We start from the raw sequence: 125,257 nt of genomic DNA, 5'->3' as shown, positions 1-125,257 counted from the left end.
GCTACAGACATTTCCTTGTCTACTGGTTCTTAGATGTGATATAATGTATAAAGGCAGATATTTGCATAAAGCTTTTTTTAAAGCCTGAAATCTCAGTACCCAAAGAAAATTACTGACAATAGATACATTACCACAATCCTTTGGAAGCGACAGCAATAGGGATTGAATCTGGGACCTTAGTGTTCCTAAACAAGGCAGTTTAACAGCATGGCTAGCCAAGGAGGCTTAATTGCTGTGCTAACCAGGTTCCGTTACTCAAAATATTGGCTAGTACTGCTACTCTTTGTTTGCCATTTATTGTCAGCAACAATTAGATTTTTGTTTGTACATCCTAAGTAAACATATTTGTTATATATGGTAATATTTTTCCAGTCTCCTGCAATCTGCCACACATTTGCATAAATAGATATGGAAGCTATTATAAAATTGTCTATTCTTATTATCAACGAAAATGTGACTTTTGATGTTTATAAGATCATCAGAAATATTAGATAAATAAATACACTTATTGATATGGCCAACCTTGTCCTTAAATTTGAAGTGACTTTATGCCAGTAAAACTGAAATGGTCTGATAATGTCGATTTGGGATGGCATTTCACTATTTTACCCCTGAAAATAGCATCATGATTTAAATAAATCTTTGGTAATATCAGGATTTGATTACTTTAAAAGAGACAACACATTTTAGAATGGCATAAAGCCACTGAAAACACCAAAATTTATCTTGTACCCATGATTTTCGCTCGTAGTTTACCCCTAAATCCTTTTTACACAGTATGACTGTTTTTATACCTGGGCTATGTGTACAGTATAATCTTCATTAATTACAAACTATTTCTCAATAAAAATAACAAGTAACTCCTCAATTCAAGATAAAAATCTAATGGTGCTATCTGATTTTTAAAGGATTATAAATATTCAGTACAAAGCATATAAAGTTCATTGTTTATTATATTTATGCACAAGAACATTTTGGATCGCGATTTATATTTTGAGATACACAATAAAGGAACGTGCAAAGGGAACTGGACTTAATGCCTTCAATAATAGGCAACTCATATGAAGGGCTAGACTAGTCTGTTAGCAATGTTTAGCTGTTTAAAGAAAAGGATTCAATGAAATTAGGTAAACAGCGGTAACTCAAATTCTTAAATGCATTTGCATTTATCTGATTATTGTAATTTAAAATGGTATCATGTAAAAATGTAAATCTTCATGCTCAGAATGCTTGATTTCCAGTGCATGGTGATAAACATTACATACACAAGGCCATGATATTTATATATTTAGTCAGTTTTAAAATGTGTATTAACAAGATGATCTTGCATTGGATGAGTTTAGCTTGTGGACTTTCTTAAAACCGTATTTCTCATCAGATTTTGATTAGATTCGGTATGTATTCTTGCATCATCAACGTCTCACTTGAGTTCATTTATGAGTGACATCCTCACATATTAATGAGGTGGTCTTGCATCTGATTGGCTGAGTTTTTGAACGGCCATATTTATGAGCAAAATTGGTATTCTCAAACTTGTATTCTCAAGAACTCAGATAAGTTATGTGGGCAACATCCATGCCTGTTTAAGACTTGACATGACACCTATTGACTAAGGTTGTTACCACTGTAGATGTCATATTTTTTATAGTTTTTATTAGATTTTGTATGTTAGGTTATTGTTTATAGCACTTGTGGAATTATTAGAAAGAAGGGAAGTAACCTATGATATTGGCTATTTACAAAATAAAACGCATCAGAGATTCTAATGGAAGATTTGTAATTTAATCTGATTAGAGATATAAAATAAAAATTTAACAAGTAACACACAAAGATGATAATATTTGGATAGAAGTATATTATTAAGACTGGTTTATAAGTAGCAAAAAATTATTACAATCTTTGGGTTCAACAGATTTTCACTTTAAAGGAAAAAAGCTGTATGGGAATTTAATTACAGTACGGTATAAACTATGCAGAATATCTAAAATTGTTTGTAACGCAGATGTATATAAGTATTAGAATTTAGTTTCATATTTAATTATGTGCAAGAAAAATATTCTGTGATAAAAAGAACATATTTCTTGTAAAAACCAGGGCCAAGTTGATAAGTTTATTTTCAACGAGTTATTGCTAGAAACTTGACATTTAAAATATTTCAAAGTAAGTTTGAAATATTTGCTTTAAACAAGTTAAACAGTTGCATTTATTGGCATTTTAAAGTGTCTGAAACACACGTCACATAAATGTTGTAATATATTGTGCATTATTTTAGAACATATATAGGGGCCCCGAGTGGCTGAGTGGTCTAAAGCGCTCTCCGTTACGGATCACTGCCATCTCACCTCTGTCTGCGCCGTTTCAAGTCTCGGATTCAGTCAATGTGGGCATGTGAGAAAGCTTGCCAGTAGCTTCTCGTGGGTCGGTGGTTCTTTCCGGGGTTTTCCGGGTTCTTCCTCCACCATTAATACTGGCTGCCATGTATAGTCTATCCTGTGCTGAAAAATGGCGTTAAACCCCACAACAACAACAAGAACATATATAATTGTATGTTTTGGATTTTTAACATAACTTTAACAATTTTTCAGTCATATTGCTACAGTGTCTGCAGTGTGACAGTTTATAATGATGTCTAGCACTGGGGCATCATGCCACAGACATGTAGCATAATGTCCCAACCAGTCACATTATCTTGACACCAGGCCAACCAGTTCTAACACTAACCTCTTAATGCTGAGCATCTAGCGAGGCAGCTGCTAGTACCATTTTTATAAGTCTTTGGCGTGACTTGGATGCGGTTTGAATCCGCAACCTCCTTCATCCTAGGCAGATGCTCTAACCACTAGGCCACCGGAGTGGTACCGCAATGGAGCTGTAGTGGATCAGTAGTTAAGTGTTGGGTTTGTCACTAGAATGTTGTGGGTTTGATTGTTATGATCAGTCTAGATTGATTACCAAATTTCTCAAGATTATTTTTTTCATGTTTTGGGTCTCTTAAAATTTGAAGTATTTCAGAAGGAAAGCATGTTTGGTTATTTCTTTTATTAAAGCCAAAAATATAAAATATTTGTTCAAATTCACGTTGTAGGTTTGCTCTGGAACTGGCAAAAGCACACAACTGTTTGGCATTCAGGGACAGAAGTAGTAATAGGGGTATGTATAGTGACAATGGAAATCCGTCAAAATGGTCATAGGTGCATATGGTGACAAGGATTTTATGGACCCCCTGGGCACATATAACAAGGGGAATTGAAGATGGAGAATATTGGGCCTGTATAGCGACAAGGGAAAGTGGAACTAGTGAGGTGTCATCATGGTACTGAGCATTGATAACAATGTAGGAAGGGGCTGACCTGAATAGGCACTACTCTAGTGAGAGACAAATACAGGAGAGATATAGACATATATAATACATACAACATACATTGATGAACATCAATGGACCAGGGACATTGAAAATGGATGGGCCTGTGTAGGGACAATGGGGACATTGTATAGGGCCTGTCTAGTTATGTTGGCACCCCATGACTCCATTCCAGCAGATGCTGGTAAAGAGTTAGAGGTGTCACCCTGTTTTTCGTTTCTAAAGGTCATGGTTTGTGATTTATGTATCCCCTGTCCTCCCAATTGTGGATTTCATGTGTGATTTTGTGTTATTTTTATTTTTTTGTAAATTATTTTTTATTTCCCAGCAGGGTTGATCTTTGTTTTGTTTCGCCATATTTCTCGAGTTGTCCCTGCATGCGGGTTCTGAGTTGTACTCCGTTCCCACTCGGTATGTAGGTCTGTTTCCATTCTCAGGTCAATACTTGCAAACGCTAGTGCAGTGCTGTCCAACCTGCCTGAATTTAAATGGCCCCCCAGAGCACGAGCAGCTATATAGTCATTGCTTTTCAGTTTTCTGCTGTGGCCCTTGGCTTCAAGAAAAACATTTTTAAGTGGCCGATGGCGTCAGAAAGGTTGGACAGCACTGTACTAGTGCTTGTTTTCTTGCCTTGAACCCGACATGCATGAAACTTATTCACCCCCCCCCCCCCCTTGAAAAAGGTCAGGGTGAAAGTTTCCACTCCCATCCTCATTTTGTTATCGTTATTATTTTGGAGTGACTTGCCATAGTCATTAAGTCTGGTGTGGTGCTGTTTATGTCTGTTGTGCTGTAACAACATTTTTTCTGTATAGACTGGCACTATCTTGATCAGGTATTAAGAGGGCCTGTATTATCTTGGCGGTGTTCATAAATTTGCATAATTCTAATGATGCTATAAATAGCTATAATTAAGGAAAAGACCAACGTCAAAATGGCTGCAACTAAAAGTAACCCAAAAATTAAGAAATTGTCCCAGAATTTAAAGGCGACTAAACATATCGTCGAACATTACATTGGTTACACTGGTTTAGACAAAAATGGATAAACCTAGTAACTATTTAGTCTCAACTTGTGTGACGATCGTGGATAAACACACATGTATATATTTATAGCTTTAACCTGTTGAAATTACTATGAAATACCTATTTTCTGTTTATAGCTACAACCTGTCTATATTTATAATCGCAAAATTCTAGCTTCAGTGACGTCACTATACTAGACACGGGGAGGGGGAGAATAATAGCAACAGTGTTGTAAGTGGCTGACCTGATTATGTGCTATTGTAGGTGGATAGGTAGGTGAAATGAATTGGATAGGGATAAATGGAATTTTATAGGGACAAACAAAGACCAATACATACACACAAACGTACACACACACACGTACACACAAACCAAAAAAAAAAACGTGTGCACACAAACAAATACACAAAAACGTAGGAGTGCGCAGACACACCACACAGAGAGAAGAGGAAAAAACACCTAAAATATACTATCCACACAGAGGGAAGAGGAACAAAATCTATCCACACAAGGTACGCGCACGCATACAAACCCAAAATCTACTATCCACACACGGGAAAGAGAGAAAAAAAAATAATATAAAAAATATATTATCCACACAAACATACGTGAACGCATACAAACACACTCTACAAACGTACGCGAACGCATACAAATACAATATCTACAATCCACACATACGTGCGCGAACGCATACAAACACTCACTCTATTATCCACACAAACGTACGCGAACGCATAGAAACCCTAAAATTTACTACCCAACTACGTGAAGGAGAAAAGAAAAACAAACCCCAAATATAATATCAACACAGAATTGAGGGAAACAAACCCCAAATCTACCATCCTCACAGAGGGAAGAGGAAAAAACAAACCCAAAATCTACTATCAAGACAGGGAAGCAGAAAAAAATACCATAATATACTAACCACACTGAGGGAAGAAGAAAACCATTATATGCTATCAACACAGAGTGAAGAAATAACTCATTATATAAACTATCAACACAGTAAAGAAAAGAAAAAAATTATATACTTTATATACTATCAACACAGAGTGAAGAAGAAAAAGTTATTTTTGAAAGCACCTAAGCCCTCACAATGACCAACTCTACTAAACAACCCCTCACACACACACACACACACACACACACACTCCAAAACCCGTTATTCTATGGCGTCAGTATGTGATTTTAGAAAAAAATCAAGACACAAAATGATGAATGAACAGACTGACTTTTTTGTTACCCACTTGCATGCCTAAAGTGCGTGCGTGAAGGAAATCACCACTTCATTTCAATTCTAACTAAAAAATGACCCAGAAGGATAGAGAGAGGTGAAAGAGCACATATTCACACAGTGTCAATAAAAACAGAACACCATCTTTATTAGAAGTTAGTATGAAATTTCACATCAGGCCCAACGCATCGGCTCAAATTATCAATTTTTCCATTTCCATCTCTTCACTGGCACAAATTCTTCCAGCAGGTCGATTTGTGCTGACTCTTACATCTTCTTGATCGTGCTCGGTTTGAGAGTGAAATGAATAATAGAAGGGAAGACACTAACTCTATATATATATATATACACTGGTCTTACATGAATATATCAGGGACCATGGCGTTTAAAATGTATTCATTTGACTTTTTGCAGTCAAGATGAAACGATCGCATCATTTCGTGGATAAAGGAGAAGAAAGAAAGAGGCAGAAACGTGATTTATCGCCTCGCACAGTAGCTGAAGTCTTGGCACAAATTCATGCCAGTAAAATTGAAGATGACATGAGTGAGCCCGAATCCAGACCCAGAGAATCTACACCCAACCAAAGTACATCACCATTAAGCCACAGCTTACACGTACACTGTGAGGTTTAAAGATTTCAAGTCTGACGTACCATTGGAGAAAGCAGAGGGATTCATCACCGAGATGTGGTATTTTTTGTTAAGTCAATTACGAAGAAGAACTGGACTTTGTAGAAGCCGACGATTTTGGAAATGTCATCATTGCGGCCTACGTGACAGCCCATGCCCGTTAAAAATTGTACGAAGCCTTAGAACTACATCTACACCGATCTCCTGAGTCAACGTCAGCCTGACATCGAAGGAGACCGACGAACACCTGACGACAAGATTCTAAGTTTTGCTAGTGGCGGTCCTCAAAATTACGGCTACGAATACCGGAACAAACAAAGAGATTTGCACATGGAGTGTAAAGTGAAAGGATTGACTCTGAAGTATCACAACAGTCGAGTGATGAACTTTGGTGTATTGAAAGAAGCCTTGCAGTCTGGATAAGATGGAAATTTGTTAAAGTGACCACCTACGAGCGCACAAGATTTTCCGTTTACCCACACACCAAATCTTGAGTCGAAGCTCGGGAAAACTGTACCAACTCGTGTATTAGAAGCAAGTGCGGCATCCCAACCACTTCACTTTGCCCCCAAAACTCTCCCTAAGAAGAAAGCCACTCCCGAAATAGTCAAACGATCCCCAAAGAATAAATAAATGGAGTCAAGACCAGGTCACAGCCCCAGAAAAAGAAAATCCCACAGTAAAAGAAAAAGTCCCCCCAAAAAGAACACCCTCCGGAAAACGGCTTCTACCTGCAAGAGAGACCCTTCGGCTATGACGCATCAGGTTCTTCCACTTCTTGTGGCATCGGTGCAGTCATCGCCAATTTGAGTTTGCAAGGAGACAAACAACTGTGGTCTATTTTACTGAGTAATTGCATCGGTTACATCGTTCCCAATCCTTCCCTGAAATACTCCTCAAACGGGAACAACGGGAATCTTGCGTCCAGCGTCAGTCACCACTCCAACAACAACCACCACCACACATCAATCCATTTTTTGACACTTCTCTGACTTCCAGTGACCCCTCAGACAGCAGAACTCTGGAGTTATAAACAACAACCAATTTTACCTAACCTTACCTAGTGCCACTTCCGTGGAGGCGTTTCCCAATAACACCTTTAGATACTCCTCTGACTTCCAGTGACCACTCGGACAGCAGAAACTCTGGAATTATAAACAATACCAACCAACTGTACTTAACCTCAACCAGTGACACTTCCATGGAGGTGTTTCCCAATAACACTTTGTGTTGTTACAGGGCCAAATTACCTCAGGCCATCCAATTAGATAACGAAGCCCATTGGGAAGTGGCTTTGGTGGAAATGATTTACCCTACATAAATCAAAAACATCACTGAAAAGCAAAACACTTTCCATGTCGAAATCTAGAACGTCCAATTGCAAGAAGAGATGAATAAACTCTGGTTTTCAGGTGACACAAAGTCAGCAAGCAATCCATCATTCAGTATCTACACGTTGAAAACTCCTTCCGGCTATTATTTTAGCGGTAAAGATTTGGTTGACACAATTGCTTACAGGTTTGAGGAAGCATTTAGCAAAGCCCTAAACAGTGCCTACTGTTGAAATTTCGGAATACCAACACGTTGTCCATCAGGTTTAATGGCAGTTTGTTTGAAATTTTGGGTGGACATCCACAGATGGTAGCACATAATCTGAGCCCGAAAGTCAACAGTAATATAAATTTTTACAGGGCTTTTGGATCCCCTGTAGAACTGAACGAAGGACTCTATTTGATCTTTGTGTACTCCGATGTTGTGGAGTACAACGTGGTGGGACACACCTCCGTACCGGTACTGCGTGTCATTCCATTCAAAGTGGTTTCTACCACAGCCAATGACCAGGAAGGTGGAAGTACCTACCACATTCACCGCAAATTTGTACATCCACACTATTTACTCGTCAGTAAGTCGTATTTCGACACTGTCATCATTGCTATAAAATGAGATCTGGGACAAAATATTCCATTCTCCATAGGAAAAGTCACTGTGAAACTCCATTTTCGAAAACGATTCTCTAACGAGTTGTAAGTCATGTATACAGCGTAGCGAGGACTCGCTCGACAGCAAGGGCATTGTTTAGGAGATATGTTGAAATCGGTCTTTGGTTCGGTGGCCCCGGTGTTAACACCGATGATGACACGAGGATTGCACGTTTCGAAATATGCCGCTTTGACGCACGGCAAAGTATTTCTTCAAAATGTCATCATCGACAAACAAAACTCTAAAGAAGCTTTCTTGCTTGAGATCAGGCAAAAATGTCTTGCTTCAAACGGACAAAGACATTTTGGGTAGGCGAGAAACTCCTGTGAATGCCATAGACGCAGCCGAGTCAGGCATTCCCGCTTTCCGCAAGGACAAGGCAGAAAGAGACGACTTAGACACCACTACAGAGTGCTTCATACTCATAAAGCTAGAAAGACTAAGAAAAGAAGAACTTCTCGAGACTTACAAGTTTTTGATTATTAAGAAAATCACATATAAAGAAAGAAAGAAATAAACAAAATGATGCACCGAGAGTCTTGCACCTGTTCCAAGTCGGAACTGGATCTGTTTGGCATGCCACACACTATGATGACGATGCAAGAATCCCAATGGGTCGAATTTCATCCCATCTCCTCTGTTAAGGACTCAGTATGAGCTCTCATCGAGTTTGAAATCAAAGGACATCCCTAAGATTACACTAATCTGTATAGCAGTTACTTGTACTTGAAAGTGAAAGTGATCGACACATCGACCGACGGTCCCATCTATGGACGAAGATAAAGTAGACCCCATCAACAATTTCATGCATTTATTGCTCAGTGAAGTGGATTTGTACAAGACTAACAAACTGGTCACTAGCAGCATGGACACTTACTACTACCCAGCGTACCTGGAAAATCTCTTGACGTACGGAAAAGAACCCAAAAACACCCATCTGGTATGGAAACCTGACACAACAGGTAAGTTTGACGATACCGATTTGATTACAGATAAAGACCTAACACCAATGTGGGATTCAACGGCCGAGTAACAAAATCAAAGGACCCAACAAAAATTGCTGAACGGAGTGGATTTCCACCTGAGACTGAATCGTGTCAGTGCCGTTTTCCATTTGATAAGTAATGCTGTCTATTAAAAACCATCATTCAAGACGCCAGACTCTACATGCTACGTGTGGAAGTGTTACCTAAAGTGGAAAAGGACATTAGTCACACTTTGAGCAGAACGACCGCCATGTATCCGATACGTCGCGTGGAAGTGAAAACTTTCACCATTCCCGCTGGACATCAATCCATGATCGAAGATCATCTGTTCCAATGGCAGTTACCCAAGCGTTTGATCACTGGTATCGTAAAAATGTTGAGCCTTCGAGGAAAATCCTTTTGAGTTTCAGCACCAAGATCGAAGTCAGTCCAGATGGCAAAACCTTGTGTACCAGACCTTTCGAACATGACTTTAGTGACGAGAAGAATAATTACATGAGGTCGAACTTGTCCCTGTACGAAGCCAAGTGACAGTTAGGAACCAACACCAGTCACGGTATTACGTACAAGGATTATGCAGAAGGTTACACTTTGTGGGCTATTGATTTCAACCCAGATCAAGGCAGCGACGAGGGACATTTCCACCCTATAAAATCTGGCCAGATTCATGGGGAACTTCAGTTTGCAAAGCAAATACCCGTAAAAAATATCACGGTGAACGTCATCATGTATGCCGAATTCATTTGATAATACCAGAGGTGTGTCTATAAGCACATCATTTCTTTGTTTTATGTTCAAAAATTAAAGAAAGTGTCTCTACAAGCATTTCTTTTCCGAAGCTTGTCAAAAAATAGTCTATATGTGTTTATGTTTGTAATTAGTGTTTGTAAGTAAAAATTGAGTGAGTGTTTCTTTTTGATCTGCACGTTCCCTGTTTGTTTTTGGTGATAATATGGGTCTTGCAAGTTTTGGTAACAGCGGATGTTTTCTTTCACGTCCGTGCTTGACAAATATAAAGGGAACACTCGTCAGTCTGGCTACCCATCGTTGATCCATCAACTGTGAAACAAATGAGGAGCAAACTAACCAAGCTTCTTGAACTCTAGATGCACCTGGAGTATATCAGACGTTTATTGGCTGAGCTGGCTATGGAGGTCATAGCCGAACAAGGCAGGATAGAAGAGGAGGAAGAGGCAAAAAGAACACAAAAAAAAGAAAAGGAAAGAGAGTGATCCTGCCCCACCTCATGCTAAGAACTCTGTGTGAGGTCAAGCTTGAGGTGAGGACGCCTCCGACGACAGCATCAGCACCACAGCCACAGCCTCTGCCACCAGTGCAAAGATCCATGGTTTGCCAGACTGAAAACGGGGAAGAGGAAATAGTGAGGCCAGAGCATCCTCGTGTGTGGCATAGAAGACAGAGAGAAGTCTTCACTATCCCTGAAAGTGAAGACCGAGAGAGTGAAGCCAGTCAAGCCACCCCCACCCCACCCGCGTTATCAGCCACACGCATGAATTGAGAGCAGGATATTTAGATGCATCTATGGTGCCAGACTCTGGAGATGTAACCATTAGCCAGGTGTACTTGGAGTTTTAAAAAAAACACCTCTTCTCAGGGCTACTTCAATACTCTAGAAAGAGACTATTCAAATTGACAATTTAAGTGCGGGTGGAATAGTGTGATTATAAACCCTCCCTTCATTACTAAAGTGATTGTATGTGTATTGGTGTATGTGTGTATATATATATATATATAAATTATAAAATAAACAACACCAACACGTAGAATGTGTGACCGGTTTCGCTTTAATGCTTCATCAGACTGAATTCAAACTGAATTCAATATCATTGCTTACGTCATTAAATATGTTGTTTCTAAGTGATCAATGAAATAAACAATGATATAAACAAGATGACGTCATAGCTACATTTTTAACGTAATTATCTAATACTTTAACGAAAAATTTACATGGAGATGTGCATATGCAGCAAAGATTAATGATGTCTTAATACATAAATATATATATAAAACTGGATCTTAAAGATACATATATCTCTACTGATAACTATATATATACAATTTATTAACAAATAGAGATAAACAGTTTTAGTAATATTTGTATTATGTATAATACACGCTTATTAGAAGTAAAGAAAATAAATTAAAAAAAAAAAAAAAAATTACAAAGATAAATGTATACAACATATATACCAGTATAATCTTTACAGCTGTTAAAGTGGTTATCAGAACTCAATTTATTTAATAAAAATATAATAAAAAAATATGGTGTGTATTACGGTTACTATCAAGTATTTTATAAATAATTAATCATATTATATTGATAATTAACTACAAATTCAATTTCATTTTTAAAGAATTAGTAAACTTATTTTTATGTTATTAGATTATACTTTTACCAATTAAGATTTTCTGCAAAGTAAAATAATATGAAATATTCATATCTAATTGTAAACAGGGGACATAATTCAGAAAAAAAAAAATTACTAAATGTCATATAGTGTTTTTGAATTTAGACCTTTTGGATATACCGTATTAAGACGGTGAATCCAATAGGTTTCCTTTAGTAGACGTTCCATTTCAGAATCAGCTTTAACAATAGGTTGGAAGGAGAAATCTTGCAATGTATGGGAATTTTTGTTAAAATGTGCGGCAACATGAGATGAAAAATGATTGATCGATATAATTTTTTATATCTGATCTATGTTGGTTCATACGTTTAGATATTTGTTGACCGGTTTGTCCAACATATTGGATACCACATTTTTTGCACGTTATCAAATAAATAACATTTGATGTTGCACAATTAATGTCACAACGCATATTAAAAGTTTCTTTCGTATTATTACTATTGAAAGAAGTATCTTCATTAATAAATGAACAGTGTGAACATCTAGGTCTATTACATTTAGTTGATGATCCTATTTTATATGATGGTTTTTCTAATTTGGAATTAGTTAGGAAATCTTTAAGATTTTTAGTCCTTTTATAAGCAAGTGTGGGTTTGCTTTCGTCAAAACAAGAACAGATGGAGGAAAGAAAAGAAAAGAATAAAGGAAATCGAAAGAGGGAAAGAAACTGTGTTAAACCTTTCTAAACGAATTCTAACTAATAGTGATTACATTCTTCTAGGTAAGGGATTATCATATTGTCCAAGAACCAAAGTGCATGATAATATTAATTTAGCAGAAGCATTTTTCAAATACACAAGATCGTTAAAATTAAAAGAATTTTTCTCACAATCACGTACATCTTCACAGTATGAAAATAGTTTCCATCTACAAAATAAGCCCTTTTACAATAAAAAAGAATCAACATTTATACCTTCTAGTGGACGAGATATTTATCTCGATTTTTATATTGAAGCAACTAAACAAGAAATTTTAAATAGCAGTCCTAAAAGAAAACATTTTACAAACATATCTAAAGAAGAATTAAATTCTTTACGTAGCTTATCGCAAGATGAAAGCATTATTATTAAAAAAGCGGATAAGTCTAGCACCATAGTAATAATGAATAAGGAGGATTATATTAAAGAAGTAGAAAGACAATTAAATGATGAAGAATATTACACAAAACTTTCCTATATTCCTTCTGAAGAAACGAAAGAAAAAATAAGCCAATGTATTAATCAAATCTCTGTACACAATTGTTCTATATATCATGAACTAGATATCTTCCCAAATAAAATACGCACACCTCAGTTTTATATTTTGCCAAAAATACATAAAGCGGTTGATAAGTCACTACCTTTAGGATATCCAGGTAGACCCATTATTTCTACATACAACTCAGTTACAAATAATATATCGCAATATATTGATCACATTTTACAACCACTAATGAAATCACTACCTTCATACGTCAAAGATACTTTTGATTTCATTACCAAATTGAAATCTTTACCGAAACTAACGGAAAATTCATTCCTTGTTACACTTGATGTGGTTTCACTCTACACGAATATACCACACAATGATGGTGTCGAAGCGTGTAAATATTATCTTGAAGATAACGAATTTACATATAAACTATCAAAAGAACATATTTGTGATTTGATAAAACTTGTGCTCGAAAATAACTTTTTTCAATTTGGTAATACAAACTATCTCCAAAAAATGGGAACAGCAATGGGTAGTCCTATGGCACCTGCTTATGCATCTTTATTTATTGGAAAATTAGAAAATGATTTTCTAAATAAATGCCTCTTAAAACCGGATGTATGGTTAAGGTTTTTAGATGATATTTTTATGATTTGGAGTTATTCATTAGAAGACCTTTATTACTTTATAGACAATTTAAACAAATTACATCCAACAATAAAATTTACATTCAATGTCTCTAAAACTAAAGTTTCGTTCTTGGACGTTGATGTCATGAAAAATGAAAATAATGAAATTACTACCATGGTTCATGTTAAAAACACGAATATTCATCAATATGTTGAATATTCTTCATGCCATCCTAAATCATGTAAAAATGGGATACCATATAGTCAAGCAAAACGATATAGAAGAATTATCTCGGATGATGCTGTTTTTAAATCATCTTTGACAGAGCTAGGTCAGCATTTTTTAAACAGAAATTACCCTATTGACATCATTAATACTGCTTTCCAAAAGGTATCTTCTCTTACACAGCTTGAATCTTTACAATATAAAATCAAAAATAGAAATGAAGATATAATTCCTTTTGTTATTGAATTTAATCCAAGTTTGCCTAATATAGGTAAGATTATCAATAAATATTGGGATTTATTAAACTTATCATGTAAAGCAAGTGTTAAATCGCTACACGAAAGCAAACCCACACTTGCTTATAAAAGGACTAAAAATCTTAAAGATTTCCTAACTAATTCCAAATTAGAAAAACCATCATATAAAATAGGATCATCAACTAAATGTAATAGACCTAGATGTTCACACTGTTCATTTATTAATGAAGATACTTCTTTCAATAGTAATAATACGAAAGAAACTTTTAATATGCGTTGTGACATTAATTGTGCAACATCAAATGTTATTTATTTGATAACGTGCAAAAAATGTGGTATCCAATATGTTGGACAAACCGGTCAACAAATATCTAAACGTATGAACCAACATAGATCAGATATAAAAAATTATATCGATCAATCATTTTCATCTCATGTTGCCGCACATTTTAACAAAAATTCCCATACATTGCAAGATTTCTCCTTCCAACCTATTGTTAAAGCTGATTCTGAAATGGAACGTCTACTAAAGGAAACCTATTGGATTCACCGTCTTAATACGGTATATCCAAAAGGTCTAAATTCAAAAACACTATATGACATTTAGTAATTTTTTTTTCTGAATTATGTCCCCTGTTTACAATTAGATATGAATATTTCATATTATTTTACTTTGCAGAAAATCTTAATTGGTAAAAGTATAATCTAATAACATAAAAATAAGTTTACTAATTCTTTAAAATGAAATTGAATTTGTAATTAATTATCAATATAATATGATTAATTATTTATAAAATACTTGATAGTAACCGTAATACACACCATATTTTTTTATTATATTTTTATTAAATAAATTGAGTTCTGATAACCACTTTAACAGCTATAAAGATTATACTGGTATATATGTTGTATACATTTATCTTTGTAATTTTTGTTTTTTTTTTTGGAATTTTTTTTTTTTTTAATTTATTTTCTTTACTTCTAATAAGCGTGTATTATACATAATACAAATATTACTAAAACTGTTTATCTCTATTTGTTAATAAATTGTATATATATATATGTGCGTGTGTGTGTCTGTGTGTGTATCAGTACGCGAACGTTTGTCTGGATAGTAGAGTGTGTGTTTGTATGAGTGCGCGTAAGTTTTTTTTATTTTATAGTATATTTGGGTTTGTGGATAGTATATAATATTTTTTTTTTCTTCCTGTATTTGGATAGTAGATTTTTTGGTTTGTTTTTCTCCTCGTGTGTGGATAGCATATACTAGTTTTTCTTCTTCCCTTATGTGGATAGTAAATTTTTGGGTTTTCTCTCTTTCTAGTGTGCGGATAGTATATAATAGGTTTTTTTTCTTCTTCCCGTATGTTGATAGTATAATTTGGGGTTTATATAAGTTAGCGTAAGTTTGTGTAGATAGTATATATTGTGATTATTTCTCCTTCCCATGTGTGGATATTATATTTTGGATTGTGAATAGTATATTTTGGGTTTGTAAGCGTTCGCGCACCTTTGTGTGGATAGTATATACAATGTGAAGTTATTGTAAGGGATGTTTTCCTTCACGTCCGTGCTTGAAGATATAAATCATAGCCATTGTTAGTCTAGCTCACTTGCACATACCAGGCGACGATCCCACAATTTCAATACAGATACTACGACAGGCCAAAACAAACTTATGGAACGAGAAGGAATTACCAAATCATTCCAAATGCACTCATCCATTAAATACAACCCAATACCGACTAATTGGGCTGCACAAGCAAACACCACATCCCGAACAACTGTACCAGCCGGAAGCGGTTTGGAAGTGCTGAACTTGTCTCTAAACAGGAAAAATCATGTCAGAATTGCTTTCCAATACAAAACAATGCAATGGTAACCATAGATACCGGATCGCCAAACAAAATGGAAGAGAACAAGGCACCTCCGGATTTTATCGGAGCTATCTGATTTACCAGAAACTCAATTAACAGCAGAACGACTTTCTCACCCAATTGAACCCCCTACTCTCACCCCTTATCTAACGTTCAACCCACAATCGTCATCACCTACAATTCCATCACAATTAATTACCCTCCACAGTGCTTGTCCCCATTACCACCCTCGCCAACATACTGTCACCCTTCTAATCATCAAGGCCAACTTGACAGATGCCATAAATCCACCCACAACCACCAGCAACAAGAGTAGGAATGACCAACATAATAAAAATGACTCACATACTATCATTGCCACAAGGCACAAACCAAGACGGACGGGCAAACATCTCAAAATCAAAGAGCCAAAACAACCACAAGGCAAAAGTCATCCACTCCAGCCAAACACAAGGCCCCTCCAAGGACACAAGCACATTAGACATAAACATGCATAACCTACCAGGAACAGAGGAAGAGCAGGTTACCGAACTCATATATATGGCATGTCCTGCTATGAGGAGGACTACATTATTAGCCGAGATAACAGACTAGAGAAAGGATAAGACATCGATGAACGGAATACCCAAAGGGAAAAACACAACAGAAGAAAACTCAAAGCCAACAAACAAAACACCGAAGGAATTAACCAAGGAAAGCCGTACTACCAAACAACAAGCAGCAAGGAATACCAAAGAATGGACCAACAACAAACAAAAAGGGAAAATCAAACCATAGGAGGACAACAAATATCTTACGGTAATCATCATCAACAACAGTTCCAAAAAACATAAATATCAGTACCAACAGCCTAGCACCAGTCTTGAGTTAAACTTAGTAGCTTTTGTAATTATTAGACCCAGATCAAACTACATAAGACAGGTAGCAAAATATATGGAAAATACAACAAATTGGCCCAATTGAAATCAAAGTTACCAGAGACAATGCGCTCAGAAAAAACGCCCTAAGCACAACCCAGCAGGACTCGACCAAAATGATCAAAAGCCTGATGCAGTCCAAACAACCAAGACCAAACCGACCCAGACGAATGAACCAAAACCAACTGCAACCTACAAAAAGGTCACTAAATTACATCTGAAATAAAAACTTCCTAAACAACAATGAAATATCCATAGAGTTAATAACCCAAGGAGCCGACATATCCAGGGCTTCCAGGTTCAAGTCGAGTCACGGGCAACATGCCAATAAAATACTACTGGAATTCTACTAAATTCCACCACTGCTCGTTTATTTTGATGGCTACTCTTATCCACTCCTTGAATATATAAACAAGCCTCGCTTCTGCAGTCATTGCAAGGCATGGGGACATCACGCCAGCAAGTGCAAGAACAAAAAACGCTGTGAACCTGCGTCGGCAGCCATAGCATCAAATATACATACATAGGACAGAAGTGTGCAAATTGCAACGGACTTCATCATCCTATTTCCAAGGACTGTCCATACACCAGGAGAGAAGAAGAAATTATTCAAGTTATGACGAAACAAAATTTGCCATACGCAAAAGCAAGAGCCACAACGCAATTGAAAAGTTCCACTAAGGAAAAGGACCCAGCACCACAAATACCTGTTATCCTTAAACCTAAACCCGCCCCTACCCGAGATCAACCATCCCAACAAACCTATATATACTGTCCACGACATGTCGGCTAATCAAACAGCACTCAATGAATGCATTAATGCGTTGCGAGAAGTGGCACCATTCCTTCCCCCTCGACAAAATCAATCGTCCCCAAACGGGGCATTAACCAGTCATGCATGCCCGTACGGGCGAAAACGACTTTAATTTAACCCACCGACCAATAATCTGGCTACCCAGTGTTGACTAGTCAACACGTTTGGAAAATGAATTTGTTTAATAACTTGAAAGACAGTTGGTGATGGATAGTGGATGACGCCTATGTAGTGGAAAGGCTTGAAAATGAATGGAGGTATCACGTTACCAAAGATTTTTTTTACAAGAACAGTGACCAGCCTGAAAGTGCAGAAATTAAGAGGCTTCATTTATCCTTAGTATGTGAGAGTGGGAACATTGAAGCAGGCCCTTGATAATGTGATGAAAGTTAGGTGCTTTTTACAAAATATATTGAATATCACAGAAAGGTCTTTAGTGAAGTGGGGTCTAGATCAATTAAAAAAGGAGAAAAGATGATGAGAAAAGTGCTCAAAGAAGAGGTGAAAAAGATTAAAGATAACTGGTCTAAAGAGAGTTTGGAAAAAGAACACAGAAAGAAAAAGAGGACTTTGAAAAAATGACCCAAAACTAGATGAAGGTGCAGGAAAAGTTTAGATTGATGGGACATCCTGACTGGACACCAGACGATGAAAGAAGAAGAAGAAGAACAAGAAGAAGCAGAAGAAGAAAGGAATCATTGAGAAAGTGAGGAGATGGTTGAAGAACCGGAGAAAATGGAAGAAAAAATCCAAAAGACCTTTTCAGGGCCACTCATATGCCTCGTAAATATTTGCTTTCTAGCCTAAATTAACTTTTTAGTCGGTTGTATAGTTTGTGTGACAGATTAATGTTCATCCATCTATGTCTATATGTTGTATGTGTTATATAGGTCTATGACCCACCAAGTGTTCTAGGTTCTCTACCGCTCTTCTGTTCGAATGAGGTCAGCCCCTTGCTATATTGTTACCAATGTCCCGTACCCTGGCGTCACCTCACTTGTTCCATTTATGTTATCCTATACAACAACCACACTTTCCATTGACGCTATGAGACTCAAATTCTTCCCCATGTTAAACATCCTTTGTGTCTATACAGCCCCACGATATTCCCCTGTTCAATTTCCCTTGAGGCTTTACAGCCCATTGCGTTCGCGTACGTTAGTGTGGATGGTAAATATTGTGACTTTTTCCACTTACCTTATGTGTGGATAGCAGATAATATGTGAAGTGAGTGTCAGAAATGTTTTCTTTTACGTCCGTGCTTCGAGTATATAAATCATAGCGGTCGTAAAAGACTTTATATATAAAATAAACATCTATTTAAAGACCTAGGTTCAAAAATATCCAACTCAAATAGCGATATATCACTATATGAGTGGGAGATAGCATTGGAATAAAAAAGGAAACATCTCCAGGGGAAGATCGGATAAGCTATATCTTATATAAAAACTTGCCTGAAATCATTACGAAGTCTATTCTAAAACTGTTTAACACGATTTGGACCGTATGTAAACTGCCTGATAAACAGAAACATGGTATCGTAATCCCAAGCGCTAAACAAGATAAAGACCCTAACGACATAAATAAATACAGACCCATCTCCCTCACTAACAACATCTGCAAAATTATGGAGACAATATTAACAAATCAACTGAAACATCACTTAGAAAGGAACAACCTAATATCTGAAAATCAATGTGGATTCAGAAATAAAAGATCCACTAAGGATCAACTAATACGACTGGAAGCATTCGACTCCAATTGAAAGGTGGACAGAAACTTGAAAAAGCTTTCGACCTCGTCTGGACAAAGGGTTTAATAGCCAAATTAACCATTTCGGAATCACTGGACGTATGTTCGACTTCATCGAAAACTTTTTAACTGACCACAAAATAAGAACTAGAGTTGGGGACACTTGCTCTGAAATAGGCTCACTAGATAATGGTACACCACTACACAACAAGGGGGCGTACTCAGCCCCACACACTTTAACATCATGATAAACGACCTAAACCATAGCTTAACTTCAAACAAAATGGAAATGTCACCATTTGCGGACGACAGCGGACTATGGAGATCAGGAAAACCCGCAAGTCACAAAGTAATCAGTGAAATCCAAAAGTAGTCTAGACAATATAGGGAGATGGGCAGATAAATGGGGGTACAAATTATCACACGAATAAACTATTGCCGTACTATTTACACCCAAACATAATATTAAATTAAAATATCCTTAACCGACCATCCAAAAACATCAAATTTGTAAGAGTAGCACGATTCCTGGGTATGAACTATGACGAACACCTAAACTGGGGTGAGCACATAAGCAATCTAGTAAATGCTGAAATAGAGATCTAAACTTACTAACAATATCTTAAAGGAGCCACCTGTGGATCCAGTCACGAAACACTTCTAACATTATACAGAGTTATAATAAGATCAAATATGGACTACGGATACCATATATATAACTCGACTCCCCAGCAACACCTTACAAAACTTGGTACTATCAAACGAAAAGCATGAATTATCAGGAAGGACATTCTGTCGTCTGTATCCCTAGCTGAGCTCCAAATTCTAACTGGAGAACTACCACTGCATCTAAGAAGACAGGACCTAATCCTAAGATATGCATCTAGAATAACAACCCACCTAAATACACACCCCACCCGAATAGCCCGTAATAAATTCAATAAAACATTCAGTTAACAAATTAGTACCAAGCACCCCTGCAGGAAAACTCATACATCAAATAATTGGACTACTACCAGTATATAATTACCAAGCTGAGATAACGGAACACTATGACAACGCCCTAGATTAACACAAAACCATCAACCAACACACACACAAAAAAAACGAAACTTGGTAACAAAAATGAACAAGAGCTACAGCTAAAAACAATTATCACAATGGAAATTATGGCCAAATATCCTGATTCGGTTAAAACTTACACTGATGGGTCCAAAGTATCAGAGCCACCCCCACCCCCGAACAGCACCAGCAGCTGTAGTAATCCCTGAGTTAAACATTAAAATAGAAAACAGACTACCTAACCACTGAACTTTCTATACAGCAGAATTCTGGGCCATCTTGGAACCCCTCGGATGTATTAAAGAAAACAACATACGAAAAGCAGTGTCATGGAATTGTGTATGAGTTATATCAATATGTATATGTTGTCAAAAATGTGCTCGGGTTTCGATGCAGCGTACAGCGTCACCCGAGGGTGGTATATTTTTTCGGCTCTAGTTATTTCGAAATCCTGAGCGAAACTCAGACCATGCTGCACGTGCAAATTGCCTGCAGCGGGAAAACCTAAGTACCTAGCTGCGCATATCTGTCACAGCTAGTGTACATATAGAGCAAATTCTCTATAACCAAATTACATTACGACGAGTCTTGTCAGAAAGCTTACCCCTTTACGGGAGAAAATCTCCAGCTGTAGAGCTGCCTTATACATGCTGCCATGCCTTATAATGGTTTGATGTGGAGTCACAGAACTCTGTGTGGTTTCGTGTGACGTATACGCTGTGTTATGGTGACGTTGGATCGGAAGAGTGTACTGGTTTTCTCGATGCGAGGGACCAGGGCTTCGCGACCATCGGGTTTGTGATTGATGTGAGGGCTCTCGAGGGATCCTTCAACAGACTGAGAGGAGCGGACCGTGCGTGGGCGCTTCTCTGGCCATTGACTAGAGCGAGTGGAATGGGAGTTGATTCTTGGACGTCAGATGGGCGCCACGACAGTTATATATATATATATATATATATATATATATATATATATATATATATATATATATATATATATATATATATATATATATATATATATTGTGTTCCACGTTGTTATTTTCACTATTGCTATCTGAGCATATTTTCATTCATTCCTATTGCAATTATCGTTTTATGAACGATCGATAGGTTCATAAGTTCACGCTTTTCAATATCGTTATATGAACGATACATTCAAATGTACCTGCATTTCAAAATCGTTATTTGAACGATACATTCAAATTAACATGCTTTTCAATATCGTTATATGAACGATACATTCAAATTTACCTGCATTTCAAAATCGTTATTTGAACGATACATTCAAATTTACATGCTTTTCAGTATCGTTATATGAACGATACATTCAAATTCACATGCATTTCAATATCGTTATATGAACGATGCATTCAAATTTACATGCATTTCAATATCGTTGTATGAACGATGCATTCAAATTTACATGCATTTCAATATCGTTGTATGAACGATACATTCAAGATTTTGTTTATATTGGGGTGTAGATCATATACTTTTATTTTGTTGATCGGTGATAGGACATAATTCACGTTTGTTTGAAATAACATTTGTTAAATTAATGTTTGAGATTTTTTCTCGTTGAGTTAGTTGTTGTTGATGGTTCCATGTTAGGAACTTTATAATTTTCCTTATCTTTTTTGTTTATAATGGTGTCAGATTTGTTAATATTTAAATTGCGTTTATAAATAAACATTTTGTAAACGCAGTTGCTTTTGGTGTCTTCCTTAATCCAGTCCCAACCCGGCTTCATCCTGTGACAAGCAGTAAAAATAAATGATTCACTTAGCGTCATTTCCTCTATAATTACCAGTGACACTAAATCAAGAGAAAATTTCCTCAGACAAACATACCTGTTAATCAAAGAACTAAATAATAACCAACAAAAAGTTGACTTCATGTGGATACCATCCCACATTGATATCAAAGGAAATTAATTAGCTGCCTAGTTAGCGAAACAAAAACTAAACGAACCAAACCATACTAACATTAATTACAGTGTCAGCTAATTGCTAAATTTAACGAAAAACTATATTAATAGCAAATGGCAGGAATACTGGCACCGAAACACCAAAGGTAGGAAACTATATTCCATCCTGAAAGACATTGACAGAACTAGGAAACCACCTAAAGTTAACAGCTACAATCAAAAGACCATACACAGAATCTTCACCGAAAAAAAACTAAATTTTGTCAGCAGTTTGGGGCAGTGCATAGGACCTAAACCCTCCAACTTTAATTGCTACCAAGGCCATGTTCCAGAAGACCTACCTCATATATTCAACAACTGCTAAAAGCTCAAGAAAGAATGGTCTAAATTCAAAAATGAGCAAAATAAGATCGGACCCTTTGATACATAATCAGAAGTTTTATTGAGTACAAACCCGAAACTAAACACCACGTACATAAACATAATTAACTTCATCCATGAGACCTGACTAACAAATAAAATATAAGTCAAATCATGAACAACATCAGGACACAAAATACATGTAATACCAGATGTCTTTGAGAAGTCATACAGACCCGAACTCTTGGCAAAGATACATGCCTTAACAAAATATGTATAGGAATAAAATAAGTAAAAGATGTGTTCTTTCAACTAACTTTATCATAGGGACTCAAATAAAAAGAATCCTCGCCACACATAAATATCAACCAACTATTAAACAAGGTATCAATAAAACCTCCCAACACTTAGTATAAAAAAGGTAAGACTTGCAGAGGGGATCTGAATGTGAACCTACTGGTGAGGGGCGAGTGCATGCACGTCGCAAGAACATGGTTATCGCCTGTGCGCGAGCTGGGACCCACGAACACGATGCACCCCTTAACTTCCTAAAAGTGTTTTGTTTTTAATTATTTTATTTTTATTCTCTACTTTTATCCTTTTCCTTATATTACTCTCCTTCCATCCTCCCCTTTTTAACCCCTACCAATATACCTACTACTCTGCATGTACACTAATATCATAATATCTCTGAGGAAACAACATACACTAGACCATCAATCCCCGCCGCATAAAGTGGCAATCTAACAAACAATTTTAGGAAAGAAAGACCCTAAATTACCTCATATAAGGTAGTCTAAAGACCAGAGACCAACAGGCCCAGCAGCACCAAGCTGCAACCAAAACAAGAATCAATCAGCACATATGACCCACATTTTGTTCAACATATAAGGTGGTTCAAAACGTCCAGAAGCATCTGGACCAGCCACACAAGATGGCAAACTCGTCTCAATAAAACTGTCATCCAAGGTACCTCCAGCATAACTCAAAATAAAAATCTCTAAACAAAAACAGCACAGTTTCATTCAAAATTGTGTATGACGACAAATTTAAGCCATATAAGCTGGAGTCTAGGAGCACTGACCTGTGAACCGAGATCCAATCTTCCCACCCTCTCGTCCCTTGCCACGGCCGGACCTCAAAATTAATCAGCGTGCAATGTACGCCCATCACACTACTGAAATATCAGTACAATCTTACGCTGCTGAGTAGCTACTGACTAGAAACTTGATTGTGTGGTGCGTCTATTCCCACTCTCCTTTAAGCCCTTCATTTAGACAGTTAGGGGCTTCACATTAATCCCACTGCCTGACGGCTTGAATTTAAAAAAAAAAGCCTGGGGGAAGTGAATCAAATTCCTTTCCCTTGGAATAATTAAACAGCCTGCTGTGCAGGCATCAAACAGTGGTACATGCGCTGCTGAGCGAAAACCACTATAATTCAAAGTAAGTAAGTACAAGACTTTAGGCCAGTACCCTGTAGTCAATGGACACACTCCTGTGGATGGGCGCCTTCCTTCCTGCAACTTCCTCAAATGCCTCGGTCGGACAACAAAAAGCCTGAGACGAGAAGAACAAATATTAAGATATGCCACCAGAAACTCAATACACAAAGACAATAACTCAACTAAAATAACGATCCAAAAGTGCAACGCTCCGTTCAGTCAAAACTAGTTCCAAACCCCCCAACAAGTAAAACAATACATACACTCTGTGAAGTAATTGAACTACCATGGATTCAAGAAGAACAACACAAAATTAGTGATCCAATTTCTCGGAAAAATAACACTCCCAAAATAAACCTGATTGCCCAGAACTTCGGAATTTAAACTGAAAAATCCACTAATAAACCTTAATAGAAATCCACAAAATCATCAATGAAACTTACTCTGAATTTCTTAAAATCTACACAGACAGATCCAAATCAAAAGAACTAAACAGTCAGCAGCTGCAGTAGTAATACCGGAACACCAAGTCGAATTCTGCGTCAGATTCCCCGACGGATGCTCCATCTACAGAGCAGAATTCTGGGCAATAAATGGAGCACTCCGTTGGATTCAAACCCAAAACTACAGTCAGTACATCATTATAACAGATTCTTACAGGCGTAATCAAATTTCTAAAGACTGGCACATCAAAACACAGAGGAAATATGTTAGAGGAAACTATGTTATCCATTAGGGAGTTCCAAGACAAACAACAAGCAATCGAATTCCTATGGGTACATTCTCACATCAATCTGACCGGCAACGACAAAGCTGACCAAAAGGCAAAATACAATCTCATGAACAATAGAATAGAGCCTCTAAACTACAGTGTTCACGAGATATATAGTCAGATAAAAAGCAGAATAAACAAGAAATGTTAGCAGCTCTGGGAAAATACCAGCGAGAGCAGACATTGATTCCAACTACAAAAGGAGGTCACAAGAACATTCAAAACTCCTAAAGACCTGGAAACCATCGACCTCCACATTATTAATAGGAACAAAACAGGCAAATATTTACTTAGAGACAGCTTTGGAAAAAATCTCAAGAAAGAACCGAATCAGACTATTAACTGTCCTCAATACCCTGTGGCAGAAACATTGGGCCACGTTTTCAACAACTCCCCCAAATACCACACTCAACGAACTAGTTTACAAAAATACCGAGAGAAAATCGGATCCCCTATAACGTACCTTGAACTCTTGGACAAGGCACATAACAAAAACATCGACACCACATACAAAAGTATAATATTAATAAACATGACAAAATATAAATATATCCCAAAAATATAGCTAGAACAAAACTGTATAGAAGGGCTATAGCAGTAAGGTAAGACTGCTAGCCGAAGGGCAAGCCGATAATGACCCCCTTCCTTTTTTTCGCATGTTACTAACACAATACTAAACATACAGGTCTCAGTAAAACTATAAACAACACATATAACTCTACAACTCACCCAAAAGATATTGCATATAAGATGGCGAACCACGCCATCAGACCCGGTACACAAGCCGACAAAGAATGGTTGGACATAACCAAACACTACAATTCTTAGCTTCCCAACCATTCTAAGTCTATAAGGTGACCCAAGCCCATTCATCAGCCCCCGCCCCTCGGCACAAGGCGGAAATAAATAAAGAACAGATAAACAGTCCCCAAATTATCAACACACAACACGTAATTTCAACATCTCTCAGACTTAATACCCTAATCAACTTTCAAATACAACAAAGGGGCACAATATACTTGTTAATCCTATCCATAGCCACTAAATAAGAAATTATGGCATTAAAAGACCAGTCGCAAACAACAAGACCTACAGCAATGGAAGTCGAGTCAAAAGCAAGACTTCTAACTCGAGCAAAACAGCTCAATATCACAAAAGAATGGATAAGAAAGAAACAGTGAAAGCAGACTGGAGAAGGAAGAAAGAGAAAAAAGGAGAACGGACGACATCGACTTCCAAATTATGTAGTTATACGAGGTTCTTCCTTTGACTATTGAAGTCCTCTTTCTATAATAGATCTATCCCCACAACCTTGACCTGATCCTTCGTATACAGCCATCAAAAGTACAACCTAAAGTAAACACAGCGTGATTCAAACATGCAAAGGGTGACTGACACCCAGCCGATTGACATTATTTCTGAAAACCAAGGGTACACCATGTACAGAAAACTCCAACTTTAGCTAAATGTAGTAATGAAATTATACAACTTAAAAGATATGGAAAATTGCACGAGTGGCTCACATACTATTGGAATCGTATTTGTCCACTAGTGTAACTGGACTAGATTTGATCATACGCGCTGTGCCTTTTTCGTAAGTTCCGCTTTCTTGTGACATTTCGCGTCCCACGGGTCCCTTTTCTCCTTCCTCACCCGGACACACTTAAGAATTAAAAAGTGCGACATTCGCGCATAAAAACGGGGCAGTAGTGACATCATTCCTCCCGACTAATTGATAATCCTGACCTTCAGGACTTAATCGGTGGCGAAAGTACCAGATGCATAGGTGGCCTTAATCCTTTTAAGTTCAGTTCAGTCTGGATACAACTGCAACTAGGGCGTCATGAGCTCATCTTAATATATGTATCACGATTATCAATCCATCCAAATACGCAACCCAACAGAATAGCCATAGAAAAGTGCGATGAACCATTCAGCCGCAAACTAGTTCCAAATACCACAGGAAGGAAACTATACATGAACTCGTAAAACAGCTACTAATCACTGACTATCATGCAGACTTTTTGGAATATCCTGACTAGGCCCCCTGGATAGGATCTAAACCAACGATAAACACCAATGCAACGGAACTTGTAACAAAGTAGATCAAGAACCGAAGCTGAAATCAACTATTACAATCGAAATACTGAATACTTACTCCAGATTTGTCAAAATGTACACTAACGGCTCTAAATAACTACAACACCCAGGATAGCAGCAGCGGTAGTAATCATAGAATTCAACACCCAAATGGGAGACTGACTTTCTGACCACTGCTCCACCTTCACAACAGATATCTAGCAATCCTTGAAGCACTTAAATTGATCAAAAATAATAACATAAACAAATCTGTAATCATAAGTGACTCGCTCAGCGTCATATTATCAATCAAATCAAACAACACTGACTCAAGTGAAAAGTTCCTAAGAAAAACATACCTACTTCTAAAGGAACTCAACAACAACAAACACAAAGCAGAATTTATATGGATACCATCCTACACAGGAATTGTAGAAAACAAACTAGCTCATCAGGCCGAGAAACAAAAATTAAAAGACCCAGACCCTTCACCCCTAAAGTACAGTGTAACTGAAATACACAACATTATCAGAAGATACATCATTAACAAATAGCAGAAAAAATCGAATCAAAGTATCAAAGGACGGAAATTCTTTACCGCCCTAAGCAAAACAAAGAGAGCCATTGAACCATCCAAAGTTAGCAACCCTGATTAAAGAATAATTAACAGAATCACAACCGGAAAAATCAAGTTAGCCAGAAGTTTCGGAAAGCACATAGGACCCTAATCAACCAACATTACCTACTTTCACTGCAACATTCCGAAAGATCTGCAACATATATTTAACATTTGCCCCAAAAATGTGTCAGAAAAAACTCCTAATTGCACCCAAAAAATTGGTACCCCAATCACATACGCTGAATTTTTAGGAAACAAAAACCCTAATCTTAATAGTACATACCAGAATATAATAAATTTTACTAGGGAAACAGGACTAATAAAACAAATCTAAGACTCTACCAATAAATGGGTTTCTTAACAAATCAATAGGCTTAATATAATATAAACCTTCTAGATGGATGACTTCGAAACGTCGAAGAAACCTGATTACTCAGCAAAGTTCGTCTTGATCAAATTTTAACCCATAGCTATTAAACAACAGGTATTCAGACAAACAAATAGGGATTAAACCAAGCTTGTCCATTACCTTTAAACAATCAAATAGGTTTCAAAAAATAACAGCAGGCTATACAAATCAGGGAGGGGAGCTTGACACCCCTATCGATGACTTACAAAAACATTCATAAGCATTGCATCGGCGAAAGTCCTTGTACCCACCGCCGGAGGGGTGGTACGCTTCTCCCACTGACACACTTTTCAAACACAAACAGCAAGCTAGGGTAAAAAGGAAAGAAACAATTGTTTTCTTTTCTTCTTCTGCTCCAACTCGCTACACCATCTATCCTAAAATAGTCATCCATCCTAACACCATTTATTGCCCGAGATGACAGCAATAAATTAGGCGTGGGTTAAAATTACAGCATAAGAAGGACCAAAACAAACCACATAAGATGGTCAAGACACTCAGAACCATCAGTACCCAAAAAACATTCTTAGAAAAAAAGGCTAAATAGTTAACTGATATAAAGTGGTCTAAACACCACAGACCATCAGGCCCAGCAGCACAAAGCAGCAACTAAAATATCCATCTTCAAGGTCTAAAGTTAATATAAGAACCCAAATTCAGTCACGTATAAGGTGGTCTTAATCCCAGGACCATCAGGGCCAGCCACACAAGGTGGCAAACTTTGATCAAGAATATAACATAGCTGTCATCTAGGAATTCACCACATCTTCTCTAACCCTCTCAAAAAATAGCACAAAGGATATTTTATTCAAAATTTCGTCAACCCTGGAATCTCTTGACACCATCCTGTGCCTTGCGCCGACCTGGCCTCATTACGCCCCTTTCCTCATATAGACACCACAATTATCAGCGCGCAGTACACGCATAAATAATCAACGTCTGACATATCTTTACACGGACTGACTATAGCTTCATACATGAAGGTGTGTTGGGTCTATTCCCACTCATTAAATCATACATTATAGGTTGTACGGTATAACTTAGTCCCAAGACCTACCAGTTAAATAATCAGCACTCTTTGAGTGCAGAAATGCGTGTGGGTTGTGGCACTGAATCCTTCCCCCACGATCTAATTATAAGCCTGCCGAGCAGGCATTAAACAGTCGCACATGCCCTAGCGGGCGAACGCGACTATAATCCAACTAAGTAAGTAAGTAAGTTTGGCTATCAATCGTTGACTAGTCAACACCTTCAAAAAATGAATTTGTTCAACAACTTAAAAGAGAGTTGGTATTGGATGGTGGATGTCGCCTATGTAGTGGAAAGGCTTGAACATGGATGGAGGTATCCAGTTAACAAAGACTTTGTGACAAGACAAGTGACCAGCCTGAAGGTAGCCAGGGATCTAGTGAAAGAAATGATAAAGGAGGAAGTGGAAAAGTTAATAATTCTTCATTCAGCCTAAGTATGCGAGGGTGGGAACACTGAAGCAGGCCCTTGATAATGTGATCAAAGTGAGGTGCTTTTTACAAGACATTGAATTTCACAGAATGGTGTTTTGTGAAGTGGGGATTAGAGCAACTAAAGAAAGAAGAAATGATGAGAAAGGTGCTGAAAGAAGAGAAGAAACAGATTAAACATACCTTGGGTAGAGAGAGAGAGAGAAAGGACAAAGAAAATAGGGAGAAAAATAGGACTATGGCAAAATGAACAAAAACTCGATCACGGTGCAAGAAAAATTTAGATCGACGAGACATCCTGACTGGATACCAGAAGACGAAAAGAAAAAGAAGAAAGGAATCATTGAGAAAGTGAGGAGATGGTGAAAGAACTGGAGAAAATAGAAGAAAAATTGGAGAAAATAAAAAAAACCCAAAGGCCTTTTTCTGGGCCACTCCACTGCGTTGAAAATATTTGCTTTATGTCTTAAACGTTTTTAAATATTGACTTCGTATTTAGGTGTGATAGAGTGATGTTCATCAACCTATGTATGTGTTAATAAATGTGTTTACATAAGATAGCACGTATTCAGGTCAACAACTTGCAACATTGTTGCCAATGGCCAGTACCTTGACGTCCCTCCTGTTCCATTTTCACCATGTCGCTGTACTGTCCCAATATTTTTGTCAATTGATAGTCCCACCCATGTTAAATTTCCCCATGATAAATCCCCCTTGTCGCCAAAGGTTCCCACGACCTTTTTTTTTACCGGGATTTCTATTGTAGCTAAGGTATCTCCTTTAGCTACTTATCTATTTGTCAGTACCATACATATATTTATTTATTCATTTATGTTCAAGCTATAAAGACTGCTCGAGAATCGCGTTGTTAATACGACTGCAATGTGTGATCGTGGTGGTTGCAAGGGAAAAATAATAAAGCTTTTCTTCCCCAGTTACCCTTTTGATATTTAAGTCAATAAAAATGTATTGTGATAAATCTTTGCTTATTACTCGGTAGTTAAATCTGGAAACGGTATGTTAAGCAAATTGTCAATGTCAATAGTAATCTTTGACCCCCCCCCCAGTGGCCTTTGCGGTGCATTTTACTCCGACCATGCTAAATACTTAAGGGACAATCAAACACAATATTGGGGGCATCCCTTCCCTAGATTTGGGAATCTATATTTTATTACTGCGAAATTTGTAATTTCGGGGAAAATATAACAGATAGTCGTGTGGTTTCTAGCTTCCATTCACTCATCATCACTCGTAAGTTCTGTTGCAATTTATTTTCTTATGTGCCTTTATAGTAGATAAAAAGATTAATAGTATAAACATTTGTGTAAACCAAAATTAGTTAAATGATTTTGTTCTTGTTTTCTAGAAAAGCTGCCTTCTTAAATAACGGTGGTAGTAGTGGTTATCTTCTTGACATAACTAGTTTATGAAACAAAATTTATATATTTATTAATCTAATATAATATAAATTTATGCTACATAACAATAACTTTATTTGTTACTTACAGTTACTACTGGAATATAGGTGCCCTATGATGACAAGGCACCGTTAGGTAAACTTGCAACATATTTACCGAGCAAGTCACAAGTCTGCAAACTAGAATACTGAACACTGTTAAACAAACTAGTATTTCCTTTACAATGCAAAAAAACAAACAAACAAACAAACAAAACATGAAATAGAATGTCAAAACTAAAACAATTTTTTTAAACAAACCAAATAAATAAATGAGCACAAGTTGGTTCAGGTGAAAATCAAAGAGTTTAATAGTAGGACCAATCTTTTGAGTACGCTTGTACAGTTTGGGACTCCGATTAACTGGTTTTGGAAGATGAAATTGAAAACAAAATTGTCCAGGAGGATGCAACCAGGTTTGTTACAAGTGATTATGATTATACCCCAGGAAGTATGACCTCAGTATTGAATAAGTTGTCTTGGAAACCACTAAAGAAAACGCAGACTGGAAAATTAATACGGACGCTTTTTTAAAAATAAGTTCGTCTAAATGTTGATGCTTGCGGTAAAATCAAAATGTCATTATGGTGTTGCAGGATAAAGATCAGAATCAATTAATGTAATGAAAAAAATCGTTTAGCATCTCAAGCGAATTCACGTACCATGCCTATATTAGCAAACGACTCTCATTCTATATATTGATTTTAAGTATTTCAAAGCACATAATGTGTATATCGATTATTATCTGTATGTATTATCAACTTCTGTAACGCCCGGACATAATAAATTCGTATAATTAAAGAAGGGACACGTATATGTTGCTGTGAAAATGAATGAGTTGTCCGCTCGCTTTTCAGCTTTCCGACAATGTACATTATGTTGAATTGGGACAACGGATGGCCGAGTGGTCTAAATCTCTTGCTTTTATCGATCACTGCCATCTCACCTATCTCCCGTGTGGGTTCGAGTTTCAGGTTCGGCCTATGTGGGTATGTGAGGAAGCTTGCCAGTAATTTAGCGTGGGTCGATGTTTCTTCTTGGAATTTTCCCCTGGTTATTCTTCCACCTGTTATACTGCTCGTCATTTATATAGCCTCTCGTGTGCTGAATAATAGCATGAAACCCACAACAACAATAACAACATCTACAATATCGACAGATGTTTGACAACTCGAATACTTGCGCTATTCACGGTTGGGGTAATTCGGGCGAAATAATTGCCCTAAGCCAGTCATTTCGCCTGAACAGGCACCAAAACGAAGTTCACTTCGCCAGGTTTTATCAATCTGAAGACATTCTGTCCACACCCTTTTCTTCAATATAGTGCATCAAAAATCAAAATCAATAGCTGATCTTTCGTTAAAGCAAACATTTTCCCTTCAAAGAAGACTTCAGAGACTATAGCGTTTTCATAGTTCTAGACAAAGCGGTTACATGACAAAACTATCTCAATTTTAGTCGATGAACGTAATTTCCAATACAAGGCAATGAGACACAAATAATCGTCCTGAAAACTGAAACTCCTGTACGTCCTTGAATAGTAAGCTAAGCGTGATAAAATTCCATTTAACGCCACACGAGTGGTTTGACAATAGAATCTTTAGTCAATCCTGCGTTGTAGGTGAGGAGTGATAAAATACTATTTCATCATGCTTCAGTGGTCATATCTTGCCCACAGCTCTATACAAAGCAATCATTGATTATCATAACGTTAAGCTCTGGCGATTTCAGAATATTTTGCTCTCGAATCAGTGGATAGTTTTCAGTGCTCGAATCGGTGTATATTTGTCACAGTTAAATGGGAAATAATGTTGTTGTGATATATTATGAGAAAGAGTGGTCGCTTCACGAAAATAAAGATGATACATATTAAAGCAACGACATTTTTAGATCGAACATAATGAAAGTTAAAAATATATACCGGTGAAATGGAAAATACATACTGTTACACGTTTGAAGCCGCTAGAAATATTTTGTCCTTAAAATAAATGGATCAAAATACATACATTAAAATGGTCACTGTAATATTTAAAACAATTACGATAGACTTAAAAAGAAGATTGAAAAAAATATTCATGTATTGAGACATTAGGTTAGTGCATTAACCTGACTTATAGATTTCAATGTCCCTATTGCTAGTGGTACATAATGTTACACGAAAGAAGCCCACTAAAGACCGAATCAACCAACATCTGCATGAGTATGTCCATAGTTTCCTTTATTTCCATAGAATCAAAACTAAAATTGTTTACTACGGAAGGGTTCTTAAACGTACAAAATACTTAAAATAAATTTCCTCTAAACACATAATAACCAAACATCACTAAATTGTAATTTCATGCTTACTTGGTTTTACTTCTTTCCCATTTGTGCTACTCGCCAGAAAGACTTTCGAAGCCGAACGCTATAAACGGAGATGTACATACCCTTTGGTTATTAAAATAGTTTTGGATGATAACGCAGTCATGCGAACTTAGGATATTTCCACTCAAATATTTGCAGACAGATAATGATCGGTTGGAAGAGAACGTTCCAAATATTTCCGAAGATAATAGGCTTGGTATCCTGTCAGTTATTTGCAATGAGTTTGAACATATAAAAGATTTTTTTTTAAAAATGCTGACTTGAAACGGTAAATTGTGTGTATGGCACTATTATTATACAAAGCAATAATTACAACACCAGATTCATATATAAAAAGGGAAGTAGTAAATAAAAGTGTATTATCAGATATTACAATTGAGGTGAAGAAAAATCAGGCGATCTGAAGGAACGGCGTGGAACGTAATACGAAAGACATAATGTGTTAATTGCAATTGAAATGAAATTTGGTATTTTAACCAATGAAATTATATCACCAGAAAAGAATCAGGAAAGAACTAATCACGAAGGTGGAAAATCTACCAGAGTATCCATGTTGAGTCACAAAAAGATCAAGTTTCTTGCTAATTCTGTATTGATTAATAATAACTGCTGTAATACATGCATGCACTTTTATGATTTCTGATTTCTATATACATCAGAAAAGGGATTCAACCACCTTTAATCCGTCCTAAAACTAAAACAAAAATTAACATAATTACCAGAAAAATAGAAATTAGAATTATCACCAGAAGGTTCTAGAATTCATTTATCGATAATACAGATATAGATAAATACAGAGTTGAAGAGGATAAGATTAACATTTACCTTCTAGTTGCCAACGATCCCAGGCCATACTGAATGCAGTAATTAGGAAAGTTAGAGAGTTTATTTCTGTAAAGGCCCATTTATATTTGGAGATCACACTCCCAATTTAGTATGTAGCATGTGATGATTGTTATAAGTACCTATGTATAAAAATGTAGGTGGAAAAAAACGACCAGGAACAAGTGACGTTAATTCTAAATAATTATGAAAGTTACATTTCGTTTAGTAAGGAGTTCATAATCAATAGATTGAAAAACAACTTGCAAACAATCTAATGGATGAAAAACTCAAGGAAACCACAACACATTTGAAATATGGATTAAAAAACTGGTTGAGAAAAGAAATATACCCTTACTATACATGGATGATTTCTAAATGGCTTAAAGAAATTAAAAATACCAATAAACGAAAATTTGTATTTGTCTTCGAGGGTTACCTGGGTACTAAAGATGTCATAAACATTTCAAAGAGAAATATAGGTAAATGGTATATGTTTTGGATAATATCGGAATTTCGGCGTAAATTGTTATAAATTAATTGCAGCACAATATTAAAGCGCACCAGAACTAGTTTATTTTTTTTAAATAAGTAAACTAGCATTGAACTTAAGTACAGAGTGAGATATATATCTGATGCTGCTATATTCAGGAATTAAAGGAAGAATTAGTGATGTGATGTGATGTGATTTTGGATTTTTAACGTAACTTTAACAATTTTTCAGTCATATCGCTACGATGTCTGTAATGTGGTAGTTTATAGTGATGTCCAGCACTGGGGCATCATGCCGCAGACATGTAGCATGATGTCCCACCCAGTCACATTATCCTGACACCAGGCAGACCAGCCCTAACACTAACCTCTTAATGCTGAGCGCCAAGCGAGGCAGCTGTTAATACCAATTTTGTAAGTCTTTGGTATAACTCGGCCGGTGATCGAACCCACGACCTCCCGCATCCGAGGCGGACGTTCTAACCAATATGCCACCGGAGGAAGAATTAGCACAATATTAAACAGATACACTAAACAAAATCGCATGTACAAAGTCCATTACGAAGCTACAAAGAGAAATGATGGAGAAAAGGTCAAGGCAATTTACTACATTTCTAGATTAAACTAATATGTAAAATGGGCCATGTACCAGCTCCTATATTTGTCATAGCTTTAAACGGGCAACCAACAAAGTCATCAAGACATTGGAAAGATGATGCAAGTTATTGCAGTATTTTCTAAGTTGATTTAACGGTATCAACAGAGCAACGCGACGATTCCAGGACTACCTAATAGCGTCAGAAAAGTTAATTCAACAATAATGTGATTTTGCACCAATATATAAGAATTTAAATGAGAAACCAGAGTTCAAAGTTCAAAACCTTCAGGACGTAAGTTATTGTACAGGTTAAAAATAATGATTAGTTAATCACTAAGGTAATTTTCAAGTTCAGTTAGATTGCAAACAAAGTAGACAGATATTGGCGTTCCAAACAATTACAAATGATAGTTAACATCCTACACTGAATTGAATGCCACTTTAAGCAAAATCTTATGTAAAAGACATTGAAGACGATTTTTCAAACTCATGAATAATTAGGTGTCCGTTAAGTAGATGCAGAACATATGCAAGATAATAGATTAAAATATGTGCAAATGAAAGGAAATTTCACAGATACCATAAAGACTTGTCATTTGCAAGGCGAAAGATCATGAATACAGACTTGGTTTTAGACCGCTTCTAGCACAAGAAAATCGGATTAGTTAAAACCCATTTATGGCGGCTTCGCCGAACTAGAAGTGCGTAAGTTGTCCTTGTACGATTTTCATTACAAGAGAAGTCGGTACATGGCTATAAGGTGATCTTCTGTATCTCATGTACAATTTTTATTGATGCAGATGCAGGTACGTTTAAAAATCACATACAGAATACGACTGAGTTTAATGCTACAAGTGATAAAAAAAGCAGATTATATTCGGTGTTCCACAACTAAATATGAAGGTATGACTGCTTTTAAAAGATAAATCATGTGGTGGGTTTATATAAAACGTGGCGGGTTTATACAAGTCATGTGTGGTCTTATAAGTGTGCTTTATTCTTATAGGAATGACAAGATTGAACAAAAGGTTTGTGAAGGGATGTGTGTGTGTGTGTGTGTGTGTGTGTGTGTGTGTTGGATTTGTAAAGTAGCTTTAACAATTTTTCAGCCATATCACTACGATGTCTGCAGCGTAGCAGTTTATTGTGATGTCTAGCACTGGGGTATCATGCCGCTGACATTTAGTATGATGTCCCACCGAGTCACAGTATCCTGACAACAGTCACACCAGTCCTGGCATTACAAAGGGATAAAGACTTTCGTTTTAACACTATTTCTCAATTTTAACATGTAGAATGATTGTTTGCTTAATCAAACTGAAAATCATATACTGATGATTCCAATCTGAGATATTCAATATTGCCTTGAATGAGGTTGCATTAAGTTCTTAAGATGAAAAACGTTAAATTGATAATACAAACATACTTCGACATTGTTACACTAAGATATTGTAATCAAAGAGATATTTCACTGTTACAAATCTATGGAATTAAACTAAGTAACAGAAAAAACTAAGACAAGTTTAGTAAAATTCAACAAATAATTTATTTCCTTGCAATACGTCTGAAAATTTAAAAGAAACTTACAATATTGTGAATTAAATTCAGATAATGCTAAAAGTTACATCACTATTCCAAGAGTTTATAGTTTTCCGAATAAATTCCAGTACTGAATGTGCTGATGTGCAACTAGCATTGGATGAATTGATAAACTAACTTTCTAGCGGTATCAGTGAAATAGTCCAGAATGTCATTAATTGAATTCATAATAATACCCGAATAGTGATTTAGTAAAAATGTCAATGAGCACTTTGTAATTTCAACTAATATTGTTTTTAAATAAATGATCTCTCAAATTATATCTGAACACCACTTCACTTAAAGTAGGAATGAAGAATTGTGTTCGCTTAAGAACCTTATACAAAAAGCTAAGACACAATAAGATTACCAGAATGTTGACAATTTTCCCATCCAATTAGAAAACAATTTATCTTCTAGAACATTCCAAGGCTAAACCTTGAATTCAAATACAGGTAAATGACTTATTTCTAACCTACATACATGACATGAAAAATATATGCCTTCTAGAAACTTGGCAACGTCAAAATGTTTTTATTTATGTTAAAATATGCAATCATATACAAAGTTAGCTAGATATACATCACACCATGCTCATTTAAAGTTTACATTTCTTTTGTTTTATTCCAGCTTTTAAATACCCTTCTCTTTGTAACTGATGGCACTGCATAGCTTTCCTTGAAGATATTTTCCAACGATTTCTTACTTTTAGCGTAAAAGACAACTAAAACTAAACACTCTCAGGCATCTAGTTTATGGCATAATTACGTTTCCGCTCTTTCACTCATATAGTCTTTCCTTAATGTATACCACTAACTTGGTTAGGCTGGTTGCTTTATTCTTTTGACTGTTCTAAGATAGTACCAAGTATCATTGACCTGGCAAATACTAATGAATAAGTATAACCATATGTGTAATTTCTTATCATGATCTACCACTATACTATTTTCGTGTCTAAGAAGTATTTCCATGTTGCAAATCTTTTCGTACTTAATGGTTGGACGGATGGTAACAACATAGGCAATAAAAATTCTTTAAATTTTGTTTGAAACAAGTCCAACGCAAACATTCTTTCTACCGCTTTTAACACCCCATATAATCATATCAGAAGGTTCTTGCTGTTTATAGTTTACGTTGTTTTAATGTCAGATTAAACTTAAGTGTGCTTATTACATGTTTCCTCTCTGTTTTAAGGTGGGTATCAGAATGTACATTCATGCTAGCCTCGTACAACAATCAAGACATTCACACCGTATTATTTGTTTGCGGTTTAGTTTATTAACGTTTTCTATGTTGGAGGGATTTGTAGAGGTTACAAAATCAAGCATGGAAAATATCTTGTTTGAAAAGAAGGGACAATTTGTGTTGATCATTGTATCGGATTTGCACAAAATTTGCTAATAACTCAAATATCTTCCTGACCAGGTGAACATTTTATTTTTTTTATTGACTTTTAACTTGTTTCGCTTCTCGATCACTAATTTGTAGTTGTTTATGTCACATCTTTGTTGTAAAAGTTTAGAAATGTAATCAATGTTAACATCAGACTCTGTTACATTATCACCTTTACCGAATTATTAATAACACTGTAACACTCATGCATCGTTTAGATAAAAACCCTCACCATTATATTTCTTAAACAAAATTTGTCGTTTTGAATATTTATTTGGACATCTGAAAGAACATAAAAATAAACATTGTGAGCATCTACATTATCTTTTCTTTTGAATGTTAACTGATTGATGACATGTGTCATGCCATCTGTTACAATATGTATTTCTGAAATGAAGCAAGATGCAATGGTGTTTCGTGAAAAATTATGAATTCTACATTAATGTCTGTCATGTATCTTTGCTGTTCGTCGAAGAGATATTTTGTTGCTTCTGTATAGTTTATACCCCTGGGAATGAAACAAATTGACTAATAATGTTAATGTAATCATTATCTATATTGATCAAGATATACAAATTCTGAATCAGTTCCTCTAAATTTTGTACAAAGTATTGACACTCCTTTTAACTCATTCATCCTTAATTAAGAATGGCATTCGTATTACCTGCCAAATCAATCGTGTGATGTAGCGTTTGGATAGAGGAATTTCATTACTGTTCTTGTAATGAACGTATTAAATTATTGAATATGGTGTAATTGTATCGTACAGGAGACAATTTATTGTCTCAGTTATCACCTTCTATCACTTCAGAGATCGCTGCTAGTGTGGCTGGAATATATCATTCCTGATGAAGAAGGAGAAGATACAATTGAGAATGATCTCTCAGTATCTAGAAGTCAAGTGACGTATAATTTTATTTTTGTTTACAGCGAACTGAATACCGCCTTTGACAGTGATGTGCGCATTGTGAGTTGCCGATCTTAACTTTTCAATTTATAGTTCAGAATACTTTGACAGACTTGAAAGTTTCTTGTGATCAACATTAACCCTAATAACGATTACAAGTGCAATAAATATGTACTAAGACGTTAAGTGACTATTAGAAGAATCGTAAATATCAATGCAACTGTAAAGGAACATTTGTGTGAGTTATGGTCGGAGAGCGCACATATCATCAAAATTATCAGTGACTGAGTAACCAAATTATGTTAACTCATAGTATTGTTCAGGCTGTAAGTACCTTGGCTCTGTTTTGCATGAAATAACTGAAACATATATTTGTTTCCTGTGAATATACACCGTCAGCTATTGCACCACCAATGATAACTACTGATGTTGCCACTTTATTTATTGCCTACATTATTTATTTGTTTCATTGATATTGATACCGCCGTGTACATTATGGAACTAATTCACGATGAAATATTCCTTTGTATATGTTTTAGATTCTTCTTTTCCGGCAATTATTTCAGTGTTCATAGTTGGTCAATCTGATCCATAAGCATTTAGATTGTGTCGTTTAAATGAGCGATAGATCAGTCGTGAGACATTTTTATACTCCCCAATGCTTTGATTCACATTTATTTTGTTCTAAATATCCTGTATTTATTTGGTTATTTCCGTTAAATCATGTCATTTGCCTTTGTGACAAACGATAAGTACTACCAGTTTGTACCTTCCAAGTTTATTTCATCACCTTTAAATTATTTGATTAAGCTTTTAACCTTTGATGCTTTGTTTGATGTCACTATAAAAGCCATTCTTTAAACGTTTTGTAATTATAAATTGATGTATTCTCTCAGAGATTTTTCTTTATTTTCTCCACGTAACTCTATTTTTTAATACATGTACGTGTTGTCAAATGTTGGGGATTTCATCGGCTCCTTCTCATACCGGTCCCAATGTTTGCATGGCATTAGACAATGTGTTAAATTCTTGTATAAGCAAGTCTTGCGTGTCGAAAACCTTTTGCTTGCTGTGATCAATATAATTTTCCCTACCACCATATAAATACCCAGTATATAACGTGAGAAACCGATGTTCTTTAAAGCTTATATTTAATTATACAGTACCCCTCTGTAGTTCCTTGCCTTGACTATTCGCAGTATGTGAAATAAAGCCATTATGAAAAGATTATTAACAGGCAGATATCCTAGCTAAGACGAATAATAGCCATTAGGGTAATTTTGGGTTTTATTGATTTGGTCTTCGATGACTATTCATTTGCAGGTTAATAATATCACGAAACTGTCTGATTTTATCGGTATCTATAGTTGTAGTTGGTTATGGGCGATCGCTGCAAGCTTCTCCAAAATTTCTTTTTACTTTAATTTTTTTCTGTCCATTAAATTTTTGATTAGCTTTTAAAATCTCGATTTTATAATTTGTTTATTTTCTTTTTAATATTGCGTTCTGATCGTATTGCAGCTGTTGTACTGTGTAACAATCAACAGAAATTTCTCATTATTAATTTCTTTACCCCTTATTGGAAAACGCGCCGTATCATCAATGCTATCAATGGCAGTGGTAAATATATCATCCTGTTTCAAGTCACTGTTGTATAATAGCTTTCTCATTAAAGCGTCAGGCACAAACCGCGTTAAAATTGTACCAAACCCGCTATAGCCAGAACAATTGTAAATATTGTTGTGAATCCCGCAACTCCTATATCAGCAGCTACGAAACCTATCCCAGTGGAAACGATAGCCATGTTTAACATCTACACACGTTTAGAAATGTTAGCGCTTTGTAATTCAAACAACTTTGTTCTATTGATGTTAAATCATTCAAAATTTCGTCGACTTTATCACAAGTTAAATTTAATATAACTGTCTGAACTTAGCATTGGATGGTAAATTTGGAATTACATACATATTAGATGTAAGATTCTTACCAAATTTATCAGATTCCTTTTGTTGTCCGTTGCTTGTGTTTGATTGTTTGCTTTGTCGATCGTAGTTTTTTCATTTTATTTTTCAAAATTGAAATGGTATTATCGTAGAGTTCACCTGTAATCACCGTTTTGCACTATTTAATTCCCTATTTATTGCATTGGTCTCTACCCCGTGACCTATAAAACAGTCGATTATAAGCTGGCTAGACGAAGTAGTCATAATCTTCATGACTTGCTCATATTTCATATTTGTTGATTAATTTGTCTACATCTTAGATATCTTCTTCACAAGTAAATTGTAAGAGTTGTGTTAATCATTGCATGATGAATATTGTTAGCTGTGCTATTTATCTTCCTTGCCATTTATTGTTGTGAAGTACCAATATACTCAGATTTGCGCACAATACTTCTTAAGGTGGTTTTGATGTTTTGATAGAGCAACTAATTGAACTGATTGTTTCTTATTTTGCAATCTAATAAGTAATTTTCTTTGACTAATTTAAATGACTTTCAATATGATTTTCTGACAAAGTTGATATATCTTCTTCCTATCAACATTTTTGCTTTGATTCTTTCATATTGCCATGAATGCGTACAATAAAAGTCACTCCACGTTGATCCTTTTTTGTTGTGTCAAGTTACCTTCTCTGGCGGCTTGTCAATCTCAGGTTCTTCTTTGGAATTGTCTTTCTTGTTGTCCATTTATTTATACGAATTTTCTAAATACCGTATCCATTATTTCAACGATACTTTTAAATTAATTTACACCAAATTCTGACAAACATTCACATCAACTTAAATATGTCTTAAAAGTTTGTTGAAAGATGACATACATTTTGAATAGTGAGTGCTTATTGAAATTTATTATGTAAAATAATGTTCGAAATGTAAAATAGAAATGTGATAACAGAGCTTCATAACGATAAAGGTTACTGTAACCCTGAATGAAGGAGTACCACCAGAACTGGGGAATTAAAATGAGAAATATTTGAAAACAATAGGCAAGAAAACATGGAGCAGGTAAATGAATACATAAACCTTCCCTTAACTGAAAATACGATAATTGTGAACATTTTCGATTTGTTTCAAACAGCGAGTATTTTCCCGTTCTAATTTCTTGTCCGCTGTTGGCCTTTCAAAACTGACATGTTTCAATGTCCTGAAACTAGCCCTCAAAGCAAAGTAAGGAAATTCCAACGTAAACAATACAACTCGATAAAGTATATATCATTTGAGATCATTTTATCTTCTTTCAACTCTCTGATTCATTGAAATCTTCGTTGGTTGGAACATTGGCTTCGATATGTTTGCTAATCTCACATTGACAATGTGTTTTTTCTCCATTTATTGTCCACTTATTCCAACAAATTTGTTACAATTATTTTCAACTCATGGATGCACTCTTGAATTTCTGGGGAAATTGTGCTACTGATATTTGTATTTCCTGTCAAAGGTCTATATAAAAAAATTCAAGTTATTTATAGCCTAATAAGTGTAAAAATGACACAGGTTGGTGGGGAAGATAGTAATCAAACATTTGGAAATCATCTGTACGATGAAGATGAATACGAGACTGCAGTAACTGTGGTTATATTATAAATAATAATTTTCTGTTGAGGGATTTGACAATAACCTAGAGGCACTTGTACCTCCAGTTTTAATGGATGACTAAAAAGACTGTTCAACATAATTTAAAAACATATGGATGCCATAAAATGGCATGCCCACGGCTTTCAAATTAACCTTTGACACTATTGTACAATAAGAGGCGGTAACCATTTTTTGGAAGAAACATAAATGAACTTAAATCGACACAAATTTTTGACAAGTAAATTAAAGAAGCCGAGACTGGATTTGATGGTTATCACCAAATAATACCCGAAAGCGATGATTACTTACTGTGTAAAGAAGAAAATTTAAGAGGAGTGGTAGTTAGGCATGTAAGAAATTTTGAGATACGCTTGAAAGATAATATTGAAAATAATAAATGTCAAAGTTATAGAAAATCTACCGTTAGGTGAAAGATAAAAATAACTGTTTAAATAGAAATGTATGACAAATGTTACGCTTAATTGCAGCTTTAGGTATGACGGCAACCAGCACAGGCTTTTTTTACAGCAGATTTTGGAAAAGGGTCTAAAAAGAGGTGTAGGACATTTAGAATTATTTGGGATTTAATTTACCGTAATTTAAGTTCGTCTTAAATATTCACTTTGTAACGTAGACAATTTGTTTATTTATTTTACTAAACTTCGCTTCTTTCTGTTACTTAGCTTAAAACCAAAGAGTCGTAACAATTGCAAAAATAATAAAGAGTGGTGATAATAAATGTTCACTTTTGCGTATGTAAAATATTTTCTGTTTGAGAGATGATCATCTCTTTAAATATTCATTAAATGCCTCGGATAACAGAAGCGTCAAAATGAGTTGCAGGACACTGATAACATGTAATGCACGTAATTTTTTTTTTTACGTTTCATGTATTCATAGTGATCGATTTATTTTTTATGTCCACTACATATATTTGGTGCATTTTTGTTTTACAGTCTTTGTCAAAATGTTTTATCGTCCCACCACTTACATTTAAATCTTTCATCATAGTTTATAAGTACTACGAACAATCGCGATCAAACTGATGTTTGTATCCGCACTACTGAAATTTTCTGTTCTTTGTTTCACTCTTTTCATTCTCTTCTATTTTGTTCTCATTTTTGGAACTTTCGCATTTCGCAGTGCTCATTAATTTCCAGACTAAATTTACAATTGCCAAAGTAGTAGCAAGCTAGTAAGATGGTCCTTGCTATCTGCCACTTTTCTACTGTCGTATATTTCCTAGTGCATGATAAAGTAGGCCATAGTATGTGGATGGGTGGGGGTAAATTTTTAATAAGCGATGGTGGGTGGGTGAAAATCATCATTTTATAATCTCGTGTGTATGTGGGTATTTTGTGCTAGTTTCGTCTTTACTGTTACCGAAAGTGCTAAGGCAATTCGTGTAATAATACATTTTTAAATTTTTGCAGAGGAACAGAACCAAATTTCAAACAAAACACAAACACCAACTTTTTTTTAGTATTAATTTTATATAAAAAATAAATGGTACGTAATGAAAATACAAAAAATCAATATTTCTGCAAATGATTCTCAACAATACGTTTGGAATGTCTCGGATGATTCCGCCAATAGTCATTAACGCAGATCTCATCGCCGCGCCACCATTTCTCGATGTCACGGTACGAAGAGGGATGGCGGTCTGGCTCATGCAGCATGGCGCACAGTCGGCACCAGAAGAACGTGTTGATGAGTCTGCCCGTGCCTTTCCAAGCAAAGTACTCGTTATAAAGATGGTCATTTTGGTCCAGTTTGTGCAGATAGTCTGCTAAATCTTTTGGAGATGCAAAGTCATCCACATGAATGTACGAGTGAGGAGGAGCTGCGCGGCTATAGTCCTCAGGGGCGGCCCCCATGACTATAGGGATCACATCATGCCTGGAAGAAAAGACGATGCAAATGTGAAAGTTGTTTCATTTACTTTGATTGCATGAAAACTGCCAACTGGACAAGCAAGACATGCTGGTTTTTAGACTAAGAAACAAAAATGTCAAAACGACATATGCTGACATACAAGTTACTGTCTCTGAGCGGCTAAACGCTAGTATACACGAAAAAGTTCTGATTCTGCATTGAGGAATCAGCAAACCTTCCATTACGTAAACAAATATTTAAACTTTTAATACCTTAAAAAGTGATTAACTTTTTCATTACCAGCCATATCATATGAATTATAACTTACTGGATTCGATTGAAAATCTGTTTTCGATTCCAATGGAACAACATATAGATCTTCTCGTCTGGGATGAAAATATTTGGTTGGTAACATTACCAGTGTTTTAAAAAAAATCTCTTGATAACAATTAGTTATAATTAACATCATATATATATATATATATATATATATATATATATATATATATATATATATATATATATATATATATATATAGAGAGAGAGAGAGAGAGAGAGAGAGAGAGAGAGATAAATAATTAAAAATGTAATAATTATAGACACTTCAGATGACTACAATGCTAACGGCATCGTAGTGTTTTCATCAGATCTCGTAATATTATTGTACAAGACAGCAAAATAATACAATGTAGCTTAAAGTACACTAAACACTGTTATGATTATTATTGATTCTTATCATATAGGTATTTTCTCTTTAATAGGACGTAAATTATTCAAAGCAAGGTACATTTTTTTAAATCTGAAAATATACTATAGCTTGCTGCTTCCTTTCCCCTCTGTTGTTGGATTGTAAACATACACTGATGTCACCCGAAGCTACACGCTTACTGCCATTTGGATAGACTCTGATTTAATCGAAAATGTCAGAATAACCTATCGGTATAATCATATGTTCATTACTATAAATGGCTGTCTGATTATAGCTATAGGTTATAGCTCTCTATCTCAAATTAAATCAAGGTCTAGTAATGGACCTCTGGTGTAGCACACCACTCACGCAATTAACACCAACAGTAAATCGAACGCCAGCGGCGATTTATTGTTGCAGTATGTAGACTACACTGTATTTTATCTGTTTTGTTTCATTTTAAAACAAGTTGTTTCTGAAAGCTCGTATCCCTTGTAAACAGGATATTTGTTTTTAAATACAGACAAAGGAATGCTTTTCTTTATAAATTCAGCCAGTAGGACACTTGTCTTTGTTAATTCAGGCAAGGTCGTTAAGCGTTTCAAGAACAGAAAATTAAAGATAATATGATGTCTTTAGTCATTATGGACAATGACCTATGCAATGCATGCTGTCTAAAATATTGGTTGATAATGTATACTAGGTGAAAAGTCTCGGAAGTTTCAACAAACAATTGTAGATCACATTGACCTACTTTGTGTACTGCAATGTATATTTTATTAAGAGGCATCAATATAGAAAGTTTAAAGAGTATGAATGTAACAATGTTGAAGACAAGGGGAAATTCAAGTTGGCAATGAGTTTAATAAAAACAATTTATAGAAGATAATTCTGCCTATTGTTTTCAAACGATGATGTAGTACTGCTGAAGATGCATCCATATTTGAGGCAAAATCATTTAACAATGAAAATTAGGACACAGTGGCGTACTTCTTCACAATGATAAAATTGGAAAAGTTGAGTGCACGTATAACGTTTCATGGATTAAACGACAAAAATAGGACCAGAAATGACTTTTGGTAACAAATTTAAATTGGGCGAGAGAAATACTTACGATATGATTGAATTCCAGCAGATGCATCTACAATGCTCGATCGTTCGAGATATCATCTCAAATACGGATGATGAATGAATGAACATTGGAAGTACAAATTCGATCCAACCTTAAAAAAGGTCACAGTGACCTACTTTTGGCGTGACTGAGCTACTTTTGGCGTGACTGAGTTATAATTCTCAGATTATCAGTGGACGTTTTTGAAGCTGTATTGGTACTGCAAAACAATGTTTCAACTTGATCAACATGCAATTACTGCATCATATTGTAAATATTCAGGTTTCTTAACTATGGTAGAGTATTGCAATATTAAATAAATAGTAAAAACAGTCACTGCAGGGTCTGCTTTGGAACGTAATTGCTAGATTCACGTAAATTGCTAAAAACATGGGACCAAAAATTCAGCAGATTATTATAACAGTGTATAAAAACAAAGAAGACAAGAAGTCACTGCTGATTGATAAACAAGAGCGCCCCAAATGCCACATGATGCATATACTTTGTGGTCCTTGCCATACTAATAACCTTGACCTTTATGAGATGAACTTGCTGATCGTACGATAAGGTGTGGACCTTGGTAAAGTTTCATCAAAATATTTGCTGGGGTCAGAAAGTGTCAGCTTGGATAAGGAAACACGTCTCACGCTTACATTATCCCTTGTTGTGGCCTTAACCTTGGACCAGGACGTGTGTGTCTGTCTGTGTGTGATTTGGATTTTTACATTTTTAACGTAGCTTTAACAATTTTTCACTACGATGTCTGCAGTATGGCACTTTATAGTGATGTCTTCCACTGGGGCATCATGCCACAGACATGTAGCACGATGCCCACCCAGTCACATTATCCTGACAACAGGCCGACCAGACCCAACACTAACCTCTTAATGCTGAGCGCCAAGCGAGGCAGGTGTTAGTAATATTTTTGTAAGTCTTTGGCATGACTCGGCCGGGGATGGAACCTACGACCTCCTGCATCCGAGGCGGAAATTCTAACCACTAAGCCACCTGAGCGGTTGGACTAGGAAGTATGAGTATGAATACGCAAAACTGATAAGTCGAGATATATCAAAGGCTAAAGTTTCATTAAAATATCCTCCTTATTTCTAGAGCTGAACCCGTACATGGAAAGAGAGTTAAGAATTATATTTTCTCTTACCGCGACCTTGACCTTGAGGCAGGAGGCGTGGCTATAGTATGTGACCTATAGTCTAGTCATGATATATCATTGCTTCAGGTTTCATTGAACATCTTCAGTAGTTCAATATTTTCCCTCCGGACAATAACGAAATATATTTTTTCGTTTGCCCTTGCCGTGACCTTGACCTTGCGCCTGTGGCAAGACTATGGTGTGCGAAACATCGTCTATATATATATATATATATATATATATATATATATATATATATATATATATATATATATATATATATATATATATATGTGTGTGTGTGTGTGTGTGTGTGTGTGTAATGAGTTTCAGCGGACAAACGGCCATGCTAGTGAGTGTCGCCTGCCCACGCCATAATTAGCAGGAAAAATACCCCTCGTAGTTAAAAAAAAAGTAGGTTGTAAGTGTGATGTTGACATCCAGCATTTCGCTCTCTGTTATGGCTCTCCGAAAACGCTGAAGGGACCGGATATTTTTTTAAATTATTAGAAATGAATTTCCATCAGATTTATGGCTATTTAGTAGAAAAAAAACGAAAACATAATGAAGGAACAAATTTTGAAAAAGGAAACTGCATTTGCATTTTCCACTAAAGAGCATGTAATCGAGATTTCAAGAAACATACCAAACCTTTAGAATAATGCTATTTTAATTCAATACCAAATCTATGAAATATTTTAATCTTAAATTCCCAAGCTACACAATAACGTCTTATATTTAAATTAAAATAACAAGTACTAAAGAAATATGTTATTTTAATAAGGATACCAAACTACAGAATAATGTTATTTTAATTAAAATACCAGTTCAAAAGAATACGTTTTTTTATATAAAAATTTAAAATTGTTTAGATAACTATACGACTCAGATCCATGGCGATGAAAATGTTTTATGTAGACATTTTCAAGGTTTGAAACTTACAATATCCTGTTAGAAACTAGTAGAATTCATTACTGACTAAACTTGTTAATAGTCTAATAGGACTACGGAAAGTTTTATTTTAAATTTAAGTTGGACAAAAAAAAAAGGGAGGGAGATTGTTGCCTTTTGAATCTAGAAGACTGATTGTTTATTTTCATTAATTAAAGTTCAAGTTTATTTTAACTACATACCCCTAAACATGCTTTGACAGCTAAACTGCATATACCTCTAAACATGGTTTGACAGCTAAACTGCGTATACCTCTAAAATGCTTTGATTGTTAAACTACGTATATCTCTATACATGCTTTGAGAGCTAAACTGCACATATCTCTAAAAATGCTTTGATAGCTAAACTGCATATGCCTCTAAACATGCTTTGATAGCTAAACTGCGCATATCCCTAAACATGCTTTGACAGCTAAACTGCGTGTACCTCTAAAATGCTTTGATTGTTAAACTACGTATACCTCTAAAAATGTTCTGATAGCTAAAATAAATATACCTCTAAACATGCTTTGATAGCTGACCTGCGTATACCGCTATACATGCTTTGATAGCTAAACTACATATACCTCTAAACATGCTTTGATAGCTACACTGCCTATGCTTCTAAAAATGCTTCATTAGCTAAACTGCGTGTACCCCTAAACATGCTTTGATAGCTAAACTGCATATACCTCTAAACATGCTTTGATAGCTAAACTGTGAATACCTCTAAACATGCTTTGATAGCTAAACTGTATATACCTCTAAACATTCTTTGATAGCTAAACTGTGAATACCTCTAAAAATGCTTTGATAGCTAAACTGTGAATACCTCTAAACATGCTTTGATAGCTAAACTGCATATACCTCTAAACATACTTTGATAGCTAAACTGCGTGTACCTCTAAACATGCTTTGATAGCTAAACTGCATATACCTCTAAACATGCTTTGATAGCTAAACTGTATATACCTCTAAACATGCTTTGATAGCTAAACTGCGTGTACCTCTAAACATGCTTTGATAGCTAAACTGCATATACCTCTAAACATGCTTTGATAGCTAAACTGCGTGTACCTCTAAACATTCTTTGATAGCTAAACTGTGAATACCTCTAAAAATGCTTTGATAGCTAAACTGCATATACCTCTAAACATGCTTTGATAGCTAAACTGTGTATACCTCTAAACATGCTTTGATAGCTACACTGCGTATGCCTCTAAAAATGATTTGATAGCTGAACTGCGTATACCTCTAAACATTCTTTGATAGCTAAACTGTGAATACCTCTAAAAATGCTTTGATTGCTAAACTGCAAATACCTCTAAACATGCTTTGATAGCTAAACTGTGTATACCTCTAAACATGCTTTGATAGCTACACTGCGTATGCCTCTAAAAATGATTTGATAGCTAAACTGCGAAAACCTCTAAACTTGATTCAACAAATATTATTAGGACTTAAAAGAACTTGGTTAAATTGGTTTAGTTCATAGAATATCAAATACATTCTAAAACAAAGTTTTAGTATAAGACCAATTTTTAATATATTTGTAATTTGCTTGTGTGTATGTGTGTGTGTGTGTTTGTGTATGTTATTTCTTTAAAGATAATGGGGATGATGATGATGATATTCGAAATACTAACATTTGTTTATCAACATTAAACTTATATGTACAGGATGTCATGATATTTGTAGGTTACTGCATTTGTATGGGAAAATATGAACGAGTTTTGGGATGGAATACTGCACGACTTTGGAAGTGCAGTATATCCTTCCGACAAAACGAGTTCATATTTTCCCATACAAATGCAGTAACCTTTTTATTATATGCTCATTTTGTTTTATTCTACCTAAGGTTTAATTATATAAACAAAATACACTACAAGAAATAAAGTAAATGAATGAATGCCTTATTCCAAACCAAATACACAAGCGCAGACTTGTCATCACACAATGGCATCATTATTAATGCGCACGTAACTCCGCCCAGATAAATTTGAACTTAATCGCGCGCTCGACATAACTTTCGAAAGGAAATTGCGTGTCTAGTTAAAATTGAAATTTGCAGTCATACTGTGAATGAATGCGCATTGCAACAACTTTTCCGTTTGATCTGTAATGAAAATATTTTGGTATTTTGTTTCGATTCGACGAAAGTTTGTGATTTCGGACTGGATTCATCTGTGCAAATTATACATGAAATACATCGGACTGAAGTGGCGCGGGAGAAGCGTGTTACATCCGCAAATGTGTTTCTGTTTCTGTCATTGAATGTTTTAAAATCATAATGTGGGGAAAATATGAAGTCTTTCAATTGCAATTATCAAAACGACGCTATGGAATTTAATGCTTATTATATTTTGAGTGCAGTATGGAGGATGCAATTGCACTTATCGAAATTACAGCAGAATTTCGAAATGTATAATCCAGACTGAAAACCGATGACATGCTCATGTAATTCGGATTTGCAGAATTAAGAAAATAAATTTTGAGGAAATTCAGGATGTAAATCTGTAAGTATATTTTATTTTGCCATTCTTATCACCAGCAAAAGAAGAGAGTATATGACTTGTCACTTGTATGTTGTTTGTAAGGACCTTATATTCCGTCTGTTATATAATGTAGCTAGCCTAAATCCGTAACATTGTATCAACGCGGAATGTGCCAAACAGCTGGGGTTTTTTGCAGTCCACGAAACATGTTTTAAACTACCACAATGTAAAGAGCCTCTTACGCGAGTGTACATGATTTTTGTACAAATCAAAAGTGCTGGCGTCTGCGTCCATTGTTTATTTACAATAGAAAGTAGTTCCTTTATACACGTGAATGCTATATGTTTATTGTCGCGTGAATTCAGTATCGGTTAATATTGAACGATTCTGACAATGTAAAGTTAACGGGGGAAAAAATGAGCATATAATAATATTCACATACTAACGCCGAGCTCTACTTCCAAGTCATTATCAAATACATTAACCCATCTGTGATAGCCTCATTTTGATTTTTAGCGATCGTTATCCGGAGCAGCAACTTGTCCGAAACGCACAATTCGAAGGGGTCTATCAAATGGCATTTCGCTTATTATCGAGTTTATTTATAATATTTGCTTATATTAGGTTACATAACATTCAACTGATCCAGTTAATATTGAGTTGTCCTTTCAACGAGAGTACTTACCAAAACTAATGACCTTTCTAACACATTTGCATTACGTAGTCAGCGATTTCACTATGTTTGGTGCAATTACATTAAATGGTGCAATATAAAACATCCTCACAAATAAGAATATCTAGAAACGTGTTTTGCAGAGACACATTACTCAGCCGAGCAAGCAGACCTGGGTAGGTTTCAAACCTATAGACTACTGATTGCGAGTTCAGGGCTTTAACTACTGAGGTCATACGGCTCCTTAGACAGGTAATTAACATCACCAACAATTTCTTTGGAATACTACGAACGCGATAGACCTAAAACAGAAAATCACTGAAAATTTGCACACTTACATCAACCCACTGACGAAGAATTTCTCCGTGATGTAATCTCGGCAGTTTGAATTTTCAAAGGATAGGTAAAATTTGTAGTCTGTATTGAGCATTTCGAAACAATCATTGTTGTATCTTGGACATTTCAATGGCCCACAATTTCCGTATATATCTACTGATATGTATTTTGCAAGTTCCTGGGCGTAAGTTAGACGTCCATTCCGTGTAACGCAATTAGATACAAACCACGCCACTTTTTTTGTTTTACCGGCAGCGTAGCTACGATTCTGATGCAGCGTTTGTACAGCTTCATTGTATGGCACAAACTTTTCATAAGGTGCTACGATATCTGAGTCTCTCCTGTAGGATGCTGTCCAATTCACTAAATTTTCAAAGGCACTTAATCCTGGCGTATGAAAAGGAGATTCGAGCAGGAAAATGATCCAGATTTGACCTGGCGGACGCTTTGTCCACGTACGTTCAAGTCTCTCTTTAAATAAAACAGCATCTGCGCTGCTTCCTATATGTGAGTTGTCTGTGATGGTGCACGTGTCTACTGGACATGTGTGTCGCTTGAAGATCTCTTGACCAGCCGGAACATCCATGCTGCCCAAACCATGATAAAGGAGAATTGTTTTCAGAGTAGCTATGTCATTTCCGACCATCTTATCTTTCATCCATTTTGGCCTAAACGCAAGCTGTGCCAATATCCTATCATCATCATATTGCGCCAAGTCTGGCCAATAAACTGGTTTGTTTATTTTTGTTAAAGTTTTCGGTGGTACACTATGGTCTTGTACTATCTGTTTATTCACTATTTCCTCTGTGCGTACTCGATCAATTTTTTCATAGGGGAACAATGCATTGGCGCTATTTCTATCTCCAGTCTGAGTGTTCCAAGGAAACGCGTTGAATTCGTAAATCCAAAGTTTTCGATAATAAAAATTGAAGGGAATAAAAAAAACGACACAGACGACGAAGAACCACGTCAAAACTTTCCGTGGAGTAAGTCGCATCTTTATGTGCATATCACATCAAACTGCAGCTGCTCATTGCGACTTCATTGTCCCAAAACCTAGTGTTAAACCGTGTCAAATGGCTTCATCTGCAAGAAAAAGAACCATTATGAATAAGATAAACGTCTTCATTAAGGCTTTAATAAAACAAGCAATTCATTTAAAGTATGATAACTAATCAAAACTGTGATTATTGTCTGTTAAATCTAATTATTTATGCATGGATTTCAAACTGAAGGAGCATCCTGAAGCAATTTAAAATTACTGCCTTGGCAACAAACATACCTCTTGTCGCAGATGAACCACTGAATGACACATAATGATATTCTTCACTGTCCATTTAAATTATACATATAATTGTCCATATATATATATATATATATATATATATATATATATATATATATATTCACAATGTCTTACCGTACAATTGACCGCTAGTGACCTAGTGGTTAGAGCGTCTGTCTCGGAAGCGGGAGGTCGTGGGTTCGAACCCCAGCCGAGTCATACCAAAGACTTACAAAAATGATACTAACAACTGCCTCGCTAGGCGCTCAGAATTAAGAGGTTAGTGTTCGGACTTGTCGGCCTGGTGACAGGATGACTGGGTGGGACATCATGCTACATGTCTGCGACATAATGTCCCAGTAATAGACATCATTATAAACTGCCACACTGCAGACATCGTAGCGATATGACTGAAAAATTATTAAAGCTACGTTAACAATTCTAATCACACACACACAGTACAATTTTCCATCTAATGTGCCGTATTTTTTTACCTCGTTGTAGCAGATTGCACGTGGTGCAAGTGTTTGCACAAGTACCAACATATTGTTGATTACGCACCTAGAAGGTCAAAACTGCGGCATGGCGACAAAAACATGCCCTATAACTCCATATTTTTCCGCCCTGTTAAAGTACACCTTTATTTACAAATGGTTGTGTTTTCAAATAGGGGACAATATTATTTTTTGTGGCAGTTAAGCAGTAGCGAACCCAGACTCTGACTGGCTGAGGGGGCACCGATTAAATGATCAGAGAATTCGTTCATATGATATTTATGAAAGCAGTTGTACTCGCCAGATCTCAACTGCACACTCCAGATCATAAATGTACTCTCCAAATCGTAGTACAGGTGTATACAATACTCTACTTTGTCTTGATCTGCAGAGTTTCTGACGTCAGATATTTACTATGGCATATAAACAAACAGGGAATACTTTACAGTTTACAAATTACCTTTAATGACGTTTTACGGATTTTAAATGTATTACCTTATACAGTGCCGGATTTAGACATAGCGAGGCCCTTAGCTATGGGAAGCTGTCGAGACCCTATTTGGTATAAAATAAATTTGAGAGGCCTGTTCAGACTCGGACAGTGAGGCCATAAGCGTAGCTTGTTTAGCTTATGCCTAAATCTGGCACTGTCCTTATATACTATTTTATATGCATCCTACAGAATTTTACAATTTTATGTATTATATTTAATCTTGAAGTTCTTAGTTATACATTTATTTCGAGGGCTTCGTCTTCATCTTCCAAATGTTTGTGCAGTATAATTTTACATTTTCTGGAACATAACCTTTTGTTGGCACTAGATATTATTCACTTTGTGTTGATGTGCCGTAAAGTATTACCACATGCATCTATACAAAACTGTCTGTATGCGTTTTCAACAAGCCAACGGGAAGACTGTCTACAACAGTTACAATTATGTTTAGCAATTGTCAGCACTTCAATCATTTCAAAACGCATGAATGAATTCAAATTTATGTAAAATTTTCTGTTCATGTCGTTCATTCAACATTAGCTACTACATACGCATGTTCTGTTTTAAATCCGCGCTTTCCATATATATATGCTTTTGTCGAATCGTTCTAGATCGATCTCGCAAAGATTACTATATCTTTGAATAGTACTGCAAATTTAACCTAATACATATATGTGGATTTATCCAGGTCAAGTGTGTGTGTGTGTGTGTGATATCGCTAACCAGTACGCCACAGGAAAGGTTCAGAAAAATAAATTAAACCCCTCCCTTTCCTCTCCCGGGTTTTGTAAACCTCCTTTTCTTAACATCTAACAATCGAATTGTTAGCATTTACAAGTGCGCTCCCGTTCTCACATCCCCGCCACGAGTTCCTTTCTTGTGCTTCTGGGTTTATTCTATCTCTACACTATCTATGTGGACTTGCAAAACAATAAAAAAAATTAAAGGCATATGAATGGAAACTCTGTCTACTGCCACGTAATGCCTGAACCATTCGTCTCTAGTCTCACTCAAGACAAATACTGACACATTTCTAAAATCCCTTGAAACAAAACCCACAAGGTTTATCACATGAAACTTACAGAGATAAATGCGTACAAAAAACATTATACAGCGATAAGATAGAATGGCAATTGTTCACATGCAATCGACATGATAGCGGGATTACCATAATTAGTATGTATCGTGCTGGTATTGACGCTATATATGTATAGTAATTTTGAACAATATCATGCACCCGAGAGAAAATACAATATATATACAGTGATAGAACGGGGTGGGTGATCTTTACAGTTAGATGGTTATCATTATGCGTTGGAAACTCGAGAAATAATACATCCCCTGAGCACCTACCAGGTGTTCCATCCCAAAGCCCCGTTGCATGTTTGCTTACTCGCCCACCCTCACCCCTTAATGACATTTCTGGAATCGATTCTGCCTATGGTCTTAAACATAACACAACATGCTATAAACATCAATCACTATGTTTCCTGTATCTCTTTTGTGGCATACTGCGTAATTTTAGTGTCTAATACGATGGATGTAATTTATTTATTTATTAATTCAATTAATTTGAGAAAAGTGCTGCTGGGTTGAAAAGGGCTGCAATTCAGTTTAAACATATAAAGGTAGCTTGACATCGCAGGGAATTTTCACTAATAAGCTCTTTCGATGATGTGCAACAAAACTATCTCAAACTTCGACAATATCTTCCAAGACATTTCGCTGGTTTAGTGTTTACTTCATATTCATCATTAAAACACGGTGAAATCTGGTGCATGGAGCGGGAATCACAGTTGGCTGATATGAGGCGCCGTAGCGGACAAAAGCTGATCCAATCAGAACGTTGCAGTTTAAATTTTAATGTCATATGTCCAGAATTCCAATTTCACGTGTTGTATAAAACATTATTGTCCTTAAAGTTCCATTTTCTAGGTCGAGATTTTAGACTGTGTCTGTTGAATTAAACAGCAGTGGTTGAAAGTTATATTTTCTATGTCGAGGTTTTAGAGTGTGTCGTTTGAACTACACGGCTGTGGTTGAAATTTCATCGTCAAACGTCGAGAATTCTTAATTTACGAATTGGTTCAAAGAGTTTATGTTGAAAGTTCCATTTTATATGTTGAATATTTAGATTTCATCTGTTAAATTACAAAGCGCTGATTGAAAATTCGATGTCCAATGTCGAGTTTTGAGATTGTATCTTCTGAATTTCACGGTGGTTGTTGAAATTTAAAAGTCATATGTCGAGAGCTTCAACTTTATATGTTGAATCACATTGACTGTGCTGAAAGTTCCGTTTCATATGTTGAGTTCTGAGATTGTATCTGTTGAATTACAGAGTGGTCTTTGGAAATTTAATTCTGCTTTTCAGAATTGTTATTTTTATATGGTGACATGATGTGTTGTGTTAACAGTAACACTAACACAATCCCCACTTTAACAATTCAAAATAATATAGGAGTATTCAGATACATCATTCGTGTATTCAATTATGAGGCGCCATTACATTTCATGCATTTACAGTCTGAAAGGTACCATTCACAGGTCGAGAATTACTATGAATTTCTTCACTAGAGGTCGTTCTCGTGAACGAACTGTTTTTTTTTTTAAACAAAAAGGCTGCTTTTCGTTGCTCTGAAATTCAACAGATGAAATCTAAATGCTCGCAATATGAAATGGAACTTTCATCACAAACAGTTGCATGCAACTTGTGAATTGGGATTCTCGACATATGATACTGAAATTTCAACCACCGCTGTTTAATTCAAAATATACACTGTAAAACGTCAACATTGGAAATAGATCTTTAAACAACCACTGTATAATTCATATATATAATCTAAAATCTCGATCTAGAAAATGGAACTTTAAGGGCATGCGATTTGATCCAACACGTGATATTAGATCTCTCGACTTAGGACATCGAAATTTCAACTGCATCTTACTCACTGGACCAGCTTTTGTCCGCTATGGCGCCTCATAGGCTGACACGGGGATCGTAGCTGACGGGGAGATCACATGTGACTGACAGGGAGATTACGGGTGGATGACGCAAGCTTGACATTGAGAAAGAAAAACAAAAAACAAATCAAAAGCATGAAGAAATTATAAACATGCCAGGTGAGAAAGTTTGTCAGAATACTGCCAAGACCCAATCTGACACTCGACCCCGTCTATCATACTTCAAACAGAAAGTAACTTAGAAACAGTATGTTCCATACCTGACCTTCAGTCTCTGGATATTATTCCCGTCCAAAAATAGACATTCGGCCATAAGCTAACCTATGATTCAATTTCCGCCAGATATAATTTATAATCGTTAAGCACTCGTTTACTTTTCGCACTGTACCAAACTGAAGTAGTCCGCTACGGTGGCCTAGTGTTCGGAGCGTCACCTTCGGATGCGGGAGGTCGCGGGTTTGAACCCCAGCCGAGTCATAGACTGATACAAATAGTACTAGCAGCTGCCTCACTTGGTGCTTAGCATTAAAAGGTTACCTGGTGTCAGGGTAATGTGACCGGGTGGGGCATGATGTTAAATGACTGCAGCATGATACCCCAGTGCTAGACATCACTATAAACTGCCATACTTCAGACATTGTAGCGATATGACTGAAAAAGTGTTAAAGCTACATTAAAAATCCAAAACACGCACATACATACACACCAAATTGAAGTAACAGGCCCAAAAACTGCTCTAATGTTTTGTCTTGTCAGACAAAGTTATGCCGGATTCTCGTTAAATATGTAATTCTTCCATGTAACAGGAATCCAAGAATGATGAGTAGTAGCCATTTTTTAATCTCAAATATTGATGACGTAATGTTTCGATGAGCTGCATATCTTTGCAAGGAACAGCAAGCCGTATACGATCGTAACTCGGTATGATCATGCCAAAATTCAACATTGGTTTACATTCTGGGGCATGTAACTTCAGTTTGGTCCAAAACTGTAAATGGTGGTGTGATGAACAAAACATACATCACTATCACTAGTAAAATGAAGCCTATTTTATGGTTGAATACCTTAAGAGAAGGAACACCAGAAGAGGGTAGGGTAGGGAATGAAGTTACTAAGCTTGTCTCATTTACAGCATGATTGACAAGGTCTGATATCACAACAGATTATGACAGTAATATGTGAAACATTTGTCACTCGGTAGCATTGTTTTTTCTTCTTCTTCCGGTTATTGCTTTTATTATATAAAAAACAATGCTAGTTTTTACTCACCTGTGGGGGGAGGTAAATGGAGTCCGATCGCATCTGTTGCATCTACTCCATCTATGTACAAGCACCCTTTCTTACTTAGTCTAACTGTTGTCGTTCACTCCAATATATAAACACTTAACCACAAATACATGTAAACACATTAATGGTTGTGTTTTTATTCGTCAAAATATTTCGGCTAATGAGCAATATTCATAACTAATTAGTTCATTAAAACAAGATAGCTGCAAGATCATTCAAACTGTATCATTCGCTATCATCCCACCCATATAATACAATTAGTCGGGTACAAGCACCCGCTCCAAACACTCACTACGTCCCTAGCCCATTTGTTGTACATTGAATTCGTGTGATTGAAGTTTCGAACTACTCGATTATTTATGTATCGGTACACATAACGTTTTACCTAGCTTTAGCTGGCGACCGGTTAAGTTTTGAGTGTACATTTCATTCTCGAAGAAACACCAATGATATGTTGACACTGTTGGAAGCGCATAAAGGGATCACGTGTTACCCTATCATTTGTCTGTTAAATAAACGAATCGATTATGGCAAGAACATTACATAGACTAATATACAGCGTAGCCTACAAGGAGATTTCTTCATACACCCGTCTATCTGGAATGATGCATCAGATTATGTTTTCACTCGTACCGTCAGGAGTTTTCAAAATAGCATATACATAGTACTATGTATTAGCATCAGGAAATGAAATTTGGAGAGAAAAAAAATAACTTTGAATATATAAAATCTCACCTGTTTCTGCTTGATCGTGGTATTTGCTGATCAATGAAAAGAACCCCCGGCGAACACAGGTACAATGTGAACTGTAGGTGTTTCTTGTTTGCTCAGGCCAATCCTGGTACAATACGAACTGCTGGTATTTCGAGTTAGTGTAGCGTGACATGAATGCGTGTGAATATCAGGTATAAACAATCTACCCAGCTGCGTGCCGTTGTTCGTTTGCATGCCTAAGCCACTATGACCCTTACGTAAGTAATTATGCCACGTCTAATAGCACAGCAAAACTTTCAACATCAATATCAACACCGACAAGTTACTACATATCAGCCCTGAAAAACACGTTATTTGTGACCAACCCACCACAATGATGTACGTTACACAATAGCAATTAAATATCCACCCTGAAACACACGTTATTATTCACCAACACACTACAGTGATGTACGTCACACAACAGCAATTCAATATCCGTTCTGAAACACACGTTATTTGTGATCCACCCGCCACACTGATATACTTTACACAAAAGTTATTAAGTGTCCGCCTTGGAACACACGTTATGTGTTATCCACCATCAAAATGATATACCTACCTTATTATTATATATTAGTTATTAAGTATCCGCCTTGGAACACACGTTATGTGTTATCCACCACCAAAATGATATACCTACCTTACACATTAGTTATCAAGTATCCGCCTTGGAATATACGTTATGTGTTACCAACACGCCATACTGATCTACGTTATCTAGTATGTATTCAGTATCCGCCCTGGAACACGTTATTTGTGGCCCACCCGCCACTGGGATGTACCTTACTGTGACATATCTGTCCTGAAACACAGGTTATTGTGATGTATGCCACAGCACTGAAGGCAACGGATGTTCGTACGTACGTAAGGAAGGGCGGACAAATTAAGCTAACACTATATTGCTCTCGAATGATTCATATGTATGCATCGTCGTACCCATGGTCCAATTGCGCGCCTGGGGTGTACGAAAAATCATAGCTTAGCATAAAAATAATAATTCGCCGTCCGGATCCCGTGTGTATTCGCTTTGCAATAACCAGGTTTTCCAAGATTTTACAGAAGACGCGACGGAACCACCGCCTCCACCCCCACTCACTCCCCTTTTTATGGCGTGGAAACTTTAGGTTAACCAAAATAAGTCTTTAAGCATTGTTCTTACAGCCACTAATATTCTTTTTGTATTTTATTAGTGCAATTGCGAAAATTCGCACGCAAATGGCGCTGTCAGGTAGTGCATGATAAAGAGGAACACGAATCTAAAAATATGAGAGGCATCAAGTTTGGTTCTCATTTCAAAGAAATGATACACACTAATATCTATATGGCAACTATTTGCAAGACCAAACTTAAGTTTTTGCCTTCAATTTAGTACCGTGTTACTCTGATCACACGTACTGTAATTTATTTTTAATGTAAGAATAGCTTTTTAATCGGCCTTGAGTCAACTATAAACTCTCGCTGACACTCATATATATATATATATATATATATATATATATATATATATATATATATATATATATATGTGTGTGTGTGTGTGTGTGTGTGTGTGTGTGTAAATACTTTGTCATATAGTTCCTTTGTAAGGTTGCATCGACGTAGTATAAACTGTTTAAATTATTTATTTTAACTTTAGAAATGTTGCAGTATTCTGGTTCAAATTTGCACCTGGTGCTTTTGCATAATGCGTCGACACAGCATAAAATGTTTAAATCAATCATTTTAACTTTATCAATGTCGTTTTATTCTGCTTCAAATATACACCAGATGCCTTTTGGCGACATTGATTATGACAACATTGTTTGTAGTTGGTTTGGAATTTATATATCAGAGCAGGCAGTTGTTCCCACAAATGTTGATAGTAGTAGCAGCGATAGTTCATGACTTGCTACTGTCGATCGCTTGTGGGAGACCACGCGTCAGGCGGCTATCATTCTTTTAAATTTACTAAAATAGCAGGCGAAAACGCAAAAATAGGTAACTCTGGCAACGTGTTCTCTGCAGTTGCTATTGCAAAGCTGTAATGTATGTTGGAGGTGCGCCGGAAATAGTCCTCGAATCCGAACGCAGTCGCTCTGTCCCTTTTGTCATTTCAACAGACACAAATCTGTTTATTTTGAATTTTCTGCGATTTCTTTTTTTTTTATTCTCGAGCTTTGGATCTTTTGCGGACTATACGTTCGTCACTTTTCACTTCACTGATTACATCCGAAGTGTTTGCCTTGTGTGACGCAAACCGTATTTCATATTTCATGGTCATGTATTTTCCGATTTCATCTAGGAAAAGCGTGAACCCTTCTTCGAAGATTGCGTTGTCTGTGATGTAGTCTGCGAACGAGTTGAGATTTGTTTTAGCAAAGAAGTGGATTTCAGGGTGCTTATTTGCTTTCAAGGATAGTCGCCGACTGTTAAAATATCCAGCTACATAAATCAGAATACACCCGAAAGCTGTGAACTTAAAGGCAATCCTAATGGGGACAGGAATGATTGTTGATAATACTAAATTCCTCTCTACACCGTTGTCCAGAGATCAACGGTCAATATTTTGTCAACACCATCCACCGCGCTTACTGCGCCCTTGTACATTTTGCAAAGAGTGAGCCACTGTTCAGTCTGTGCCCAAAAGGAAGCTTCAGCCTCAAATTGCGGGTCTTGGATTGTGTGGTATAGCGAAGCTATAAGACCTCTATCAGCTGCACGATATAAAAGTTTAACTGATCTAGGGGTTGGAGTCTCTATTGTACATTTGCACATCTAACCTGTCGCCGTGGTGAGACGGCAGCGAGTCTCACAAGGCGTTAGTTCTTCAAACTGTCCGCCAATACCCTCAAGAAAAGGCACAATTACTTTGCTCTCTGTTCGCAGGCTCACCGACTCTTTGTTATGTTTGACTGAATCCTGTGATGTTGCAGAGAATGTTTTCTTTTTCAAATATAACTCTGTCGATAAGGCCAGTGATAGAGGGCTCTACATACCCCGAAATAAAGGTTATTGTCGAGGACGTTTCGTTCAATACCACTTTGTTTCGAAATCGCAGTTAACCTTGTTTAGTCACGAGATGACTTATGATGCCTGGTAACCTCAGTTCTCGATGTCCATCCGTTTTTCATTCTCGTTCCACCCAATCTGAACCGGTACGTAGCAATCCAAAGGAGGCGCAGATACTCTCGCTTCACTAGTTTTTATTCCCTGTCGATGTCTTCTACTTTTTGTGACCGCTCCGGTGGCCTAGTGGTTAGAGCGTCCGCCTTGGATGCGGGAGGTCGTGGGTTCAATCCCCGGCCGAGTCATACCAGAGACTTAAAAAATGGTACTAACAGCTGCCTCGCTTGGCGTTCAGCATTAAGAGGTTAGTGTTAGGACTGGTCGGCCTGGTGTCAGGATAATGTGACTGGGTGGGACATCATGCTACATGTCTGCGGCATGATGCCCCAGTGCTAGACATCACTATAAACTGCCACATTGCAGACATCGTAGCGAGATGACTGAAAAATTGTTAAAGCTACGTTAAAAATCAAAATCACATCACAACACATCTACTTTTTGTGCGAGCTAAACCAGTACTCCGTCATCGATTTCTAGACTGGCAGGCTGAACCAATGATTAGTATTCCTTGTTTACATCTAATCGTTTCCCCATTGCTCCTCCAAGCATCAGGACATTCAGCCACTCTAACAATCTTAGGATTTGCAATTTATTGTAGCATCTGATCCCAATTAAATTTCTTGAAGCTATGCATGGGTACCAGGTCAAGTGCGGATCACATGTTCTGGAGCTACCAGCCCAGCTAGAAGACTGGTCAATTTGTAGAATTGCAGCTTGTTAACGACAGTACGTTAATGTCACTGCCACAATAATTTAGCTTCAACAGCAACGCACAAATTGCGCTGAAACCGGCTTTAACTAGACTGATGAGGTTAGGGTACATATATTTGGGCCCAAAAGCCTTTTATTTAAAACCATATTAATCAACATAACCAGTAATTATGTTACCTCTTTTCATGCTCAAGACGTCGTGAATTGTTGGTGAAGCAAACCAATCTAGTAGTGGTAAAATCAACAGAATGTTGCCTTCTGGTGCGTGACCGGTTGCGGGGTTAGTTTTAGCGACCATCATACCAGAAGTCCACGAATCAGCATTTTGAGAAAAGCAGACCTGCGGTTTTCACCAGTTCCATAGTTACGACCAGCCGAGATATCTCCTCAACGAGATGGGATACGCACTTCAGTTCCAAACAGGGTGGGGTGCATGTAACCATTCTATCAATATGGATTCCTTCGAGAACGTTTGCAATGAATCTGATGTGAATAAAAACTCACACTGGCTACATAATATTTGCCAAAATCACGCGCTGGGCAAATAAATATTTGACCCAGTAATACTGATTTATATGGATTTTTCGCCGCTTTGTGGGAAACGGTTCACGAAACGTTCACAGGACCGACAACCATTGAAGGAAGACACGTTGAAAATCTTGCACAAGACGACTGGATTTAAAACGGCTGTGTGCACTACATGTTTTTCTCGACGCAAGACTTTACCCAAGCCGGTGTAGTATGTCTCATTGTTTCGGGCATAAGCGTAGGTATTTCAAGGCACGCTAGGTCAAACGAAAACGTCGATAATAGGAATCGGGTCCGTCTTTAACGACCAAAACATTTTCTTGCAAATATCGAAGATACCATCTCCCACGAAGATATTCCGAGGTCGATACAAAAGTATCAAACCATTCTCCGGTATTTCACAAGTAAGCTAGATTGCATCATTGGTGGGGCTGGGGGTTGGGAAGGGGCTGTCTCTTCATGATTCCAGGCGACATGGATCTCCTTGTGCCGCTCGAGTTCAAACTGCTACACGATTACGTGCCATACTACCAGCCTTTCAGACCTACCTTATCTTCGTGTTTTTGTTTAAAGAAAACAACATGGTCTTCGCTAGCACTTATAACGAAGCAAAATATTCACAACTAGCGGTATCTCTCTGGGGGACGACATTGTGACCCACAAAAAACTCGCACGCATCATGAGGCAGCATTGCAATGGATTAGTGGCTCTCTTGTACATTAGCGAGATGCGCCATCGTGGAATGGTGGTAAATAAATGACACAATGCGGAACATCACCCGAATAAGCTGGCAGTTCCACCTCCTGAGCATCGTGGAAGGCAGTGATTTAAGGTCTTTGGTTAACTCTGTTCAACGTGCTGTAGTTTTTTTGGGGGGTGGGGTGGGGGGCTTTAACCTTCAAAAATTAGTCCTACTTATATAGAAACTTCAGGTTCAAGGTCAAGTTGCCTAAAAAAAAAACTCTGAGAGGACAGCGATACAATCCTCACTGACGACTTCAGGTATGCCCCAGATCAAGTTGTTTTGCCTTTGTCGCGCCTCACTGTCGAACGATTTGTACGCAAGGGTGTCGATACTCTCTGCATTCTTAGCGGTATACTAACGGATGGCACGTACTTCTTGGTCTGTTTTTTTTTTTATTATAAAAAGTGTATCTTGAATTGACTTCAAGTCTTGCAAACATATAGAATTTGACTCAAGTTTATCATCTACATGCGCATCTTTAAACTGTTCAATCGAAATATTTCCTAACAGAGGAGTAAAATTATTATTCTCCACAGCCGAGCCTGTAGAAATCCTCTTTCGTGTCTGTATCCGGCGTGGGCATTGTGCATGCAAAGTATGCGTGCTCTGAGTTTCTTCGACAGACTACGACACTCAGCTCAGTAAATTCACTGTATCCGCCATTTATAACTCTAACAATAACAATTTAAATCAAAGAAAACACTATGCCACCGGAAGAAAAAAAAAAGATCTGTAAAAAATACCTCAATGTTCCTCGAAAGTTCCTTTAATGACAAAAATGTTATGGACACTTCAACAGCAAACAACTTTTTGTTCAAATTTACTTTCTGAGTGGTCCAAAAGAAACGTGTAACCAGTAGGATCAGAGTAGTGTGCGTTATATATGGTATGCATGGGCGCCCGCAGGATTTTTTTTTTTTTACTGGTGGGGGTGGGGTAGTCAGTCAGCCACGGCCGGGAGAGTTAGTGGCGTAGTTCCGTACGTAAGCAGTCTGAAACAAAAGATAATATTTACTAAGCGTTTTGAACAGAATCTTGTGACATACTTTCAGCTTCATTTGCATAATTAAACTTGCATATATATATATATATATATATATATATATATATATATATATATATATATATATATTTGCAGCATGATTTCCGGGAGGGGGCACATGACCCCACCCCCACCCCCCGACCTCTGCAGCGGGCGCCCATGATGGTATGACGTGTGACATTATATAGAAACAATCGAAAAGCTAATTACTAAACGATAGGTTTTACATATGGCAAGCCCTTATGGTCCACAAAGTTTGTGTATATTTTGAAAGACCATGTGCATTAATATCGATAGGTCCATTTCTTTCCACTGCAGATACCAAAATAGAGGTATGAAAAATCTGTTAAACTGCATTAGAGCGGAACGTTACTATCATTTACTGTAATATCCGTTGCTACTGACCATAAAAGAATAACTCAGGACTTAATAAACACATTGGATTGAAAAAGATCCCAACTGAGCCACGAGAACTTATTCTATGATAATAATTTCCTCGAGGTTGAGCGCCCATGTAGTAGATAAAATGGTGAAATTTGTACGGCGGCGTTGGTTCTGAAATCCTTTTTTTTTAACGTCAAATTCTTTTTTAAACGTCAAAAGTTATAATTTTTTTCGGAAAGTATAATGCTTGACTTATAAAAAGTTTGTAAATATAGTTCACACCAGGCCGACCAGTCCTAACACTAACCTCTTAATGCTGAGCGCCAAGCGAGGCTGCTGTTAGTGCCATTTTTGTAAGTCTTTGGTATGATTCGGTGGGGATCGAACCCACGACCTCCCGCTTCCGAGGCGGACGCTTTAACCACTACGCCACCGGATCGGTTTACTTAGGTATGGTTTTTCATGACAAAACGGTCCACCTCACATCTTCAAGGTTTATTTCAATTAGGTATGGTTTTTCATGACAAAACGGACCATCTCACATCTTCCAGGTTTATTTTACTTGGGTACGGCCTTTCATGACAAAACAGCTGCACAATATCTTATTATTTGGCAATTTTCTTATGAGGCAAAAGGAGAAAAGCCCGTCCGAATTGGATGCAGTTAGGCAAATAGAGAAAAGCCTGTTCGAACTGGATACTTATGAGGCAAAAACGAGAAAAGTTTGTTCGAGCTGGATACTTATGAGGCTATAAGAGAGAAGCCCGTCCGAACTGGATACCTTTGAGGCAAAAGAGAAAAGCCTGTCCAAATTGGAGACTTATGAGGCAAAAAGAGAAAAGCCTGTCCGAATTAGATACATATGAGGCAAAAAGAGATAAGCCTGTCCGAATTGGATACTCATGAGGCAAAAAGAGAAAATCCTCTCAGAATTGGAAACGTATGACCCAAAAAGAGAAAAGCCTGTCCGAATTGGATACATATGAGGCAAAAAAGAGAAAAGCCTGTCCGAATTGGATACATATGAGGCAAAAAGAGAAAAGCCTGTCCGAGTTGGAGACTTATGAGACAAAAAGAGAAAAGCCTGTCCTAATTGGATACACATGAGGCAAAAAGAGAAAAGCCTCTTAGAATTGGAAACGTATGAGGCAGAAAGAGAAAAGCCTGTCCGAATTGGATACATATGAGGCAAAAAGAGAAAAGCTTTTTCGAATTAGTTACTTATGAGGCAAAAAGAGAAAAGCCTGTCCGAGTTGGAGACTTATGAGAGAAAAAGAGAAAAGCCTGTCCGAACTGGATACTCATGAGACAAAAGAGAAAAGCCCGTCCGAATTGGAGACTTATGAGGCAAAAAGAAATAAGCCTGTACGAATTGGATACATATGAGGCAAAAAGAGAAAAGCCTGTCCGAATTGGATACTTATGAGGCAAAAACATAAAAGCCTGTCCGAAATGGATACATATAAGACAAAAAGAGAGAAGCCTGTCCGAATTGGATACTTATGAGGCAAAAATAGAAAAACCCGTCCGAATTGGAAACTTGTTTGGTTGTAGTTACAACCTCTCTTCTGTAGTATATTCGAGATAACAATTACAATAGCCTGGGATTCTTTTGTTTAATTTTTGTTTGTCAGAAACAATAATTCAGGTTTGCTAACCAATTGTACAAGCTTCAATTTAATTAATTTCCAATATTATGACTGATATAAGAGAGTCTATTTAGAACAAGTTCATGATCCATGGCGACCACTTCAGACTGTAATTTCCAACTGTTGTTGTTGTTGTTGTACGGTTTAAGGCCATTTTCAGCACAAGATAGGCTATACGACTGCCATTATAAATGGTGAGGAAGAAACCGGGAAAATCCACCGACCCAAGAGAAGCTAATGGAAAGCTTTCTCACATACCCACACAGACGATAACAGTGAGCGCTTCAGACCACTCGGCCACTCGGGGCCCCCAGTTTCCAATTGTAAGGGATTCTTTGAGTGGCGAGACCAAGATCACTTTATAACGCGTGATGTGCAAGAGTAAGCCAACATATATACGATGTTAGATTTGTTCTTCTCGAAGAAATGTTTCATAGTTTTACTAAGTCTAGTTTTTTAAAGTATTTTGGAATGGATTGTATAGCGAATAGAATGTATATCTGATTTTATTTTAGTATTCTGTGTTTTTTACTCAGCAAATGGCCCATGAACATAAGAAAACGTCGGTATTAGATTTACCACTTTAATAATCTGAAAGGCCCGCACAATTACATCGCACACTGCATTACGAGACAGTTGCAAGATTAATTAAGTTCATTTATGATTTAAAAAAATAAGCTAATCGTCCTGTCAATAACTGAATTTAACAAAAACAAAGAAAGAAAAAAAAAACAAACAAGCTGATGTACTAAGCTTATACATACCCGCACATCCAGAAAATTCCAAATGAAATCGATATTCTGCGAGTCAAACTTGCCGGTTGGAATTTCAAGTTAGATTCACTATCTGGGATAATGTACACCGACAAATGATATTAAACAAAAGTGTACACATTGTTAAAATTCCTTGAAAGTTTACGTTTCTGTGACAAACAAGAAAAGCACATTCTGACTGTGCTCGTACGTTCAAAGTTAGCCATAGTTTGCTCAAATGAACTTGTACAGTTATTCATTTCTAATTTTATCGAAAATCACAATTCCAATTTGTAAACGAATTGTAACGGATCTTTAGTTGCAGTATTTTCCTAGATATGGCTGGTATAAAAGACTGTATCCAGAATTATCTCATGAGGAAGCTTTTCATAAGGAATAATTTTCATGGATTACGGCACAAAAATGTCAGTCATATAGGAGCGGTGGATAGCCAAACCGCGTCATAGTTTTATCGATTCGTCATCGTTTTTCTCGTAGACTAACCTAGCTTTTCCAAGTTATTTGCTTCGCGAATGGATTACACGGCAGATTTTATTTGTGTATGTAGTATTTATTGCTTATATATATATGTTACAAAAGCAGGTACCGGGGAGAAGGGGCGTGGGGGGGGGGGGGGGGGGGAGGCAGGTAAAATTCGCTATGTAAATTCATATAACTACTAAATGTATTGCAACTAAAGATTTTCCTATAGTCTATACAGGGTTTTTCAATCGTAAGGTACACAATAAAGAGTCTGTCAAATATTGATTTTCACTGCTCAGATACGATCAAAATAGATAGATAGAGAGATAGAACATAGATAGATAGATAGAACATAGATAGATAGATAAATCAGCCCTTTCTTAATACACGTATATGCATATATAGTGGAATTTTATCATGTTTCAGTGGGGACTGACTATTTTTTTTTCCGATGGGAGTGAGGGTGAGGGACCTGTGATTTTATTTTAACTGCAATATTTTTTCTCTTTTATCACATGATACATTATGTTGTTTTTTAAACTAATACAATGGATTTAACAGAAATTGTTTTTGTTGCTGTAAATCAGACCAAGAATTTTTTCTCCACGTATTTGAATAACAGAATTTGTTTTTAAAAAGCTCACCAGCACACCTCCCGTCATTTTCTCCTGCCTTAATTTGCAGCTTATTTTAATACTGCAACAATTCCTATCGCAATAATTTTTTAATCGAAAGTTTTACTTTTCTTTGTTTTATTTTTGGTTTTTTAAAAGATAGCAGTTTCCCCGATTAAGTTAATTCCAGCAGTTAAGATTGACTATTCATGCATCTTTCATGCTTTGTATTATAACGAATCGATGCACATTTTAATTTCAAACCTAGCCATTAGGCGCGTAATTCCGTTAACTTCGTATAGACAAAGTACAGAGAAAGGTGAAAACAATACGTTTATCTCTACAATTCTTTCTACTTGTGTTTGTTCAATGGAACATACAATAGTCATATTTACTTATATTTAGGAAATATTTGGGCATCTTTAAGTCGTATTAAGGTAAATTTGAATCATATTATGACTTTTATTATATTTGGGCAATGTTGGAGTATATTTGGATAAACTTGAGCAGATGTTCCGGCTCGAGTACTATATGCTTATTTGCGTCCATCTGACATACTGCGATGAAGGAAACGATGATCTGAATGCAGTTAAATATTCGGTGCATAAAACAGGAAACTTGTGAGAATATATATCAGAGAGCAGGGTGACCATACCTGTGGGTTATTGCGAGAATTGGATTTTCCATCGAGTGTTTGCGTTTCTTCTTTTCTTTTTTTCTCTCCTTATTTGGTAAACTTTTGGTAACTTCAATGATTTTCTCCGCTCCTTCCATGCAAGACGGTTAAAGTCTTTAAACAAGTGGTTATGGTTATCTGCACTAGTGTAACGCTGTTGCTACATCGAATAGGTGACAAGATATGTAACACTAATTACGTAACGAGACAAGGAAGAGAATAAGTTTCAAACCAGCTCCAAGGCGAAAAATATTAAATTTCGCTTTTAATACATTTAACTTTTATATTATTTGTGGCGTTTTGTGGATGCTTTTAGTGAAATTTGTGTATTGGCATAATGCTGTGGTGGTTAGACTGAGGGCGACATAGATGGAGAGAACTATAAGGAACGCTGGAGCCAGTGCCCTTCAACGTTTACCTTTTTGATTGGTTGACAAATTTGGTATGGTATTTTACGGATCGTTAATAGAGGTAGGTTTTTAAGTGTCTTGGCAATTGGAGCAAATTGCCTTGCCTCACTGCACTACCGTTGCTCCTTAAAAATATGCACATCGTTTGTTAATGTCTGTCTCGTTAATATACCTGGTCTAACACCCGTACCTAATTTTGGATACATATCTACTATATGCATTTAAACCACAAACTGCAACGAGAATACGATTTTCAATAATTTCCCAATCACTAAAATACACGTTTTAGCTGTTGTATAAATTACGCGGTGCCTACCAGTCGCAACAGTTATGGTCAATATAAGTACACTACCAAAATCAGAGAAAACATGAATATACTGAATTCCTTTTTGACATTTCAGGACAACGTTAACCCCACCTTAAGACAGAAAAGTTGTTAAAATGCGCGGTTTGAAGTTTTTGAAATGTGTTGGTGTATAGAGCAAGGGTGGTCTCTTGTATGTTGCAGCACAGTAAAATGCTACTTACTTCATACCAACTTTCATAAAATTTTGTACCAGCAAATTGTTTGCAATCATCAACTAAAACGGCTGACAATGTGGTTCTGTCGTGTAGAATATACTGTAGGAAAAATATATAGATACATGGCACATTATGAAAGCTTTAAAGAACTACTTACTTGGTCTGACACCAATAACCACTTTGTACAGGGGTGTTGTAAGTTCCCTAATTTTTTATTTGCTCACCCCCCACCCGCCGCATACTTCTTTATTGCGTTCAGTCACCTCTTTATTTAGTACTACACCACTGCTTTTATATAACATTATTTGTTGGTGTACAGTTTCCCATGCAGTGAATCTGCCTATCACTGCAATTTAATATTTGTCAACACCATCTCTGGGACTAAAATAGGGCTAAAATTGATACATGTTATCAAATTATGGATACTGAGTAGATCATATCACCGAACACCTAACTAAAACGCGTTGGCCATTCTATATGTACGTTTGCATTTGTAACAAAACATCAAACATATCATTTCACTAAATACATCGACATGGAATGTTTGCTCGTGCGATTTTTTAAAAAAATTGGTTAAATATTTAAGAAGTGAATACCAATTAAAAGTGTACTTCCACAGCTGTCACACCAACACCCTTAGGGATTTATCGGGTTCCGCAGCTTAGTTCGTGTAACGTTATCATATATTGACACGTAAATCGATAACGGTACAAATTAAAAACGACTTCCCAACATTCTGTGCTAAACATGTTCTTTGTTAGTAGAATAAACGGCTTACGTATACAAAACTAACACTAAACCCAAAATGTAATAAAACTTCGGGACTCCTAAATGTTAGAATCACTAGGGAAATTAACAACAAGAGATATAATACAGCAAAACCCATCTTCAAAGACCACCCCTTCTGTCGAAAATTAATGGTCTCTCAAAGCAGGTTGTCTCTCATAACAGGTCACACTATTATATAATCAATAAATCAGTGCAAGGCTATCCTGGTATCTCAGAACAGGTGGTCTCTCATAATAGTGGTCTCTCAAGACAGGTTTTAATGTAATAAAACTTTGAGTAACAATAAGAACAAAAAACGAGGGGGGTTATTGTTTTTATCATATATAGAACCAAATTATCAGAATAAGAGAAAGTAGCTGCTTTCTTTTGGAAGTAAAGTGCAGAAATACGACTTGCTTACCGACCAAGAAGTATATTCAAATGGTTTTCCTATGCAGTTGCAGGGAACGAGTGAGCGAAAAATTGGTTTTGTTCTGAAATGAGACGGTAAACCATTATGGCCACACTCCCCATATAATAACTTATAAACTCATTCAGCCCTCAGGCGACTGTCCGATGAGTTAGTAAGCCAGTGTGCTACTTTACGAAGCAAGTCGGGGGAAATTTGACACAGATGCACGTTCGCACCAACTGCACTGACATTTAAATCAAAACTCACTGCTGTAAATATTACATGTCGACATGTTTAACGAAATTATGTTTAAATTATTTGATACAGCGTGTCTGCTTGAGAAAGTAATATCGGTTACACCTATCACTAACACTAGATGACGTCGATATGTGACATTATGAACGTCTGCAATTTCTAATGTTGTTTTGTTACTGAATAATGAAATTGTTCTTTCTTACAATTTCCAGCAAATTGATTGGCCAGGCCCTTTTAAATTTCTTTGCTTTATGCGTGTATGAACAGAAGACTTGAAAATCATTTTAACCCGATTCATTGACACCGCTGAAGAGAATTATTTTAAAATGAAAGCTATAATAACGCAATTTTGTTTGCATCAACGAGAGAAGTGCGATCATGTCATATTGACGGTGTATAACAAAATATTAACGTGAATGAAAAACAAACAAACGCGGTGTTTATACATACATACATGCATGCATACATACATACATACATATATATATATATATATATATATATATATATATATATATAGAGAGAGAGAGAGAGAGAGAGAGAGAGAGAGAGAGAAATGGGGATGAGAGACAGAGAGAATATATATATATATATATATATATATATATATATATATATAGAGAGAGAGAGAGAGAGAGAGAGAGAGAGAGAGAGAGATAGGGGGTCTTGATATTCCTAATTCCGCTCCAAGTTACATTTTTGCACATACATTTTAACATATTAACAACTAAATATGTTCGAGACGAGTCGATTTCTTTGAGCGGGTCTAACCAGGTTGATCTCTGAGCTCATCTCACTAATAGACATGTTTCGGGTCTTGAACTATATTATTTGCTCACGTTTTGAATGATATTAAGATCTAAGTGAAAAGAAAGAAGTTTTCGTTATGTTATGTTGTAGTTCCAGTTTAAATAAAGAACTTCTGGTACATTTAAACGGTTACGACCTTGGTTGACTCATCCTTGACAATACTGAGAGCTGTCTTGTCAAGCCCGATTCTACTACGACCTTACACATCACCTTTGAGATATTTTGACATTTATGTTGGGGTATCGATTCAGCGTCCATTGCTTATTGAAAACTGGACGTAAATGCTTACTAACAGGCCTAGTAATTTTGAACGATCTTACATTGAGCATGAAATTGACAGGAAGATGATTTATTTTCTCAGAAACAACAACAAAAAACATTTCCAATGTTGTGTTACACAAAATTCGAAAATATTAAATAAAACGCATAATATTTGTAAAAATGAAAGGACACATAAATCACAACATTTATTCAGAAAACAACGATGAGAAACATGTCACCATCAAAAAAAGCTATATTCCTCAAGCAGAGAGCACATGCTAATGCGGCAGTCATGTGATACCAACGAAAACCATCGCCACGTGTCGAGACATGTGCTCTCCGCTTGGCGAATCTTGCTTACCCCAAGTTGTTGCGACATTGACATGTTTCTAATGAACGTGTTTTTCGAAGGAATTAAATAATGACAAAGCCAGAAAGAGCAGAGCAGCAGAAAAGTAAAATATAACCGGATAATCGTACTGTGGAGTTCTAGACTGGATGTTGAACAATTATGTTCTATGATGCTATTTTTCAGCCTTGCGATATCGACATTAGGAATTATGGAGAAATGTTACAAATAAAAATACGCATATCTCCACCATATATTTCGATTTGAGCAATTTGAATAGATAGTCCAAAATAGGCTGTTTGTACGATGAAGCTAATCATTTACAGTCAGTTGTGTCATATTGTCAGGCAAAATGATACTTCCTCACTCACTGCTTGCAGCTTACGAACATTCTCGACCTTTTCAGTCAAGCTGAGAAAGAAAACTCGGAAGTAATTCGCCGCAATTGAGAACTATATTTTGAACTACTTTTGTTCACATGGAATAATATGGGGTCTGTAGGAGACAAAGTCGAATTGCAGCATCCTCTGCCTTTGCTGTCATAACCTATGTGGTGCACTTCGCCTTAAGCAAATGACCAAACAACATCAATATTTATGTGTATTCCTACAACTACATTCGAGGCTATCATATGGTCCGACGGAAATGGCCGAGTGATGTTACGATCGACAAATACTGACACTACAATCGGAACGCTCTTTGTCTCGACGGAAATGGCCAACAAACATTCCGATTGACTATCACCGATTTGTGTTTATTCATAATTACATAAGGCTAGAATAACCTATTTCTAAACTTTCAAACATTATTTATTTTATTTTACCATTGCTGGATGCATAATTTAATTACAATTTTGACCAGTTACTTTTTTTTTCAACCGTCTGAAATATTAGGTCCTTTTTCGTTTCTTTCGTTCGTACATACATAGACCGAAAATTATTATTTAATTTGGCCCCGCCCACTTGAACTACCTGTCAGACGATTCGCAGAAAATGGTGAATAAAAGAGAACAAAGACCAGTGGCCTTATAACGAAAAGCAGTCAAGTTCTTGTTGCTATAGTCGGTAAAATAAATGGTATCGCAGGAAAAATTGTAGCTAATGTATGTGTACAGTGTGAAAATAAGATGTTTGTTTGATTCAATATGAATCAATAATGATAATAATAATAATAATAATAATAAGAAGAAGAAGAAGAAGAAGAAGAAGAAAAAGAATTGAAAATATACAGTTTAAGGAATGATTGATTAAAAACTTCAAATTAATTTGTGCCTAAAGAAACATACAGTAAACGCGAAACTAGTTATAATTTGCACTGATTTCTTGATGTTTGTGACGCTTTTATATATATATATATATATATATATATATATATATATATATATATATATATATATATATATATATATATATATATATATATATATAGATGTGTACAGAGAGAGAGCACTGACATTCCACGACATTCTCCCCCAAGTAACATTTAAGACTATGCACGTGCAACTTTCTCCCGGATAGATGATTTCACATTAAGATGTAAATAGGCAGATAATAAAGAACCGCGGGCTGTAGGTTGCACATGCCTAAACATGACATAAATTTGAAGAAAAGAAAAACTGACAAAGTCACGGCGAGTTGATAATTACAATGGTACCAATCTGACTTCACTTTTATAAAAATCGCATTCATGTTTGGTATGATAATGTACTTCGAAGACTTTTTAAATACAATATACATTCCATTCCGTTCCAATTATAATTGAAATAATTAGTTACAGACTCTAAATTTAAGAATCTTAGCAAATTCCCCCTTTTAAAAAGTGGGAGCTGGGTTTCTTGGGCGAAAAGTTATAAGTAAAAAAATGGATGAATTTTAATTGTGATTCATCGAGAAGTGCTGAAGATGTTTTGGGAAGGAACTTAAGGTAAATAACCTTCGATTAAGACAAAGAGTAAAATCAAACTTGATAAATTATACGTAGATGGCAAGACTGTTTATTTCTTTCAAAACAAACAAGTCTCTTTGTCTCCCTTTCTCTCTCTGTCTCTCTCTCTCTCTCTCTGTCTCTCTCTCTCTCTATCTATCTATCTATCTATCTATCTATCTATATATATATATATATATATATATATATATATATATATATATATATATATATATATATATATATATATGGTTGCTATAATATCCCACCTCCATGCATATACACACAAAAGTGTGTGGTGGGCAATACTTACAATTCATACCCTTTTTACCAGCAATGGATAAATAAAATCTTTCCTTATTAGTACAAACGCTTCAGGACACAGGACAAGGCCATATATATATATATATATATATATATATATATATATATATATATATATATATATATAGATAGAGAGAGAGAGAAAGAGAGAGTATCCAAATCGTAAAAGCAATAATGTACTCTTCTTTGTTTTGTTTTTTAAAAATCCAACAACTTTAACTCGCCTTTATATAAATAGAGCACAAACATTACGGACCGCTTCGGTAGTCAAGTGGTTAGAGCGTCCGCCTCGGATGCGGAAGGACGCATGTTCGAACCCCGGCCGGGTCAGACCAAAGACTTATAAAAATGTTACTAGCAGCTGCCTCAGCATTAAAAGGTCGGCCTGGTGTCATGATAATGTGACTGGGTGGGACATTATGCTACATGTGTGCATAATACCCCACTGCTAGAAATTGCTATAAACTGTCACACTGCAGATATCGTAGCGACATGACTAAAAATTGTTAAAACTACGTTAAAAATCCAAATCACACACACACGCATTCTTGTAAAACCTACAAAAAGGGACATATGATTTTTACCATCAAAACGGGGTCATTTTTATTTTAACAAATTATGAGCGATAAATATCTATTTTAATATGCATCTGATACATACATGTCATTTCTAATTGATTTGTGGTTGATTTGCATGAAACACTGCATGCTATACTTTACCATCAGAACGGGGACACACATATATACAGTGCTGGAAATTATACAATCAAATAGGGGCCATTCAATAAGTATGTACTTTGATTAAAAATATAAATCAGTTCAATCTAAACACTGCAGTAATCTCACCTGATACACATAGTTCCCATCCATATTAATAAACTAAATTAAAATTATCATGTTGAATCTTTGTATAATGTTGAATCTTTATATAATGTTTGTTGTATATATAAGTAAAAATGGTGTCCAGGAGTTTGAAGCAGTTGAATTGTCAGAATTGTGTGAAAATACAAAGAATGTGTCCCTTTTTCTAAAATGAAATAATCAAAGATCTGCATGCCAATCTTCAGTTAAAATAATTGTATTGGCATGACTACGGTTCAGAATTTAAAATGTCGCACACAATAACACATTTTTAATTTAGGTGTACAAAAAACTGCCATTTTAGTGCAATTCCTTTCATTAATAAGCCATTGCATGATAAGATCTCTTCAATGTCAAACACACCAAAAGTTTATTTTGTATGATGGCATGGTTTAGTCTAGTGAGTTCAGGTCAGGGCCGTATAAGTGTCCCTGTCGCCAAATAGTCCCTATTAAAATCTAATTGTGTGGATCAAATGTGTGACGCCATGTGCAGGGTAAATCGTACAGCTGAATGATCGAGAAAGGGAAAAACAAGGGATGTACGGCTACAAAGAAATGAAGCTAGCAAGAAGGAAGAACGACATACAGAAGTAACGAAGCTGAGAGAGAGAGAGAGAGAGAGAGAGTATAAAAAGGTACTGACTAAACGAGAACAGAATGTGACATATTTGATAATTTACCTCTGAGTCAAACAAAATTTATCTGATTGTTTTATTTCACATTATGTATACTTCAGCCAGCATGCACATTTATTATACCTCGAGAAACGCAAAATTTGAGTATAAAAGCTTGTATTTTCAGCGTCGTGACTGGTGCTATGTACAAGCACTTACAAAAGTTATTTTTATTTCCTATTGGCTCAATCTTAAATTGTTGGATTTAACTCTGAAGCGATTAATTGTAGGAAAGAAATGGTATTATGTTTTGGTTACCATGTAGACTGTTCGCTATTATGCTTCTAACTACATTTGAATGAACTAAAATCAATGTTGATATTTTCCAGTGTATTTCTTATCCAAAAGTGCATGGCTCAGAGTTCAATAGGATTTAAAACATACAAGCTCAAATGAATTGCTAGAATCTCTTGTCCATTGTAAAAACCGTGCATAATATCTGCATGAAACCTTGTATTCAGTTTTCTTGCTTCCCGATCTAATTTGGCGAAATGTGTTATGAACGTTGGACTACCCATTAATAAACATGTTTATCGATATTGCTCTCTGTGTTTGTCTATGTTTATATAAATGATTTAGATCCTGTAAGCTCTTCTTCATGCTATATCTTCGGTCAGTAATTCGGAAGCAATATGCGCAAGCCGCCAGCACAACAGTGTGAATTTTTACCGCGTAAACGGGGACGCGGTTTTCCGACTGATAATTACACACTAGGTTTTGAGTCGAGTGGGACGTGTGTATTATTGTGTATAGCATGATGTGAAAACATACCAACAAAATGGGGACATGCTCAGATACGCTTATTTTAAGGTTTGTATCATTAAATAAGGCCTTGGCATTCCATTGAAGCCGAAATTACAAAACGGGGACATCCCCGTTTCGAGGTGTGTCCCCGGTCTGTTCATGTGTATTCACACTAATTTCCCCGTTTCGCGCCTTTTACACACACACACACACACACACACACATTACCGCGAATTTAGCCCAGTCGTAAAGCATTTGAGAAAAGAATATAAAAATAGTGCATTGAATTTGAAATGCTATCTTTATTTTCTCCTGAATCAGCTAATGACAGTTGAAGTTATAATAGTCAAATAATTGACGTGAAATTGTTTCATCGTAAATTTCGGTGACATTCTTTAAGTTTTATTTTAAATTTTCTTAAATTTGTTCGTGTAACAGTAAAATCTGAGAATCACACGTTTTAAGGTATTGGCAAATATAACAATAATAACTCTGTCGAATGTACTGGTCTGAGGTTATCAGGCAACCGTTAATTAAAATATACGGATTAATATAGCGATGACATCATGTGAATTGCAAGTAAGTCGACAACGAACACACGTATCCATATGTACCGCCTAGTACTAACCTTAATACGGAATTATTTACCACTCCGGTGGCCTAGTGGTTAGAGCGTCCGCCTCGGAAGCGGGAGGTCGTGGGTTCGATCCCCGGCCGAGTCATACCAAAGACTTACAAAAATGGTACTAACAGCTGCCTCGCTTGGCGCTCAGCATTAAGAGGTTAGTGTTAGGACTGGTCGACCTGGTGTCAGGATAATGTGACTGGGTGGGACATCATGCTACATGTCTGCGGCATGATGCCCAGTGCTATACATCACTATAAACTGCCACATTGCATACATCGTAGCGATATAACTGAAATTGTTTTAAAGCTACGTTAAAATTCCCAAACACAACACAATAACATCATACGGAATTACTTAGCCTGGTTTTCGTATCAGTGCATAGAAGGAATTATGCTATAAAGAAATGAAAAGAAACCATGGATGTCACCGAAAAACTCCTTTTTTAAAAGTGAGATACACACGCTGAACGGTAAGTTTTGTAAGATTACTCCTTTATAGAATTTTAGGTTAATTTCAGTTTTTCAAAAAATTTATTTCGCGAAATTTCCATAAATGTAAAGATTAAATTTAAACAATAATAACTTGAATATGAGAATTTATTTCCAGATGTTCCTATAAGAACAAATATAATCTACCGATTTTTCCATACCTGCTGAACCCCTGACAAATTTATTGAGCAAGAAAACAAATTTTCATTGGTCTGAAAAATGTCAGGAGGCTTTTGATAAGTTAAAAGCCATACTTAAGAGTGCACACGTTCTTACAGCTCCAAATTTCAGCCAGTCATTTAAACTGTCTGTTGATGCAAATGACTTTGGGGCTGGAGCAGTATTGATTCAAGAAGATAAAAATAGTGTTGATCATCCAGTGTTCTATTTGTCTAAGAAATTAAATAAGCACCAGATAAATTATTTCACAATCGAGAAGGAATGTTTCGCTTTGATATAGCATTACAACAGTTTGAAGTTTACGTTAGTTCAACCCCTTCTTCGATTATTATGTTCAGTGATCTCACTCCCCTTACTTTCATCGGCAAGATGAAAAACAAAACTCGCAGATTATTAAGGTCGCTTTTGTTGTTACATGAATATAATATTGACATCAGGCACATCAAGGGAAAAGACAATTTAATAGCAGATGCACCTTCACGTTTTTGGAAATATATTTTTTCATGTAGACTTTGTATCACCCATAAGATTTCTTCTTATGTTATTTTTTTTACATATAAACCACATGTATAGTTGATCTATGGTAAAAAGAAAGCTTTATTATATAAATCTTTCTTTTTCTTTTATGGGGGGAGTGTAATGTATATTTAAACTAATTGCTCGTTGGTTTTAAAATTTTATTTTATTCCATTACATGCTGCTGTAATGTAACATTGTATACTGGACTTGACATTGTCCAGAATTGAGTAAATGAAACACTGTATTTAGTTGCTGACCTCGTTCCAGAATCAGTAACGGTTTTGGAAAACAACGTCTTTAACATGATTTTAAGCACACGTCAATTGGTAACAGATTTTATAAGAAAAAAATCTCAGAAGAATCAACTTTTGACACTCATCTTTTTTATTCCCATCTGTTTTGCATCTTAATTAGTCTTATAACTGATGTTATTGATAAAGGTTAGTCAGTTGTGCTCTAACACCTAGCACTTTAAGTTGTGTTATATTGTAACCAGTTTGGGCTGAATTTTTATTTTCTTCAAATCATTGAATTCAAGTGATTATTTTTCCTGGAAATACAAACGTGCTCTGATATAATTCTTGGACAAAGACATTCATTGGAATTCAATCAAAATTAAAAACTGGAATACTGTTTTCTGTGATTCAACAAGAGACTGTTGACACATCTACACTTCGTATGTTATTACAGACGTCATCGCCTTCCATCTTGAATTTCTTCGGGACTTAAAATCAGTTTCATTCAGGAATTTTTATTACGAGGACTTGTGTTTTTAATTCATGGATTACAATTTGGATTTAATTCGCAGTACCGTAAGTTCCTTTGTTCTCATTTTTCAATTTGTGTTCAAGGGAAATAAATTATTTGTTAAATTTTACAAAGCTTGTTGGGACCCCGAGTGGCCGAGTGGTCTAAAGCGCTCTCCGTTACGGATCACTGCCATCTCACCTCTGTCTGCGTGGGTTCGAGTCTCGGATTCGGCTATTGTGGGTATGTGAGAAAGCTTGCCAGTAGCTTCTCGTGGGTCGGTGGTTCTTTCCGAGGTTTTCCCGGGTTCTTCCTCCACCATTAATACTGGCCGCCATGTATAGCCTATCGTGTGCTGAAAAATGGCGTTAAACCCTACAACAACAAGAGCAACAACAAAGCTTGTTGTCCTCACTCTGTTCTGTTACTTATTTTAAGAGCATAGACTCGTAACAATTTAGTTTAAAGAAATTAGTGTTTGTGGCTCTCGAGTGATCTTAGAAAATGAAATCTGGTCGTGCACCTCTGAGTTTATTGTATAAAAAGTTCATAAGCCGAAACACTCTACCGGTCTTTGAACCAGTTCGGAATTTCCAAGGTTTCCAGAATTTCGCTTCTAAAAATACATTTCAAAATCTGAATCATAATGTCACATTTTCTTATTGTTGCTTCATATAACATATAATTTCTAACTGTACTTAAACACAAGGTATTATATATGTGCATATACCCTATGCATCTTATTACTACATATACCCTATTTATTCTCTATTTACATATACCCTGCGTAATATATCTGTACATAAATTACATTATATATATATATGTACATATAAGATATATATATATATATATATATATATATATATATATATATATATATATATATATATATATATATATATATATATATATATATATATATATATATATATATATATATATATATATGTACATATAAGATATATATATATATATATATATATATATATATATATATATATATATATATATATCTTATATGTACATATATGTGTTCTACCTGTATATATATCCTAGGTATTCTATTCTGTACACATAGCCTAAGTATAACGTGTGCGTATATAGCTTAGGTATACAATATATATATGTCATGGATTGTGTGTACTTCATGTTTGTGCATTTTACTTTAACTAAAATGTGCCTAGATTTCGTTTCCGCGTACAGTGTTACCAGAAAGTGGTTTATTTTCGTCTTAATTTATTTCAAAATACTGAGTTCAGTTCACCCAATGCTGCACGAGCAAGCTGCTTTCAGTGAGAAAACCGTTTACTTTAAATTGTCTGTCCGACGATTGCACCTTAAACAAGGTACTTACAGAATCAAGTCAAATATTAATATCACAACACAAGTTTTGTCTGAAAGCTGTCCATTTTAGGGATGGCTTTCTGATTAACACAGAATATCTTACAGCGGACTCTGCCCAACCAAACCACGTATAGACTGTAATTTGGGAAATACATACACTAACTCACTGGGGCAATCTCCTGTTGCAGGACTCACGGTACAAATTCAGCTCCCAAAGCAAATCTATGCAAAATACCATGATATTAAAAATTCAATAACTTAAAATTTTGAATGTTCATAATCAAACCTATATTTATCAGTATAGATGGAACCTGGATGTCACCTTCTGTGTAGAGGAAAGTATTTGCGCCGCGGCATTTTCTGGACCTGCATGTATTTGAAACATGTGCTTTCAATTTCGCACCAAAGAGTCAGGTGCTAATTTTTAGACTGTTAAAGGACTGAAATTCCATCACAAAAAAACGTCTCTAAAAAAAATCTCACTTATAACCAAAATAAGCTCTCAAAAGATTATTTTTCCTAAAACAAAACTTACAATATTAACCAATCCTGGTCAGCCAAACCCATATATACTCTATTTTATGTTCACCCATTTCCAGGCTGGTTTCCATTTTCCTTATCATTAGTACCGTGTGTCCTGCAGAGCTGATATTTCGGATGGGGAACCGTGGAACTTGGGGGGTTTCGTATATCCTGGTAGTTGTTGTCGGTGATGACGTTCTCTCAGAGGACTACAGTGGTTTCTCTTGGTGAGGGACCAACAGGTCTGCAGCGAATAAGGGAGTTTTTGATAGATCCTTCGGCAGACTGGGAGGCGTGGGCATGGCGTCGTGTCTCACTGACTACCCGACGAAAGCGGTGGGAACAGAATCACTTGGTGATCGTCAACTGGACACGGCGAGTTGTATGTTTCATCGTTAAATAATTTTTCACTGTCACTATGAGGGAAAATCAAATATCTATGTTTATATCCTTCTAGTGGATACAATATTATTCGTATTTTTTAAATACAAATTCTATACTTTGATCACCCTTGGCGATAGAATGATGACGTATCAATACTTGTGTAAATCCATATACCTTAGTTGTAGATTAAATATTATTCATTTCTGTGTTAATTTCTACACATTGATCATCCATAGTGATAGATCCATCAGTCAATCATATTTCTTATAGTTCCATCCGTCGATTCTTGTTGATTTTACTCTTTTAAGTTACATGGTCCGATTCGTTCCAGTTATGAACATTATCAAGTTCCTTCTAGCAGTTGTTTAACTCGGTGCGCATCATTTTGTTTAATCCATTGTTAGATTTTATACACACGAATTTGTCAGATTCATTGTTTTCAATCGCATTATAGATGTACATCACATTCACGACACTGCTTGTAGTGTATGTGCTATAATCTAATCCCAACCCTGGTCTTCGCTATAATCTAATTCCAACCCTAGTCTTCGTTATAATTTAATCCCAACTCTGGTTTTCACTATAATCTAATCCCAACCCTAGTTTTCACTATAATCTAATCCCAACCCTAGTCATCCTGCTTCAGTATAACTCGGGTATTATATTTGTACATGTACTTCAGTATTATGTGTGTAAATATATCCAAGCTCTCGTATCTGTACATATAAGACGTATATCCTGCATGTAGATACCCCCTGGTTATTACATCTTTACATACATCCTATATATCATATCTGTACAAACAGAATATGTATCGTGTCTGTACCGATGCCTTAGGTATCATATCTGTACATATACCGTAGGTATCATATCTGTACACATAGCTTAAGAACCCTATGTGTACATATAGCTGAGGTGTCCTATTTGAATATGGGCTTTTATTTTTAGCTTCAGGTTTGTGCCCGAAAAGTTTCTAGAATACTGGGCCAGGGTATTCTTGCCTGGCTGGGTTTATTTGAAAATTGAGAACCAGCATAGCCTTCTGACCTGGGCTTATGAGAATACATAGCCAAGGGAGATTTTTACCCGTGTTTATTTGAGAATACATGGCCAGGGGAGATTTTTACCCGTGTTTATTTGAGAATACATGGCCAGGGGAGGTTTTTACCCGTCTTTTTTTGAGAATACATGGCCAGGGTAGAGTTTTACCCGTCTTTATTTGAGAATTCATGGCATGGGTAGATTCTTACCCGTGTTTATTTGAGAATACATGGCCGGGTGGATTATTTTTACCCGTCTTTATTTGAGAATACATGGCATGGGTAGATTCTTACCCGTGTTTATTTGAGAATACATGGCCAGCGTAGATTCGTGTCCGTGTTTATTTGAGAATACATAGCAAGCGTAGATTATTTTTACCAGTCTTTATCTGAGAATACATGGCATGGGTAGATTCTTATCGTGTTTATTTGAGACTACATGGCCAGCGTAGATTCTTATCCGTGTTTATTTGGGAACACATATCCAGCGTAGATTCGTTCCCGTGTTTATTTGAGAATACATGGCCAGGGTAGATTATTTTTACCCGTCTTTATTTGAGAATACATGGCATGGGTAGATTCTTATCCGTGTTTATTTGAGACTACATGGCCAGCGTAGATTCTTATCCGTGTTTATTTGGGAACACATAGCCAGCGTAGATTCTTACCCGTGTTTATTTGAGAATACATGGCCAGCGTAGATTCTTTCCCGTGTTTATTTGAGAATACATGGCCGGGTAGATTATTTTTACCCGTCTTTATTTGAGAATACATGGCATGGGTAGATTCTTACCCGTGTTTATTTGAGAATACATGGTCAGCGTAGATTCTTACCTGTGTTTATTTGAGAATTCGCGGCTAGGGTAGATACTAGCCTTGGTTCATTTGAGTATACAGGGTCAGGGGAGATTTTGACCTAGTTGTATATGACAGTACGGGAACTAGGGTAGATCCTGACATGGGTCTGTTTGAGATTACGGAGCTATGATAGTCTTCTTTGGATCAGTCGGATAATATGGAACTAGACCTCAGTTTCACCAAACTATTTCAAATGTTCTTCCTGAAATTGAGACGTTTGAATATCGTTCTTATTTCTTGGCTGCGATGATTTGCTTCAATTTGACGAATGTCTTTAATTTTTGAAGATTAAAAAAGTTTCCATGTGTTAGAGGTTTAACATTAAAATGTTATTATTCAATATTTCCACAGTCGTTCCTTTAACAAAAAAAAAAGATATTGTGTCATAAGCAAACTAATGTAAAATCTAAATTTAAGGAAAAATGTCGAGAATTTTAGCGAAACTGGAACCAGGTGATATTGGTAATTATATTAGCAGCGGCAGTAGTGGCAGCTAATAGTAGTAAAAGCAGCTAAATTGTAATAGACGTAGTAGCATAAATACTGAAGCTGTAGCAGCAGATATGTAATAATAATAATAATAATAATAATAATAATAATAATAATAATAATAAATATGTATTAACAATAGCAATAGTAGTATTAGTAATATCAGTAACAGGTATGTAATAATAGTAATGGCAATATATATGTGTAATAATAGTAATACCAGAAACAAGTATGTAATAATAATAATAATAATGAGGACTTTGTATAGCGCCTAATCTTTAGAAGCTCTAAGCGTTTTACAACATTAGATAACACCTATAACATAAAAACATATATAATGATATTGTTACAGAAAACAAACAACATGAAATTAGAAAACATAAATACATGTTGTAAATATTTAAGGTCGGGAATATTATTCGGTCTTTAAGTTTATTCTTGCAGTAATAATAATAATAATAATAATAGGTATGTAATATTATTAGTAACAGGTGTGTAATAATAATAGTAATATTATTAACAGATATAATAAAAATAAAAATAAAAATAATAATAATAATAATAACAACAATAATAATAATAATAATAGGTATGTAATATTATTAGTAACAGGTGTGTAATAATAATAGTAATATTATTAACAAATATAATAATAATAATAATAATAATAATAATAATAATAATAATAATAACAATAATAATAATAATAATAATAGGTATGTAATATTATTAGTAACAGGTGTGTAATAATAATAGTAATATTATTAACAGATATAATAAAAATAATAGTAATAATAATAATAATAATAATAAAATGATAGCACATAAATAGTATTGGCAATATCTAGAGTAGTAGGACAACAGCAGCAATAGCAGTTTCAAAAACAGCAGCATTAGTAGTAGTACAAGAAATAGAGAAAACTATATTCTCCGGATTAGTAGTAACAATAGCAGCAGTTGTAGTGGTAATAGCAGTAGTGACAGTGATGCACTAATTTCACTGAATTGCTGAGTTCCTAAATATTTTGGTCTACCTCGTAGAACACATTTAAATTCGGGCTCCAATGTTGTATCCATGACAATTTGATTTTTCATTTCTCTTGAATTACTTGGTTACATTATTCCTGAAAATAAAAAGGATTTCCAGCGTTACTATGGCAGCGTGAGTACGCTGCAACAAGAGTGGGCCGTTGCTTCATTGTATCTCTTAAGCACGCTAAACATATAAACATATAATCGACCCGGTTGACACCATTACATGCCTTTGCATTCTGCGGAACATTGTTTTATAAGCACACGAGAGTGATGCTTTGATGGGCAGACTCGCGTGTTTATTAGTAACGTCAATGGAAAATTGACTTTGAGTACTAACCGGACGTCCGATGGGTAAGAGATTTTTCTTCCGCTCTTCTCTAACCAAGGTTCCGATGTGATAACTCTATCTACACCGTGGTGTATGGAGCAGATATTTCTGTGATTCGGGTCTGTGAATTCATTGGATGCAGCGCCAAGCAACCTCATCCAATCAATATTAAGTTGTTAAAATTTGAACACTGTTCCTAAATGATCGAGATATTGGGTGCACACAACTTGATTAGACTGATAACACTGGTCAACAGTGAAATCATTACTGACTTGAAAAGGCCCTAATCTGTAGTATTTTGGTGTGCCGAACACGAATATAACCGTGAAAAATTTGTATTGGCTCTCGTTTTGAAGATATTCATATACCTCATTTTCTATGTTTCACTGTGTAAATTTCTCCAGTAGGACTGCAGAAACATCCGGAATAATGATGTAACATTGCATAATACCATCATGCTCACATCATCCACAGTTGATTGCATCATTTTCTGATGCAATGCAATACTAATGCCATGCGGCTGCTGAAGTAAGTTGACGTCAGCAGTGTACTATACATGTGTAGGCCTATTATACTAATGCCAGGCGGCTGCTGAAGCTGACGTAAGCAGTGTACTATATAAAGCCCAATCAGATAGGTTCAGCATTTAAAATATTTTAGACGTTGTGCGAGACAGTTCAAGCTACTGTTACATAAAACTTATTATTTTATCCATTTACGTACAATAAAGAACAGTAATGCCTCGAAAGTGTGTTAATACCGCGGACAATTTTTGCTATATTTGTGGGGAAGTGACATTTGCCAACCAGAAGAAAAGTATCAATTCTCAAGTGAAGAAGGCATATCATCTTTACTTCGGATGCAAGGTTGGTGACCAAGACAAGCCTTGGGCTCCGCATATATGCTGTGCTACATGTACAACACAGCTTTCACAGTGGTTGAATTGCAAAAGGTCATCAATGCCGTTTGCAGTCCCAATGGTGTGGAGAGAGCCAAGCAACCACCTAAATGACTGTTACTTCTGCTTGGTTCCTCCTCTTTCCGGCGGAATAACGAAGCGAAAGAAGTCGAGAATAGTCTACCCAAACATTCCGTCTGCATTGAGACCAGTTCCACATGGTGAGGGACTTCCTATTCCAGAACCTCCAGCAGAATATTCTCTTGATTCATCTGACGAAGACAAAGGTGAGTCGACCTGTTCTTCTCCTGGTCCATCAGCATGCAGTGATCCAGATTTTCACTGTGGTGCATCATCAACCCCACACAGAATAACACAGGAAGAACTAAATGACCTGATTCGTGATTTGGACTTATCAAAGAACAAGGCAGAATTGCTAGGATCAAGACTCCAACAATGGAATCTTCTAGAAGAAGATGTCACAATTACTGCATATCGAAAGCGCCACCAGCAATTGGAGCCTTTCTTCAGAAAGGAAAGTAATCTGATATTCTGTTCCGATATTGAGGGCCTCATGAATGCTTTAAAAATCACTCATGACCCACAAGAATGGAGACTATTTGTGGACTCTTCGAAACTGAGTCTCAAGGCTGTGCTTTTGCACAATGGAAACATTCTTCCATCTATTCCAGTAGCGTATGCTGTCCACATGAAAGAGACATACGATAACTTAAGGCAGCTACTGAATTCCATTGAGTATAACAAGTACAGCTGGCACCTCTGTGGTGATTTGAAGGTAGTTGCCCTTTTAATGGGACTGCAGCAAGGATATACAAAATACATGTGTTTCTTATGCGAGTGGGATAGCCGAGCAAGGGAAATGCACTACATGAGGAAGGAATGGACTCACAGGCAGAATGTAGCCATTGGAGAGAAGAATATCCAACACCCAGCTCTGGTTGAGGCTCAGAAAATCTTGCTACCACCCCTTCACATCAAACTAGGTTTGATGAAGAACTTCGTGAAAGCCATTGACCGGACTTTGCCAGCATTCCGATACCTGCATGAAAAATTCCCTCGACTCAGCGAAGCAAAGATTAAAGAGGGAGTTTTTGTGGGTCCTCAGATTCGAGAGCTTTTCAAAGATGACCGGTTCAACAACTTGCTGGAAGGTGACGCGAAACAAGCATGGAATGCTTTTCGCCTAGTTTCTACAAACTTCCTCGGAAATGTTAGGGCAGAAAACTATAAGGAACTAGTAGAAGACATGTTGATGAAGTATAAGAAACTTGGCTGCAATATGTCTCTAAAGATTCACTTCCTTCATTCCCATTTGGATTTCTTTCCTAGCAACTGTGGTATTGTTAGTGATGAACACGGCGAACGTTTTCATCAAGATATCGCAACAATGGAACAAAGATACCAGGGAAAATGGTCCACTACAATGCTGGCTGACTACTGCTGGACACTCCTCAGAGATGCTCCCGAACAGCTGTACAAGAGACAGGCGAAGAAATCTAAGATGTAGTCAATGACTTGATTTTTTATAGCTAGGCTATTACAGTTGACCTTTTACTATTGGAATGCATTTCGTTATGTAAACATTAATTTCTTGCAGATTACAAAAAAACTAGAGCCAATTTTGCAATTTGACTGTCATATTCGTGTTCAGCACATAAAAATTGATAAGAATTGACTAATTTTATTTCAGTAACATGACTTTTGTAAAAATTTGTTGTCCAGTGTAAGCAATTTTCCAGTGCCGTTCCGTGTTTGCACAAATACCTTTCACTCAAATACACATGTTACGGCTTCCCTCTGGTACATAGTCATACTTTCGACGTTAAACATCCAAAGTATCCTTCTTAGGTCAATTGCCCCCACCATTTTCAGCCCATGGTTAATGCACCACGCTGTTGGTTAGTTGGTATTACGTACTAAGGGAGGCAACTCATGAAATCCAATAGGTATCGCTAGGACAAAGCACCAATGTTTGATTCGCCAAGGTGTAGATAGGGTTATCATATCGTAACCTTGGCTAGCGAATATGCAGCTCTCCGTGACGAGTACATTTTCGAACAATCATAATTTAGCTCGATTTTCTTCTGTTTAAAGAATGGAAACTTTTCACATTGAGAACATTCCATTTCGTCCCATTATGTCTAGTAGAGAAATATCTCTGATGTTAATATTACATCTTAGCAAGCGGATATCAAGGATTTAATTTCATATTTATCGATATCTGTATTTGCTTAATCTGTTTTCTGAGGTTTCAGATTCGATCACATATGCCAGTATGGGCAAATGTAATTGCTCTCCGAGTGGCCGAGTGGTCTAAAGCGCTCTTCGTTACGGATCATTGTCATCTCACTTCTGTCTGCGTGGGTTCGAGTCTCAGATTCGGCCAATGTGGGTATGTGAGAAAGCTTGCCAGTAGCTTCTCGTGGGTCGGTGGTTGTTTCCGTGGGTTTTCCCGGGTTCTTTCTCCACCATTAATTCTGGCCGCCATGCATAGAGCCTATCGTGTGCTGAAAAAATGGCGTTAAACCCTGCAACAACAACAACAACCAATCTTTCACTCAGCAAATGCATGTTACAACAGTTGTAGACACGTCTTATATATCTACAAACAAACTTCGTGATCTACCAGTATCGTATTCGAGTAACAGTCTTTAGTATCAATGATAAACGAGGAAATGTCTAAAATCCAATTCACATCCACATACATGCATACAAGACAAAAGAAAGTGGATCTACTGGTACAAAGTGCCAATATGCTGTTGTCATTTTTGTGTCCTTATGTAAGCATCTAATTTTATCTTAAATTGTACATTATAGTACACTATATATTTTTGTCAAACCATCAAAAGAGCTTTGTAATAGATAATTATTTATTTTCCAAGTGCAAAAGAAGACAGACAGACAGAGATAGAGCACTATTGCGCGAATTTTAGATTTTGAAATCGAAAACTGGTAAAATTCAATGTTATCCTATTCTGAGTTTGTATCTGCTACGAAGTATCTATGTTGCTTTGTACTTTGTTACAATTTTCTCCTCTCATACACATCAACTCACATTTGCGGAGAATTTGTTTTTATCAGTCTTGATAACTTTTTCCGATATTGTAAAATCTTTGAATATTTCCTAAGGTTTTTATTTTTTATTTTATTTGGGGGAGGGAGGTGGCAGAATAGTCTGAAGCGCTAGACTTCACAGATCACATACACATTACCTCTACTTGGATTCGAGTATCGGCTCGACCAAAGTGGGTATGTGAGAAAGCGTCCCACTTGCTTCCCGTGGATAGGTGGTTCATCTCAGGCCCTTCGTTGGTTCTTCTTCCACTACATATACGGGCGATCAAGTATATCGTGTGCTGGTAAATAGTATTAAGCTCAAAAACCAAACCAAGCTAATTTAAAAAAAAATAATACTCCAAGATGCTTTCTTTTATCAATTGCCATCTTATTACATACTGATACTTACTGGGAATATTTTCAGTACAGAACGAGATGGTTTTGAGTGTGTGTAACTGAGTTGGTATGTGCATCTATTTGGATTGTGAAACTGATTTCGGGGGTAAAAATCGATGCTCAGTACGTGGAGCACCTTCACAGCATTAGTTGTGTGTGAACGTGTTCCGCAGACGATAAGAGTATTTGACCTTCACAACATGAGTTGCTGTGTGCGCAGACGATGGCAATAGTTAACCTTCAAAGCATGAGATGAGTTTCTGTGTGCGCAGACGATGGCAGTATTTGACCTTCACTGCATGAGTTCCTGTGTATCAAAGTGCTGCAGAAAATGACAGTATTTGACCTTCACATCATGAGTTCCCGTGTGCACAGACGATGGCAGTATTTGACCTTCAACAACACTGGCTGCTGTGTGTCAACGTGTGCCGCAGACGATGACAGTATTTTAACATCACAGCAGGAGTTGCAGTGTGTCAGTCTGTACCGCAGACGATGGCATTATTTGACCATCACAGCATGAGTTGCAGTGTGTCAGCCTGTACCGCGGATGATGGCAGTATTTGACCTTTATAGCATTAGTTGTTGTGTGTGCAGACAATGACAGTATTTGACCTTCACAGCACTAGTTGATGTGTCAACCTTTGCCGCAAACGAAGGCAGTATTTGACCTCCAACAGCACTGGTTGCTGCGTATCAATGTGCGCCGCAGACGATGACAGTATACGACCTTCACAGTACTGGATGATGTGTGTCAGCGTGCGCAGTAAATGATGGCAGTATTTGAACTAATCTGGTTTCAAGTCAACATAACAGAATGACGGTTAGTACAGGGAACCAATTTAGTAATTGAGCCCGAAAGTTCAAAGTTTTTCACGAGTGCTCCGACAAACCTTTGTTTCGTGTATGGTAGTTATTTTTTCATGATCAGATACTAAGTGCATACAATACAATGTAGGTTGGCTGGTTCTTTAAAAGAAAGAAGAAGAAAAAAATACTTTATCACCACTTGAAATTCCGATGTTAGAATAAGGCTGACATTACAGACTGTACGCGTTGAAGAACAGAAAACCAGTCTCGTCATGTAAGAATATTCCTGTAAGTACTTCGATTACTGCTCTTAATCATCCTAATGCAACGGTTGCTTTTATAATCCCCAGAGTAAAAACAAACCAAAATAAATAAATAAATAAATAAATAAATAAATAAAATAAATAAATAAATAAATAAATCCGAAACAAAACTAAAGCTAAGCCATCTTTCTTAAACTTAATTGAGGTATGAAACCCCAGCAAGCGTATTAGCGGGCGCTTCGCATCTCTTTCTCCCATTATTCATTTCCTGGTTTTTGGGTCCCCGAGTGGCCGAGTGGTCTAATGCGCTCACCGTTACGGATCACTGCCATCTCACCTCTGTCTGCATGGGTTCGAGTCTCGGGTTCGGCCAATGTGGGTATGTGAGAAAGCTTGCCAGCAGCTTCTCGTGGGTAGGTGGTTCTTTCCGGGGTTTTCCCGGGTTCTTCCTCCACCATTAATTCTGGCCGCCATATATAGCCTATCTTGTGCTGAAAAATGGCGTTAAACCCTACAACAACAACAACAACAACAACAACACCATTTCCTGGTTTCAGCACGTGATCTCAACTTTCATCTACATGAGCAATGCATGCGTCCATCTAAGCTCTCCAATGATCAACGACAATGTTAGCGTCAATTTTAAGGTCCAGATTATCTCGGAAATTAGGAACCTTTGGTAACTTATGTGAATCACAACTAACAAATATTGTCTTTAATTCTGGCATGTAAGTAATTCTCTACAGTTTGTCTAAATAGTTGTGGGCTACACAGAATTTTACTCAGATTTGTTTTCAAGCGTTATAAAGAATTACGAGTAATAGTTAGTTTTGATGAGTTGTAATTCTATTGTAAAAGACTTCTGCAACGAAGTTTCTAATAAAAGACCATGGCATGTCTTTCTTGTTGCACGTGAAGCAGTACCATAGCCGTGTCTGAAGATCATTTGAGCTCTTAACTTGGCCTCAACAGAAGTTGGTACGGCTTGTTCTAACATTAAGCACCAAAAAAATATTTCCATTAGAAGAGGAAATTTCAACAAAAAATTGCAATAGTCTTTAAGCCATCATTCCTTACGTAGACCGCTTTTGACTGCTATATCATCCATTTCCATAAATCTGTAATGGAATATGATGAAGTAAATAACAACTAAATTTTCTGATCTATTCTTAAGACACATTTTGATACTGACCAAACCCACCCACTCGCATACAAAAATAACTCAATGATAAAAGGAAAAATCCTATTTTTTCCATATGAGGGGTTTAATTGATCTATTTGTTTTGAGAAATATATCTCAGCCGCCATTGAAAGGTGAATGACTTCCTGACACATTAAAGGAAGCAGTGGTCATGATAAATTGTGTTTAATTGATAATTTAGTGATATCAAGTGTCTGATCTGGCTTGTGGATATCAAATGTCGTTTTCATTGCAGATGTTACGCTTCGTAGTATGCGAAATCAATCGTAATTCGAGTGCCAAATAAACGGTGGAAATTAAATATATATTCCTTTCGTCCCCTGAATAATCAAGAATGAGAGAAAATTGATACCAACATTTGTTTATATTCACTATCAGGAATGTTCTGGAAATTAGAACTGATTAGACAGCTTTCGGCAATGTACACCTGTCGACGTGAGATTACATTAAAATTAATTTAAGCACATTACACCAGATGTCGACCAAAAGTCGCTTAAAAGTCAAAACATAGATGTGGCATGGAATATATAAATGGTCTTGTTTGTCATAACTTATGTACATTGTGTTTTTATATAAATAATTACCGAAAAAAGTCGTCTTATTTCAAATTGTGACATGTACGTGCGAAGCTCACAACACCCGCATCATTTTGTATTAATAGTTTTGTGTCGGATACAGTATTTTGATTTTGTTCCGAATATGGCTTGATTTATGTTATATGTTAATAACATCTGACAACAGTTGTATGCGATGTATCATTTTTCATTCCGTCATTATATATTATTTTCAAATAGTCACTATATATTATTTTCATACCGTCATTATAAATCATTTTCATGCCATCATTATATACAATTTTCATACCGTTCTTATATACAATTTTCATACCGTCATTATATATCATTTTCATGCGGTTATTCATGGCGTCATTATATATATTTTCATACCGTGTATATATATATAATCATTTTCATGCCATCTTTGTATATATATATCCTTTTCTTGCCGTTATTATATAGCATCTTGATATGTTATCACTGAAGAATATTTTTTCATCAAAGAAAAATCAGAAGTTTTATTGCAAACATTCTACGTCTTCTGCAACATCTCCTCTGAACGGTTTCAGCCAGAAAAATATTTTAACCCACAGCTGCCTATATCTCTCTTTAGAGTGGCGGTGCAATTATTTCTTGATAATTGTACTGTTTTGTGATATTTATACAGTTCTGTCATAATTGCAGGACCCCTCCGGTGGCCTAGTGGTTAGAGGATCTGCCTCGGATGCGGGAAGACGTGGTTTCGATCTCCCTGGCCGAGATATACCAAAGACTTACAAAAATGGTACTAACAGCTTCCTCGCTTGGCGCTCAGCATTAAGAGGTAAATGTGAGGACATCGTAGCGATATAACTGAAAAATTGTTAAAGCTACGTTAAAAATCAAAATCACACACACACACACACACACACACACACACACACACAGAGTCATAATTGTAGAGTCCTATATTTAAACATCCGATTTTACACAGTAGTCACATGTTGCTCCAAGTAGCAAGCACTGGTAGACGATAGCGAATTAGAAGTTCTTGTCGCTTTTGGCGTTTTAGCTGCAATGAAGTATACACACGTTTGTAAAGTTTCCACACTTTGAACATACATACATACATACATACATACATACATACATACATACAGTCATAATTGTAGAGTCCTATATTTAAACATCCGGTTTTACACAGTAGTCACATGTTGCAAGCACTGGTAGACGATAGCGAATTAGAAGTTCTTGTCGCTTTTTGTCGTCAAGCTGTTAGTACATACATACATGCATACATATATACATACATACATACATACATACATACATACATACTCGCTCGCCTTGCTTTAAAACCGCTTCATATCTTATATTTTGACACTACTAGACGATAATAAATTTTAATTCATAATGACACTATTACATAATAATGATTTTTAATACAAATTGATACTACTAGACTATAATGAATTTTAATACATATTGACACTACTAGACTATAATGAATTTAATATATATTGACACTACTAGACTATAGTGAATTTTAATACATATTGACACAACTAAATCATAATGAATTTTAATACAAATTGATACTACTATACTATACTGAATTATAACACATATTGACACTACTGGAATATAATAAATTAATACATATTGACACATCTAAATCATAATGAATTTTAATACAAATTGATACTACAAGACTATACTGAATTATAATACATATTGACACTACTAAATCATAATGAATTTTAATACAAATTGATGCTGCTAGACTATACTGAATTATAATACATATTGACGATACTAAATCATAATGAATTTTAATACATATAGATCCTATTAGACCATAATGAATTTTAACAAATATTGACACTTCAAGACCATAATGAATGTTAATATTGTGTTACGTCATGGAGATTTGCTGCTTCGTTCGATCTGTGAAAAAAAGGTTTAGTTTCTTTCACTATGCTACTCACTTATCTAGCTTGAACAGGTTTTCATAATACGATAATTGCAGTTGCATCAGTTGATAAATGTAGGGAAGATTTTCATGGTCAGAACATACACGTGATCAGAGCCATTTGCATTTATCTCTGTATAAATTGTACGGAGAACTACTTTATACTTTTATACATAGCATCACGTGCAAAGTAATGTAAACAGTGAATCTGAAGGAATACATGCTGCATGCATTTGAAAGGAAATAAAACGTTGGGTTTATTTTACACCTAGAAACGGAGAACTACTTTATGCTTCTATACATAGCGTCACGTGCAAAGTAATGTAAACAGTGAATCAGAAGGCATACACGCTGCATGCCACTGAAAGGAAATAAAAACGTTGGGTTTATTTTTTTTATGTAGAAAATGTAATAAATTGATTTGATATAATCAAGTAACAAATCTTTATAACCTTTATGAAGATAAACCATTCTTTCTTTGGTTAGGTTTTAAAAAAGGCGGGGAAACTCTGCCAAGAAGAGCATTGGGGATATTGTTGTACAGCACTTTGACTGCGTCTCGTTACTAATGAGTTTAAATCTATAGGTAAATGGATATTGGGATTGGGAGTAGGGTTCGAAGACTAACATTATAACAATTGTATTTACAGTCTTACAATGTTAGACCTTGATAGTTACTATGTGTGTGTGGGGTGTCGGTTACAGATACTGCTACTCACCCATCGTAAGGGTCATGGTCAATGTCTTACACTGTTTGACTATTGGACCCCAATAGCCATTTAACCCACTATAACCATTTACCGATACTCTTAATTTCATTTGTAAGTAGTCCCTGTAGGTAGCCTAAACTGTTACTGAACACGAAAATAGATTTAATGAAACCGAAATTGGTTACTAACGTGTCTGGGCAATAACAGTTCGGCAAAGTCGCAATGAGAGCATACCATCCAAGAGTCATTCGTATGTCAAATAAAATAACACATCTTTGCTTTGAATATTGAACTTCTACTCAGATCAGATATGAAAAAAATTAAGACCATGCTGTGGAATGTTCAAAGCTTTAGATCGCCTACCATCGGTAGAATTGTTTTTTTTTTTTTTGTTGTTGACGTACCTACTATGTTGCAGATGGAGAATCTGCTGTTTTATAAATAGCTACGTAGCAGACGCCCTCATCAAAATTCATACACTAAAATAAAGCTGTAAAACTGATAGGAAATATCTTTCTTATTTAAAAAAAAGAAAAGAAAGTAGCACATAAAAAGTAAATAAAATTATAAAGACTTGCAATTATAAGAGTTAATGTATTTTTTCCCCGGAGTTTATCTTCGTATAAACTGTCAGCTGCCGACTCTTACAGCTTGCATAACGCCCTACGGGTTTTATTTGCTGTGTGATTCGGTAACTAACAGTTTATACGACGATAAACTCATGGGGAAAAAAACATTACACTTTTAACTGGGGACTAAAAGAACAAATATTTCTGAATTGTTCGTTATGTACGTTTGGAGGATGCCTCTTGCCCACCCGTCTGAAGCAACTAAGGGCAAAAATAGTGCAATTTGATAGCATGCATTCAAAAAGCCATTCATTCTGTTTCGACAATATCAGAAACGTTAATGGAGGTTTTTACTGTTATGATAGCTATGTTTCAGCTCAGATAAAGGAATTATAATACAATTTTATTACTATGTATAAAAGTTAAAAATGAAATTGGACTATGCTGCTGGTAAACGCCAGTATGCTTTTGTCATCGAGCGGAATGGTTGGGAACATTGTGTTATGCCGGTACATCTGGTTTAAGTCAACTGCGTCAACTTTAGCATGTTTACAGCATGGCATTTCTCGTTCACTGCACCATCGTAATATATATCTTGTTCATGAAGTGAGCTGTTTCATGCAAGTAAGAATGACCATATTAGTTATATGTACTTGTTATGCTTAAAATGTCCCAGTTTTAATTCACAGATATGTAGACTTATTTCGGCAGACGTGATTTGAACGTTCATTCATGCGGAGCACATGCTGTATATTACCGCTACGATGTGTTGTCGACGGATGTTGGAAGAAACGTATTTTGAACTGATTTTACATTTTGATCACACGGCTTGTCTGCTTACATCTTAAATGTATGATGCCTTGTGCAGTTGCATTTTATTTCTATCATTCGTGTGAAAATCTGTAGAATTAATTCTTTCGCGTGTTCCGTGTGGTTGGGTCTTCATGTTTACACGATTACGTCACTTTCAGCATAGAATATTTTGGTGCTTGATTTTGATTGGTCAGTAATTCTTTCTTGCCCGATGATCGCAAGTGCTAAATTCTGATTGGTCCATAATAATAATAGTATAAAAGGAGGTCAGCGTTCACGAACTTTGTCACTTTCCAGTCTTTGTCCAAGGCGCTAAATACAAAAATGGCTCAACCAACCTTAAAATCTGATGTGGCTATGGTAAAACACATTTTAAAGTTGTTTAACTAATTCCATTGCATAAAATAACACTAGCAGAGTGTTATTTTGTGACTTAGTAAAATGACGTGTTTTGAACTTATTTATTTTGTCATTTAAGTAGAAGGTGAATAACCTACATTTGTATATAGCAACTCTATTTATATTCAGTGCGCCTATAATTTATTATTCCAAATTCACAAACATTATATTGATAATTTATTCATTTTATAGAATTTACACTTTTGGTGTGAAATTCAATAAATAGAACTTTGTCGTCTGCTTGTTAGCAAACCATTGTACCAAGATGGGTATAAATCATAAAGGCAGTGAACCAGACATGCTTGGTGCACTCTTGAAACTGTGAACCAGAACCGTATGTTTTGGGTGCATCTGCACCCAAACGTTAGACACATTGAGCACCAAAGACTATGGTGCACCAACAATGGTAAACCTTGAACCCAGATTAGGTTCTTTTATTTCTGTTATCCCCCCCCCCATGAATGAATACAGAATAAATTAGAACGTATTGAACACCAATAGCTTTTATGACTCAATACTAACCATGTTAACCCTGCATATAAGAAATAACAAGATACACGTGAGTATTTTAGTCTTTATTGCTAATTAGTTGCTTGACACACTGCATTCTTATTCACCTGCATGCTTCAGCTCTGTATTTAGAAATACTTTCAGTTAGAAAAGCATATGTAATTACTTGCTGCTTCCTGTTAGTCATAACGTATGTTAACAAGCTTTATGAACAAATTTGTGTTCTACTAACAGATTCAGCTTACTCTAACAGTACTTTATATCATAATATATTGCATTTCATAATGTTAGTTACGCTATAATTTCACAATCATTTCCCATCAGTCACTTGAGTTGCATGGATCATCTTTCTGTCATTAAATAATGTTACCTTCATTTGACGCCTCTGTTCATTAATTGCACCCTTAGAATAAGATCATTCCCACAGAATATGATAGTATATCCTCAAGTGAACCAAAAGCTGATGACAAGACGGACCGTTTCTGAATCCGTCGCCCGTCCATGAAGAGCGACGTGACAATTGGTAGGATTATTAGGCAAGACAATATGCTATCAAAATCTAATGGCTCGTTTAACTTGGAGTTAAAGATTTGCCATTGACGGCGGAACTGTTGACACCGTCATACCCATTACAGTGGTTATAAACACTTTTGTAACACTCATTTCTTTTAATATTCTTTCACAAAGTATTTTTTTCTCGTACGTTTTCATTAATGATATCAGTATCTTCACCGAAACCTCTCTTCAGGGGTGTGAGATGTCTAAATGCTTGCGCATGTGTGATTCACCTTTAAGATCACATGTGAACTGATTTTGCACGCAGCTTTTTTGTTTGTGTATGTTTCACTCGGCCTCATTTATCTAACTCTTCAGCTTTTCATACAATTCATCAGCAGACTCAATTCATTCTATGTTCGATTTGACAACCTCTGTGGGATCTTCATAACCCTTAGTTTTTCTTATCTCTTGTGTGCTGAATACGCTCTACAGTGCAATTGGATGTTCTCCTCTTTGAATTTCTTTTGTGATAATTGTCAGTTAAAGTCTCAGATTGCCTTACGTGCCGCTCAGATGGCCATTTTACTACTTCATGGCTGCATCTTTAGTCCCGCACGTACTTGTATTGGCTGCTTTTGTATTACAGTAGGTTCAACAGGATATATAGGAATTACATCAGGGTTTGTATTGATCGGATGTACCCATGTACTCCATTGTCGTTGGTGATTTTTTCTAGTTTATTATGCATGCTGTTTACGCAATTACGCCTTCGCTGAGGTCATCACCCCCTCCGCTGCTATAATAATTAAATCATTATATTATAATAAAATGGTACATCCGGAATCTCATACTGCAAGAATAGCTCGAGAACGATTAGAAGCAATCAAAAAATTTCTTCCTGTTAGAGATTCATTCAGAAAAAATCTACAAGCGCAGCAAGAAGCACAAGTTGAGTATGAAGAAGAAACTAAAAAACTGTTTAAGCCCGTCACTGCAGTCATCAAGGAAGATCTTCTTCCGGTATCAAAACAAACAGCGGAACAAACCGAAAAAATAGCAAGAAGAACTAAACAAACAAAGAAGATTTTACGAGATCTTCCACCTGACATAGCCAGGGAAATAACTGCAGCTCAACCTCCACATGTCGGTGAAGAAATACTTGAAGGTATTGGAAAACTTCGTACTGAAGTCGCCGACGTGAGAGAAGAACTTGCATCTGAACTCAAACCAGAAGAAAACTTTGATTGCAAAATTCAGAGAAGGAGCTGTTGAAGAAATTAGAAATACTAAAAGAGAACAATTACCCGAAGCAATATTAAATAGTATGATTAATAAATCTGATATTTTAAAACCCCATCATGAAAAAATAAATGATGATAATTTTATTAAATATATATATCGCGTATATTACAACAAAAAACAAGCTAGAGGTCCAGAATATAAAAATCTTAATAAAGAAGTAAAAAGACTTTATAAAGAGAGACTGAAACAACTAGAACAAGAACAACTCACCCAGCATCAACTTCCTCCACCTCTGCAACAAATTGAACAACAACAATCTTCTTCATCGCTGTCAAAATTTAAAAAGCTATTTAGAACAACACCATCTAAGAAATCAGACGAAGGAGCTACTGGCAGTGGTCTGGGAAATAATTTTGTTTGTCCTGATAATATCATTAATGATGTGTCACGGTTAGAGGTTCTCATAGGAGGAAAACGTGCCGGAAATAATTCACCAGAAATAACCAATGAAGCATCTGATATTTGTCGGCGATTATTTCAAGGTGGTATTATGGATATCGGAGTTTACCGAGAACTTATCGATGAACTTGTTGATGACTAATTGTTAGATAAATAACAAATAAAATAAAATGATCATACATAATAATCATCGTAAATCTGTACAGGTCAGAGCGGTGAACTCACGATTACCAATCTACAGAGCTACTTACGGAGATGGACTTGGTGATGTTATTCGGGGATTATTCACAAGGATAGCTCCAAAAGCAGCACCTATTGCAAAACAATTATCGATGAAAGCTATCGATATTGTTCGTGAAAAAACTCCTGGTGCAATTATCAATGTTGCTGGTAAGGCATTCTCGGCGATCAAAGATAGACTAGCACGATTATTGCGACGAAAACAACAACCACCTGTGAAACTGGCAAGTACTGAGGTGATGCCAGCAGACGTAAGTAAAATAATAAATCAAGCTGCAAATCAAAAACTAGCGGAATTATCTGAAGAAGAGGAAAAAAATATAACAGCAAATTTAATAGCAGGAAGCGGGCTTCGTCGACGATGATCATCATTTGGAAAAATGGTAATTATAATAAAAATGTTCAGGCGCGAATCAGACCCAGCATTTGATATGGAAGCACCTGTCCTTAAGTATGAATCTATACGTGATTATCAGTTTTATTCTTATGACGCAATACAACCAAATCAGCGGGGGAGAATCGAATTACAGGTTCATGATACAAGTAGATATTTCTTGCCCGCTGAGGCGTTTATTGAAGTAGAAGGTAGACTTGTAACGAATGTTGTAGCTAATACGCCATATGCTGCTAATTTGCGCGTTGGTTTTGTCAACAACGGGATTATGGCGTTGTTTGATAGCGCCACATACATGATTGATGGAAAAAATATCGAATCGATTCAGAAGGATGTTGATGTTGCTACAACAATAATTGGTCTAGCGAGATATTCTGATGATTACACAAGATCAGCCGGTCCAACAATGATGTTTGCCAAGGATATTACCAACAACGCTGATCATGTTCAGTATACCAAAATACGGACACCTCAAGATACTGCGATTAATCCACAATCAGTTGATTTTGAACACGCAGACAGACCAGGTGCTGCTTTTGATATTATAGGAAGCGTTAATGCGACTTACAACCTAGGATTTGCAACACGCCGAGCAACGTTGTCAGGAAATGATAGAAATTTTTCATGTGCAATTCCATTATCTCACATCTTTGGATTTTGCAGAAATGTTAGAAAGGTCATCTTTGGAGCTAAACACACAATTGTGCTCGTAAGAAAAAATGATGATAATGATGCAATCTGGCGAGGTGCTGATGTTGCTGATGGTAAAGTAAATATATCAAAACTTTCACTGTGGACTCCATCTATCACTGAGGAACAAAAATTACTTTCTTTTATGGATCAAGGCGGTAAATCATTGCTATCATGGTTAACAGTAACCACAGATGCTATTCAAAGTAATGTTAATGGTTTATTTACATGGCATATAGCATCACAACAGGGTGTTTCTTCACCACGACATATTTTTATTGCGCTGCAAAATAATAACCGAACGAATAATCAAGAACATTCATATATGATATTTGACAATCTTGGAGTTAATGAAGTTTTCTTACGGATAAATGGACATCAAGAACCAGCCGAGGAATATTGTTAAATTCTGATCAAAATCATGTAGCGCGCGCATATCATCGTTTAATGTCATTCATGGGACGTGATCAAAATATAGATACTGGTTTGCAAATATCACAATTAGATTTTACAAGTCTATATCCGATTTATTATTTTTCACTGGAGCATCTTGATTTATCCAAACAATCTGTCGTTGATATACACTTTCGAGCTCGTGTTACTAATCCACCAGGTGCTGGTGCCTTCTACAGAGCAATCGCGGTCATACTTAGCGATGCCATGTTACTTGAAGGTGGTAGTGGTCGAATGAGGGTCGTTGATGCACCGGTGGAAAATCTGTAATCGTATTATTTAGAAAAATATATTTTATATAAAAATGTCGTATGGTCATGTTAATGTTACTCTGACTCCTGGTCAGGTCAAAAAACTTCAATCAAAAACCACCAACAAATGTGGAACTAAAATATCACTAAAACGAGATCAAATTGGTGGTGGTCCAAACAAATTATCGTTGACAAATAATCAGATTAAACATTTCAATAAAGCCCTGGAATCAAAAACTGGAGTTCAATTTCATCTTTCCCCGAGCGCCATCAAAGACATGGTTAAAACCGGTGGCATATTTCCACTTCTTGCGGCTATTCCAGCGTTAATAGCTGCTGCTGCGCCAGCCGTAGCAAAAGCAGCCGAGTTAGGTGCTGTTGGAACAGCTGCTGGAATGGCTCTAAAGAAAGCAACAGGGCAAGGATACAAAAAAAAGGGACGCGGCTTAAGATTGCCAGGATCTCGTTGGGGAAAGGGTCTGAGGCTTCCACGTTAGACGCTCCAGCATCAAATTTTGATTTACTTGATGCTGCTAAACGATTAAAAATAAAAAACTTTAGCGGTGCTTTCATGCGAGATCAATTACCAAAACAACCAAACAAACTAGAAACAGGTATTATTAATCTCGATGAACGTTCTGGACCTGGTACTCACTGGGTATCATACGCGGTTGATCCACTTGGAATCGTTTATTTTGATTCAGACGGGTTAGCTCCACCAGTTGAATTTATCAAGTATGTCGCACCACTCCACGCAACAACCAGAGTTTGGTATTCAACGTTACCCACACAAACAATGACAGATCCACCAATATGCGGCCGTGAAGTAATTAATGTACTTAACGCTATATCAAAATCATCCAAACCGCCACATAAAGTCGTGCATGATTATACAAGCAACCGATTCGTTGCGCGTAAAGCGTTTTAAACAACAGGTCTTATTATAATGGTTGATATTTACGGAAGAAGATCCTCACGTGTTAAGAGAGCATTCGGCGATGTTGATTTGTCAAAGTACGCAACTAAAGATGACCTCGCTGACGTTATGAACCTGGCTGGAGTTGACCCAGATGAGGTTGTTATTTTTCAAGATCGACATGGTAAACTAAAAACAAGCAATATCAAATGGAATGATATAATCCGACGAGTACTTAGTGCAGCTACGGATACTATTCCTGTGTTTACTGACAGCGGCAGAATTAGGGATTCAAGTGTATCATTTACAACCATCAGAGATGAAATTGCAAAAAGTGTTGCTTATCGCGTAAAAAATACCGGTGACACAATGACAGGTGAACTTAGCATGAACGGAAATAAAATAGTAGTTTTAAGAGATCCAACATCCGACGAAGACGCAGCAACAAAAAAATACGTCGACACCGTAGACGGTAAATTATCCACGTTACGGACCGAGTATGATGTTCACGCGGGCACTTTTGGAAGATTTCGCAGAGTCCATCAAAGAATCGTAGAAGAATTCTTCGGCATTCCGTTTGTCGTTGACATAAAACTCGTTAATATCAAAACCAACATTGACACGATCAAACAAACACAGCAAGATATCAAAACCAACATTGACACGATCAAACAAACACAGCAAGATATCAAAACCAACATTGACACGATCAAACAAACACAGCAAGATATCAAGACCAACATTGACACGATTAAACAAACACAGCAAGACATCGTAGCGGGGATTCCTGAGGTCGTCAATAAAATCAGTCTGATTAAAATCCCAGCCGGAATAACTCCCGGACATATCACAAACATCGTATACACAGTATCATCGGGATTCGCAACATGGTCGCAGCAGAATAATTCTTTCAAATATACCGCAACAGTCACTGGCGTGTACAGGTTGTCTGTGTTCAGTGCTACAAAATTTTACATATTTACAACGTATCCATGGCGTCATTCCACCGACAGGTTTTCCGGGGTTGTATCCGTTATATTAAATAACGGAACCGAAGAAATATTTATTTTGGAAGCAGCTGATAAGGAATTAACCGCAACATCTTACTGGTGGTGTTTGGAATTTGTAGCTGAAACACCTCAGTTGTTTACTGCATAAAAATATATGGACGGTCCACAATACAGATACAATCAAGCGCGTGAATGGCAGGCGGCGCTAAAAGATCAAGTCGAACAATATACAGTAAAGGTAAAAAAATACCGACGACGATTAGTTATCGTCGACGTGATTGTTTATTCAGTATCCGCTGTTGTTGCTGGAGCTGGAATAATATTATCCACGGTAACAATGATGGCACCAGTAGCTGTAACTATTTGTATTTCAGCAGCAACAACGATTGCAGGTGTACTTAATATCATCGCAAAAAAAATATGTACTTGCACGAATGAAAAATTATCCGATTTCATAATAAAATTACACACAGCGACGGTAGCATAGTCGAAATTGTCCTCGTTGTTATCAGCGAGTCTCAGTGTTGGAATTATATCTGATTTCGAGTTTTCAATGATGACTAAAATACACGACGAAGGTATCGGTATTAAAGATACAAGTATTAATAATGACGGAATTACTCCAGCAGATCGTGACTAATACAACCCCGCACAAGACAACGATGATCTCGGTAAATTCAACTAATCCTGAATTTAGTATTAACTTTCCTACTGCAATTCACGCTAATGAAATTGCACTAGCGCAATTACGGGTATATTACAGCTGGCCAAATATCAAATCAAAATCATTTAATGATACACCAGCAAATAATTCGCTCGTATTTGCTAATAAAAACAAACCCGATGGAACACCTGACTGGATAGATGTTGGAATACCCACTGGTAGTTATGAGATCGAGGAGATCAATGATGAATTTCAACGTAGAATAAAATCAATAACAGGAAAGGAAGCAAAAATATCGATTAATATTCATGAGCCGACGCTGTCCTCGACGATAGAGATACATTCTCCTGATTATGCTGTTGATATTCATCAATCTTCAATCAGATCCGTACTAGGTTGGCCTGATGTTCCCCCGGTATATGAAGGACCACCAGAACCAAAATTAATTGAATTTCTTACTGACGAAGCCAGGTTTATAACAACTCCAAAATACCGAGATATGTATCCATGGGGGGTGGGTAATTCTTACATTCCTTTAGGGAGTAAAAGAATTCCTTCAATACCGTTTCCTATCTTTACTGTTACAAAAACTTCAGTTATTATCGTTCATGAAGAAGATTTCAGATCTCGTGCTAACAGGATTAGAACTGGATACACAACTACATTAAAGACACTAGCACAGTTGTTTAAAAAATATATCCTGGAGTATCCTAATGACGATCTAAAACATCAGATCATTGCAACGATACAATATTTAAATCAAATTGTATTAGATCTTAAATATCTTAATCAAAGCATTATTGAGATAGTAAATGCTCATGATCTTATTATAGAAGAAAAAAAAATAGTATCAAACAAGCATACATTGATCATTATAAAATAACTGAAGCTGAATTATTAAAATTTACACTACCAGGATTTGAAACCGACGAATTAAGAAAAACGCTCAAGGACCTTATCACGGAAAGTTTTTCTGAAATACTTAATGCATGGAGAAAAATAGCCCCACCAGCAACTGTTCTTAGATATAATAATGATCCACTCGGCGGTGGAAGACACGTATCTCCCGGAATCGTTAATATAACATCGACAATCGTGGTTAATCTAGTTTGTGACGTAATAGAAGGCAGTTATCAAATAGATCTTGGAAATTCAAATCAAGCTCAACAAGGATACATTTTATATACATTTACACCACAAGTTCCCCCTGGGGATTTGATCGTGCAAGTACCAACCAATCCTGTTTATTTACGCACGCATAATCAGTATTTGTCACGAATAAATTTCAAACTCAAAGATCACCTTAATCGCTTAATTGACCTACGTGGAGAAGAGCTTGTGATAAATCTATATGTGAAATCGTAGATCTTTGATCAAGAATCTTCGATTCTAAGTACCAACTAGCCCATCAAAATTGCAAAATTGATTGATTTGCATAAATAAGAATCTTCGATTCTAAGTACCAACTAACCCATCAGAATTATAAATTTGATCATTTCACATAAATAAGAATCTTCGATTCTAAGTACCAACTAACCCATCAAAATTGCAAATTTGATTGATTTGCATAAATCTAAGTACCAACTAACCCATCAAAATTGTAAAATTGATTGATTTGCATAAATCTAAGTACCAACTAACCCATCAAAATTGTAAAATTGATTGATTTGCATAAATCTAAGTACCAACTAACCCATCAAAATTGCAAAATAAATAATAATTCAGAAATAAATATAATAATTCAAAATAAATAATAATTCAGAAATAAATATAATAATTCAGAATAAATAATAATTCAGAAATAAATAATAATTCAGAAATAAACAATAATTCAGAAATAAATATAATAATTCAGAAAAAATAATAATTCAGAATAAATAATAATAATTCAGGATAAATAATAATGATTCAGAATAAATAATAAATCTAAGTACCAACTAACCCATCAAAATTGCAAAATTGATTGATTTGTATAAATCTGAGTACCAACTAACCCATCAAACTATAAATCTGAGTACCAACTAACCCATCAAAATTGCAAAATTGATTGATTTGCATAAATCTGAGTACCAACTAACCCATCAAAATTACAAATTTGATTGATTTGCATAAATCTGAGTACCAACTAACCCATCAAAATTGCAAATTTGATTGATTTGCATAAATCTAAGTACCAACTAACCCATCAAAATTGCAAAATAAATAATAATTCAGAATAAATAATAATTCAAAAATAAATAATAATTCAGAAATAAATAATAATTCAGAAAAAAAAAATCTTAAGTACCAACTAACCCATCAAAATTGCAAATTTGATTGATTTGCATAAATCTGAGTACCAACTAACCCATCAAAATTGCAAAATCGATCATTTTACATAAATCTGAGTACCAACTAACCCATCAAAATTGCAAATTTGATTGATTTGCATAAATCTAAGTACCAACTAACCCATCAAAATTGCAAAATAAATAATAATTCAGAATAAATAATGATTCAGAATAAATAATAATTCAAAAATAAATAAAAATTCAGAAATAAATAATAATTCAGAAAAAATAATAAATCTAAGTACCAACTAACCCATCAAAATTGCAAAATAAATAATAATTCAGAATAAATAATGATTCAGAATAAATAATAATTCAAAAATAAATAATAATTCAGAAATAAATAATAATTCAGAAAAAATAATAAATCTGAGTACCAACTAACCCATCAAAATTGCAAAATCGATCATTTTACATAAATCTGAGTACCAACTAACCCATCAAAATTGCAAATTTGATTGATTTGCATAAATATAAGTACCAACTAACCCATCAAAATTGCAAATTTGATTGATTTGCATAAATCTAAGTACCAACTAACCCATCAAAATTGCAAATTTGATTGATTTGCATAAATCTAAGTACCAACTAACCCATCAAATTCATAAATAAATATAATAATTCAGAAATAAATATAATAATTCAGAAATAAATATAATAATTCAGAAATAAATATAATAATTCAGAAAAAATAATAATTCAGAATAAATAATAATAATTCAGAATAAATAATAATAATTCAGAATAAATAATAAATCTAAGTACCAACTAACCCATCAAAATTGCAAAATTGATTGATTTGCATAAATCTGAGTATCAACTAACCCATCAAAATTGCAAAATTGATTGATTTGCATAAATCTGAGTACCAACTAACCCATCAAAATTGTAAAATCGATCATTTTACATAAATCTAAGTACCAACTAACCCATCAAAATTGCAAAATAAATAATAATTCAGAATAAATAATAATTCAGAATAAATAATAATTCAGAATAAATATAATCTCAGAATAAATAATAATTCAGAATAAATAATAATTCAGAATAAATATAATCTCAAAATAAATAATAATTCAGAATAAATATAATCTCAGAATAAATAATAATTCAGAATAAATAATAATTCAGAATAAATATAATCTCAGAATAAATAATAATTCAGAATGAATAATAATTCAGAATAAATATAATTTCAGAATAAATAATAATTCAGAATAAATAATAATTCAGAATAAATAATAATTCAGAATAAATACAATCTCAGAATAAATAATAATTCAGAATAAATATAATCTCAGAATAAATATAATTTCAGAATAAATATAATTTCAGAATAAATAATAATTCAGAATAAATAATAATTCAGAATAAATAATAATTCAGAATAAATATAATCTCAGAATAAATAATAATTCAGAATAAATATAATCTCAGAATAAATAATAATTCAGAATAAATATGATCTACACGTGGTCAGGCCAGTCATTTTCATTTTGGATCGTTTCACCAACTAGGTTACTCGCTAGCATAAGTTTTCTCAATAGTCTTATGCGAGTACTAATTGTTTTCTTTTCCTCGTACTCGTGGGATAACAACGATCTAATTTTTTCTACTGCGGCAGAGAGAGGAATGAATTCCTTCACCTGATTATCTTCTACGGTAGCTAGCGACTGAAACATTGCCGATTGAATCCGTTTCATGAGCTTGTATTCAGATGATAGTGTGTGTATTCCCTGGTTTTTACGTTCTTGTAAAATCTCAAAATCAGAAATTATTTTTTCAGGATTTAGTTCATTAGATATATTAACTCCGTTTTCCTCTAGTATTTTGATAGCAACAATTACATCATTGATATTTTCATGGTTCATTATTTAGTATATAAATCTTTAAAATAAAAAAAAATTATCCCAGAACCCCTATCGAGTCTTTAGCGAGTTCGTCGGGATGTTTCAAGGATGAAGAGCTCATATCGAGTGTATTAGCGAGCTCAGATTATGAATGAAGAGCCCCTATCGAGTATATTAGCGAGCTCAGACGGTATAAACATATAACTTAATTAAGGAAATGAATATATAATGAAATGGATATGAACCTCTATTCGAGTCTTTTAGCAGGTTCAATGAATGAAATGAAATGAATGAATGAAGAGGCCATTTTCTCCGCTGAGAACCCACCAAATAATCAACCCGTGGGTGGTACAAAACATGTATCAACCACCAGCGGTGCCCCAATTAATTATAAAAATCGCTAATATGCGTAACCACCCGACCAATTGTCAGTCATGGGATTCGATCCTGGACCGCGAGCGTCACAGTCCAATACCATACTGACTGAGCTATCGAACCTTGTTACGAACATATGTTTCGGAAGTTAATATATAGCTAAGGAACCAATACAATTCTGAGTTCAAGAAATACGTTTTCACCAAACAAGTTATTTATAAAAGCTGGATTATTTACTATACCACGCCATCTAACTGTTAGATGTTTTCATCCTTCCTGTGACTCAGTCCTCTCTATAACTGTTCAGTGGAGAAATATATTTACGAGATTTCCCACTCGTAAATCTGTATCGTGGTCATTGCTAATATTACTCGAACCACACACACGTACATAATTTCTGCACTGAACAAGGAAAATGCAACTGATTTTTAATACATGTATTTCTGTAATCGAGTAAATGCACGCAGGATCCTTGTACTGTTAACCCCGCGATCGATACAGACTAGACCCTGGATTCTGCACTCAGTAAGCTGGCATATAAATGTCGTTATGCTCTGTTGTTCTAAATATTTCACGAATAGAACAGAAAAATACACGAACTACATATTTTTGTAAGTTAGAAACCGAAATAATTATGACCATAAAATTACCTCCCTTCATGAGTCAAAAAATAAGTAGTGTATGGGGGAAATACTATGACATAAATTTAAAAAATTAATTCGAGGTGGTGATGATAGTTAACAATACTGAAAGGTGATTTTCTGTTTATATTTTTTCGATAAAGCGGTTTTATATATATTTTCCGCTACTTTTTGTACTGAATGCGGGTTAATATCAAAATATTTCGCAGCAGCACACATCGAACGAAATATAATTACTTCGCCAGTTTCTGTGTTTGTGGAATTTACCGTCCTTCTAGAAACTGTCTTACATATTCCTGTATTACCACGTGCACAGTTCACGCTGTGAGAGATAGCTTGTAAATTGGATAAATTATTGTTTTGAGTGTTCCCGTCAATATGATCAATAACAAGACGGTCATTGATCACTCCGAAGAAACATTCATACGTAAATCTATGACATAAATAATGTTTCTTTTCTCCCTCGCATGTGAACATTAGATAACCAGTATTATTAATAAAACCAACTGGTCTCTTCAACCTGCAATTTCTGATGACACCATTAATATTTGATTCATAGTTTGTTATGACAGGATGTGGGATAAATATATTTTGCTCCATTATAATAATATTATTTGTTTAAATCATTGTTTGTGTGAAATCTTGATATATAATCCTCCACGGATTTTATAGCATTTTCACTATTATTATTTTTTTTGTCATAATATCTTTTAAGCTCTCTGTATCGTTTACCACCGCACTTTCCGCATAATTCTGTTTTGCCTCGCACTCCAACACCACACTGCAGACATGGTATTGGTCCTAGACTCCCCCGCCGTATGCCCTGTAAGTGCATCCAACAAAATTCACCTCTACAGGATTTATTGCATCGATTTACTGAACCCACCATGAGCCATTTGCATTGAGACATTGTATACATATATTCTTTATTTAAATATTTGTTTGATATATATGAACGAATTCGATAGATTATCCCGAATAAAACCCTCAGGTGGAAATAGATTTAATCTTGACAGAATAGCCTCTGACTTACCGATGAAATATTTGGTTGATCCGAAAAACAGAGGTTTGATTAATAAAATTCATGACGCCAAGAAAGAATTTCACACAGATGGTGCATCTCATGTCTGGTCAACGTTCAAGATTATACGCAACAAAAATATCGTTAACGCTATGATGAACGACAAACGAGCAGCAACTATCATTAACTTCCTCTTTGATAATCGCAAGTATCTTTTCAGAATAAAATTCATCGTGTTGACAGAAACAGATGATTGGATTATCCGTGACAAATATGATCCTGTCCACGGCAATAAAAAAACTGTCGTACTAAGTAGAAATTCCAAACCAGGTCTATTGACTGGCATTGACAAACCGTATTATGAACGAGCATATCCCGTGACCGCGGTTATTTATGGAATCTATGTGTTAAATGAAAAACCCAGCGTTGATAAACTATCACCGATGAAACTTTCAAAAATAAATTGTGTGGCTGAACGAGTAACAGAACATTTTACAAACGCGGCCCGTGGAAACGGTCTAACGGATAAAAGACGTAAAATAATAAACACGTGGGGAGATATGGTTAAAGATACAGGTGCGTCTATCAAAGATGTCGCTGGGTTAGGAAAAATATTAAAATTTCCAATAACCGTAGCGACGATAACAGGGGAGATTTTGTATGAATCAAAATATAAATCAAAAGGAGCCTCAATTACAATTATTGATCATAACGCACACGCGTGGACTAACGCAGTAACAGTGTTTCCACGAAATCGAACTGTTAAATGTTATTCCGGAGGTATGTTTGATTTTATTAACGAAATAAGTAAAAACGATCCTGTGTCAGTATGGTTATTTCAGAGTTCTAACGACGAATCAGATATGAAATTTGATCAGTTTGTGAGACCAAATGGCGTTATTTATCGAACAGATCTTCTTCACGAGAAAATGAAAAATCTTGCACTGCAATATACTGATGACGCTGACGAATTATTGAGTAGCTGTTTTACTATTCCGTCAGTTGCGGCTCATTTTGCTAGAGAGAAAAATTCGTGGAAACCAACTCGGTTTGATTTTCTCAATGACATAGTATCTAGTTGTGTCGAATATGGACACGGCGGATTGTGGAATACTAAATACGATCACAGAGATGTTATTTCAGTTGATATGGTTGCGTGTTATCCCGGAAGTTTTCTTGGATACGGAGATTGTTCTGTGTATTTTGAGCGATTCGGTCATCCGACGCATGAAATGACGCGAGTATCGATAAATGGACCATTACCGGATTTTGACCTAACTGGATTCGCTCGTATCGAGTCATTCGAAATGTCTAAAGGACTTCATCCAATTTGTTATGTTTGGTTTGGAAAACATTTTTCAGAAAAAATGTGGACACCAATAGTACTATTGCGGTATATGCTTGATTATACGATATTAACACGGTTGATTGTAAGTGAAGCAATTATATCATATCGAAAACAAACCGAGGTTTGGTTACCACATTCTGACGAAACCGATTCGAAGGATCTTGGTAGAAAAATAATTGGCAAGTTTACACAAGGATCAGCATATGATCACAGACGACATTGTGCAAGATTGATCATGGATGATACTGAGTTAGATTTTATAATCGTTGATACAACGAACAAGAACACGTTTATAAGTCGAGAAACAGTTTTCTTGTCAAATGGAAATAAATTAGGTACAATTGTGAGCTACATGGACGGTGAGTCACCTCAGTATACTCATTTAAGATCATCGATGCTCGCGTATGTTTCAATAAATCTATTATCGATGATAAATAAGGTTTCTGCGCATGCCGTCAGAGTTGCTACTGATTCGTTTTATATAAATAAAAAACATTCAATACTGTTAGAAGGATTAAACACATCGTGGGGTTCGTGGAGAATAAAGAATGAATATATGCTCGACTATTCCGAATCCGCTGATGTTGCGGTTAAAGATATTTACTGTAAAAAATGTCAAACGTTGACAACTTCGTTGTTACCATCGGTATACGATCCAATAACCAGACACAAAACAGTTTATCTAAACGGACCTGGGGTTCTGGTAAAACCACTCGAGCTATCGAACTCTTTCAGAATTCAGATATGATTGTACTAACACCTACACATAGACTAGCGAGAGAGATGAAACAACGCGGTGTTAATTCCTGTACTTATCACAGCTTTTTTCGATGGAAGGGTGATGCATGGACATCTTTAAGGATGGGAGAGAAATACATTCCAAGGATCATAATATGGGATGAGATATGCACTGTACCGCTAGAAACATTAAAAACATTTCTTGATTGGTTGTTAACAAGAAATACTGCCGTGATAATGTGCGGCGATCATGGTCAACCACCACCCGTAGCTGGACCATCTCCACATGATTGGCTGAAAAATTTCGTTGACCACGCTGAAGAAGTATCTGATGATCATAGAGCACTTGATGCAGCGTTGAAGGAATTTAAAAAATTAATCAGACTACAACCGAATAAAATTCAGTGTGAAATAATGCGTGAAATAATTTCAGAAACACCCATGAAAGACTTTCTGCAAACGTGGCGACCAAACGATTTGATAGTTGCAAGCAGAAAGATAGTTCGTGATAAACTTCAACGGGAATTGTTTCAGTTACAACGAGAAAAGTTTCCAACGTTGTCAGTTCCGTTATGTTATCGACCAGCAGATACGCGACGGCAAAATATCGACGTTGATATACCAGGAGAGTCAAGAGGAAAACAGAATCTTGTATTGAATGATATTGTTGCAGTTGATGTTGATGTTGTTGAAGATGCTCTACGTGCTGATAAATCCCCGTGGACGCTTGGATACGCGATGACGATTCATTCATCTCAGGGATTAACTATTACTGATACAGTTGTTTGGATCGTTGATGATCACATCGAATGGTCGAACTTGGTTTATCTCGCAGTGTCTCGAGTTAGAAAAATATCTCAATTGAGACGAATCGTCATGGACTCGTCAGTGATTAGTGATGATATTGACGAATGTCAAAGCGATATAATAAGAAAAAAATTATCTGGTTATGAACAGTGCGATAAAAAAAATAAACGCAATTTTGATCTTGATGTTGATTTTATTAATGCGCTGAAACAACAACAGAATAATCATTGCGCAAGTTGTAATTGTATAATGCTATGGCGGTATCTGAAAAATGATCCAAGACAATTTACCGTAGATAGAAAAAATAACAATCTTGGTCATACACGAGAAAATATAATGTTGACCTGTCTTGAATGTAATCGACGTAGAGGCGCTAGTGCTAGTTAAGTGATCGCGGTGGTAGTTGTGTATCCGGGATTATTTGTAGTTGTTCACGTGTAAATCCACGTTGAGGAGCAGCTGAATCTAATCTGTAGATTGCAGGTCTACCTGAGGATCTTGTCACGGTGGATATTTTGTGTGTGGTAACACTCCAAATAGGATCAGTCGCTCTCGCTTTACCACCTTCAAGTTCACCAGGCTCATATAAATACCTGACTGTGACATCACCCAATATTTTCTGTTTTTCAACATCTTTTCGTTGTGTTGGTATATTTTTTTTCGTAATTGCGCTAGTGGGTTTCATGTTGGTCGTTCTAGTAATCTCATCATTTAATGCAGCTATCACGTTTGGTAATCTTGCCACCCATTCACGAGATCTCGTATCCTGAATAAATTCCTTCGCGTACTGATATCCAAATAACCGCTCGGCAAGTGTTCGATTAAATCGCTCAACAATTGCCTGATCACGATGAATTGCAGTATGTCCTCGTTGTATTTTGGTATTATGTTGTTTCATTAACGATGATACTGGACCAAGAAATTCCTTGCCAGGATCAACCTGTAGTAGCTGTGGCCATCGTAGACCACCTTGTGATCCACCACCTCGTTGATAAATTCGTTTAAACGCGTCGGCTACCTCAGTTGCTGTTTTAGTCGTTAACGGTTCTGCATCTTTATATCTACTTGCAACATCAACAACAGTTAGCGCGTATTTGTACGTTTTTCTACGTACAGTATCATGTGGTAAAAACAGAATATCAGCTTGATGAACCTCATTAGGAACACTGACACTAAACTGAGCAAATTGAATTTGCTTAGGACGTGGTAGATAAATTTGCCATATTGCCTGCCTGGACAACCACGCTTTAGCAGTAGAATGTTTAACCGCTGCTGCATCAGCGAGTTTACTAATTGCTGCTTTACCCTTCCAGTATCCGATTGGTGAATAATAAATCGATTCCATTTATATATTACCAGCCCCTAGCGCTAATTTACCTTTCATCGCGGATCTTACTAACCAATTAGCTAATGACTCTCTAATATTTTTATTTTTTATGGAATTTAATGCATGAATTAATTTCACATCTGCAATATGTCTATCTTGTAGATTTTGACTTTTATAAGCTACATCATGAACATGACAAGCACGATCAATAGCGTTTACTGGTTCCTCGCCTGGTTTTGGTTGATCCTGATTATCAAGCCTGATATCGAGTCGAGTACCAGGACCGCAATAATTATATCCTGGTAGATGTTTTTCTCCGCTGTATTTAGCCCATGGAGCACCTGGAAACTTTGACATCAAATTTGCAATATCACCACCGCGCCTATTAGGTAAAAACGAAAATTTCTTTCTACCGCATATAGAACATTTTCCAACGTATGCTATTTTTTTATTTTTTTGTTATAACCGTAGCTAAATCAGTAGTTGGAGTTTTAACTTTACAGCGTAAGCAATATAAATTCATATATATTTTATACAACATGGATATAATTGATTTCTCAGCGACAAGAAAACAAGAACCTGTCAAGCACCATCCTGCGTTACCAAATTCCATCAGAATGATAATAATATTACCATCTGGAAGTGGAAAGACACAGTTGTTACTTAATCTTATAATGAGATGGTTAAAATGGGATAAATTATATTTGGTAGCCCGGTCAGTTGATGATCAGCGATGTTATAATGTACTTAAGGATTTTAATGAAAACGCTAACGACGTTATCGAGTTTATAACCGATATTGATGAAGCACCATCAGTTGATTCCATAGACGGACTTATTAATAATTTAGTTGTATATGACGATGTGATGCTGGACAAACAATCAAACCCAGCCAGGATTTTTTCTCGAGGTAGACATAAAAATACCGACATTATTTATGTTACTCAACGATACACACAGATACCAAAAGTGATCAGAGATAACTGTAATATTTTAGTTGTGTTTAATGGCGTAGACACACATACGTTGCGAAATATTCATCAAACCTGGTGCAGCGGTGACATGGATATAATTAAATTCAGAAATTTCTTTTCACAGGCGCAAGCTACTCCGCATGGGTTTATAACAATAAATTTACACGATCCTAGAACAAGATATCGTATTGGACTTGATAAAATATTTGGATAAATTAATAGCAGCAGAGGGGGTGATGACCTCAGCGAAGGCGTAATTGCGTAAACAGCATGCATAATAAACTAGAAAAAATCACCAAGGACAATGGAGTAATATTAATTAGAAAAATTCCAGAGATTTTTCTCAGTAAAGTGTCGACGCTTTTTTAAAATCTGTCGACGCTTTTTATTTTTCAATCGTTCGTAGGAGGGTTTATTTTCGACGTTTCGACGCCTTTCAGGCAAAGGTCTGTTCACCCCCTCTGCTGCTCACGCACTTCACGCGATAATAATAATAATAATAATAATAATATCCATTTATTCCCTTCTATTGTCCACCCCAATCTAACCAGCAACTTCTTTCCATTATGACCTGCTACACTGTTAATAGCTAAAACTGAGTTGATGGTTGTGTTTTTGAACTAAAGTTTGTTACATGGTTTTCTTTTTTGCTTACTGCATTGCACACAGTAACTTGTAGTGAAAACTCTATTATACTCAATTAAATGACCAAAATCCTCCCCGTTCTCTACAATTTTGCTGCTTTTATTTAAACGGCGATGAAAATGTTTTCGGCATTTGTGTAAATAATGTTAACTATATTAATTAGACAAAAGTGAGCAGTAAATAGAGCTGGATTTTAGATAGAAATAGAGAAAAACTCAATTTGTGCTGACACTGTCGGAAAGAAACAGGAATTGAACATATCGTTGCAGATGTAACATACAAAGAGATTACTGGTTGCTATTTAGCCGACGAAGAGATCGAAACCAAGAAGGCATATGAAATCTTTATCGATGATAGTGACATAAAAAAACGAATTGAACATGGAAATGTCCATGAGAAGTCTTGAATTGGGTGTTAGAAGGGATGAATTAAAAGAGGAAATCAGTAGCAACAAAACTGATTTTTAGTAGAAACTTAACAAGCGCACCCCCATACATATATGTGTGTGTGTGTGTGTGTGTGTGTGTGTGTGTGTGTGTGTATACTCTAGTCCAACAAACCTATCCGACCTCACCCATGTGTACACACCAGCAAGATACTTGCACTTCTCTTCTGATAATCGTATACTCATTATTCCCACTACGAAAACAGTCATATGGACAGCGTTCTTTTGCATACCAGGGCCCAACAACGTGGAATGAATTGCCCACTGAACTTAGACACAAAGACACCGTGATCCCATTCAAGAGTGCTCTCAAAACTCACTTATTTCAACTGCAAGAACACACTTAAAGACCTAATAATGTTTCCTACCTTAAATATTCTCAGCATGTTTTTTCAATGTTTTTTAATTTCATGGTGTTTGCTTTTGTAATCATATTATTATATATGTTTTTTTATCTTACAGGTGTTGTCTAATCTTGTAAAGCGCTTAGAGCTTCTAAAGATTAGGCGTTATACAAAGTCCTCATTATTATTATTATTATTATTATATTTTTTTCTTCATATATATATAACCGTACGATTTTGGAAATGTACCAGCGTAAAGTACCATGATAGTATTAATTTAAGTGTGAATTTTAAGAGATACTAACAACGGAAGAAGCGTCTTTTATATAATTAGCCACATTGTATGGCCTCCATCTGATGAGGTCTCACTCCGGCGATGAATATGTTTTTACATAGCTGGGGATCGGAGAGGTATTGGGTGCGAACTGCAAAATGGGGTCAAAGCTTTATTATCCAGTATAAGCAATCACACATGGCTCATAAATGTTTTAGATTTACACTTTAGAATTACACACGAATCATACATTTATTGTGCTTTATCCAAAGATTACCAGCTTTATGCGATTCTAAAATCTTTTTGTTTTGAGCTTGATGCAAATGAAGTAAAGTCAGAGACAAAATATAATAAAATATAACAAGAATGAAGTATTGCTAAATAATACCTAAATCATTTTGTCGTATGGACAATTTATTAAATGTTGGGTCTTAAATACCGAAACATATTTTGTGTCTTCTTAGATAAATCATTACTAAATCAATTACTGTTCAGCATGATGTTGGTAACAGGTAATTTTAATAATAATTCAAACCACCGTTACAAAACATAATTCACAGTAAATTTAAACAATTACAATACATACAATTCATAGTAAATTCAAACAATTCGTAAATATAATTCATATTTAATATCATAGAATAAAAGAATAAAGAAGAATACGGCAAGTGGCGAGAGAAAAGTAAATTACTTTCCATCATGTTCTTAAAACATAGTTAAATGAATTAAGATCAAATTAAAATTTTAGACAATAATTACAGGTTGTTCTTACCTGCAAGAGGATGTCGAGGAGGTTGAGGAGGTCAGAGTCTAGCAGTATAATGCTTAGTCCAGCTTACTGAGATGAATCTTTATTGCAGTTCTGAGCGCACATCTGTGTCCGTAAAGGACAAATTTTGTTACATACGCCTTTAGTTCTCATAGCTGGGCCCCGTTCAGTAAACATCAAAACACCTTACTCCCGTCCTTTTTTTGACCTTTCGCTCGTTCGTTTACAATAATAGCCTACACATGATGGGAATGCATGTTCAGTTTTCTGATAATGATATATGTTATTAGCCACGTATTGTGTGAATATAATTGATGATACGTGCGGTTTGAAATGTCGTTTACTTAGCGTGATATAACAGCTGGGAGACCTAATATTTTTCTAATGTGAAACACTGTAGTATTTTTGAGAATAAAATTCAGTTTATATTTTTTGATAATAAAAATGTACGTTAGGGCAATATAAAATGCATTTTATAAAGAAATACCCATTGAAAAATTCAATCGTAGCACTAATAACAAACACGCTAAATACTGGCTTTGTTAGACGTTTATAAATTTGACGCCGCACATTAGTGAACAGGTATGAACTTAATTATATTCCATCAGTCTTGCTGAATGTAAAATACATGTCACAGGCAATAGATTTAGTACAGCAATATGTATTTCAAAGCAAACAACAACAAAATGAATATATAAATTTTTTAATGACAGGTAGATAGCCAACACGCTCCTTACTCATAAGACAAATAAACTATGATATCTTTACAGTGTAAAACTTACCTTGTACTAACTTGAAGAGAGCAATGTTAATTTGTTGGAACACAGAGGACCTATTTATAAAAGATGTAACAGAAAATATAAAAACGTTTTAGGAAATAAATGATTACTGTGAAATGATTATTATGGTACAAGAGACAAGAATCCAGAAAGTGGAGTTAGCAGTTATATGTTGTTATTCGTCCAGCTGAAGATGAAATAGCACGAGTAAAAATGAAAGATATTGCCATATTCTATGGAGGTGATGATCATTTTATATTGAAATATACATCAATCTTAATGGCACATACATATTCTATAGAGGTGATGATCATTTTAAATTGAAATATACAGCAGTCTTAATGACACATACAAATACTTCATTGGGTTATTACATCTGTAATTCAACAAAGCATTATAGATGATAAATTAAGACAATTGAAACCATGAACAGATTATATACACAATTCCGACACTGAAGCTCTCTGATTGGAAGTTTTCGATAAAAGGTTTAGGATATCACTTGACTTTATGATCGTTGTTAACTGTGATCTTCCACCTTATTACAGATTTAACATTACTGTCCAATGCATCCTTGTGATCTTCCACCTTATTACAGATTTAACATTAATGTCCAATGCATCCTTGTAATCATCCACTTGATTTCAGATTTAACATTAATGTCCAATGCATCCTTTTAATCCTCCACCTCCACTTGATTTCGGATTTAACATTACTGTCCAACGCATCCTTGTAATCCTCCATTTGATTTCAGATTTAACATTATTGTCCAACGCATCCTTGTAATCATCCACTTGATTTCAGATTTAACATTAATGTCCAATGCATCCTTGTAATCCTCTACTTGATTTCAGATTTAACATTACTGTCCAATGCATCCCTGTAATCTTCCACTTGATTTCAGATTTAACATTATTGTCCAATGCATCCTTGTAATCCTCCACTTGATTTCAGATTTAATATTACTGTCCAACGCATCCTTGTAATTCTCCACTTGATTTCAGATTTAACATTACTGTCCAATGCATCCTTTTAATCCTCCACCTCCACTTGATTTCGGATTTAACATTACTGTCCAACGCATCCTTGTAATCCTCCACTTGATTTCAGATTTAACATTATTGTCCAACGCATCCTTGTAATCCTCCACTTGATTTCAGATTTAACATTAATGTCCAATGCATCCTTGTAATCCTCTACTTGATTTCAGATTTAACATTACTGTCCAATGCATCCCTGTAATCTTCCACTTGATTTCAGATTTAACATTATTGTCCAATTCATCCTTGTAATCCTCCACTTGATTTCAGATTTAATATTACTGTCCAACGCATCCTTGTAATTCTCCACTTGATTTCAGATTTAACATTACTGTCCAATGCATCCTTTTAATCCTCCACCTCCACTTGATTTCGGATTTAACATTACTGTCCAACGCATCCTTGTAATCCTCCACTTGATTTCAGATTTAACATTATTGTCCAACGCATCCTTGTAATCCTCCACTTGATTTCAGATTTAACATTAATGTCCAATGCATCCTTGTAATCCTCTACTTGATTTCAGATTTAACATTACTGTCCAATGCATCCCTGTAATCTTCCACTTGATTTCAGATTTAACATTATTGTCCAATGCATCCTTGTAATCCTCCACTTGATTTCAGATTTAATATTACTGTCCAACGCATCCTTGTAATTCTCCACTTGATTTCAGATTTAACATTAATGTCCAATGCATCCTTGTAATCCTCCACTTGATTTCAGATTTAACATTACTGTCCAACGCATCCTTGTAATCCTCCACTTGATTTCAGATTTAACATTACTGTCCAACGCATCCTTGTTTTCCTCCACTTGATTTCAGATTTAACATTACTGTCCAATGAATCCTTGTGATCTTCCACCTTATTACAGATTTAACATTACTGTCCAATGAATCCTTGTGATCTTCACCTTATTACAGATTTAACATTAATGTCCAATGCATCCTTGTAATCCTCCACTTGATTTCAGATTTAACATTACTGTCCAATGCATCCTTGTAATCCTCCACTTGATTTCAGATTTAACATTACTGTCCATTGCATCCCTGTAATCTTCCACTTGATTTCAGATTTAACATTATTGTCCAATGCATCCTTGTAATCCTCCACTTGATTTCAGATTTAACATTACTGTCCAACGCATCCTTGTAATTCTCCACTTGATTTCAGATTTAACATTAATGTCCAATGCATCCTTGTAATCCTCCACTTGATTTCAGATTTAACATTACTGTCCAACGCATCCTTGTAATCCTCCACTTGATTTCAGATTGAACATTACTGTCCAACGCATCCTTGTAATCCTCCACTTGATTTCAGATTGAACATTACTGTCCAACGCATCCTTGTAATCCTCCACTTGATTTCAGATTTAACATTATTGTCCGATGCATCATTGTATCACTATAGAAAGTGCTTAGGAAAGATGAAAATAAGATTGGTCACAGAAGATGAATTAAATAAGTGGTTTGAGTTAATGGTTGATTTTCAGGGAGAGAATACTTTATTTTCAATCGATGACGTAAAACAGAAATACACAAACCTAGTGGCAGACATTTTCAGATATCAGTAATGTTCTTCGTGCAGAATGCAACTTTCTTATAAAGGATTTCAGAGAGTATAATAGTTTTCTAGTCATGCATAGACAACGCAACTTTATTAATTTTGATGTAATGTATGGACATCGATACTTTATTCATTTTTTGTCATGCATAAACAAATATAGTTTATTCATTTTGATGTCATGCACAGACAACGATACTTTATTCATTTTGATGCCTTGCACCTCATTATTGTTTTATTTGAGTAACTTTATTTACTGGCATTTTTCCTTGCGATCAAAGAAGCAGTCTTTAAACTCTGATTACAAACTTTCGATTCATTTACAGAAATGAGATTTGAACTGCAGCGGTTAGGAATGAATAAAGGTTTGGCGTTAAGCGACAAAACTATTGAACAGGTACACAGTTTGAGCTAGTACACAGTTTGAACGGGTACAAAATTTGAACACGTTGTTGTTGTTGTTGTTGTAGGATTTAGCGCCATTTTTCAGCACAAGATAGGCTATACATGGCGGCCAGTATAAATGGTGAGGAAAGAAACCGGTTAAATCCGGGAAAGAACCACCGACCCACGAGCAGCTACTGGCAAGTTTTCTCACATAACCACATATCCCGAACCTGAGACTCGAACCTACTCAGATGGAACTGAGATGGCAATGATCTGTAACGGTGAGCGCTTTAGGACTCGCGGAACTAATTCAGTTCCCAAAGAAAACCTATACAAACACTATATTATAAATTCAATAACTTAAAATTTCTGAGTGCTCATGATCAAACCTATACTTATCAGTATAGACGAAACCTGGATGTCAGCTTCTGTGCAGAGGAAAGGATATGAGCAGCGGCATTTTCTCGACCTGTGTGTTTGTAGCATGTGCTTTCAATTCCGCATCAGAGAGTCAGGTGCTAATGTTAGTAATGAGTGTTCCAAACTCAAGACTGTTAAAGGACTGAAATTCCATCAGTAAAACAATGTCTCTATTTTTTTAAACTTAAAACTAGGAAAAGCTCTCAAAAGAATCTTTTCTCAAAAGAATGTTTTTTCTAAAACATAGCTTACATTATTAACCAATCCTGGTCAGCCAAACCCATATATACTCTATTTTATATTCACATATTTCCAGGCTGGTTCCCATTTTTCCATATCATTAGTACCGTGTGTCCTTTAGACCACTCGGTCACTCGGGGCCCCGTTTGAACAGGTACACACTGCAACTCATCCTAGGTAAATCCAGTAACTTCCTACTTCATTTCTCGTAACTCCAACCTTTTATCGTGCGAGAGTCATTCGTGTCATTCATTTCTCTTAAACCCAACATGGTATCGTGGGATAGTCACTAACGTCATTCATATCTCGTAAACCCAACATGGTATCGTGCGAGAGTCATTAGTGTCATTCATTTCTCGTAGACCCAACATGGTATCGTGCGAGTCATTAGTGTCATTCATTTCTCGTAACCCCATCATGTCATCGTTGGATATTCACTTGTGCCATTCATTTCTCGAAAACCCAACAGGTCATCGCGGGTTTACCACTAGTGCCATTCATTTTTCATATCCCCCACATATCCCCTACATGTTAGCGTCAGAAAATCATAAGTGTCGTTCATTTCTTGTAAACCCAACATGTCATCGTGGGATAGTCACTAGTGTCATTCATTTCTCGTACAATCAAAATGTTATCGTTGAATAATCGCTAGTGTCATTTATTTCTCGTAAACCCAAAATGTTATCGTTGAATAATCACTAGTGTCACTCATTTCTCATAAACTTAAAATGTTATCGTGGAAGAATCACTAATGTCATTCATTTCTAGTAAACCCAAAATTTTATTGCTGAATAATTACTAGTGTCGTTCATTTCTCGTAAAACCAACAGGTCATCGTGTTTTTACCACTAGTGCAATTCACTTTTCGTATCCCCCACATGTTATCGTCGGATAATCATAAGTGTCGTTCATTTCTCGTAAACCCAACATGTCATCGTGGGATAGTCACTAGTGCCATTCATTTCTCGAAAACCCAAACATGTTATCATGGAATAATTACTAGTGTCGTTCATTTCTCGTAAACCCAACATGTCATCGTGGGATAGTCACTAGTGCCATTCATTTCTCGGAAACCCAAAATGTTATCGTTGAATAATCACTAGTGCCATTCATTTCTTGTAAACCCAATACGTCTTCGTCTGATAATCACTACTGTCTATCATTTCTCGTAAGCCCAACATGTCTTCGCGGGATAATCACTAATGTCATACAATTTGGTGTATCCT

At 36.0% G+C, this 125,257-nt stretch overlaps 1 protein-coding gene and 1 long non-coding RNA gene across 4 annotated transcripts; one reads left to right on the top strand and one right to left on the bottom strand.

Annotated features, from left to right (window-relative positions):
• Positions 1-44,105: 44,105 nt before the first annotated feature.
• Positions 44,106-60,070, bottom strand: LOC149787621 (core alpha-(1,3)-fucosyltransferase-like). 2 transcript variants are annotated; one of them, XM_089973797.1, is made up of 3 exons: positions 59,811-60,070; positions 51,894-52,977; positions 44,106-44,532 (listed from the first exon to the last, which is right to left on the bottom strand). In XM_089973797.1, the coding sequence occupies exons 2-3, from the start codon at positions 52,898-52,900 to the stop codon at positions 44,166-44,168; spliced, it is 1,374 nt and encodes a 457-aa protein (XP_089829923.1). In that variant the 5' UTR covers positions 52,901-52,977; positions 59,811-60,070; the 3' UTR covers positions 44,106-44,165. The 2 variants fall into 2 exon arrangements, with proteins under 2 accessions (XP_089829923.1, XP_089829924.1); XM_089973798.1 differs by lacking the exon at positions 59,811-60,070 and adding an exon at positions 59,150-59,603.
• A 22,003-nt stretch (positions 60,071-82,073) lies between these two features.
• On the top strand, positions 82,074-119,758 carry LOC149787620 (uncharacterized). 2 transcript variants are annotated; one of them, XR_016424372.1, is made up of 3 exons: positions 82,074-82,210; positions 94,626-94,764; positions 119,590-119,758. It is a non-coding gene; the product is annotated as an uncharacterized LOC149787620 (long non-coding RNA). The 2 variants fall into 2 exon arrangements; XR_016424373.1 differs by lacking the exon at positions 82,074-82,210 and adding an exon at positions 82,800-82,986.
• The last annotated feature ends 5,499 nt before the right edge of the window (positions 119,759-125,257 follow it).

This window comes from Sinohyriopsis cumingii, chromosome 11 (assembly GCF_028554795.1).
Source record: "Sinohyriopsis cumingii isolate HCF-2022 chromosome 11, ASM2855479v2, whole genome shotgun sequence".
NCBI lineage: Eukaryota > Metazoa > Mollusca > Bivalvia > Unionida > Unionidae > Sinohyriopsis > Sinohyriopsis cumingii.
The sequence above is the reverse complement of the archived record's forward strand: the minus strand, read 5'-3'. Positions and strand labels throughout refer to the sequence as shown.

Coding starts and splice junctions, on each gene's coding strand:
- LOC149787621 (XM_089973797.1), bottom strand. CDS start 52,900: ATGCACATAAAGATGCGACTTACTCCACGGAAAGTTTTGACGTGGTTC. Junction 44,533..51,893: donor TTCTTCGTCAGTGGGTTGAT/GTAAGTGTGCAA, acceptor CTTTTCTTCCAG/GCATGATGTGATCCCTATAG.